This window comes from Callospermophilus lateralis, unplaced genomic scaffold (genome assembly GCF_048772815.1).
Source record: "Callospermophilus lateralis isolate mCalLat2 unplaced genomic scaffold, mCalLat2.hap1 Scaffold_784, whole genome shotgun sequence".
NCBI lineage: Eukaryota > Metazoa > Chordata > Mammalia > Rodentia > Sciuridae > Callospermophilus > Callospermophilus lateralis.
In genome coordinates, this window is record NW_027515870.1 from 538,768 (window position 1) to 682,946 (window position 144,179).

The 144,179-nt window shown below is 34.3% G+C and overlaps 1 protein-coding gene across 1 annotated transcript; it reads right to left on the reverse strand.

Annotated features, from left to right (window-relative positions):
• Positions 1-15,526: 15,526 nt before the first annotated feature.
• LOC143387271 (A-kinase anchor protein 9-like) lies at positions 15,527-86,181 on the reverse strand. Its single transcript, XM_077108445.1, is given in 25 exon segments — positions 15,527-15,703; positions 17,309-17,385; positions 18,334-18,471; positions 18,655-18,755; positions 18,866-18,933; positions 19,010-19,045; positions 19,160-19,220; positions 20,104-20,205; positions 24,881-25,019; positions 25,191-25,281; positions 25,370-25,425; positions 26,472-26,580; positions 26,679-26,801; positions 27,924-28,064; positions 29,298-29,501; positions 31,177-31,533; positions 32,290-32,382; positions 33,506-33,604; positions 53,341-55,701; positions 60,083-60,280; positions 61,053-61,208; positions 61,797-61,850; positions 65,419-65,463; positions 65,985-66,230; positions 86,132-86,181. Coding segments are annotated over 25 exon segments (5,280 nt in total). The 5' UTR covers positions 86,180-86,181.
• Between the last annotated feature and the right edge of the window lie 57,998 nt (positions 86,182-144,179).

The window sequence follows — 144,179 nt, forward strand, 5'->3', positions numbered from 1 at the left end:
TCCGTCTGTGGTCACCAGCTTGTTAAGCCATCTTTTGGAATTTTACCCAACTATCCATGTGTTCCAGGTTCCTAAATTTGTCTTCTGCCTATTTAATAATCACCCCACCTAGAATAGGTGCTAAAAAACAAAACAAAGTTGCTGGGCATTGTAGTTTAAATATAAGATAAACCCCAAAAGCTTACGTTTAAAGAAATGGAAGAAAGTTTAGAGGTGAAATGATTGGGTTCTGAGGGTTTAATCTAATCAGTGTATTAATTCACTCAGAGAGATTAACTGTGTGGTTAACCATAGGCAGGTAGGATGTGGCTTGAGGAAATGGGTTACTGGGGGCATGCCTTTGGAGTTTATGTTTTCTTCCTGGTGGGCAGAGCTCTCTCTCTGCTTCCTTTCTGCCATATCCTGAGCTGCTTTTATCCTCCTCACCTTTCTGCTATGATGTTCTGCCTCACCTGAGTCCCATAGCAATGAAGTTAGCCATCTGTGGACCAAGACTTCTGAAACTGTGAGCACCAAACAAACTTTTCCTCCTCTACATGGAAGCGAATGTGTTGAGCATATAACTCAGTAGTAGGGTACTTACCTAGCATGCACCAGGCCTGGGTTCAGTCCCTAACCGCGCACGCACACACACACACACACACACACACACACACACACACATACACATACACATACGCACACACAGTAGGAGAGGGCAGACTTAAGCCAGCTTCCTAGGAAAGTATACACCGACCTGGAGCCAGTACTCAATACTCTACACCCTTCATTCATATACCCATTTTTAATCCATTTTGCCTTCTCAGGATCTAACAGACATTTCTCTAGCTGACTACTACCTACAAAGTTAGCTGACGTAAAACTATCAAATGCAATCCTCAGATGCAGGGAACAGTTTTATTTGTTGATGAATCCAGGCATAGGTCAGTTAGGGCCATCAACTAGTTTGCTACTGACAGGTTGCAGGTTCTCATGGAAACCTGGAGTGATTAAAAAGCTGAACCCAGAACAAAGTCCTAATGAAGTGGCAGGAGTCAAAGCCATAGAAAATTAAGATATTAATTTTAAGAGCAGGTCTAAAATCTGAGGAGAAATCCAGCAGCTGCAAGGAAATGAAATGGAATTGGAGAGAAAAACAGAAGGATTCTGAGTGTCCATTATGAATGGAAAAGGGGGAGTATTTTTGCATTGCATATGTAAATGCAGTTATTCAAACTCATGGAAAGGGCCAAACAGAATGAACATATAAATTTGCCCACATTTTTGTATTACTTTACTTTTGTACTTTCATGTTGAGTTGGGGAAAGGAATTGTTTAATGTCACGCAATTTATGGCAAGCCCATTGGGTGATTTTTTGTCTTCCCCTTTCCTTTAGAGCATTTCTGAAAATTAACTTATAGAATATAGTTTCATTTAGATCAACATCAAAAGCAGTTTGTTGTTTAAAGGACCTCTCTGTCTATGTCTCTGTCTCAGTCTCCCTATGTGTCTGTCTATCTCTCTCTCTCTCTCTCTCTGTTTTGAATGCTGAGATTCCTTCTCTAAATTCCAGGGTTGCAGCCTCATTTCCTGTCTCATTGTTTCCTAAAAGTTCAGTGATAAAATAACTGACTCACATGCAATTCTCCTTGTAGCACTGGAATGTAATTAGTCTTTAAAAAAAAAAAAACAAAAAAAAACTTGAACTAAATTACAAGATGTCTCCTTATCATCTCTTTCCCAACTGGAGCTCAAATTCATTTCTGTCAATGTCTTTGATCTGTCTCTTTGGTTCAACAATTATTGTTTCTGTTGACAAGCAACTTAACTTTTTTCACTACATAAGTATTAGCCCTTTGTTGAAATGTTTTATTTTTAGTTTATGATTTGTATTTTTTTCTTTCTTTTTTTGTTTGTTTTAATTAGTTACACATGACAGTACAATGACTTGACATATCATACATTTGAATCACATGGGATACAATATCTCATTTTTCTGAGTATACAGGTTGCAGAATCACATTATTCATGCATTCATATATATACACACAGTAATAATAATGTTTGTTTCAGGAGAGATAGGAAGGATAATTTGTATATTTTTTAAAAAAAATCATCATAAATCTTGTTTTCCTAGAAATAGTGTTTCATTTTAAAAACTGAATACAAATGAATCTTATAAAATTTGGTGTGGAAATTTCATATGTTTTTATAAAAATATATAAAATTGTGTATATTTTGCTACTATGGTTGTCCACATGTATGATTAGGAAAATGAAGAAATTGAAAATTAATTTCTGGCATTTTAGAAATACAAAATGATAATGAACAAACTCAAATATGCTACATAGTTGTAAATATAAGAAAAAGGTTTTAAAAACTGAAATGTCTGGGTTAAAATTCAAGGTTGATTATATAAAAGTATTATTTATTTCCATGTATAGTTTAAAAAAAGTCGTTAGATTTTAATTTTTTTCATAATTCATCCTTAGCTGACCTAAAAAATTTTAAGGTGTTTAAGAAAATGCTATTTTATATATTAAACAACCTGACTCTGTGGTCTGGTAGAATATGTGAATATAATTATTGTCACATACACATTATGATTTTCTTTTATGAACCACACAAATAGGGCTTTCAATATTCATGGCATGTTAAAAAGTGTAAACATATTTTATTTTGTTACCTGTTAAAAGTATTATAGCATTAACAAAAATATCCTACAATATGTGAAAGAATTAATCTAATATTGAGATGAGGAATACCTTATCTTAAGTGTTTATTATTTTGAGATTTTATAAGTGACCAAACAGATTCAGATATATTACTTACTGCAAACATTACATATCTGTTGGGAGAAAAGTGATTTAAACCAAATTCCAAATTCTTTTCAATATAATAACCTGCTTCAAATGAAGATATATCCCTTTCTATCTTACTCCTGCCCCCAAAGTGTGAATGTCATACCCTAAGGGAGAAGTTTATAATTACTAAGATTTTAACCCTTCAGCGAATCTGATAACCAGCATGTACTTTTCTCTAGAAAAACTCACAAATGCACATTCAGGAGCCAGACTCAAGTAGTGGCCATTGTCCGAAAGTTGAGATAGAGAAAATTTAATTACAGGAATTCTTAGGGATAATTTTTTATGTAGTTTTATTTTCATCAAGCTCATCAAAAGTTACCATTTTGTAACTCACTCAGCACTTTGGTATATGTTTCTGCTTCTATGTGGATTCAGTTGGACAACATGATGGACAGCTTCCAAATCCAAGCGCAAACTATTTTTTACATTCCTATGTGTTCCCTTGGTTGGGTGCCATTGTTTCTGTATCATAGAAACCTTGCTCAAAGACAGATGCTAAAGAAGCAACATGGGCTATATAACCACTCTCTTAAGAGGTGTTAGATCCAGTTTAATAGTGAAGTTCAATTTTTTGTCTGAAACAATTATGCTATTTAGGGTTGCAATTCAGGACAGAAGATAAAAAATAACTATTGCTGCCAGTACTCCATTTCTTTACTTTGCCTAAAGCAAAAATGATCTGATCTAGCTCAAAATAGTGCTGGTTAGAGATACTAAGATGATACTGAGGAGCCAGCCAGAGTTGGGGCTCAGTGGTAGAGCACTTGCCTAGCATGTGTGAGGCACTGGGTTCAATCCTCAGCACCACATAAAAATAAATAAACAAAATAAAGTTATTATATTGAAAGACCCCAGCCCAGAAACCCCAGGCCCCATTGTGAAACCATCAGGGCGTGTTGCTAACCCACGTAAAGAGAGGTCTATTTGTTAATCAGTTAAGGGTAGTCTATTGTGAGGGGACAGGATGGTTGAGGAAGAACAGAAAAGCAGATCCCAAGGCATGCCTGAACAAACAGGAACTGATAATGATAAGCAGGAACAGAAAAACCAGAGTGTTAATATGTAACTGTCATGAGGTTTATCCAGGAACATAAAGTGAAAAACAACTTTGCCCTTTAGGTAATCTATATGTTGGGTTCAAAATAACCAATAAGAAACCTGTCACTTCCCGCGCGCACGAAACCTGCCCCATTATCCTATAAAAGACCTGTACCCCAAAGCCCGGTGTGCCAGTTCACCAAAGCTCCGGCTGAGGTTTTGCTGAGCACCCGCAGGCGTCTGTGTCTGAATAAACCTCTTGCGTTTGCAGCCAGTGCCTCGTGCGTCTTTCTTGGACAGGGAATCGGTGGGTCTTTCAATATCCATGTACAACTTAAAAAATATTTTTAAAAAAACTATACTGAAGGACATCAAATCTTCATGTGTTCTGCTTTCAAACTGGGATGCTTAGGTGTTTTTTTCTGACCCTGCATTTACAATAACTATTTTTAGGGAATTTATAATCACTACTGTTTATAAATATTGCTATATATGTCTTTTTATCTATTTATTCAATGAAACCATACCATGCCAGGAAATAAACCTGTTTACAGATATGCCCTCAATATCAAGTAGAATAATTATCATATTTGATAATATTTATCTAGGTTATAATCTAGAAATTATTTTAAAATTCACACAAAATTGTATTTGGGGAGGAAAAACGAAAATTCACTTTGGTTCTCTCTCTTTGAACTATTCTCAGTTTCTTCTCTGATGTCACCAGGCTTTGTCTTGATAGAGAAATCATCTTAAATTTTATATCTGTGTACTTAACAATATCTCCCTGACATATAGTCATAAAGCAAAATGCCTATAGACTTCAATTGAATTTACACATATATTTTAGAAACCAGATTGTTTTAATGGATTTCAGAATCACCTGCTGTTATACATCATGTTGATTTGGTAAGCATGGAAATATATTGATTTTATGTGTTCCATTTTCTACTGAGTGGTTAATCCTTTTATGAAACAAATGTATTTTAGTGGGAAGAAAGAAAATACTACAAATATATTTACCTGGATAAAAGTATCCTGGCATCAGAGAAATTGAGTGATTCATTATTAGCTTGCATCCATGGCATTGATGTATACTTAGCAATGAGAAAAAGCTGAAAATTTGTATCATCCACACAAAATGTGTGTTTTTGTCACTGAGAGCCTTAAAACCCACATATGAAGGCTGTTAATTGTATGAAAATCTTTACATATCAGCCTGTGAAAGTGGAAAACCCATAATATGATTATATATTTAATGATATCAGCCTGAGCCCATTTAGGTTTGTTAATGCAACAGTGGAATGCAGCCTCCAGGCCTTCCCATTCTTGCATTTGTCTGTATTGTCTTCATATTTGTTTAAATTAGAAAGTAATACATTTTTAACAGCATTGTTGAGGTATAATTTGTATATCATAACATTTCCCTTCTGTAAGAATAAAATTCATTGATTTTTGACACCTCTATAGAGTTTTGCATCTGTCATCAGTATACAAGTTCAGAACATTCCCATCACCTCCCAAAATTTCCTCAAGCCACATTTGCCATCAATCAAATGTGTATTTTCAAATATAGTGTGTTAATTGCTTCATGTATTTCAAATAACTCATCATTAAAAGTAGCATAACACATTGATGAATAGAAACTTGAAAAACATCAACCAAAATCTTTTGTTAAGTGTATTTTGAGGTTCTGTATACATACTTGATTAAAATCAGCTTATTTGCATCTGTTCTCTACTGGTAGTTTCAAAAAAGGGAACACACTGAACAGTTGATTTCTTCCTTCATATGTTCTTGGTGGGTGAATGTTGTCATGTTGTTCTGGGTGGGTTTTTAGTTTTAAAAATTTTAGTTGGTTTTGGGGAAAATGTTCAGTTATACAAATGGCACTTTTATATGGCAGTCTGTATAGTACTAATTTCTGAGAATAAATCATACAAAATAGAATGAAGAATAGAAGTTAGACTATATAGTTAAATTAAAACATAAATATCAAATTGTAAATTATTCTTTATTAGGAGTAACCTAAAGGAAAGAATGTATTGATCAACTCTGATATTAAATGTCTCAGACTTTAGAACAGAATAACAAGTATTTTAAAAGCTTTTCTTGTCTTTGTTCTACCACTTCATATTAAGATGCTGAGTATAATATAGAAGTACATATGGAATATAAATATTATGTGAGCATATTATACTATTATGTATAATTGGGCTTCCTCAAGAGATGTTTTTAACAAACTTTTATTATACATACTATACACTATTGTTATAGAAATTATTATTTCTGCGTAAAGGTGATTGTATGGTTGGGAAATGCAGATATATTATGTGTAAAATTAAATATTTTTCTAAAAAAGTATAAATCAGATGTTCATGAATTTTGGAAATAAAAATACATAATGCCTAGCTAGTTCTTAAGAGGTAGGCTATATCTTCTGTTTGTCAAAGTATTTACTCTGAATTATTGGTGGAGCTAACTTTTATTGAGGTTTCTCTGTTGCCAGGTACTTTATTACCAAGGTTGCCATCAGAACCGGGAATGACATTACTCACTAACAGGATTGAGAAAATTGATCTAAAAGACACTGGACAGTGCATCGATCCCTACATTACAGTTAGTGTAAAGGGTAAATAACTGGCAAATTGCATTATGTTTTTTCTTATATGGTGCTGGGAGCCATCAGCCAAGTAGGTATGACAAATTCCTTGCCAGCTTACTCCCATGCTGTCTAGTGGAAGGACTTCTGAAAGGTGACCTTGCTCAAGGACCAGGGCAGTTTAGCATAATAGGAGATTAGGGTGTTCCCCCTTTAGAATAGGGCTTATCCTGCTGTTGAGTTCCTCTTGAGTTCTTAGGGCCAGACAGTATATTTGGGAGACAGAAATCCATGCGGAGTGGATTTGGGCAGAGTGTTGGATTTGGGCAGAGAAGTGGATTTTGGGAGAAGTGGATTTGGGCAGAGAACGTGGATTTCCCCAGAACGTGTTTGTAGACAGCCAGTGTGAGTTCGGGAATAAAGAATTACTGTTTGAAACTACAAGCTGTGTGGAGACTCGTGATTTGTGCCCAGCCAGAGACTGCGGCAATATGGGACAAAGTTTTTGACAGGGGATGGTCTTGTATATGTGACAACTTACTTTAATGCATTCTATAATGAGGCAAAATCCTAGAAGAGATCATAACAGAACATAGTTCTGAAAGACTTACAAAATATATTTCCTACTTGCTTTAGAGTTTGTATAGATTTTTGCTCTTCAGATTCCAGCTAATGTGCGGACTAAACATACACATTGTCCTTAACAGCAGCTACAGCCTTCAGGATGTAGATTAACAACAGCACTCCTCACCTTCCATGGGTGTGTAGTTTTCTACACAAAGCCCCATGTCCTGTTTTCCCATCTCTCCTGCTTCAGCCCCTCTTCTTCCTGTGCTACTGAGGTATCTACATAGGTGAGTCCTACAGAGGCAGATGAAAATCAGGGGACAGGGAAGTAGGGTGCGTCCATAACATCCATGCCCTGAAAGCAATCCCTTGGGATGATGATGTGATTAAGGAATAAATTATACCATTTTACAGAAATAACTATAGTTAGTACAAATGGCTTATTTTAATCTGTAGTTTTGCACCAAAGGAACAGATCGGTGCTGAAATTAAATGGAGGAACTTTTATCAATTGCAGAAATAAAGTCAGATCCATGGGTTCATTAGTGCTAATTAAAAGAAAAATATGACCACAAAGAAAAAGATTTATTTAAAGAACATAATCCACAGCATTAATACTGGTACACTTTTAAATTCCGATGTTACCAGTTATCAAATATATAGTGTACTGGAAAATATTTACTTTGTTTGATAGACCATTTGTAAAACTGCATACTCATTCAGAAAGTATACTTAAAACACAAAAATATTTAATGATGTTGTAAATATTAAGTTACCTTTGCATATGTTAAACTGAAATATTTTTATGTAAATATTTTTTAATAATTAAATGTACTAAATTGTTTTTGAGCTTTTTGAGACTCATAAATGAATAACACATAAACACTGAGGAGTTATTAAATGAGTCCATGTTGAATTTGATTAAACTGAGATTTTAAAACCCAGAAAATTAAAACTACATATAACGTACCATCTGGTTGCTGTAAATTCAGGGTATGTTGTAAACAGTATAACCAGAATTTAGAAAATATATATAAAAAATTATTCATTAACAAAAGGGTTTTTGTTGGCTGTTCTCAACCATTTTGGGTTCTTAACAGGGAAATTATGATAAGGTTAGGTTTAAAGACTTTTCTAAATAAGCCATATACTTGATCAAAGTTAGAAATTGGTGGCAGAGCTCCATTGTGGCAAATTATATACTCCAGATTTTTTTTTTTTTGCATAGAAAAATATAGTGGGCTATTCCCTAAGGAAAACATGTTTGTTCTTTTTACCACTTCACTATGAAGATCAAATTTTGTCCACTTGGCCATGTAAAGGCTTCCTTGTCCCCTTCATGAGGTCTCCTATCCAGTCAATATTCATTTCTCTCCACATGCCCCATGAACTTAAACAACTCTCACATACTTGCTCACACCAAATAGGAATCTCTTAGCCTGAGAATCTCCTCTCAGCTCTTTCCATGCCTCTTTAGGAACTGTAACATTTGCAGTTTCTAGATTTTCCATCTGTATATGTGAATGCTCATAAGCAGAAACTTATTTTGTTTCTCCAGATCTGAATGGCATAGATTTAACTCTTGTGCCAGATACTCCTGTGGCTTCAAGAAAAGAAGATACATATGTTCATTTTAATGTGGACATTGAGCTCCAGAAGCATACTGAAAAATTAACCAAAGGTTTGTAATTATCAGTTACTGACTTCTTAAGGACTTCTTAAGGACAGTACTTATCTGGGTTTGTGTTGATAGTGTACTTAACACAAGATCTTATGTCACATAGTTATGAATATTGACTTAAAGAAAGTGAAATCAACAATTTTTTTTAAATATGAGAATTAGCAGTTGCATTATCTAGTTGTGTAATAATGTGGTTAAATATTATTTGACAGGGAAGCTTTTCTCATAATACAGAGTTAAGGAAGCAGGTTCTCTAATAATTACCTTAAGTCCTTTTAGGAACCTAATGATTACTTTCTAACAGTTAAAGAATTATTATTATTTCTTTCAATAAGATGCATTGGGTAAAAACATACTATAACTGGCAGTTAGTTTGTAAGAATATGGAAAGGACAATCTGGGCATGGTGGTTTCAGGAGGGAGAGAAATAAAATATCAAAGGAACTCTTAAATTTCTATTCTATCTAATAGAGGTGCTTATTGAAACCATTGCTATAGGTACTGCTGATACTTAAGTAACTTCTGTTTTTCTTGTGGTATTTAATATTTTATATTCTTTGGTAGTTTATGATTCTACCTGTGTACATAACTTACATTCTTGCTATACAATTTTGTTGTACTTTGTAGAATTAAAATGATATGGAGAAATGTCACTCAGACAAGGTAGAAGAGCTTTGAGTGACAGCCACAGTGAGTTATCAACAGTTGTGTCATCAGACTGTTTGACATGTTACTTTGTAAAATCATAGGCTTCTGGTGACACATAAGAAATGTGTGGTCTCTGGCTTATGTGGTTTGTTTTAATTCCTTAGGTGCAGCTATCTTCTTTGAATTCAAACACTACAAGCCTAAAAAAAGGGTTACCTACACCAAGTGTTTTGCTTTCATGGAGATGGATGAGATTAAACCTTGGCCAATTGTAATAGAACTGTAAGTGATATACATATAGGATTCATACTGTTCTAATGGTTACTGGTTCATGTTTCTTCTTAGTCCCTCTTATCTAGAATGTAACATTGGAGTAAATCAATCATCAAAGTATTTTAAACAATCATCTTTCTATTGTGGTTACAGATACAAGAAACCCACTGACTTTAAAAGAAAGAAATTGCAGTTATTGACCAAGAAACCACTTTATCTTCATCTACATCAAACTTTGCACAAGGAATGATTCTGACATGAGTAATGTGGAATTTCTGTGAATTTTACCACTCAGTAGAAACCACCATAGCTCTGGGTAGCATATTCATCCTTCAGGAGGCAGGAAGTGAGCCGTACCTATAGGCCAGTGAGTCATTTGCAAAGCTGTACCACAGAACTAAAGTCCAGCACCTCATTGTTATGACTCCTTTGGATACAAGGTTTATTGTAGATTTCGAAACATGTTTTTACTTTTCTATTAATTGTGCAATTAATAGTCTTTTTCCTAATTTACCACTGTTCCTACCCTGCTTCCTTGAACAATACTGTTGTGGTAGGTATGCTCATCTTCAAACTTTAAAATACAGCAATAAGAATGTGCTAGAGTTTACACGTTTGCTCACTTTTGCTCCAATATGGTCTTTTGATTTGAATTAACTTCAAACTTTTGAATTGAAGTGGGTAGGATAGTACCAGATTGCTTTGAAAGGAAATTGGATCAGTTATGGTCTGTCTTATAGGCTGTTCCTTAGAGCTGGCCTAAATTCACCCTCATCTGATAGTTCTACTTAGAAATAGTGTGCCTTGACCAGATCAATATCTTATATGGGAGTGCCCCCCAGATTGTAGCTATGATTTTTTTCCAGATGACCAGATTGTTTTTCTGAAAGTGAGCATATTTTTAGTCATGTTGATTAGTTGTTCTACATCACATTGCTATTGTTTCTAGGGTTAACATTAATGATTCTAGGGTTAACATTAAAACCATGTCTCTCAGAATAATTACAAATTTTTGGGTGGGTTTAAATCATGTCATCTAAAAATATATGAGTCAGATGCTAATGAGATACTGCAGGAACAACTGCTGTTTTTCTGACAACTGATTGTGAAACCTTAAAACCTGCATACCTTGTCTTTATAAAGTGATGAGTATGCAAAATCTGGAAAGATATTCTATTTTTTTAATATAGGTAGATACAACTGCCATTTATATCCTATTTAGATATATTGACATTCATATGAAAATATGCAGGTCATTAGCCTATTATAATTTCACCATTTACATTACTTTTAACTTAATGATGAGACATAAATAAAACTTTCATAGTACACAAGGTGGATATTTGATACACAGAACATAAAAATTTGTGAGGAGCTTTTTTGTGGGTTACATGTAGAACCCATGTATTTTAATATTCACTATTTTAAAAGAACAATGCATGAAGGGAATGCAATACTTGGCCTATTTTTAAACTAGTGTAAACCCTAATCATACTATCTGTTTGCTTTTTAAACCGAATAACAGTTATTTTAGCCCTTGCACTTCAAGAGATTTAGTCTTTAATTTTTCAGTTGTCTGTTAGGTCAATTTTGTTTACTAGATGAATGTTAATAAAACTATATGAGCCTGAAAGAATTCTCAACCAAATTTAGTCTTTTCTTTCATCTGGATTGGGTTAATTTCACAAGTGCAAAAATAGTTCAGTCTACAGTAGTTCTAGGAAATGAAGAATTTGCCTTAATAAAATGTTCACTCAACTGAAACTCTGAGTAGTCAAAATTTCCAGACTGTAAACTTCTCAAGAGAAGGGCCTCATCTTCTCCATGTCATGTAAACTTTACAAGGTGCTTGGCAGCACTCTGTACCCTGTGGAGTACTCAGTACCTTTTTGTTTGATGTTACTGATGTTTGAAGTTGCTCCCTTAAAATCTACTATTAAAATGTAGCAAAACTGATACATTGTTCTTTCTGTTTTTTCATAGACTATAAAACACGTATATCAAAGTGATAATTTAAAAAAAAAACTTTTTTTTTGGTTGTAGATGGACACAGTACCTTTATATTTATATGTGGTGCTGAGGATCAAACCCAGTGCCTCACATGCAACCCCAGCCCCTCAAGTGATAATTTATATAAAGAAACATTTAGCATCCTTCACATAAGAATGCTTTTTTTAAACCTCTATTTATCTATGTGATGCTGAGGATTAAACCCAGGGCCTTGCCTGCGCTAGGCAAGTACTCTACCTCTGAGCCACAACCCCAGCTGCCACCAAAGAACAGGGTTATGTGAAAAAAAAAGAGGATGCTTTGTATGAATGTCTTTCATCAGCATTAAACAAACTTAAATTGAACATTGTCATCAGCTTAGCTTTAATTCAGACCTGAATGACCAAACCTCCCCTGCCAAAAAAGGTGGTTTTATCTTGAAGCAATTAACACAAAACAATCTGTATCTCACAAATTAGTTGTTTAAATTTACTTTCTAGTGTGGGAGGGGATGAGTCACTGGACAATAATTACAACTATAGCAGTAATACTTTCAGGTTGAAACACTACTGCTTCACAAATGAAATGATTTTAGTAACTAAACTCAAACACAATTTGCTGGAGAGGACTTCTAAAACTTTTGAGATACAAAAGTATAATTGAATCAAGAGACAGTATTCTCTCACAACTGGTATATGGGCAGCTACCTTGGGCTTTGCTACAGAAGTGGTACAATCAGATGGATGTAAGGAGAGGCAACTATGGGTGGGTTCAGAACTGCTCAGATAAACTACATAGAACACATAATAGCTTACCAATAGAATAAATACAAAAAAGGCTTGAGAGGGAAAACTACTGTTGCTTTGAATAAAAAAATAAATCTGCCTTTCCTTGAAAATCTATCTTCCTAGCTGACATCACCTTTATTTGAATGCTATTTTAAAATTAGAAGTTTTAGTAACTTCAGCATTGCCTTGTGTCCTATAGAGGTTGAAAGATACATTCAAAATTGGTGTTTGTGACTTAAATTTTATTTTACAAGGTTAAAAATGGCATAAGCTATTATATGGTTTTCCTCTTACACACAGCTGCTGCTTCTGATATTAAATGGAGGCTATGTAGATTGAATTCTTCCTAACGGACTCAAATTCTTTTTGATTCTGAGTCATCTTCAGTAGTTTAGAGATGTTGTTTCACAGAGATTTTGTTTCACACTGAAGCTTTTGCCCCTATTTTGAGAATACTTAAGGGACATAAAAAGAACAATGATATGTTCTAGGTTTCAACAATCCTATTACTTTCTAGAACTTTAAAGAATGGAAGAATATGGTCTAGCAGTAAACAAAAGTACCAGGCTTTTATAATTTTATTTAAATCTTAAACCTCTTAAAATGTACTGTTAAAATTGCTGTAATTAAAATTACAGCTCTGGAGAGCTAGTTCTTAGAAACATTGTTTTAAAGACAGTAGTTACAGATTCAGGACTTGCTTTAATTGATTTTTAAATAAAATATATTTGAGTATCTGTAAAAAAAAAAAAAGAATTTAATTCAGCCCATAGTTGCTGATTAAAGACATTATAAGCCTTAGAGTTTCATTCATTCTTTCTCAGAGGATTATACTTTTCTAATTTTTTTAATCATATTTCTTGAAAATCAGTGGCAAGGTACATTTTTTAAAAGAAATTTCCTTATTTTTTATAGACACAACATACCACCCTATATTTTACTGTTATAATGCAATAATGGCAAAAGCAGTAGAACTTCAGGTCAAACAACTCTTGCTACTAATGTAAACTCATTCTCAGAAAACTATTCTCACATGGACAGTGGTTAGAAAAAAGTACATGAATGTGCTACAAAAATAGAGCCACAAGACTTCTCACAAGTAAAATAAATTCCTCTGTATAAGTCCACAGTTGACCAAGGTCCAGCCTCCTTAACAGTGAGCAACAGGAAATATGCTGCCAAGTCACCATCTTCAGTACTGAGAGTGAGTTTACATGCTTCCCCAATGGCACAAAGTCTCATGACAATCCAATGAATCAACAGACACTTGGGAAATATTAATAAACAATTTTTTATGAACTATTACAACAAAGAACTTCAGCAAGAAGGAAAATGAAGTTTATGATCTTTGAGTAAACATTTTTAGCGTAACAGTCTCTGCGACCAGATATTTAAAGAGAAAATCAAGCTTATAAAACACCATTTCTCTGTTATCAACTGGAATACACTAAAAAGAGGATAATGGAAATACATGTTCTTAAAGCATTTCCACAGGAAATGTCCATAATTATGACATTCTAAATCATTTAGCAATTGTATATGCTACATTAACTAAAACAAAGGTATTCTTTATTGCACATTTTAAAGTTGGAAGGATACTCTAGTTTAAGTGGGGGATATTTAGGGGGAAAATATTTTGGCTCCAAATGTATACTGTGCCAAGGCAGCTTCATTCTAAAAACATAAACCAATTAAAAAAACTTTTATATTTTGAAGCCAATAATCCTTCAACACAATGAATAGTTCATAGTCCACTTTCTGACTAAGTGTCAGAGGTTAATTTTATGGGCCCTGTTTTAAGGCCTGTGAACAGCCCTCACTACTCTGAGAATCGGGTGTAGTTGGAGGCTCATCTTTAAAGCCTGAAGACATTAAGTCTTTTGCAGCAGGTGGTGGCCCATAGTCTTGGGGACCATGAGTTGGAGGTGGTAATGGGGCACCAGGAATGAAGTACTCTCTTGGGTCAAATGAGCCTAAAGGTCTAAATGGTGCAGGTCCTGGAAAAAAATCACGAGCGTCAAAAGGCAAATCCCATTGTCCAGGTGGAACACCTGGTGCATATTCTCTGAAGCCTATTGGTGGATGCATATCAGGACCTGGAAAATAATAAGGAAGTTATGTAAATACCCAGAAATTTCTGAACTTGGGTGATTTCAAGTATGTTAATATAGTCTTTAATTTCTCCCAAGCCTAGAACATCAACTGGTGAACACCCTGACTTGCCAGATGAGGCAAACTGAAATGGAACAAGTTTAGGTTATAGCCTGGCCAACCAGCCATGAAGCAACATATTAAGGATTTAAACATGGCTCTACCTAGCTCCAGGCTTATCTTTTTTCTTTCCCTACTATATAATTGCAGAATTATTTCTATCTCACAAGAGCTCCATTTATATTTGGAAGTACTATATTACCATGACAAGATAATAGATTATGAAATAAGAACTTTGCTACATCAAAGAAATTTTGATAAAAGGAAATCCCACTATTTATTACTGTATCCATTAAAAATTCATGAAGTATTTCAGCATGGACTTTACACATGCCATCAAAATCAAGGTGCATGCCCTCCTGGAAAAGGCCTTCCACAGCCACCTAATTAAATCAGCAACATTTATTAGGTCACTGTTAAATCCTCCTCTTTAACACTTCCCTCTGACTTTTCTCAAGGTAAGGAGGATTTGACTTTTCCTTTTCTATATTCTATAACCTACTGCTTATGCTTCCATTATGGGTGATTACAAACTTTATGCTATAGGATTTTCATATCTGTGACAAAATTTTAAGTTATGGCATATGTCTCATCCACCTTTCCATCTATTGCAGTGCATATCAACATATTTTCAACAAACATCTGCAGAAGTAATATTTCTGGCTTTTCTCTATAATAGCCCCTTATCCTTGTCAATGAGATAGCTATTGCCTATCTCAGTATAAGATTATGTAGTGTCCCATATGTCCCAGAAAACTGGAGGAAAAGTTAAAATGTACTCAGCTGTATCCTTTCATTGTTAAGACCTGAGATAGCAACCAACTGTTTTAGCAAGCAATAGAAATGAAAGATGAATGTGATTTATAAGTCAATCACTACTGTTCAGATCATCATACCAAATGGTGGAGGAATTGGCCGAGGCCCAAAAGGCCCACAGAGCTGAAATGGCGGTCCATACCAAAAGGGAGGTGGTGGAGGCCGTCCCATCGGGGGTTCCATAGGGGGGCCCATGAAGGGTACCCCTGAGAAAGGAGGGGGCTCTTTCATAGCCATATTAACCTGCAATTTAAGATTTGAAAGCAGTTAAAAGTTTTAAAATTCCTATGTATTAAGACAAAGTACCAACACCGATAAAAGCTAAAACCCCAAACAGGCACCTGTCCAGAGAACACCATCAGTGCAACAAAACTCTACCCACCCCTCCTGTGTATTCCCACTGACAGCTTACAGAAGTTATAAGGATTCCACAAGAGGGAGCAGTTTGTTACTGATTATATCTGCACAGGAAAGGGAAAGGCAAGAGGACTGACAGAGGTTATTAACAGAGGTGATTTCTGACCAGTATGTCTTGCTGTATTCACTACAACCTATTTCAAAGGGAGTCCCCCCCTCCCCATCACTTCCCTTTCATCACAGTAGCTCATTACTTCCATATTAAGAATGAACAGAATACAATGAAAAATCCATTCTCTACCCATGTAATAATAGCTACAATTCAGAGTATCTTCAGTAAGTCTTTCATATATTATTCAACCTCTGAGATCTTTAAGTAGACTGTCTTGTTTTAAATAAGAGGGAACAAAAGCAAATGGATTATCATAATTTGTTGACGGCCACACTGCATATTAAAGGATCTCAATCCCAGGTTTGCCTCCAAGCCATGCTTTCCCACCTATACTCCTCTCTAACAACAGGTCTTTGCTCTCTTTTAAATCTTCTACTACAAAGGGGTTTGGGGGTCTTATCTAAGCTGCCCTTAGATTGCTCCAGAGATGTATGTTCCTGGAATATGTATACACTGGAACTTGAGAAGTATTTTCCAACACAATGCTATATACACAAATTAGGAAGACAAGGCTTTAATATTTACTTTCATTTACTGTACACCATTTGAGATATTGATTTATCATTTCCTATGAGTAGTGGGTTTGAAACTAAACAATTAAAAATTTATTTTATTATAGAGCTGCAGAAGACCTACCAGATATAATAGCAACACAGTTACAAGAGAATGCACTTATGTGAACAAATGAGACCATTGCTTGGGACTGGCTCAAGAGGTCATTTCAGATTATCATTGTTGCACTGAAACAGTATTTCACTTTCAGAAAATCTGATACCAATCTAATTCAAATCACTCAAAATAGGGTTTGCTCAAATGGAGGAATTCTTAAATAGCATTCTTCCAAACAAAAATAAAAATGATGAATTATATAATTTATAATGAATTTACTTTGCCTTAGAACATTCAACACAAAACACCATATAAAGTTAGAGTGATAACTTTTCACATTCTGTAGTTCATTATAGTTGTACACACTTAAGCCACATTTCCAAGTTAAGGAGAAAAGTAAGCTCAAAATTGCATGCAGTTTAAAGCAAACAAGATCTGTGTCATGCTCTGAATATCCTTCCCAGAAATGCACAGAATAAAACCCAATTCAGTTCTCAACCTCTAAGTACTTACTCCAACTGGATGCTCAGTCAAAGAAGTAATGGTAGAAACTGAGTGGGTCTCAGGTTCTTGGGGAACAGTTTGCTTTTTAAAAAACAAATGGGATAGTACAAATAGAACACAAAGAAGGATAAAGCAAAGAGCAAGTACTGTAAGAAAGCTACATGTTCCTGCACGACCACGTGATTCACAGTAACTACAGAACTTACCTTGCCCTCATCTGTCACCTTAGCTGGAGAAGAACTTCTGGAGCTGCTGTTCATGTGAGCTGGACCACATCCTGGGTCTGTTAGAGATCAAAGAATGGATTCAGACTTATGCTAACATGAAAAGAATAAAAATCCTGCATCCACAATTACAGATTCTTTGAAATTACTTGGTCTCTTTACCAGAGGCAACGGGTTTCCCAGATGCCTCAGAAGACCATTGAGTACGAGGTAAAGGTCCATCCATTGACCCTTGGGAAAGAAAGATCAGAGCCCTTGTATGTATTTTTCAGAAGAAATAAACCACTGGTGGACAGGTCAGGGTTCAACAATAACTAGAAAGCAACATTAAAAATGGGTTGCCCAGGGGTTAGGGTCGTAGCTCAGTTGTAGAGTGTTTGCCTAGCATGTGTGAGGCACTGGGTTTGATTCTCAGCACCACACCATCTACAATTAAAAATATTTTTTATAAAAAATGGGTTGCCCAATACGAAAATCACAATTTATGAAGAGACTTAAGTAAAATAAAGAACTGCCTTGGGTTGATAGAACAGCAAATTAATACGTACTGGTCCTAAACTTTAAGCTATAGACTTGAAGTATGTGTAGGTTGGCTTTTCTTTAGTCTATATAACCTGACTTCTAATCTTACCAAGACTACAGTCCTATTTAGAATTGGAAATAAGACTCAGTATTTCATATTGGAAATATGTATGCTACATAAAGTTTAAGGCTACTTTTTTAATATTTGGGAAAGGAACACCATAGAGATTTAATTTAAAGATAAAGGTTTACACTTCACAGTGTAAAATTTAAAAGAAAAAAACAATACAAGGACCTCCAGGAAAAAAAAAATGTTTTCTATTCTAGAACAGATTTTACAGAAAACATTCACTAAGATAAAGTAAGAAATTATCTTCTATATATTGTGCAGGCCCAAATTCTATGTTTTCATTAGAATATTCAAAAGGAAAAAAAAAACCAAAACCTTGAAGCAGTTTACTATAAAGCAACATGCGAATGCTCACCAAATCCATTTCTAGGCATATCTCTTTGATTAAGAGTAGCAGAAGGAGGTCTCCCAGCTGGCTCTGCTGTCAATGGAGGGGAACATTCTCCACCACTCACGGGGGATAGACCAAAAGAGCCATTATGGCTCAGTGGACCTAAAGACAACAATGCCGTGTTACTACTTTAAGGCAGCCTTCTCCCTGACACCAACCCCCACACCTCCCGCTTTAGCAAATCATTCAGATTATTTCATAACCATTACATACAGAAATAAAAAGTAATTTACATACATTCTGCACCAAGAAATAAAATAGCTCCTTTTACAAAGTGCCCCCTACCTCTCCGAGGAGGATTTTGTAAATTTGGTCTCCCCGGCATTGGTTTTACAATCACAGGTTCATCTTGCTGCATTGCCATCTTTTGGGTCATTTCCAGTAGTCTTGAATATTGAGAAAGAATGGGCTGAATTATGAAACAGCAATCCTAAATAATATCTAGCATAACCTTAAAACACTATAAAACATACAGTAAGACACAAAAATCACATACTTCTGTCTCAAATTAGCAACTTCCCTTTTCTCTTCAGCTATAGCTCTTTCTGCAGAACGAGCTTTGAGCTATTAAAGAGAAAATATTCAAATTCAGTTACGGTAGGCTATGCAAAAAATAAAGAAAAGGGGGAAAAAATCTTACCCAATTATCATGAGCTTTCTTCTCATGCATAGCAATCTGAAAAAGACAACACATTAAAAAAATGTTTTTAGGGACTCATTATAATAGCCTATAATTGTCTGTATTAGATATCAAAGAATTCTGCAACTACAGGACAGTATTAATTACTACCTGGTTTTTAAATGAGCGCTCGGTTTTCTGTAATTCTTCTTCTATCTCTTCAATTCTCCGCCTAAGAATTACAACAATTGAATAAAATTTGAAACATTCTGACCATTTTCTCTTTATTCCATCAGCTATACTTTTAAAGACTTTTATCATACATAAGAAAAACATTTCTATAGTTATATGAATCCAGTGTGATCAAAACTAATACTACAGACCAGGTGCAATGCCACATGCCAGTAATCCCATGCCAGATTGGGAAGCTGAGGCTGGAGGATCACAAGTTCGAGGTCAGTCTCAGCAATTAAGTGGGAACCTATGCAACTGAGACCCTGTCTCAAAGTAAAAAAAAAGGTCTAAGGATGTAGCTTAGTAGTAAAGCATCAAAAATAAATAAATAAATAAATAAATAAATAAATAAATAAATAAATAAATAAAATAAAAACCTAATACTAATAACTTCTTTATCATTTAATTGCTAGAGATTCTGAATTGATAAATTATAATTTCCTTAACTGCTCATCAGTGTGTTCTCAAGTAATTCTGCTAGAAATATCTTCCTCCTTAAAACTTTTTTTTCTCTTTTTCAAATTATATCCATAGAAGATTTCCAAGGTCTATCAAATGCCACACTTTTGTCGGTCTTGATATAACACACAGCAAACTGATTTCTTAAGAATTACTACAACATACAAAACCCCCAGAACTGTTTGCATTTACCAAGTTCCCTATGGTCTTGCCCATTGGGTACAAGTAAATTTTTGTTAACATTTTTTATTTGTTAAGTTGAAATTTATTTTTTCTCCTGTGTGAATTGAATGTGTTCATATCCTCTCGTTATTATACTTCCATGCTATTTTCTTCTATCTACATTATGTAAAAAAAGATTAAAAAGAAAGCTAACACTAATTCATTAGACATTGACACCCTCCTTTAGAAACTGAACTCACTTGTAATTTTTAACTTCCTGTACAGCGGAAACCACCTTTTCATCTGCAGCTGACAGCTGCTGCTCTTTTTCTAGTCTCTCACATTCTTCTTGACTCAGTTTCCTAAAATAAAGCCAGTTATCAAATCAAAAGTTTCTCTTTGTGAATATCACTTCCAACAATTCTATAAAATGCTTAGGCACATAAAATGGGAATTCAAACCTGCAATTTCATAAATCAAACTCTGGCAAATCACTTACATTTTCTAACTTCTCCTCTTAATTCTCTACTTACCAGTAAATAAAATAAATGTGAAAACAACATGTGCCCCAAGGGCAAGTCTCCTGTGTGTAAGATAATAAAAACTCACTTTACTTCAATGTGGAAGATCAGGACTGATCAACCTAACATAATTAAACATATTAGGATAAAGCAGGGGATAATTCTTTTCTCGTTTCTGCCATGGGTAGGACACTAAGTATATCTTTGTCATGGAGGAACTCTTTTCTCAATCCAAGACTGGTACCATAATAAACATATAGTCAGTCAAAGAAAAAATCTTCTAGAATATGTCTTTTAGCTATGCAATTAACCACAGAACATTTTTCACACTTCAGAATTGTAAATTAAGCAAAAAGACAAATCTGAGTTTTGATAATGTCTATCAACCAGAAAAAGAAGCCAAACTGACCCACTATCAGAGTATTATCTACTGACAAGTTTTAACTCTGATCATGAAACTCAAGATGTTCATCTACTGACAAAAAGGTAGCTACATTTAATGATTTAAAAAATACTATTTTCTGCTATCCTTGTACTACTTTAGCCATAGTTCCAATTCGAAAGATAATTAACTTGAAAGTTAATTTCCATAAATCAGAAGAACTACAGTAAAAAAGGATTACTGATACCAAATAGAAAAAGGGGATTATATATTCTTATATAGCTTCTCATTTAATTCTTCAGCAAGTATTTTATGAGTGGCTATAATATACTAGTTACCTTGTAAGATGCTAAAGAATAAAAGAGCTCACTGTTTCAGGTATAAATGATGCCTAAAGGAATATAATAATTTTCCCCACTGGCGTAAGAAGGAATATGGAGAAAACTGAATCTTGAAGAAAAGAGAGAATTTTGTTTCCAATTATCAAAGAGTTAGTCTGAGAGCACTAAGAACAATCAAAACATCTTTATAAGAATATAAAATTGTGTTTGAAGGGATCCAAGCTAAAAAGTCAGTGAAGATATATGTATGTGGCCAAGATCCATTAGAAAAAGGAATCTCAGAATTACAAGTAAGGCTGGCACTTTAAGGTACTTTTCTCCTATTAAAGATATCACAAAGATATGAGTCTGAACCAAGCCTTCATTAAATTCCTGGGCTTAGAGGAAAAAAGAGGCTACCAATAAAGGGACCCTTAATAAAAGCCCTAGTCTTTGAGTTTAGATTAGAAAGTACTGCACACTTAAGTGATGAATAGGCAAAAAATCCAAAAGGAACAATACTGAAACATTGAAAAGACAAGTCATTTTTGAATTATCTTAATTGTTGACTAAGTTTAAAGTGACAATCTTACTCAAGTAACCTCAACACTTTTCTATAAGAAGATAACTTCGTCTTAGTCCTCAAATTTCATCTATAATTATCACAACAATGTTGGCCAATCAAAACTGACCAGGCACTCCATAAGACAAAATTCTGTGAGAAAAAATCCCACAGAAAAGGAAACCAGCTAATGGGGTTATCTGCACATGTTTTAAAATCACTGTGCTTTATATAGTCAAAAAAGTAAAGTCAAGATTATGAATTTCAGGGCTGGGAATATAGTTTAGTTGGTAGAGTGCTGCCTTGCATGCACAAGGCTCTGGGTTCAAACCCCAGCACCACTAAAGAGGAAAAAAAAGATTATGAATTTTGTCAAAGGATTAGAAACTATAAAACCAAGAAATAGTTGGGTGTGGTGACCTTCCTACAGTGGAAGATACTCAGGAGGCAGAGGCAGAATTATGAGATTAAAGATAGCTTGGAAAGCAGTAGGACCCTAGTCCCTTATGAGAAAGAGCAAGGAGTCTGGAGAGGTAGCTCAATAGTAGAGCACATGGCTCAAGGTCCTGGGTTTGAGCTGTAGTACTGAAATAGGACTGGGGTTGTGGCTCAGTGGTGAAGCATGGGCCCCACACGTGTGGGGCACTGGGATCAGTCCTCAACACCACATAAAATAAATAAAATATTGTGTCGGGCTGGGGATGTGGCTCAAGCGGTAGCGTTGTCACCTGGCATGCGTGCGGCCCGGGTTCAATCCTCAGCACCCCATGCAAACAAAGATGTTGTGTCTGCCAAAAACTAAAAAATAAATATTAAAATTTTCTTTCTCTCTCTCTTAAAAAATCCTATAAAAAATAAAATATTGTGTCCATCTACAACTAAAATAATATTTTAAACCCTGAATTTTTTAAAATCCTAAACTCAATGAATGATTTTAGCAGCAGATTTGGGAAGTAAAATAAATCCTAGCACTTTTAAGACAGGTCAGAAGAAAATATCCAGAAGAAGTAAATCCAGAATGTAGGAGGCAGGGGAAATCAAATTCTAATATGCATTATTATAATCAGAAGAGAGAATGAGGTAAAATCAACATTTAGAAAAAGACTCGAAAATTCAAGAAGTGTTTAATGGTCCCAAGCAACATAACTGCAAGAGGAAAAGTGGGTGGGGTGGGGAAAACTACACCTAGGCACTTCCCAATACAACTGTTAAAAAAACAAGAGAAAGGACTACAGAAACTAGGGGAGGGATAAGACCAAACAACAATGATAATGGACTCCTTAAAGAAAAAATTTAAAACAGATGGTAATTAATTGGATATTTTTAAATTGCTAAAACTAAGTAACAGTCAAAATTCAGTAGCCAAAAGAAAGATCCTTTAAAAATGGAAACTGGTTTTAACTCTAATCATGAAGTTCATGTCAGCCTAATATGGATTATAAAGGTAGCAATATTTAGTGGATAAAATACTATTCTCTGTTTATCCTTGTACTACCTCTGATACACTAATCAAATCTATCATTAAAGGACAATGTTCAAATAGAATGAAAATAATTTCAAATAAGAAACCAACAGTGTAGAATGCAGAACTACAGAAACTTTAAATATGTGTATAAATTGAATGAATGTCTTGTGGAGTTCACAGTATATGAAGTACTAACATATAATGCCACAACACCTATCTGATTCAGGAGCTACTTAAAGCCCATAAAAAATAATAATAAACCTATTAATCTATGTCAGGTTTTTATTAAATCCAGAATATATACCATGGCCTTTAAATTATGAGAAGATGAATAAAATTATAATTATATAATTATAATTCCATTATAATTTATGATTACATCAAGCTTATACAGGGGATGAGGAAAATAATTAAAAATATATAAACTATTAAAAAGATACAAGGAAGAAAAAAAGAACAGGTCATCAAATAGAAAGCAAATTCTTCATAAACCACAGGCACATATTGACATGGACAGACTTATATTTTAGAAAGTCCACTCAAGCGGCTATAGAGAAAACTACTAAGAATTTGAAATAAGTTATATACAAATATAAAAAATGGAGAATGAAGACAGATGATCTAGGTTAGAAACAGAAAAGATGACAGAGGCATGAACTGACATAGTACCTGAGGATGAGTAAAAAGAGTACAAACCACAGATGATGACTGAATGAATTTTGGAGGAGTTGAGAAAAATAGTGCTACAATTTAATTGCATTACAAAGAAAATTAATTGCCTTTTAGGTCATTCAGATTACTAGTAGGGACAGAGAAAACAAGTGTTCTTTTAAAAAAAAAGTGATAAAATGAGAAATGTTTCTTTGAAACAGGCCAGGAATTTAGATCTGGCCTGAACAAAAATTTGAGATTCTAAAAAGGTCACTTGGAGATCACAGAATTTTAGAAAAGTTAATGGAAAGGTTTCAATATGTAATGCATTAATTAGGCAACAGAAGTCAAAATACCTAAAAATAGTTAGGTCTGTAAGAAGGTCTGTCTTTGCTTTACAAGATATATATATATGCCGAAGAGTAAAATCAGGTGCAAACAAATAAAATCTGACACAACCTATTTTTAGAGAATTCAAGTATTTTTGTGGATTAAAAACTTCAAATGAACTTTCAAAAAATAACTAGCTCCACACTAAGAAGATTAATATATAAATATATACTCCAAACAAGTACTTCTGTAATCATAACTCCTAAGGTCCTTGCCACAGTTCAATTTTGTGTGAACATCTGAGATATTCAAGTCCAAAACTTGTACCATCAATAAGTAAATATTATTCCTTTTTGAAGTTTTTATTCTACTAAAACATGCAATTCCAAATCACTCAGTATTTTTAAAGGTCCAGAGTTAGAGATACAAGTTCAAAACATTAGAATTACATAACTGATCACAATGAAAGGTAATTAAAATAAATAGGGGGATCATAGAAAGGGTCTTGAACTTTGAGAGGTATTTCCACAGTGACTGTTAATACCTTTTTACCACTTCCTGCCTTCATATGAATTTGACAATTGATTATGATGTCCTCACAGCCTTAGTTTATGGTTCCAACTACCTCAGGACTCTTAAGACTGACGATGGAAAGAAAAATGCAACTTATAGGAAACAAAACACAAAGGAAAAAAGACAAATCTCTACTTATTACAACTAGAAGAAATTGTAAATAATCTTAAGAAAAGATAAAATTATCTGTTAGTTCACACAGTGATAACAATAACAAACAATGAAAATCTTACTTTTGTAGTGCCATCTCATTTTTCTGGTAGAGTTCATTTAAAATCTCCATTTTCTGCGTTAGAGTTTTGCATTCCTCTTCTAGTCCAACTTTAGAAGACTGTAGTGAATTGCAGTCACCTTCTAATTTATTTATTTGGTCTGTAAAGGATAAAACAGCTTATCTCTATATGTGTACAAGGACTTAAGAACTTGTTTGAGGGAGTAGTGCCAAGAAAAGTAAGAAGCATGAAAGCAAGAAGCCATTCTTTATCTTTGCAATAAAATTTTAAGTCTTTCCAACATGGCAATTTCTTCTCAAGAAGAACCCACCTTCTAGATTACATTTTGTGGACATCGAGGCTCTTAGCTTAAGTTGTAAAAGTTTTAGATCCTCTTCAACTACTGATATTGTAGTTTGTGTCTAAAAATTGCAGAAAAGAGAGGTATTCTTAAAAGTGAGGAACAGGAAGAATTCACAGGCACTATGGGACTCTAACAAAGAACTATACCCGAGAGACATCCATCATCTGCTTAATTTGATCTTTGATCTTCTCATTCCGATCACCTAAAAAACAAAAGACTTTAGCTTTTTCTTTCCTTACTTTTAACTCTATATTCTCCTAACTTCCCCAAACTAAATAATGATTGTGTTCAAACACCAGAAGAAAAAAAATCAATTAAATAACTAAACTGATTAGACTAATGACTTTTAAGAGAATTGCAAGCTTAGATTTAAAAAAAAAAAAAGAGAGAGAGAGGTGAATTTCAGGCTGGGGTTGTGGCTCAGTGGTAGAGTGCTCACCTAGCATGTGTGAGGCACTGAGTTTGATCCTCAGCATAAAAATAAATAAAAGTACTGTGTCTGTCTTAAAAACAAAACAAAAAAAAAAAGGTGAATTTCTAGTTTGCACAACTAAAATGTTATCTATGCTATTCTTGTAAGATAAAATCTTTTCTTCTCTCTCAGATCTATCTTCACCTGGGCAAGTAAGTGTCTTATTTAGAAAGATTCAATCCTCTATTTTCTCCCTGAATCTACTACCAGGTGTGGTTTGAAATACTTGCTATGTAAGCAATATCCAACTTGGGAGAAAACATGTGGAAATATTTTCCTCATCAGTAAACACTGTTACACTCCCTCTCTCTAGATTTCTGATAGTCTCTAGCCTCTGTTCTCACAGCCTTAGTTTATGGTTCCAACTACCTCCGGACTCTTAAGACTGACTGTGGACCTTAAAACCACAGAGCCATAGAGATGATGAGTATCAAAATCAACTATCATCTGCATAAGTTAAGAAATAAATTTCTCTTACTGTACAATGTTCAATACTCTAAGTATTGTATAGGATGTGACTATTGTAGCTGCAGTGTACTTACTAGTTTTCAATGGAATAGAAAAAGTCAGTGTTCTTCACATGCCTATTGCTACATTATACCCCAGCAACCCACCTCTGCCAATGCAAAAGACATATCTATAGATCCAGTGATATGTGTCTACAACCCTGAAGCTTAAGAAGAAAATCAGCCAGCTGAAAAGTGGCATCTGTATAAATACTTAATTAAAGACAAGAAAGCAAAAAAAGGATTCAACCTCCCTGAGACTGATCTTACCTGCTACCTCTCCGTTGGTTAATTCATCTGACTCATCTTCTCTATTTTGATCCTCAGATTCAGATTCACATTGTAACCGATTCAACTGTGTGATATAATTAGTCAAAGCCTAGAAAAGAAGCAAAAGGTTGGAAGACTCTCGATTTTAATTCAGAAGATTTCAGGAGAATTCATGAGATGAAACATGTATTTGGAGTATAAACTTACATTAATAGTATCATCTTTGTGATTAAGAGCTACAAGTAAATCTTTCTGGAACTTCTCAAATGATTTGATTTGTTCACTGAGCTCAGTGTGTGATGCACTCCAGTCTTTGACTTCCTGCTGCAACTGAAAAGTCAAAACACATGAATTCCTATGGGTTAGGGAGGGGTTTCTCCACTGGATACATCAGGACTACAAGACTTAGACAAAGAAATAGAGAACCATACTCCTCGGTGGCCTGCCTCAATCGAGGGGGTTGAGACCTTGGTTAAGGAAGAGGGCGGAGTGGCCCCAACTTTGACAGCTGCAGTAAGAACATCAGAGCTCTCAGGAAGTTGACCCTGTTTATTGCATTCCCCAGAAAATTGCTGCCAATTCAAATAATTTACCTCCAGCAAGAATGGCTGGGCACATATGACTGTCTCCTAAATTTAGACTCCTTATCATGTAATCTTCCCTTGGCCGGTGAATCAGTAACTACTCAAAAGAGGATCATAAAATACTTAATTTTCTGGTTTAAAAAGTTTCTTTGAGACAATGCAAGTTTGTAACTGATTGACATTTTAAGAAAATACACATATACAAGATAAAAATCAGGATGAATAAAGTTTATTACATTTGAACAACCATTTTAATTGACTTTGCACTGAAAAAATACACATTTTGTATAGCTTTCACTGGACAGACTATCAGGAGGTACATCTTCAGGTTTTATGTCCATTTCCTTTTCTTTCAATGTCTGTTCCTCAATTTCCCTTTGGTTTTCATTTTCATTCTGTTTAAGTTTGTGCAACGGCAGAGAGGACAAGACAGAAAGAAAACCTGTCATCTTAAAAACAGCATATCATTCTTCTGTACTGGTATGATGTGAACCAGAAAGTGCTTGAAATAATATTTAACTACAATTTATCAAGAGATCAGCAGTATCAAGAAAAGGATAAAACATTCAAGTGTAGAGATGAAAAATGTTTTAATGGCTTCAAACTAATATACTCTATATAGTGTGGCAATAAGGGTTGTCAATAAAGGTTGCTCCTTGGTAGAACAGTTTCTCCTACAGCAATGCCAGATTCAAATTATCTTAAACAGAAAGCAAGGCATTTTGACTCCACCTACCTTACATCTAAGTGATCACCAATATGTTAAGCTCAGTAACTATAAAAATACATCACCTATCAACAATAAAGACAAACAAATCCTACTGCATTGTTGATCTACTGTTCCTAAATGCACCAAAGTCAATACTACCTGTGTTTGCGTACTGCTGCTGTGCAGCTCACAACACAGCTTCTCTCTTCCAGCAAAAGACAGCTGCTTTAGTGCTTCCAACTCTTCTAAAAGCACCCTTTCTCTTTCTGAAACCAGGTTTTTGTTATTTAATGAGGATCTCTAAATAAGAAAAGAGGTCATGGAAGAATATTGATTGCGATAGAGGTAAAAAGCAGATTTCTTTTAACCCCTTGGGACCAAGAGACCTTGGTTCTACCTTATGATTCATATTTCATTATTACGGATTAAAAGGCACATATGAAGTTCAATGCAAAATTCGCAACTTTAGAAAAAAAGTTATTTAAACTTAAATATTCGGGAATTTGTATAGTTCGAGTAATATTTTCTCTGTCAATTTTTGCATTGAAATTTTAGAAGAATAAATTCACAAAATGCAATGAAGAAAAGCAAAACTGATTTTTCTTAAAGGAGAGAGAGAGAGAGAGAGAGAGAGAGAGAGAGAGAAAGAGAGAGAATTTTTTTTAATATTTATTTTTTAGTTCTCGGCGGACCCAACATCTTTGTATGTGGTGCTGAGGATCGAACCCGGGCCCCACGCATGCCAGGCGAGCGCGCTACCGCCTGAGCCACATCCCCAGCCCCACAAAACTGATTTTTCAAATGATATATTTTATTCTCAAATATCAATTTCCCTATTATTTTATATTTTAAAAATACACGTTTTAGTTTTCAAAATTAAATTCAATAAATTTGTTTTCATAAGAACTTTCATGCAAATATTTCTTGCTTTTCTGAAATAATTTTGTGAGTATATTTTATATAGCAGTTGATAAGAATATAGCTCCCAAATACCATGAGATATTTAAATTTAGAAAAGAATGTTATATAAATTTGAATTTCTCTAATCAACAAGAGATGTGTCCTCTGAGAGAGTTCTAGAAACAGATTACTTCAGAAGATTTCCATTCATGATTAAAAAGATGGATTAAAGATAGCTAAAGATAAACCTTGGAGATGGTAATTGGTAGACTCACAGAACTACAAATGAACATTGAAAAAGTGAATGACAGCAACTGTATACTCAAGTACCTCAGTATAATATTTCCAAAACTCTCAAAGTGCTTTAGCTATGTATGGTCAATAGAATTTTAAAATTTATATTGTAGTCACATTTCCAGTGCCTGAAAGGCAGTTAAATAAAATGATAATGCACATTATATCAGTTGAGTTAGGTGTGCCTAACAAGGTCTAAAGTTGATCCCAGGAACTTCCTGATGTTAAGTATTTGTAATTTATTTGTATCTAGGAAAAATAATTTTGACTTAAAAAAAAAGCCACATAAAAAATACCATTATTTCAATTGAGGAGAAAAGAGACTCTAAAGTTCCATACCTGGGCTAACTGTCTATTAAGTCTCTTAATCTCTTCTTGTAGCTGCTCCATGTGCCACATGTGTGCCTGCCTCAACAGTTCTGTGGCCTGTTGATGTTCTTCATACTGTCGTACAAGTTCTTGCCTCATATCTTCCAACTGTTCTTCGTTTGACATCATTTGTTTAGAAGCATCCATGCTTGATGTCAACATCTTACCATGAATCTTTGATAGGAAAAAACACAAGCAAAAAACTCAATCATAACATATTTTGTGGTAATTAGTCAGCACTGATACTTTAACTGAATATGAAAACAATTCTATTAACAACATAAAGCATCTGAGTTTTAGTTTTATTATTAAACAAAAGCATAAATCACTTTTTTTAAAAAAATTATTTTTTAGTTGTAGATGAACATAATACCTTTTTTCATTTATTTTATGTGGTGCTGAGGATCAAACCTAGTGTCTCACCCATGCAAGGCAAGCACTCTACCACTGAGCCACAACCCCAGCCCATAAATCACTTGTTTTAAAAAAGTATTTTTCTTATTTATAATTCCAAAACAACATGAAGTTAATTTATTACCACCATACATGTTATTTTCCAAAAGGAAACAGCTACTTACAAGATAGTTTAGCTAAAATCTAATTCTAACAGAGAAAAACAAAATACTCAAGATTCTTTATCCACCCCCTCCAACCCCCACCCCATCCACTTTTTTTTCCGCCCATACTAGAGATTGATCCCAGGGCCTCACACATGCTGGGCAAGTGCTCTACCACCAAGCTACATCTCTAGCCCCTTCTCTTAATAAAGTTATAACTCCTTTATATCTCTTGATATTTTATAATGGGGAAATAATATAAACAACAACAACAAATATACACACACACACATGCAAAGTTTATAGGGCCAGGGTTGTGCCTCAGTAGTAGAGCGCTTGCCTAGCATGCATGAGGCACCGGGTTCAATCCTGGGAACCACATAAAAATAAACAAATAAAATAAAGGTATTATGTCCATATACAACTAGAAAAATATTTTTAAAAATTAAGTTCACAAAATATAAGGAATTTTGCCTATTTAATTTTTATTCATTGGTCATCACCGTATTATAGAAAACTGCTTATTCAAAGAAAAATTATAATAAATTTTATTTGGAAATAAATGCTTTACATTTATGAGTTTCTCACACTCATGACAAGTCAATAGGTTCTATGAATACTTCAATCCCTTAAGATACTAATTAAAATCATTCTGCCTTGAACAGCTATAGCTAAATTAGTTTTCATAAACATTTCACAAGTTTTGCATTACATAAAAAGCTGACAGTTTTATTTGAATACTCCTCTGAACAAGATATATCTATCGTGAACACATAAAATAAATTTGAAATTCAGATAATTTTAAAAGAAATAGAATTTATTGTTTTCTAATAAAGGCTGCAATTCGTTGGGGTAACAGATCCTCAACTAACAAGAAAAAAGAATTAGTATAGAGATAATAAGATACTTTGAATTGTCTTCTTGAATTCGTAGCAATTTCCTTTTATGTTCTTACATTTAATTGAGCAAATCATTTGGCCACAGGTATTACCTAGTTATAATATAATTAATCTTCAATTAGTTTAAATAAAACTAACACAGGTATAATTTACAATGAGAACTTAACATGTACTATGTCCATAAGACAACCAAGAATACTATGACCTGATTTATTTTATACTTCACACCAATATTGTTTCACTTAATCAAATACCTTATAATTAATAAAATACATTAAAGTCAAGACTGGACTTCATACTTTCATTCTCTATTAATCAGCATTATTGCTACTGTTTTAAACTGAAGATGTTATTATAAGTTTTTCTTTTTTATATTCAAAGAAGCATACTTACAGATTCGCTAACTATAAATGTTTTGTCTTTGGAGAACATTTCTTCTGAAATAGTTAGTTGGTGGACCTCTGATTCTGTTATATCATCAAGATGATCACTGTTTGGTAATAGAACTTCTCCATCTTCTCCTAATTCTTTACTAAGTGGCTTAAATTCTTCTTTAAATTTCATGTCCAATGCATCAGAGGTCTGAAGATTAATTTGATCCTGAGATAATTTCATTTCATTAAAATAATGTTTTTCATTTTGCTGACAGAAAGTAAATGCTTGTTTTGATGACATAGTATTTTCTTTTCCCTTTGATAGTCTAGATAGTTCAGTTTGTTGAGCAAATGCAATGCTCATTGACACAATGACCTAAAGAAATCAATCAAACAAACAAAAAAAGGTTAGATTTATAAATACCAGCTGGATTTAAAAAGTGGGTCATTACTCAAAATTATATGAATTAGAAAAAAGCCTGGCCCCATAGTTTTAAAAACAAACATAAATCCTCTGATAAAATGATACAGAGATAGGCTATTTTTCAATAAATTTAACATCAAAGTGTTTTACTGCCTGCCTTTTAAAATAAAACAAGCAAAACTTTTCTAACTATAACATCAATAAATGCTCAGTACAAAAATAAAAAAAAAATAAAAGTCTTTATATTTCTTCCTTCCAAGAAAATTCACTTGGCCATGAGTGATAATGTTATGTGACAATCCTCCATCAGTATCTGTAGTTATTATCTAACATTACAATAATTTATCAGGGTAATACAACTACTTTTTCTCTTCATAACTTTTCCCTCATTTTTAGAATGCCAAACTCCTTCACAAGGTAACTATTTACAATGTAACACATATATAAAAACTTGTGGCATTCTGAAAAATTGTAATTACTATTCTATATCAAGAAAAAACGTTCTTTTCAATGAAAAGCACCGCAAAACATTCTATGAAGCAGCAATTATAGTTGATGCTGTTACACAACTGTTTGATGGACTATATATGAAACTTACAAATAAAAACAAAGTACATACCATCAATAAAATCCATGCTTTTTTTGACAGTTCAAAGATCAAGAAAATCTATAAACCAAGAAAACCTTGCAGATAAACTATAAACTTACCTTAGCTATTTCTTCTTCTAATCTTTATTGGTATTGTTTTTCCAAAAATTTAACCATGTTTGTTTCTTGTTTCATTCCACATTCCTTAGAAAACTAAATTTAAGGGTGAAATATGACAATTTACACTGATTTTATACCATTAATTTTAAGGATGTAGTCAATATTCCAAAAATATCACTATTTTTGGACACTTTCAAATAAAAATAAATTTCAGTTATCTTTTAACTAAAAACATTTAATCTAATAATCCTACAAAATAATTACACTTAGTATAAACTTAAAGATGCAAAGAGAGAAATATATTTACATATCTGTAATTATTAGCATAAATTCTAGGGTGGGTTAAAGATACTTAAATATAATTAATAAGACATAGGTAAAATGTTAACAAGTGGCTATGTTTGATAATGAAATCATGAGCAAATTTTCTTCTTGGTATTTATTAAAAGAACACAATTTTCCACATACAAATTATTTTTATCAATTAAAAAAATAAATCTTCTTTTAGAAATGTAGATATACAGTCAACATGAAAGTATTTGTTTATTTACCAATTATTTGAATTTCATCCAACAGACATTTAATAAGGGATGAATGTGGCTCATATCTCTTCTTAATATCCAGAATGAGAATGGGCAATAGTCAGTGATTTTAATTTTTACTAGAATTTAGAATTATTTAGTGAAGATGATGATGCAGTTGGGGGTTGAAAAAAGTTTTGAATAATACAATGTCGAGGACAGGCAGAGAGTGGTTCAGTGGCAAGCACGGTAAAAAAAGCGTTTTTCTATCATTATTTCTGTTGGAAGGTGGCCTGATCCATTATTCCAGCCCTAGCACCTTGGATTTTAGGGAATCCTATACACCATTCTGAAGATACCCTCCGCTTCCATAATGGGAAGGAAAGACTATGTTGGCCATGGTACTGAAGCTGATTTGTTACACAGTTCATAAAGAAATGTTACAAAGAAAAAATTTAAACTGTAACAGGGGAGGAAAATTCTCAAATTTAACTTTCTCTGTGTTTTTCCTATGCTATGAAAAATATTTCTATAGACATTCTGGATCTTTTACATAAGGTATTATCCTCATGATTTATGCTTAATCTTAGCCAAATATTTACTACATAATTACAAAACTGAAGACATAAAATTGATAGTAAGAAAAAGTATCAGTGTACATAACTGTTTAAAAATGAAGATCAAAAATAACATACCTCTATTGCATGATCAATATTCTTTTTTAGACAACTTCCAGGATGTACTACTGATTTCTGTACATCAGATTCTTTAATTACCACTGAATCAACAGAGAACTAAATATAAATAAAAAAGTATAAAAAAAAATTAGTGTTGTGTGTTTTATCCAAAGTTTCTACCATGTATAACGTGTACTGAGGCAGTGGGGATACAAAAATGATAGTTCCCTCAGGGTTACAAGTATTGTAACTTAAAACATTTTTGACTAAGTTTTCCAATTAAAAGTAACAATGAATATTATGTCATTTAATGAATTTCAGTATAAATGTATGATAAAAAATTTATTATGTAAAAAAAATTTTTAATAATTCTTTTAAAAATAACATCTTAGATATGCTTATATAGCAACAGTGTACATAACATACTATATACACTGATACTACACACTACTTATATACCTAAGATATATGATACATATTATTCATATTACATGGATATCTAAATTACACAGACACAAAACATATAATAATATAGAATAGATTATATTGGATTAAATATATTAAAAGAGCCAGGTACAGTGGTGTGTGCTTGCAACTCCAGAAATTTGGAAGGTTGAGGCAGGAGGATCAAAAATTCAGGATGAGCCTTAGCAATTTAGTGAGACTCTCTTTCAAAAAAAAAAAAAAAAACGGTTGGAAATGCAGGAAGATGGCTGAATAAAGTATTTGCTTCCCTGACAGATCTGTGGAGTGAACCAAGAAAAGCAAAAAGGTCACTTTTTTCAACAAGATGGGTGAATGGTCCAGAACTAGGAAGGACTTAACTGGAATTTAATACTGGATACTCAAAACAGATCATGGACTCAAGAGATCTTGTATAATAAAATAAGGGGGAAAGATCCCCAGCTCCAGGGCTGTAAAATAGCTGGAAGTACAAACCAGAATAATCCCTAGGTGAATGTAGTAAAGCAATAAAGGAACCCCCATTCCTAGGAAAACAGAGGTGTTCTGCGGTATGGAGAGCTTAAGAGCTCAGAGATACTGCTCAAAAAACAACAACAACAAAAAAAAATCAGTAAGCTGTGCTGCACAGCATGTGTGTACAGGAGGGAAGCCACCAGCTTTCTTGGCGGCATGCATGGAGGACAGCAGAAAGAACCCTTGTGAAGCAGTGGCTGGGGGGCCTGCAGTTAGGTGAGTCAATTATTGGCAGATCGAAGTCTGGCCCCAAAAATGTGCAAGGCAAACCCATGCTGTGTGATAGAGAGTGTTCCAAAGTGACCGGAGAAAATCAAGCATGGAGGGACATTTACACAGGAGAATACTGATCAAGGAAACCCACCTGGCTTTCCCCTCCCCATCCAATCAGCTGCTTGCAGTACTGGCTGGAAGAAAAGTGCCTGACTGTGAATTTGAAAGGACAGGCAAAGAAAGAGATCAAGTTTGGAGACCAAATGATGACCAGGGTTCATGGGGTCTGCAGGCAAAGTTGTGGGCTAAGAACAGATTCCTACATCACATGTGTAGAACCTAAAGGAGATTCCCGAGGTACAGTCTTCCAATGTGGACAGACAATTGCTGAGCCTTGGAGGTGTGATGACTTAAAATCTTCAGACCAATAGGCACGCAGTGAAGAGATTGGAACGTACCTAAGCCTACACCTTGGCTCTAGTAGTTCCGCTTCCAGGACTAACACTCTCACCCTAGCAACCCTAACTACCCTGAGGGTAGAGCTAGCATCAAATTCCAGACAACATACCTAACTGCTCAGAAGAGAAGCTGAGAAACTTGAACTGCAATGGAAAAAAGTGTTCAATTTTTCATCCAGATTCCTTTTTTTTCTTCTCTCACATGTCTACCATTTTTGAAACCAAGTATTTTTCATGGATCATTTTATTGAGGACTGGGATATCTGAATAGTACATTACAGTTTTGTTATTATTTTCTTTTAAAAAATTATATATATATATATATATATATATATATATATATATATATATATATATATATATTCCCCTCTCATTTATCTGTTTCCTTGTATTCTCTTTCTCACTTTTCTCTTGCTAACACCCAACCTCTATTAAGTCCTCCCTTCATTCTTCCTATAATTTTTTAACTTCTATCTTTTCTGATCCTTCCTCATAAACATCACACCCTACATGACTTTTGTTCTCTCTTTGTCCACCAATGGAAACTGTAAACTTTTTTGCAAACTTAATGTTTATATTGTAGACAATAATTGAACACATCATTTCAGTTTAATGGAATAAAACTGTGGATGCCTTAATAGGAGCTATTTGGTTTAAGGCTGTATATTATTTGTATTGGGTGCAGTTATTATTTGTCTCTTCCTTAAAGGCGAGGTACTAGAAATCTTCAGGGACACTATTAATCTACAGGGTAGACACTGTAGTGCTTGAAAACCACACTGCTAGAAGGACAGACATAAGAACAACATGAGAAAACAATGGAACAAAGTGGCCCAAACAAACCAAGATGATCCAATAATTAAACCCATAGACAACACAGTAAAAGAAATGTAGAAAAGGAATTTAGAAAGTACATATTAGACTGACCTGGTACATAAAGAATGATATAGGGAATAAAATCAGAGATAAATTTGAGGAGGTAAAAGATCATTGCAGAGGCAGAGATTCTCAGAAAATTACAACAACAACAACAACAACCCCAGAAATCCTCAAAATGAAACAATCAATAAACCAATTAAAAATTCAATGGAAATTACTATCAATAGACTAGACCATTTGGAAGATAGAACCTCAGGCAATGAAGACAAAATATATAATTTTGAAAATAAAGTTGACTACACAGGGAAGATGGTAAGAAACCATGAACAGAACTTCCAAGAATGATGAAATAACAAGAAAAGACCAAAATAAGATTTATCGGGATAGGTGAAGGCATAGAGATACAAACCAAAGGAATGCCCAGTTTTTCAATGAAATAATATGAAAAAATTTCCAAAATCTGAAGAATGAAATGGAAAATCAAATACAAGAGGACCTCAAATGTACAAGATCACAACAGACCCACATCAAGACACATCATTAAAAAAAGGTCAAATATAGAAAATAAGGATTGAATTTTAAAGGCTATGAGAGAAAAAATATCAGATTATATATAGAGGGAAACTAATTAGGATCTCAGGTGATTTTTCAACCCAGACCCTCAAAGCCAGGAGGTCCTGGAATAATATATACCTAGTTCTGAAGAAGATGGATGCCAACCAAGAATTTTATATCTAACAAAAATAAAACTTCAGATTTAAAGATGAAATAAAAACCTTCCGTAATAAAAAAAGGTTAAAGAATTCATAACTAGAAAATCTGTGCTATAAAACATTATCAACAAAATATTCCATGAAGATGGAAAAAAAAGTCAAAAAAAATCAACAAAGGGAGGAGCCATACAAAAGGAATAATCAATCAAAGGAGAAATTAATTCAAAGTAAAAAGTAGAAATAACCTAAAATGACTGGGAACACAAATCATATCTCAAAAATAATGTTAATGGTCTAAACTAATAAACCCAAAAGACATAGATTGGCAGATTGGATTAAAAAAACAAAACCCAAAAATCTGTTGTCTCCAAGAGACTCACCTCATAAGCAAAGACATCCACACAGTGAAAATGAAAGGACGGGAAAAAACATACCACTCACATGGACTGAGTAAACAAACAGGGGTTTCTATCCCCATGTCAGATAAAGTGTACTTCAAGCCAAAAGTTAATCAGAAGGGACAAAGAAGACATTTCATACTGCTTAAGGGAATTATACATCAACAAGACATAATACGTTAAATATTTATGCCCCAAACATTGGAGCATCTACATATATCAAACAAACCCTGCCTCAATTTCAAGAATTACATAGACCATAATACAATAATACTGAGTGACTTTAACAAACCTTTCTCACTACTGGATAGATCGTCAAACAAAAACTAAACAAAAAAACTATAGAACTTAATAATATAGTCAATAATTTATACTTAACAGACATATAAAGAGTATTATACCCATCAACGAATACATGCTCTTCTCAGCAGCATACAGACTCTTCTCTAAAATATGCCACAAAGCAACAACTATGAAATAAAAAAGAGATTATACCCTGCATTCTATCAGATCATAATGGAATGAAATTAGAAATAATTGATACAATAAAAAATAAAAAACTCCAACACCTAGAGACTAACCAATGGACATAAGAAGAAATCAGGGATGAAATTTTTAAAATACTTACCAGAGATAAATGAGAACTAATAAAACTTGTCAAAATCTCTGGGACACTATTAAGCTAAATTCATGAAAGAATGGAAAGTCAATGAGTAAATGACCTAACATAAGACCTCAAAGCCCTAGAAAAAGAAAAACAAATCAACACCAAAAGCAGTAGAAGACAGGAAATAATTAAAATCAGAGCTGAAATAAATGAAATTGAAATAATCGGAACAATTAAAAAATTAACAAAACAAAAATTTGTGTCTTTGAAAAAATAAATAAAATTGATAAACTCAATCATGCTAATGAAGACAGAAAACTCAAATCACTAAAATTCATAATCACAAAAAATATTACAACAGATACTGTTGAAATACAGTAGAGAATCAGAAGTTATTTTGAAAATTTATACTCCAATAAAAATGAAAAATTTAAAGACATCAACAAATTTCTAGAGACAAATGAGCTACCCAAAAGGAATTAGGAGGACATACACAATTTAAACAGATCAATTTCAAGCAATAAAATAGAAGAAGGCATCAAAAGCCAACCATTTAAGTAACACCCAGGATGAAAAAGATTCTTACCCAGTACTACAAGACCTTTGATGAATTAATACCAATAAGCCTCAAACTATTTCATGAAACAGAAAAGGAGGGAACTCTTCCAAACTCATTCTATGAAGCTAGTATCACCTGATATCAAAATCAAAGACACATCAAGGAAAGATAACTTCAGACCAATATCCCTAATGAACATAGATGCAAAACTTCTGTATACAATTCTGGCAACTCACATATAAAAACATTAAATATATAGTTGTTATGGTTTGGTTGTGAAGTATCCCCCAAAAGTTCACATAAGACAATGCAAGAAGATTCAGAAGAGAAATGACTAACCTAATCAGTGAATTAATCCCCGATATGAATTAAAAGAAGTGGCAGGGTATGGCTGGAGGAGATGGGAATTGGGGGGATGGCTATGGAGTATACATTTTTTATATGGAGAGTGGAGTCTCTATATGGGGTATATATTTTGTATCTGGAGAGTGAAGTCTCTGATTCTGTTTCCTGATCACTATGTGAACTCCTTCCCTCTGTCACACTCTTCTTCCAGATGTTCTGCCTTACCTCAAAGCCCAAGGGATGGAGCTGGCCTTCTATGGACTAAGACATCTAAACACGATGAGCCCTCAAATAACACCATGAGTCCTTTTCCTCTCTTAAAATTGTTCTGGTCAGATCTTTTAGTAACAGAAATAAAAAAGCTGACTAAAACAATAGTGCATCATATTCAAGTGGGATTCAAGGTTGGTTCAAATACAGAAATAAATAAATGTAATTCATCACATCAATAGACTTCAAGGAGAATCATATGATCATTTCAATTGGAGCACAAAAAGCATTTGACAAAATAAAGCACCCTTTAATGTTTAAAACACTAGAAAAACTAGGGATAGTAGAAACAAATCTCAACACTGTAAAAGCTATACATGCTAAACCCAAGACCAAAATCATTCTAAATGGAGAAAAACTGAAGGCATTCCATCTACGAACTGTAGTAAGACAAGAATACCCTTTTTTTTACCACTTTTATTTGATATAATCCTGGAAACTAGCCAGGGCAAGTAGACAGAAGAAAGAAATTAAAGGGATACGAATAGAAAAAGAACTCAAATTATTACTATTTGCCGACAATATGATTCTATATTTAGAAGACCTAAAAAATCCACCAGAAAACTTCTAGAATTAATGAATGAAATTCAGCAAAGTAGTAGGATATAAAATTAACAACTATACATCGAATTCATTCCTATATATCAGTGATAAAGTCACTGAAAAAGAAATTAGGAAAACTACCCCATTCACAATAGTGTAAAAAAATAAAATAGAATATTTGGAATCAATATAACAAAAGAGGTGAAAGACCTCTACAGTGAAAACTACAGAAAACTAAAGAAAAAAATTGAAGACCTTAGAAGATGGAAATATCTCCCATATTCTTGGATAGGTAGAATTAACATTGTCAAAATGGCCATACTACCAAAAGCATTATATAGATTTAATGCAATTCCTATTAAAATTCCAATGACATTCTTTGTAAAACTAGAAAAAGGAATCATGAAATTCGTTTGGAAAAAAGAGACCCAGAATAGCCAAAGCAATCCTTAGGAAGAAAAGTGAAGCAAGAGGCATCATAATACCAGAACTTAAATTATACTACAGAGCCATAACAGCAACAACAAAAAACAATGGGATGACACTGGCACCAAAACAGACATATAGACCAATGATACAGAATAGAAGACATAGAGACAAACCCATATAAATACAGTTATCTCATACTAGACAAAGGTGACAAAAATACTCACTGGAGAAAAGATAGCCTATTCAACAAATGGTGCTGGGAAAACTGAAAATCCACATGAAGCAAAATGAAATTAAACCTCTATCTCTAATCTTGCACAAAACTCAACTCAAAGTGGATCAAGGATTTAGGCACTAGAACAGTGACCATGCATTTAACAGAAGAAAAAGTAGGTCCAAACTCTACCACCTCAGCTTAGGAACTGACCTCCTTAACAAGATTTCTAGAGCACAAGAACTATAAGCAAGAATCAATAAAAAGATTCAAACTAAAATGGTTCTTCACATCAAACAATCAATAACATGAAGAGTGCCTACCGAATGGGAGAAAACCTTTACCACACATACACATCAGAGCATTAATCCCCAGGATATATAAAAAACTCAAGAAACTTAACAACAGGGGCTGGGGTTGTGGCTCAGTGGTAGAGTGCTTGCCTGGCATGTGTGAGGGACCTAGGGTTTGATTCTCAGCACCACATATAAATAAATTTAAAAAATAAAGTTTCATCAACAACTAAAAAAAAATTAAAAAACAATAAAAACACCAGAAAAACAAACCAATCAATAAATGGGCTAAGGAACTGAACAGACACTTCACAGAAGACATACAATTGATCAACAAATATGTGAAAATACATTCAACATCTCTAGCAATTAGAGAAATGCAAATCAAAACTCCAATGAGATTCTATCTCACTCCAGTTAGAATGGCAACTATCAAGAATACGAGCAACAGGCCTAGGGACATAGCTCACTTGGTAGACTGCTTGCGTCACATGACCAAGGCCCTAGTTCATTACTAAGCACCACAAAAAAAGAAAAAGAAAAAATATGCAACAATAAATGTTGGCAAGCATGTGGGGGTAAAGGTACACTCATACATTGCTGGTGGGACTGCAAATTGATGCAACTACTATAGAAAGCAGCATGGAGATTCATAAGAAAATCTGGAATGGAACCACCATTTGACCCAGTTATCCCACTCCTAGGTTTATACTCAAAGGGCTTTAAATCAGCATAATACAGTGATGCAGCCACATCATGTTTATAGCAGCTAAATTCACAATAGCTAAACTACGGAACCAACCCAGGTGTCCTTCAACAGATGAATGGATAAAGAAAGTGTGATATATATCTTCCCAATGAAGTATTACTCAGCCTTAAAGAAGAATGAAATTATGGCATTTGGTGGCAAATGGATGGACCTGGAGAATATCATGCTAAGCTAAATAAGCCAATCCCAAAGAACCAAAGACTGAATATTTTGTCTGATATGCAGATACTAATTCACAATGGGTTGGCGGGGGTAGGGAAGAATAAACATATTTTGGATTAGACAAAGGGCAATGAGGGGAGGGGAGGGTTATGAGGGAAGAAAGGATAGTAGAATGAATCAGAAATTATTACCCCAGGTACATATATGATTACATCACATATTCTACATCATGCACAACCAAAGAATGAGAAGTTATACTTCATTTATGTATGATATGTCAAAATGCATCCTACTGTCTTAGATAACTAGTTAGAAGAAAAAAAAATTGTTAGAACTAAAAAATAATAATTAGTTATTGAAACTACATATATAGAAATAATAGTTCATTAAAATTGATTTGTCTAACATTACCCAACTGGTATGTGGTAGATCTGAACATGAGTTATTTAAAATAAAAACAGTAGTTCTGAAAAAAAAAGAAGAGGGAAGAGGGATGAGGATGTGGCTTGATGGTAAAGAGCCCCTGAATTCAATCCCTGATACAAAAAAAAATTATATATATATATATATATATATATATATATAAATAAATAAATAAATATATGTGTGTGTGCATGTATGTATGTATATATATAAAGATATACCTAAGATATATTACTGAGTTAAAAAAGCTTGTAAATTCTCACTTGCATTAAAAGCCTGTTTTAACATATATGTCTATATAAATAGGAAAATGTCTGAAAGAATACATATCAAAAGTAACAATGATTGCTTATATTGGAAATGAAGAGTGGCAACAGGAAAGAGAAGGTTCTTAACTTACAGTTAGTTTAATTTTAACTTACAATCAGTTTAATTTTATCTACCCACATATCTTTTGGTATGTATGTCCGAATTCTGTATTGTTATATAAGCATTCACTACTTTGTAACAATGTTTTCTTAAAATGTCTAATCTTATAACAATAAGGCAAGATTAGTATTTAGAAATCATGTGGATTTAGAATACATCAGTGACTTAAATAGACAACGATAAGCTTAAATTCCTAGGCTGGGGTTGTGGCTCAGTGGTAAAGTACTTGCCTAGTGTGTATGAGGCACTGGGTTCAATTCTTAGCACTGCATGTAAATAAATAAATAAATAAAATAACAACTAATAAAATTTTTTTTAAAAAGGCTTAAATTCCTTAATTGAAAACAAACAAAATGAAACAGTATTTCCTCTAAATTTATATATATTTGGATACATAAATTACACACATAAATTATTTATATACACATATACATGCACACAATGATTATAATGTATTTGTACATATAAAACAAATAATTTTAAGAAAAAATGAAGTAGAAAAGTAAGACACAGACTCTTTGGGGACGATTTTAATTTATGTAAGAACATGACATCTAAGTAAAGAACCAAAGGAGATGAGGGTATGGGCATAAAAATACCTGCAGAATAATCATTCTAGGTAGAAGAAAAAGCCAATCAATCCCTAAAGCAGAAGCGTACTGATATGTGATATAATTGAGGATCACAGTGGGGATGTATGAGGTTTTTTTTTTTAATCTTTTAAAAGTGTTTTTAGTTGTCAATGGACCTTTACTTTATTTATTTATATGTGGTGCTGAGAATTAAACCCAGGACCTCACACAAGCCAGGCAAGCGCTTTACCGCTGAGCTCCAACCCCAACCCCATGGGATTATATGGTTTGAGAACAGTAAGTGATAAGAAAGTCAGTAGGAAAAAGTCAAAGATGTCATGGTCCTCAGGACTAGTGAGACTGTAAAGAGCAGAAGAGGATTAGAGTAACATGATGTAACTGAAATTATAAAAGAAAAGGTTCTGGCACTTGTGTTGACTATATAGAGAATAGACTGTAAACAGAAGTTGAGTAATCCAGGTGAAACACAAAACAATGGCAGGGACCAGTGGAGCAGTAAGGAGTGGCACAGTTGTGATGTACTTTGAAGGTTAAAAAAAAAACAAGATTTTTTCATAGAATGGCAGAGAGTTATGACAGAAAGGAGTCACGATGGATGAAGATGGCTACAGAAGGAGCAAATTTTAGAAGATCCTGATCCAAGAAAACATACATAGTGGTAATTGAAGATCATTTCTTCTCTCCTCATAGATCAGGGTTCTATTTGGGACATGATGAATTTGAGCATTAGACAATCAAATGGAGTATATTCAAGTCATTGTGGAATGATCATACTTAGACTATTTAAGTACTCACCACATCAACATATCAAAGCCTAGGCATAGAATAAACAAGTAAATGTCTACTACCTGACATATTTTAATTCAGAAAATAGATTAATAATAACATCTTTATAAAAGTATAAGTAAAATTCCTATAATAAAATGTCTTTGGTTTATACCAACATTTATTTCACACATTTCAAATACAGAATTATCTCCTGCTCTTATTTCTTAAAAAATGTTACATCCTATCTCTTTGTTAAAGTTATATTTTATTCTTAAAATAACCATTCCAGATGATACTATCATTGTTACTAAGCTACAAATACTGCTGAATGAAGTTTTAAGTAAATAGATACCTTGGGTCCACCGTGGTCTCACTAATGGCTTGAAGCTTCTCCTGCAGAGAATAAATTTCTGCCCTATGATTTTCTTCAGTTTCTTTCAATTGTTTGCGCAAAAAGCATATGAAGTTTTCTAATTCTTGAATTTGTTCTTCAAGTTGTTTAATTTTTTTGGTATCTTTCAGAGAAGATAACAGGAAGAGAAGACAATACACATTTCAATACAAACTTCTCAGTGAAATAACAATCATTTTATTTCAATGTATAAAAATATTTATTCTTTGAAAAATGTTTTGAGTGAAACTCAGGTTTTAATTTGACTAATTCTGACTGATGAAAACAAGAAAACAGTGTGATTCAAGATCATTTCTCCTATCCTTATGGTATAGTATCTCTAAATTCAACAATTTTATATCTTTAAAACAATTCAGAAACATGAAACAAAAGAAGTGTTGAAAAGGGACCACAGGAGAGTAGTTAACACCTTTCACTTTCCTCTTTTATTTTTATTTCTTAAAAATGCTGATAATTAATCACTAAACTAACTTTTTTGCCAATTAAATGAGCCATTAGTTAACATGCAATTTGGGAAATAGTGGACAGACTACCTCAAGAAGATATCAATTTAAAAAAATATAAACTTAAAATATTACTATATTCAAAGAACCCCTGAAGTGAAAAAGCATGGTATTATCTGATATGCTTGAAATTCTATTCTGTTCACCAAAGCAATTACAATAATAAAACTCATTCCTAAAAGCAAAAGTGAAGGCCTAGAGATACCTTGAACACAAGAAGTCTAGTTAACTGGCCAAATAATCATGAAAGAAAAACATTAACTGTGACTAATTGTTTATGGTTCATTGTATGGTCCCTTAACATTGTTACTTCCCATTATGCCATCTTGGTCTTTTAACTCACTCTCTAGTTTCCCCTGATAACTCATTCTTGTCCTTGACCTCTTGTCCTTGACATTCATGCTGATTATAAATCTTTACCTCATAATTAAATTTTTCTCCCAGGTTTCAGACTTCTATTTTCAACTAACTCCTATATATTTTTTCAAAGTCAATAAGTATTCTATTCTTAACTCAATATATTTAAAACTGAATTATTATTTTTTTCACAAATTGGTTCCTTTCTATGACTAGAACCATACTCTAGTTTCTTAAGGTAGAAACTTGGGTATCATTCTTAATTTCTGCTAACATTAACGACAAACTAGAACCAAACTCTAAGTGTTGAACTTAACTTTCTATCATACTCAATTCAATCTGGCTGGTCTTCCCATCAATAATTTCATCCCTTCCAACTGATCCTAATGGTATCAATTTAAAATAAAAATCTTATTGTTACTCCCACTATTTAAAATCCTGCTGTAGGTCTTATCACCAATAGCATAAAACATAAACATGTTTCATCAGAGTACATAAAATATTTCCTGATCAAGCTCCTTCCAATCTCTCCAGTTTTATCTAGCTAACACAACCTGAACTCCCAGTTCTCCCAAAAGGATGCAATCTTAGATAGAGCTCAATGCTTAAGACTCCATAGCCTTCCCCAAATTTCCAACCCAGTTACTCCTACCCATACCCTCATCCTACTCATCTCCACAGGAAAGACAAAACTCTTTTTTCTCCCTCCATTCTTTACATTTCAGAAATTTTCAGTGTATTTTACATATGCTTTCCCAATGGATTATAATTTCCTATGGGAAAATGACTCAGTAATTTTAGTTTTCTCTAGCACTTGAATGAATATCCAATGTTTATATGAACAAATAAGACTAGGGCTTAGATACACAAGTCACCTTCCCCTGTGAGTTCTAAGAACAGAATTATAAAATGGTGGACTCTAAGTGATGCTTCATGGTAATTATAAGTCAGAAACTATTTACCTGTTTGTGTTTTTACATTCTGTAGTTCTAACTGGTATATTTTCTGAAGCTCCTTGATCTTTTCCTCTTGAGTAGAAATAAGCTCCTCTTTAAGATTGCAAAGAGCTTTATCTTTTTCATTTTCCATATATTCACGAACCTGATCCACGTCAGCTGAATAAACCACTGAAAGGCATATGCACTGAGCTATCATCTGTAGCCTTAAATCATTCTGAAAGTGAATATATATTAGAAAAATTTAAAATAATTTATTATAAAATAATTTGCTTTTTGCATATACTAAAACAAGAGGAGAAATAATTTATAGTTTAAAACTTCATAAGAGAACCAATGACATTTTTTCTTCATTCTTCATTCAATTATACTTAGCTACTTCTTTTTTCAAGGAGAGTAGTATCATTACCTCAATTTTAGAGCAAATTCTGATATTTGGTATAGCTTATGATTTGTCCATATTGGAGAGTCTTTATTCTGACTGTCTGGGAATGCTCCCTACAGGAACAAGTTGTCTCTGCAGGAAACAGCCTAGAGCCTCAACATTTTAGGATATTTAAAGGCGAAAACCACATCCAGATTGACTTGGCAACCAGCAAGCAAGCAAGCAAGAAGTAGTACAGAAGCTGAATAAAGCCATTAGCGAAACAATGCAATGTCTTCATCAAATTTTCATTTCATTCATTTCTCCTGGGATTTTTTCATAATCATAATCAAAAGAGAAATGGATCAAAGTGACCCTAGTTGAATACACATTAAAGAATGGCTACTAACATCTAATCAATTATTCCCCACAAAGGTACACTGCCCAAGGAAAGTGGGAACCAAAGAGAACAATTTTACATTGTGCAAGAATTGCTATTCTGTATTGCAAGTAGGCTATGCTAGGCAATTAGTAATGTGGTACAGTGATGGGACTTTCCTATGGGAGAAGCTCTTCTTACGTAATATGGAGTCTCAGGGTAAAATGAAGTCTGTTTGGTCATTGCTTATATAGCCTGGCCTATAACATTCCCCACTGGTTTTATGGAACTAATCAAATCATTAATTAATCATCATTGGTTTACAGCTACTGTAGTGAGTATGGAGGACCATCAGTTTTACAGAATGTATTTTTTGTTTTATATATCTTATTAAATAAACAGTTAAAGATGCAGGGTCCAATTAAAAACCCTAAGAGGACTAACAGCAATGGATAGGCTACAGCTGTGTAAGAGTAGTTAGCCAAGGAGACCAGGAGAACAAATTTTCATACCAATTTCTCTCATGTTGTCTTGGCTCTTCCTTATCTTTCTTTTTATTTTCAAATAATATTTTATTTTCATGGCACTGGGAATTGAACCCAGGGTTGCTCTCTACCTGTGAGCTACATTTCCAGCCCCTTTTTTTCAATATTTTCATTTTTATGTGGTACTGAGGATTGAACCCAGTGCTTCACATATGTGAGACAAACACTCTGCCACTGACCCACAATCCCAACCCCAGCCCTTTTTAAGGCAAGGTCTCAACAAGTTGCCAAGGTTGGTCTTGAACTTAGAACCCTCCTCTGCCTTAGCCTCCCAAATAGCTGGAATTACAGGCATGCACCACCATGCCTGGATTTAAAATATTATTTTAAATATGGAAAAATGCAAGCAATAAACTCGAAACCCAAATTAACAAGTACTATAACATTTTCTCTGTATTTTTCATTCCCTGTACTCCCCATAAACTTCTATGTTCTCATCACTCCTTTCTCACAGGCAACCATAATCATAGTTTGGTACAAATCCAGTCCAATTCTTACATTATCACTTCTCATTACAATACATTTTGCATTCTCAATGCACTGTATATTTTGTATTTTTATGGACTTACACAAATGATATTAATTTTACAAATTTATTTTCTCATTCAATATGTCTGTGGTATTATTCCATGTAGGTAATGGGGGGTTTAAAATCCAGTACCACAAACAAACAAAAAAATAAACAGCATGAAGGCAACAGGTTAATTCATTTTAACTGTGGTATTATGACTATACCAAAATTTGTCCATTTCCTTTCAGGAGATAAATTGGTTTATTCCTAATTTTTGGATAAATGTGCTAATTTCTTTCTAATTAGTGGTTCTCAAATGTAACATGCATCAGAATCACTTGGAATGCTTATTAAAACAGGTTACTTTAGGAACCTAACCCAATCCCCACAGTTTCTGATTCAGGAGAGGTCAAAGAGCTTTGAATTCTAACCCGTTACCAAGTAATGCTGGGCTTCTGGTCAGGAACCCCACTTTGAGAACTACTTAGAAATATAACTGCTAGGTCACAGATAGTGCATTTTTAACTGTGCTAGATTTGATCAAATTATTTTTATATAACAGTACTAATTTACAATGCTACCAGAAGGTTGAGTACTTATATACTCACATCCTCACCATTCTTTATATCAGACTAACTTCACCAACCTAAATGGGTATAAAATGTTATTTTATTTTTACACTGAATAGTAAGGTTGAAAGAATATTTTCATGTTTATTAGATACTTTGATTTGCTATTCAGGCACATGTCTTTCACATCTTTTGCCCATTATTATTTTGTTTTTGGACCTCTTGTTACATTAATTGTTCTTTCTATATTCTTGATAGCTTTTGTTTGCAACTTACATTCATGGCAAATATCTAGTCCCAGTCCTCAAATCTGTTTTACATCATTGTTTTTAAAAGATACAATAAAAATTTTAAATGTTTTCCCATGCTTTGTCTTTATTAAAAGTTTTCCCTATCTTAAGATTCTATTTTCTTCTTATGTGTACATTTTTAACCAACCTGATTTTTTTCCCTAAAGTGACAATGATCTAATTCCCTAACTTCTAACCTCTAGTATCAAAAGTCAATTGTGCTCAAAACAATTTTGTTTTTTTCCTCCCAAACAATTTTGAATACTCTAAGCTTCTGCTAATTTGGTTTATTTTTTGATTTCCTCTGTCTCTGCTCAAATATCATCTCACCAAAGTAGTCTTCCTTGACCTACCCTATGCAAAAAAAGCCCTACACTTAGGGAGATCTTCTTATCATACTGTAATTTTATTCATAGCACTTAAGACCACCAGAAATATTTGTCTGTATTTTCTAATGTTCATTTAAACCCTAAAAAGTAAACTTTATTCTTCCTTGACCATTTTCATTCACTGTTAAATTATGAATGACTTGAACAGTGCCTGGAATGTAGTAGAGATTCACTAAGTGATTCATTGACTTGTAGGGCTTTCTTGCTAAATTTTTACAAGATACAGATCTGTTCTGGGCTTTTCATTATATTCTACTGATCTTCTTAACCATCCTGGCATTAAACCATATTGTTTATAATGATTTTGTAATAAGTTTTGATAACAAATACATACTTTTTAAGATTGTCTTGAGTATTCTTGGCTATTTACTCTTCTATATCAATTTTAGAATCAGTATTCCACATTCATTAAGAAACCTTATTGTAATTTTGACTAGAACTATTAATTAGGAGAGAACTGATATTTTTCTTTGTATCTTTCCATTATGGATATGATATGTATTAGCACACAGTCAGGTCTTTGTGTCTTCAATATTTTATAACTTTCTTAACAAAAACTCAAAACATCTTATTATCTTGGATTTAAAGTTTTGCCTGATCTGCTCATATTTTTTCTCATTTCCTATTCTTGTCATATTGCAAGAACTGGAGAAGCATTCACTAAGAACTACAAAACCATGTTGCGATAGTAATGTTGACAATTGGTATGTATCCTAGTCCTATACTTGATTCTAATGGAAATGCTTCTAAACTTCACCATCAGAAATATAATCTGTCAACATTTTGATGAAAATCAGCATCATGACTATAAAATTTCCGTGCTATTCCTGATTTCCTAAAGCTTTTTTTTTAACTTATAAATGGGTTGTCAATTTTTTTATGTATTTTTTTCTGAGATGCACTAAAATAATCATGGATTTTGTCTTGCTACATAAAAATGTAGAGATTACAGTCACAGATTTTTTTTTCAAATGTTTAACTATTTGTCCACTCTTGGTATAACTTGCTAATATTTTATTTGGAATTTCTGCAACTACACTTACAAGTTAGATTACTCTACAATTTTATTTTCTTTACAATTCCTATCAGGACTTCATATTAATATTGGCCTTCTAAGGTGAACTGGGTGGTTTTTCTTTCTTCAGTTTTCTTCTTTCCTTTGTTTTTCCATTCTCTCTTTAATCCTACTTTAGTGGACAATTACACTTTTGTTCTTGGAGACTTAATAACAATTACTTGTAAAATGGTCTTAAGTCTAGCATTTTGGTTTGAGATGAGGCAAAAGGGAAAACTTCTGACCACTACTTCAACTCTTTAATGATTACTGACTTATTCATTTCTATTTAATGGTTATTTGAACTTATTCATTTCTATTTGCATTAGTTCTGGTAGTTTATATTCTTCCAGAACACCATCTAGAGTTTGCTTATATTTTCAAATCTATTGGCAGAGATTATTTGTAGCATTTTTTATGACTTTTAAAATTTCTTGTGGTACCTGTACTTATGTCCTTATTTCATTCTTGATTTTGCTTATGTGTTTTTCCCCCCTTGGTCATATTTTCGGAGATCTAATACCTGTAAATAATCTTTTCAAATAATAAACCTCCAAAGTTCTTGAAAAATTTTCCCACTTGTTTATTACAAGTTCTCTTATTTTTGCTCTTTATTTCCTTCCTTCTACTTCCTTTGAATGTAGATATTCTTGACACTTTTCTATGCTGTTTAATACTTAACTCATTTCAATATCTCATTTATTAAATTGATTGTATTCTAATTTTATTTATATTGGTCTTACACATTTTTGGCTAATTTTGACATTTATTTTACATTAGGTTTTTTGGTTTCTTTGCTTAGATTATTTTTCTCAATTTCTTAATTACACCTGTGAATTATCTACTTCTATTTATGCCATGTATCTTTTTATCTTTGGAATGGTTAGGGCTTATAGAACGATGCTAAATAGCAAGCGACAAAAGCTATTCTGATTTTCATTCTAACATGAAGGCCTATCCTGATTCACAGCTGATTCTTGATAAAGCGGCTTTGTTTATTTCCCCTATTCACCCCTCATTCATCCATTTGTAAAACATTATTAACTGCTGATCATGTGCAAAACATTATTCTAGGTACTAGGGATATAGTAGCTGTCTATATAGCCTATATAGTAGTGTCTCTTCACTCACAGAACTGATATTATGGTTTCTCTTGAGGTTTCTAAGTTCCAGTAGATGTTTCTAAGCTCAGTATCTCTTCCAATACCAATAATTACCTCCAATTTTAAACACACACACTTGAATTTATGGCTTCTCTCAGCATCAATAACTAGCCAATATCTATAATGTTCCTGCCACTCCTTATTTCTTGCACCCCAATGTTGAAAAGACTCTTTGATAATATGGAATTATACTCCAAAACTATTCATTTCTTTCTTTTCAGTTAAAAAATTATTTTTTTCTTTTTCTTTTTTGGTACTGGGGATTGAACTCAGGGCACTCAACCACTGAACCACATCTCATCCTTATTTTGTATTTTATTTAGAGAGAGGGTCTCACTGAGTTGCTTACTGCCGCACTGTTGCTGAGGATGGCTTTGAACTCACTAGCTTCCTGCCTCAGCCTCCCTCAGCTGGGATTATAGGCGTTTGCCACTGCAGCTGGCCAGTTAAAAATTTTTAACAGCCACATTTATTTTGGTTTCAGTGAGATATATCTGCTCTAATTACTAAGTTTAATACTGAGAGTAGGAGTATTTTGTTGCCTCTGCAGTATTTCAGACAAGTAAACAGTATCACTATGTAAGTCACCGCTCAATTTCTTCTGTGAGCTTCCCTCCACCTGCATAAATACCTTACTCCCCCCTCTGTATCAATGATGGGGTTTATTTTAATAATGATAAATGGGAGCAATTTACAGACTTGCTTTTCTTCACTTTGTTTAGTTAATTTCAAGGAGAGAGTATCTAAATACCATTGCAAGTATCTTCAATACAGAAACAAAATTCCTATTAAGAAAATTTCACCAATTTGACAAATGTGCTTCAAATTCAGGTCTTCTTCGAATAATGCTTTTTAATAAAATTTAAATTATGTCTGACATTTTTTAGGAGTAATTACCACCATTTATAGTTTTAAAAACAATTTGCAATATTTAACATAGCAATAGTAGTTAAGCAATTTGAATTTCTTGGGTCTATTCAAGTTATTAAAAACGTAAAGTATGACCACATTTTATAAGATCATCAACATGAACATGTCATTAGAAATAAAAACAGAAAACTTTCCGATGACTTCCTATTGTACTTAGGGATAAAAATCTAAACTTACAAAGTCTGTAAGGCTCCCTATGATTGAGTTTCTTCCTTCTTCAAACTCTTTCCAAACTCAACTACATAGGCCTTCAATTCAGTTCCTCAAATTTACTCATGGTACAACTGCTCTAATTTCCATAATGCAGCCTCTTCCCTCTCATTTGAATCTCAGTTCAAGTGTTAATTCCTCCAATCTCCAGACCACCACCCACCCCCACCCATCATTCTCAATTTTTTTTGTGAGCTTCCCTGTTTTATTTTATCACGATACTGTGTTTTATTTCTTCATAGACTGTTAACAATATTTCTGTCTTATTTTCTCATTTATTACCTGTCTTCCTCACTGAAATATATACTCCTTAACTTCTTCTCTCTTTCAACACTAAACTCTTATATCTGCAAAAGATATTTATTACCTGAGTTTTAGAAACACATAAGTTTATTTAGCAGGCTACAGTTGTGGCTCAGTGGTAGAGAGCTTGACTAGCATGTGTGAAGCACTGGGTTAAATCCTCAGCACCATATTATAAAAAAATAAAATAAAGGTAAAATGTCCATCTACAGCTAAAAGATGTTTTTAATTATAAAAAGTTTATTTAGCATTATCATACTGAAGATACACATCAGACTTTTCTGTTATTTCTAATATGAATAGCTGACATAAAAGGAAATAACCTATTATTTTATGTGTTTTATTTCTTTAGCTGTACAGAGAATTAATACTATTTTTTTCCTCCTCAGGTATAAGACTCAAAAAACTCTAGGGCTTAAGTGTTTTTCTTGCACAAAGGAAAAAGAATTTATAACTATTGAACAACTGCATAAGGTTCTAAAACACTCAAAAGAGTTTGTTTACAATTGTGGAACCTTGAAAAAGACCAGTATGAAATAAAAACTCTAAAAGTCTTTGAAATTGCTACAAAATACTAAGTTATAAAATCAATAACTTTTGTAAAGTTGAGATTCTAAACAATATTATTTAAACTATTGTCTTTACAAAGAAAATATTGCTTTAATTTCTGAGCAGAATACATAATAGATTAGCTAAAAGAAAAACAGTTTAAGAAAAAAATAGAAAAATTAAATGATAAATGATAGATCCAAATGAGAATTACATAATTCACTTTCATTTTCTTTTATAAATTTGTTTTAAGAAGGTGAAAACTCTTTTTAGCATGAAATGTACATTTTCACTGTGCTATACCATATGTAAATAAGTAAACATACCTGTTCTGATTTAAGTACATAAAGTTCCTGATGGAGTTTATCATTTTCACTTGATTGATCTGTCCCAGGTGAGGACTCATTTGTTACTGATGGTGAAAATAACTGTTCTTGCTTGCTTTCTCTTCTAATAGACACATTTTCAAAAGAAATTTTCTCTTCCACTACTGTTTTTGATTCTTCTCCAAAATCTTCACCTACATTAGATAATGATCCTTGAGAATCCTTGTTTATAATAGTTACCATTCCATCTTGTAAAGGACTTAAATGAACATCACACATGTTTATATTTTCTGCTCTATGATGGTTAATTAGGAGTTCTAGCTCTTGACATCTCAATAGAATTTTCTCTTTTTCTTGCTTTAAAGATTTGACTTCTTCACTGAGAAAATTAACTTCACCATGTGTCTGTTTTAATTGTTCAAAGAGATCAGACAGTTTCTCTGACAATTCTAGCTTTTCTCGCTTGGTTACCTCAAGTTTTTCCATAAGTTCTGTTGTATCTTTCTCAACAACTTCACAGATTTCTAATGCCTCTGCGACAAAAGCTTTGTCAGTATCAAGCATGGCACTTTTCACTTTGATTGTAGCTGGATTTATTCTTTGTAAATGAAGCTCTTCATTAAGTGCTTTAAGTTTACTTTTATACTCTAATTCTTGTTTGTTTTTACTGTCTTCTAAATCATCTTTTACCTTGAGAAGGCAAGTATACTCCTCCTGTAACTCTTGATAGTTAGCTTCAAAATTTTTTTCAGCAAATGAAAATGTACTTCTTTGATTTTCAATTTCTTCATTTAGCTGAATACACTGTTGCTTGAGGGCCTCATTCTCTTTTGTAAGCATTTCCATTTCTTTTTGCCAGCTGCAATCTTTGGATATGGACTTGCTGGAGTCAATGAAAATCAATTTTTCTTCTTGTTCAGCAGGAACATAAATTTTCAACATGTCCTCAAAAGCTTTTTTCTCATTTTGAAGAATGTTATTTTCTGCTTCAAGTTGTGAAAACTTTTCTTTAAGGTCATCCTCTTTTTCCTTTATTTGTTTCTCCAATAATTCAATTTTAAGTTGTAATTCCTGAACTTCTTGTTCAAGCGTACCTTTTTCTTTTTTTTCTTGTCTTAATATTTCGATTTCCTCTTGGAGTTCATGCATCTGAAGGGTCATTTCTTCTGATTTTGAATCCATGATGGACTTCTGTAAATCTTTTAGTTTTGAAATTTCCAAAACCAACTGATTCTGCTTAGTTATCAAATTATCTTTTTCAAATTGCATTGTTTCCATCTTTTGACTCATTAAATTTTGTAAGCCATCTATCTGCTGTTTATAGTGAATGCCTAAGCTATCTTCAAGTTTTTCAATATTTATTCGATGTTCAAATTCTAAATCATCTTTTAGTTTCGAAAGTTCTTCTTCATGACTAAATAGGAGCTGTGTTCTCAGCCTCTCTAATTCAGCTTCTTGTGATTCAGCCATTCTGTCTAATACAGCATTTTTTTCTTTTTCCAACATTTCAAGTTTTATCTTGTAATTTGTAACTTTTGCTTCATGTTTTAACTCTAGTTCTTTCCTAGATTCAGATGCCAGAACAATCTCAGCTTTTAAAGTTTCCACTGTACTTAGGGACTTACGTGCTTCATTCAGTTGACTTTCTTGTTCAGCTATTATCATTCTAGCTCTCTGAATTTGGTCCCTTAAAAAGTTCAATTCTTCAAAAAGGTCATCAAGTTGTCTCTGCAGAGTAGATTTTTCTCCTGAAACTATTCCTAGTTCTTCTTGGAGTTTTTCCTTTTGCGCATTAGTATCTTGTAATTTCATATTCAGTTCATTTATTGCCACGTTCATTAACTTTATTTGATCTTCATTAATTGTAATATTTAAATGTGATTTTAAAACACTCTCAATTTCTTCCTTATGTTGTGCTTTAAGTTCCTCTATCTGTGACATGTGTTGCTTTATTAACTCTTGTTTCATCTGTACTATCTGTTGCCCATACATTTCATCCATCTCTGCTCGGAGTTGTTCTAATCTTTTCTGCATTTCTTGTTCCACCATTTTCTGTACCACATCAGATTCAAACTGGCTATCTGTGTAATGATGTGTTTTCTGAAGGTCTTCAACTGTACCCATTAATTGTTTTATTTCTTCAGAACATTGTCTTTCTTTTTGCTTAGAATTAGCCAGCTCTAATTTCATACTTGCAATTTGTTCTTGTAATTCTCTCATTAATTTTTCAGTGGCTGTAACTTGATCCTTTAGCTCAAGATTCTTTTTTTCTTCTTCTGTTATTCTTATATTTAATGCCTGGATGATCGCCTCCTTTTCTTGTAATTCTTTTTTATTTGACTTTTCTACTTCATCTTGTTCCTTTAGAAAGAAAAGAAAATGAAAATATAAGAATGACATTTTTAGCTTCTGGCAACTTCTTATGGGTGTCTCCTTTTTATAAAATTCTATAAAAAGCAACTGTTGGGCCTGCCCCCCCCCCATTTTTCCCAGTACAAGGAGACCTAGGACTCAGTACATATGAGCAAACAATATAACAGTTTTACCCTTCTTGGGAAGAAATTTCTCTTACACTGTGCTGTGATTAAATATTTAAATTTAAAAATGCAATCTAATTTGCCTAGCATGTGTGAGGCCTTGGGTTTGATTTCTAGCACCACCAAAAAAGCAAAACAAAACAAAAACCAGTCTGACTAAAATATCTATATAAACTATCACATTTTCATTTTTCTTATTAACTGGTCAATATTCTAAATATAAGTATTTCTGATGGCTAGTTATAGTACTACATACTATCTAGACACTCTCAGAAGACACAAAAATATAAAAACCAGTCCTTCCCTGGATTCCCATAAGAAACAAAATAAATAAATAAATACCGGTCCTCCCCTGGATTCTAGTGATTTGAAGGTATTTCATGGACAAGTGCTATAAAATGAGAACAACAACAAGAACTAAAGTGGATTCCTTAAAGTCTTCCTTAACTTTATTCCTGGGGTTTTAAGTGAGTCAGAAATTTAGGGATATGCAATGCTTAAGTGACTGAACAATAAGTGACACCTAAGACCACTACTGTATATTTACAGCATACCAACTTGGGCTTAGACCCACAGTTCACACAGAAAGATAAAAGACCATCAGATAATTTTCCCCAGTTCCTATCTTTGGAACTGGAGATTAGGCTAAGACAAGACATATTAACGCATATTCATTAAACAGTTAAGAGCTATAGTCCCAAAGCCAAGGAAATAAGTGAAATCCATATAACTGATGAAAATATAGGTAAGGAAGTAAAGTTATCTTAAGGAGACACGAGTCCTTGCCAAACAGGACTTTTAGGCGCCTTGAATAAATGTACTAAGAAAATGTAGGCATTGATCAATTGAGTATAGTTCTTGGAAGAAGACCAACGCACCATCAACCTTTTAGAAGTCTGATCCCTCTCGAAAAACCATACTGAATGCAGAAAACAATGTTGGGAGTTACAGCAAGGAGCATTTAAGAAGTTTAGTCTACAGACATGAACATTACTACTCTGAGATGGATGTAACAGGTTATCTCAACCTCATGCCACTGAACATCTGATTCCTCCAACACCCTTTCATCTAATACTTAATAAACAACTTTTTAAATTATTACCTGGCTTTTAAAATTCATCTGTCCATAGAAAGAATATAAAATCCAATGAGCTTAAAATCTGAAGTTTGTGATAATTATTTCTCATTGTAAATTCACAGTCTTATATTTAGACTTAAACATTAACCTCTTGAACTAATTCACCTCTGATGTAGCTCAAGAAAAAAAAATATGACTTCTGAGCCTAACAAATAAAGGCCAAATTTTGCACTACATAAACCAAGGTTATCTTGTGCAGCCTCTTGAGTGAGACTATGAGCTGTTGTCTGAGTGTCACATATTCCTTTTCCAATTACATCATATGTTATTACCAAGTGCTGAGCCTTCTTAATTTCTACACTAGAATGCAACATTAGTAAATTAGTGTAATCTATTAATCCTGGTATTTCTATCTGTACAATAAAGATAAATTTCCTCTACCTCCCAGAACGTGTTTGAGGTTAAAATAAAATAATTAAGGTATTTTATTTTTACTGAGCTTTATACAAATATATTCATATACTAGAAAGAAATTTATAAATCATTTGGAACCTATATAAAATGTAAAATCAGGACTGGGGCTGGGTCTCAGAGGTAGAGTGTTTGCCTCACACACATGAGGCACTGGGTTCAATTCTCAGCACCACATAAAAATAAATGAATACATAAAGATATCTTGTTCATCTACAACTAAAAAAATTTTTAAAAAAGTAAAATCAGTTCATGATGGTCAATTTTAGCTAAACTGTTAATAACTAGTTTTGAAAAATGTTAACATTGATATAAAAATCTGTTATAATTTTATTTCCTGATTTTCTATAAGATGAAAGGAACACTCCTCATAAAAGAAAATAACTTAATTCAACACTGTCCAACACCTAATATGATAACCATAATTCTTCATTCAACTATTAAACACCACAAATTCACAGTTTTCTTTGTTTAGCTTTTTTCAAATTACATGGTTTTAAATCACTTGTTCTATGTTACAAAACTGAGAGCCCTTCAGTCAAGGAAACCTCTATTTTTAGAACTACACCTGAAAGAGTGGGGAATAATATACTTCCTGTTTGTGACTACTATAACACAGGAGGTTTGGAGGATTAGGATAATGAGCCTTTGACTATCAATATAGTTACTTCAGGTGCTCTGACAGAACTACTTCTCAAAGGGATTAAATTTTTTGAAAACTGAGAAATTAAAATATAATAATAAGAACAATAAAAGTATTATTGCTAACATTCAAGTAAACAGTTTATTTTCATTACTAAAATGAATTACATAAATTTTAGATTATCTGAAATTATACTGCCTAGTGACAATAAGAAATAATAAAATCCTAGATCCAGGCACTTTCAACTTAGGCCTCGATTGTCTTTCTACTCTTACCCTCCAGAAAGACAATTCCAAAGCCTATTGCTTTCTAAGTAAATTACTTTTTGCTCCCTATACATTTTCAACATTTCAGCCTGGGTCTTTATGCCCACTCCATACCCCACAAAGAATATCCTGCCTATCTCTATTTGTCATGAATTCATAAACAATTCTCTTGATTACCAAATAGGTATTGAATAGCTGTTCCATATATTATACCAATTTATGGGTAAACAAAATATAAATAACACATTATTCCAATTTATAGATCTATCTCAAATATTACTTCCCTGCTGATGTCTACCCTGAATCTTTTCCTCATAATTCAGACCTCGTCAAAACATTCATAACACTTGTTACCTGCACTTACTTTTTATTTTGTGGTAACTTGTGTACATGCCGCACCTCTCCATGGGTTCAGTGAAGAAAGGGGACATCTTAAGGTCCGTCATATATCTTTTGCAAGGGTTACTACAGAATAGGTATTCTGTAAACACTTGCATAATCTTTAAATTACCTTAATTGAAAAGCATGCCCTTCTCATAATTTTAATTTGTACATTTCCTATTTTTCAAAGAGGAGTCTCTGGAGTCAGATAACTGAGCTTTGAAATATGGCTCTATCAATACATCACTTCTGCACCTGGATTATTTCCTTCATCTTGCATTGTCTTGGTACCATCATTTGTAAATGATAAAGGTACCCTTATCTCATGGGGTTATAGTGATGATTCAATGCATTAATATGTGTAAGAGGCTTTGAATACTGCCTGTTACAGAGTAAGTACTTAATAAGTGCTAGTTAAGGCTTTTGTTATCCAAACAATATTCTTGTCTTGGTAATTTCTCAACTTCCTGTAGAATCTTCTGGTTTATAAAATATGCTGTATTATATGTATTCTCCATCTTCATTGTTCCCAGATTCTGTATTTGCCTACTTGCTCAAATTTATTTGAAACCCACAAATCCATACCAATGGTGCTTTCATAGACATTTGAAGACACACACAGAGTGATGGAAAGAAATTTGAGTTACTGTAAAATGATGTTCAGCTACATTCAAACACGGTGATCACACTGCCTTGTTTCAGCTCTCACAGAGCAAAAAAGAGGACAGAGATGGCAAGGATCAGAGTGCAGTGTAGTGCAAGGAGCTCAGAATTTCAACTCTGGCACCTGTTAATGGGGAAGCTTCAGGCAAATCACATCTGAACTTCAACTTCTCAAAAAAACAAACAAAAAAATGGAATCTACTAGCATGAATTGCTTTTAAGATTAAAGATTACAATCCATGTGATACATTTCCTACCAGGAGCACTTATTGACTAAATAATTCCCCCAAACTGGAATATAACTCAAGTGAATAAAAAGAATCAACCACAATTTTTTCTAGTTTAAATTTACAAATTTTCTTTTTCAGAATTTTATAATCATGGCTAAAATAAGAAGAAATACATTTAGTTGGAGGAAAAAGGATAAAAATCCTAGTCATAAAAATAGATTCTCCTGAGACTTTAGTTTAACATAGGCAGATCACTTTTAAGGAGCAGAGTAATGAGTAGTATCATCTTTAAAACTATTACTACGAAATTCTCAATGTTTTTGAAATATATTATTTTATATACTCAAAGAGTTTGTCTCAATTATGAAATTTTGGGTGCATATGCATAAAAAAAGATAAACACCTCCATTAAAAACTTTAACGTTAATTACAAAGCTGCTACAAGTAGGTTGACTTCCTTAAGACACACATACCATTTCATATACTTTAATTTTCTCCTGTAAGAAATTAATTTGCATTTTGAAGTCTTCTTTCTTTTTTTGATAATCTTCTAATAGATGGTCTTGTTCTTCAAGCTGTTGTTGATGAGTGAGAATCTGTTGTTTGGCTTGCAGTAAATCTGCAGCTGTGTTACTGCGAGTGCTGTTTCGTAGAGTTTCACTAGCCTGTAACTTGAAAATAGAAAGAAATCTCAAAATATTAAATTTTGAAGTGACACTTTATTGTACCCTCAGCCCACAGGGGTTCTCTGGAAACTATGCTCACTTCATCGGCTTACTATCTCAGTCAACAAGTTTCCATGCTGTCAACATGCTGATAGGTCATGTGCACTTTGGGTAATGAGCCAAAGAATTTACCTTTCACATTATAAAGCTGAGAAGATAGGAGAAATAAGACAGGCAGACAGGCAGAGAAAAATGCGGACTGAAAGTTCTTCCTGGATTCTTGATGACTTTTCAAACTCTAGTTCCAATTTCTCTCAGAGTTCTGATTGTATTTCTGCCCTTAAGTTCTATAAACAAGCCTGTATTCTTACCTTAAATTCCTCCCTTTTGTTTAACGCAATTAGATTATAGTTCCAACTAAAGATAAATGGAATATATCCAGTTGTCAGTCTAGTTATAATTGAGAACCTAATTAACATAAAACCATACCAGGGTTGGAAAAAGTAGGGTGTAACTGCAGGTTAAATTTCTGCAAAAATACACCTGATAAGACTTTGTAGAATTTTTAAATAGAGACAGGGAAGAAGTACAAAGAAAACAACAGCAAGAAACTACCCAAGAAGTATAAATTAAATTCTTGATTAACATAACACTTATTCACTAGTTTTTCCAGTACGAATAAACAAATGGCTTTATAACAGATTTGTCCTAGAAAGTGAAAAAATTTAAAAATTCATTATAAAAATTGAGTAAGTCTTGTTCTACTTGTAATACTTACTTGTTGGAATTGAATCTGCAATTTTTGACTTTGCTCCGTCAACTCTAAAAATTTTGTCACCGTTTCGTCCCTTTCCCTTCTTGCCTGTTGTAAATTGGCGGTGAGCTGTGTGATAATACTATCTCTTTGTTTAACTGCTGCTTCAAATTCTTGTAACTAAAGGAAATCAGTGAAAATAATTACATTCTAGGCTTATATTTTACATAAAACTGGTTATCATTGTTACAAGCAACTTTTTAAAAAATATGAGATTCAAAACACATCAGTGGAATTCTTACAGGTTTTCCAACTAAATCGTTTTCTATCAACTCTAGGTGAGTCTCACTATAGTGTGCGCCTTGTTCAGAATAAGAATCAATGACACCAAATTCTTCTTCCTAAATTAATCCAATATTTTTAATAATTCAGTACTAGCAACATTCCTGAGAGAGGAATTCAAATATTGAATTCCATAGCAAAATCCACTTTAAAACATCACTCTTCACTTTGAAGTTCACTCCTATGGTAATCTGGTTTGCTATTAATGTGACATTACCCCTAAACAGCATATCTGCAAATTTTGTTCCAATTCCATGTTATAATAAAAATGAGGTAACTTTGTTTTGTTAAGCAGTAAAGAAGATCTAGTAACTTTTAGAAATCACATACAGAAAGAATTACATACAGGAGAAAGCTTGGTTAGTAAGTCAAATGGTTTTAAATAATAAAAAATATTAGTATCATGAGTAGTTTTATATACTGTACCATTAATAAATTGGTAGGCTTTCCTGTTTTCACCACATTACAGCAATCATTTACCTGTATAAAAACAATTTCCTGATATATTATGATAGACCAAATTTTATTTACCTAACAATAATATTTCTACTAACTGTGTATCTTTTACATCTAGGGAAAATGCCTTAATAGCAAAACAAATATGGTAATTATATTTAACTGAAGTATCTAAGAGGCATATCAAATGCCAATCATTCCTCAAACATCTAAGTTCTTACAATGCAAAAGACACTTTCATTTAAGTTAACTGAAGTTCTAAGTGCAGTTCCTATTTAGTCTTCAGAAAGAAAACTAAAAGCTTCAAGTTACTAGATCTTCTTTTACAAAATGCTTCCTTAAAATTAGCTAAATATATTTTTAAAATTAAGCCTTATTTATTTTCAAATAAAACCATTTACTGGTATAAATTTTATTAAAGGCTAGTAAGCAAGCCAAGGGAAATAAAGAGGTAAAGAACACTCCCCTAAAAACTTTCCTCTGGGGATAGTACTATTGCTAGTCATGCATATCCAGACAGATGTGGGGGCTTTCTTTAACATATCACCACTTGTCTGTAGAACAGATATTTTGTAGTAAGAGAAAGGAGGATGATAGAATATGTATATAGGGTTTAAGGAGTGGGAAATTAATTTCTTATCAATTAATCATTTAATTGCCTTTTTACCACTAAGAATACAAAAACCAACTTCATTCCTGCCCACATTCCTGCCCATATCTTAAGCCTTCACAATTCTATGTTAATAGAACCCAGGAGAATGAAATTGTTAACATTGAAATATGTAGGACAGACTAGTCAGAATGTCTAGAGTTAGGATTAAGTCTGTATGAGCCATGACACATTAAAAAGTAAAAATCCTAGGACTGAAGATGTAGCCCAGTTGTAGAGCATCTGTCTAGCATGTGCAAGGCCCAATACCCACAACTGCCAAATAAAAGGGGGAGAGGGTCCTAACTAAGAGACTTTTAAAAAATCAGTTTGATTCCTCTACTTTTATTCTAAGAATAATCTCTGAGAAATAAAGCTAAAGGGAAGGCAAAAAAACAAGTTTTGTTAACACATTATTGTAATTGGTGAAAAACCACAAGAATGTAGAATACTACTTCTAGATATAAAGTCACTTGTGATAATTTTCAAATTATAATACTTCTAAATTTCAATTAGTTTTTCATGACTCAGAAATGACACATTCTAATTTCAGTACACACTAAAATTTCTATTTTGAAGTAACAGTGTAATAAAATGAATATTTGTAAATATCATCAAAGATCATGTCAAATACCATGTTATCAGTATTACATAAATTATTTATCCAGTATAATAGTTATATCTAATACCTCTATAGCAAATATTCAGTTAGTTCTCCTCTAATTCAGTTTAAACATATTTATAATGCCCCACAATGAGTTGGTTAGGATCTATCTCCAAGTACTTTCTGGCCATCATGTTGCCCATTGTTAGTTCTCCTCTAATTCAGTTTAAACATATTTATATTGCCCCACAATGAGTTGGTTAGGATCTATCTCCAAGTACTTTCTGGCCATCATGTTGCCCATTGTAGAGTTGTCTTGAAGTGCCTGGACTGTTATGATCTGCTCTGAGTTCGCTGTTTAGCCCTGAGTGCTAGTCACAATGCAGCAGGTTGAAGACAGCCTACTGGAGGACTGTCACAACCTTCATAACTAAGATTCTCAACTTCTTATCTAAGATTTTTTTCATAAGTTTGCAGAAGAGTTCTCAAACTTCACCTCACTCTCCTCCATTTCATTCTTCTCATCCTCATCTTTAGTTAGTTGCAGGCCTTCCCACCAAATTCCCCAAGCTACAGCATATAATACTCATCAATATACAAACTGAAAGCCCTGTTTCTCCACTCCACAAAAGCAGAGTTGCTATCTGATCTTTGCTCTCATCAGTGATGAGACCTGAGTCTCCTTCAGGCAACAGACATTTTTGACAGAAAAGTGATCTCACCTCCAGACTGGGAGGTATGATAGTCAAGCAGCTCAGAAAGGCATCAGTAGTTATTGGGAGTCCTCAGAGCTTCTAGGTTTTAGAGAGTTTAAGAGAATGCCTCTGAAATTTTTTTCCCTGTAGTTTTCTTTATTTTGTGCCAGCTCAGAAAAAAGCTCAAGGCAAATTTTAACAATGTCTTTGTGAATGACTTTCAAGATTTTTCTCTGCTGAAGCATTTTCTTGGGAGATGTTCAGAGGCAGGTCCTCAGAGAACCACACCATGGAAAAAGTTGAGATAATTCTGGTTTGCAAGTACAAGGCTAGCCTGAGCAACTTAGCAAGTAAGTTTCAAATAAAAACAGCTGGGAATGTAGCTCAGTGGTAGAGCGACCCTGGGTTCAATCCCCAGTAACAAACACACACCCACACTCAAACAACAAAAATAAAAACTAATATGTTAATTTAAGAACATAGTTTTTTGAGCTGGGATTGTGGCTCAGCGGTAGAGTGCTTGCCTAGCATGGGCAGGACCTGGGTTTGATTCTCAGCACCACATTAAAAAATAATAATAAAATAAAGGCATCGTGTTGTGTCCATCTACAAAAAAGATTCATATTCATTCTCATTCTCTCTCTCTCTCTCTCTCTCTCTCTCTCTCTCTCTCTCTCTCAAAAAAAGGACATAGTTTTTCTATTAGAAGCCTACAATAAATTCAGACTTATGAAATATACTAAGTTGCTTAAACATTCAGAGTAAAGAATAATTTTCCATGTACTCTAAACTTGGGAGCAAAGAAATGACAATCATATCTAAAAAGAATAAGATAACAAAGTGATACTTATTGCAAGCATATAAAGAAGGCAGGTATTTCTTAAGAGACCAATGCCTATTGTATAGTTTATCACCTAAAATAAAAATCATCATTGTCAGGCATGGTGATGCACACCGTTAATCCTATCTTCTCAGGAAGCTGAGACAGGAGGATCACAAGTTCAAAGATAGCCTGGGCAACTTAGTGAGAATCTATCTTAAAATAAAACTGAAAAAGGGCTGGGAATGTAGCTTGGTGACAAAGTGCTTTCCTAGCAAGTACAAGGCCCTGAGTTCAATGCCCATGCACACGCACAACACTACAGCAACATTAATTCCAATAAACATTTATATATATAAATGTGTATATATGTGTGTATATATATATATATATATACACACATACATATATATACACACATACATATATATACACACACTAGTATTCAAACATTTGTAAAAAGCATTACTATAAAAATCATACTAATTATAAAATTTTTACTGTGTTAAATGGCTATCTTAAAATGGTCATGGATCCTAGAAATGCAGACTCACTTTCCTAAAAACCAAGATAGGGCTGCTATATAATTAAGAATTAAGCAATTCAAACAGTTAAGACTTTAGCTAACCACTGGAAAAAGATACAGCAGTAAAATATTATTTTCAGTTTTTCAATCCATTTATATTATATTATGTTACCTTAAATTATATTAAATATATACAGAAGCATATAAATTTATAAGAAATAAAGTACAAAAAATCAATAATTTCAAAAAAATATCAATTTTATCTATGACATTTTTAATTGGGATATGTTAGTCTTACCTCCGAAGTATAATCTTCTGCTGTGGTTGAAATCTCACTTTCCGGCTACAACAAAAGTAAAACATGATTACAATTATGACATTTTTCCCCTGCTAAATATCATACTTTACAAAAAAAAAAAAAATCCTGCTTTACTAAGACGTTGCTGTTAGTAACGATAGAAAATTCAAAAAAATACTATTAAAAAACTAGTAAAAATTATCCAAATCTTTAAAAATTTCATTTCATTATGAATTATAATGACTTATAATAATGCATGTAAAGTTTATAACAAGGCATTGTTATAAATACAAAAGTACCAAGAACTTTTACATATATAGTAGATGTCATCTGTAAGCCAAAAGCATCAAAGACACCATTCCTCTAATTCATGTAACTCTTTTAAATAAAAGTAAATCCTTAACATGCCATCAGAAAAGTTCAAGTTCTTTATAAGAATCATCAGTTCTTGATGCTAAAAAGTCAATGACTTTGTCAAGCTTCCCTCAGGTGGATGTTAATGACTTTTCACTGCCACTACTTTCTAGTTAGAGGTAGAATGTTTTAAAATCTGGATGAATACTTACATCAATAGAAAAGACCTCCTCATGCTTAAGCATTTCTTCATTGTTTAGAGTTCTCATTATTGTGGATTCAGGCATCACGGCTGATCCAACACCCTGAGAACTATTTGTGAACATCTCCTCACTCTTTGATTGATCAATATTCAAGCCATGAACATCATTTTTACTGCTTGAGGTTTTCTTCTTTTTTGGCTTCTTATGAGGGTTTTGTCCATCCAATCGAGCTCTTCTTTGTCGAAACTGGGCAAGCTACAGGAAAAAAGTATCATTAATATCAATGATAATTTTTCTTTGGGATCACTTTATTTAAAAGATCAAACTATCACCAAATTAAAACGATGATAATAATATAGATGACTTCACAGTTTCAGAATAACTATTGGATTGAATATTCGGGTTGTAAAGGTTGTAAAACTAGGTACTTGTGAATGAACTTATTAAATATTGAGGGGTACGAAATGAACATGTCAAGTCTAAAGAAGAGGAAATTAGCTGAGTTAGGGGAAAAACTATTCTATAACTAGAATAGGGGAATAGAGGGACTCTCATTCACAGTATAATCTCTGGATTTAAGATTATATGAAAATACACACAAAAACAAGGAGCTCCAAACACACTTGTTCTGGTCTACTACTTTATACAAAAGATATTGTTTATAATTATCTTTTATACAAAAAAGATAATTAGCCTATTAGCTATACAAATGCTCAATGCAACCATATTTATAGTGGGAAAAACCTTACAAGTAACTTAAAATTTTAAACAGCAGTGTTTTCTACCCTTTATCATTTGTCTGTCATCATCAGAATTTGTACCAAATCCTAGTCGCCGACATGTTATCATTTTCTTAACATATTTTAAACAGTGTATTTTCTTTAAATTTATTTTAAAAGGAGATGTAATCTCTGGCATAAATTGAAAGTTAATATCACTTGTTATTTCTTTTAAGAGATAAATTGAAAATAAAAGAAATGATAAATCTATTATTGAAATTTTAGTAAGAGGTTGCTGAAGGCTATGAAAAAAATGGACAAAATAAAAGACTGTTAAAGAGAGACAAGCATCAAACAGATTTTCATTATCATAAGCAGAAAGAAAACTGAAAAAGGTAAAAACTTTCTTACTATACTATCCAAAGTTTTTTAAGACCTAAAATATTTTCTTACCACCTAAAATCAGAAGTACACATTATATACCAGGTAACACTAGAACTAATTATGGTGAACTTATATTAAAAATGCCAATGCAAGCAATTGCTATTAAAGACTTTGTGATATAATAGCAGGTATAAAGTAGTATTGTAGCATATCTATTTCTTTTGATGAAAGGAAAATTACACTTCATTTTTTAAAAGATAAGGCAAGTCTCAGGCTCATAGCTTTCAATGATTATATCCAGTATGAATTTAAACATCATTATATTCATAGGCATAGGTAAATTCTGGAAAACTACAACCTTAACAACTTTTGTTTACATTTGGAGTTCAGATTACAGGTATTTTTCCTATTGCTCACTTACATTTTATTTATTTATTCTTACGAATTTTTTTTGATGGACACAATACCTTTATTTTATTTATTTTTATGTAGTACTGAGGATCAAACCCACAGCTTTGTATGTGCTAGGCAAAGGATATATTGCTAAGCTATTACTGTATTTTTTTAAATACAGTAAGTATTCTGATTTTTATATAAAGCAACTACTGACAAAGACTTAAATTTAATTTGAGCTCCTGAACACTCTTAAGAGGAGAAAAAAGACCTCATGTAAGTTCCTTTCTGCTTTAGAAAGAGGAAATATATGCCTAGAATTACCATAACTCTTAACCAGACCAATTACAAAGACAGCAAATAAATTTCTTATTATCTAAAGTATTAAAGCAATCTTGCTAATGTTACTATCAAAATATGTGGCAAATACATTATTTATAAATAACATTTTATACTTAAATTATCTGCTGTAGATGAAGAAAAGCATATAAACAAGTTCTATTCCCTTAATAAAGATATTTAATTCATAAGTCAGAAATAGCTCATGATTATACTTACAAAGAATAAAAATATATGACATTTAACATTTTTCCCAGTTATTTAGTAACTACCCAGTGTGTTGAGGAACAGGTGCAAGACCAGTTGCCTCTATTTTCACATTATTAAGCTGCTGAAATGTACTTGAACTACTTGGAGCATAGCAGATCATTCTTAAAAATAAACTAACTAGAATATTGGCAAATACTTTATCTATAAATAGAATCAGAAATCCAGGAGCATTATTTAAAAACATCCCTTTGAGAGAATGCAATGCCAAAAAATAAATACTAATAATAACATTTATAATATTTATACTCAATTTCAGAAACTTCTTGAAATATCATGTTTCTGCATCAGAATATATTTAGTCAGCAAAATTTATCAAGGCAAAGATGAAGATTTTGCTTAAAATTCCAAGTGTTAGATTATATCAATAATTTATATCTAATATTTATTCAAATATCAAATATATAACAAAGGAAAAAATTATTAACTTTGCATTATAGAAAGAATGACTTAGATCTGGGGATGTGGCTCAGTGGTAGAGTGCTTGCCTAGCAAGCACAGAGGGCCCAGGTTCAACCATCAGTACAAAATGAAAGATAGATAAATAAAGAATGGAAAGTTTGATTTAAACAACAACAACAACAACAAAATAACAAAAAAAAACCCTCCAAAATACTAATATCTGTTACTAAATGCAAAAAAGAAGCACACAGATATGGAATAAAAAGTGGAAATAGTTCCATTATAGTATTTAGAATGAATCACTTCTACAACATAATTAAAGATACTGTTCTAGGCCTATACTACTCATTATATGAGTCATATTATTTTTTCAGAAAAACTAACCAGAAGGTAAACCCCATGAGGGCAAGGATTTTTTTTCCTCCCTACTTCTATATATTAAAAGCCTAGAGCAATATTAAATAAATATATGTTGAACTTTTTATCTATTTTTTTAAAAAGATGTTAGAGTCTGTAAACGAGTCTGGATGGGTGCCTGGCATTTTGCCAGAGGGAGTGGTTTGTGAAATAACGCCAGTGAGCCATTAAATGTGGAGATTCCTGATTGGTTGACTGCTGTATCTAGTTTATGTTAATTAGATAAGCTGTGTGGAATGTATAAATACTGCTCCTGTCCTACAATAAATGGCTCCCATTCCTGCTGTATCAACGTACACAAGTTGTTCGTCATCCCCCGGCTAGTTTGCTGCAGCCGGACTGCGGCAAAAAGAGAGAGAGAGAGAGAGAGAGATAGATAGATATGGAGAGAGAGAATTTTAATATTTATTTTTTAGTTATCAGCAGACACAACATCTTTGTTTGTATGTGGTGTTGAGGATTGAACCCGGGCCGCATACATGCCAGGCGAGCGCGCTACCACTTGAGCCACATCCCCAGCCCCTATGTTGAATTTTTTAAAAGGATAATTTATCTTTTATTGAAAAGTCACCACACTAAGCAAGATCATATAAAAGGCATACCTAATTCTACTTTATTAAAATGTTCGATGGTTTCAAAATTAAAATGAACAATTTTCAAATTACTTGAATCACTCTTAAGAGGTGAAAGATAAAAGAATGAGACTAAGTGAATTTCTTTGTTCCTTAAAAAGAGGAAATATATGATTGGAATTACTGTAACTATTAAATAGACCAACTACAAAAATGGCTAATAAATGAATAAGAACATAAAAAAAAATCCTTCTCACTATAACCTCCCTCCTCCACCAAGAAAACCAAAACAGAACAAAAAGTTTCTCATAAAAAATAATATCCATAATAGCTTTCTGGTAAGACTACTGTTTTATAAAAATGTGAGAGGAATAAGATTGTATCATGTATTCAATTATTTATAACTATTTAGTTTTATTTTAAATTTGAAAAATGGCAAGCTAGCAGATAAGCAAAAAAATCTGAATCAATTAGATAACCATCTGATACTGAAATGATGCACTTTAAATTACTGAGAAAACATTTATTCTAAAACATGCTGAAAATTCAGACTACAGCCATCTGTGTTTGTCATTTGGAAGCCAATTATAAAAGTGTTAACATATGTAGTCACAGAAATAGTTGCAAGATTTACTGGAAAGATATTATGTTCACATATTTGTCTTTCAAAAGTAGACCAGATCACAAGTAAATGTCTTATCTTGACCAGAATATGAATAAACAACTGAATATAAATATATTGAGTTCCTTAAACTCAATATTTATAATTTTATAAATGATCATTCTCAATAAAACAATACATTTTCAAAATGTTATATATAAAAACATGCCAAGTTTTTATAATGTTCCTTCAAAAATAAATGACTAATTGAAGTCTGTTTAGGTTTTTGTGTGTACATTGACTATTTACTACATGCCAGGCACTGTGCTAGACATAAATGAAACACATGGCCCCAAAGGTAGAACTTCAGAGTATAATACCAAACTCTATTATTAAATGGAGTGAGAAATAAGGGTTAGAGCACAATTTCTTAAGCCTGGAAATCGTTCATATATACATATATGGACAGCGAGAAGAGAGAGAAGAGGTGTATTGTGTTATAGGAAACTGTACTGTCCTGATTTTCTTTAAAAAGGACTTCCGAAAGAGATGTGTTGTAGTTTTATGCCTGGAAAGCATAAAAAATTGGATTTATGTCAGGTTGTAAGTATATAGTTCAGTTATTTAACAAATACTTATTGACTGCCTATCATGAGCTATGACAGGGCATGTAGTGATAAATAACACATATGAACTCTCATGAATTGTAATCCAGTAAGAAAGATAATATTAAACAAATAAAGAAATACGTACATCCAAGTTATAAAAAGTGCTTTGAAGAGAAAGTATATGCATTAAAGACAGCATACAATGGAAATTATATTTGTGGGACTGTAGGGAGAGGTCAGAAAATATCTTACTGAGACAAAAATGTAGAAGCTGATATATAAAAATCAATTTGTTAGGGGCTGGGGTTGTGGTTCAGCGGTAGAGGGCTCACCTAGCACATGCGAGGCCCTCAGCACCACATAAAAGTAAATAAACAAAATAAATGTATTATGTAGAAATAAAAAATATTTTAAAAAATCAATGTTACCTGATCAATATTATAATCAGTGGCAAAACAAAACAGAACTAGAGTATCTGACTCCAAATCCAACCTTTCATTATACTAATTTGCTTTCTATGTATTCTTAGGTCCTTTTTCATTGTATTTCACAATCCTAGAACATTAATTTTAAAGCATGAACAAATGAAATTGCCAAACTGACAAGTGTTTTTTGATGACAGGAAAAACAAATGTGAGAATGCACATACCACAAAGAGAATGTTACAAAAATATGTAATCTGGTAATCTCTATAGTATTTAAAAATAACTATAAAAAGTGATTTTTATGTTTTTCCTGTAGAAAATAGAAGAAATCCCAAATAATTCTAATTATGGTGACTATTTGTTCCTTGCAGGGATGTCATTAAGCCTTTTTAATATTTCTTTATGGATGATAAACAAGAAGCTATATAAACTATCACAGAAAAACTTTGGTGGCCTAACCATGGAAACAAAAAGATTATAACGACTAACCTAAAAACCAGCTGAAGAAGGGGAAATGAGAGCAAAGATAAAAGAAACATTTTAGGATGCTCTGAATCATATTTTCCAAAATAACAAAAAGGTACAAACCAGGCCTAGTAGAATGCCTGTAGTCCCAGCTATTTGAGAGGATGAGGCAGAAGGACCTCCTGAATGTAGGAGTTTGGGGTCAGCCTCAGAATCAGCAAGACACACCCCCCGTTCAAAAAAAAAAAAAAACCTGTAAGAAAAAAATAGTGCTAAATAAAACTAAGGAAATCAAGAATGGAAAAGACCATAAGACTTTAAATCATTGAGCAACCAAACCTATTTATAGCCTATAATCTCATTCAATTTGATCACCTTCATGTTTAAAAAGAAAACAGATTCTGTACCTTAAGGAATCATCTTAATTTTGTGTACTTCATGGCCTGGGTATACAGACAACCCAAATATTTCTTGAATTTCAAAACAATATGGACCACATATAATATAGTGCTGAGCTGTCATATAGTACTAGCTATGTGACAGTGGACAAGCCACTTAACATCAGGAGAATTCAGTTTCTTCAACTGTATAATGAAGAGATACATTAGAAGGATCATTTAAAATTTCCTCCAGGTCTTGGGGTTTTTTGAGAAAATTTTTCAATTATTTCCTTTCCTTTCTCCTTTCTTTACCTGCAATTCTAAGGAAACCAGCATTTTACTTATGAAAATTTGTAAACTGTTGCTTGAAAATACAAGCCAACAAAAAGTATATAGCTATTACTAAATAATCCCAACTGAAAAATGGTATAGGATACAGAAAAAGTGGACTGATTCAGTGTTCAGAACGAATCACATCTAAGTACATAAAATTACCAAAACATTATTTTATTCTCATGTTATTAAGTATCATTCAGAACAAATTACTAGAAAGTTCCATAAAGGAGGGGATTTTTAATAAAAATCAATCATTATACACTCCAAGTCTAGAACAATGACTGCATATTAGCTCTGAATAATTGCTGAATTTTTAAAAAACTGATTTTTTGTGAAAGAGGCACCTCTAGGCATTAATAATAGGCATTATTTCTCAGAACTTCAGAACTCCTACATAGTTTCTTTAACCAAAAACAAACAAACAAACAACAACAACAACAACAAACCCTAAAATGATACATTCAGGTCCATGGCTACACATGGCTATAATTACTTAATGCAATGTAATGTTATGCAGCTGTCAAAAAATATTTTCAAAAAATTCTAATGTGGGAAAATGTTCTCAGTATAAAGCTGGGTAAAATAAGAGCACAAAACTGCATAAAATGAATCAAGTGGAGTTTTTAAATATATTTGTGCATATAAACAAACTATTAAAAATTAAAACAAATTATTAAAAATAATTACTTGTAGATTATGAGACTACAGGTAATTTTCTTCTTCTTTACTGCCTTCTACCCCTACATATCTTTAAAGAATATTCACTGATAATATTATCATGGCTCCATGTGTTACTATAACTATTTTTTATGGTGCCTATGTTTTCCATTTACATCTTCTTATTTTATACATATAGATGCATGTAAGTATATGTGCATACACAGAGAGATCTCTGTATCTAATATGCACATATAAACATATACAACAAAAAATTTAGGTCATTAAACAATCTTTTTAGTTTCTTCCATGAATCAATACAATGATATTAGCACTAGAATACCAAGACAGAGTGAGGAACAAAGTGATAAATGCTAAAGCAGTGGCTACAGTTTCATATTGGAATCTCATTTCATTTTACTATCACATTGGTTCCTATGTTTATGATGAAAACCAAGAGTGTTTTCTTTTTAGCCTGAAGTCAACTGAATCCAGTACTCCTGGCTCTAGGGCAATCCAAATCAATGTGAGAGTTTCATTTCAGATGCTTGATAGAAAATGTCTAGCAAGAATATCATTTACAATTGCTGCTTGGGATAGTATGCTCAGTCTTTGTATGCTTATGTCTCAGGCTGTCTTCTCCCGCCACTGTCATTCCACCACCATTCCACCACCATTCCACCTTCAATAATAACTATTTTCTTAAAGAATAATAAAACTATATACCTACTAGAAATCACATCCAAAAGAGTATTATTCAGATACCACCTACCTCTGCTTCATTTCACTGTCATGCAGGCTATTTTATTATTTATTAATTTTTAAGTCTAGGTTATAAATGACTCCTTCTGGTAAGCATATAGTTTTGGCAGGCAATATCAACTCAAAAATACAAGAACTGGGCTGGGGTTGGCTCACTGGTAGAGCACTTGCCTTGCACATGTGAGGCACTGGGTTTAATCCTCAGCACCACAGGAAATAAATAAAGATATTATGTTCATCTACAACTAAAAAAAATAGAAAAAAAAATAAAAGAACTGCTACCTCTGTTCAGGTCAGTGATCCATATTAATGGTCAATGGGTATCAAGTGTTCATCAATAGTTCCCAGGGGTGTCTGTTTGATGATTTATATAATGAAACCATGTAGATAATATTAACAAATACAAGTTTTGCTTTTTTCATTTTTTTTATATTTTAGTGGTAGATAAACTCAATTCCCATTTTATTATTTTTATATGGTGCTGAGGACTAAACCCAGTGCCTCATATCTGCTAGCCAAGTGCTGTACTACTGAGCTACAACCCCAGCCTCACCAGGTTGCTTTTGATTTCACTCCCTCTTTCTACCTCATTTTCAAAGACACTCTCTAGTACTCAAGGACTAAGGGAACACAGGATTCATGATTTCTATCCAACTCTAAACCCTTGGCACTTGCAGACAAAACCTAACACAATAGAAATATTTGTAACAGTAACAAAACTGGAAATGACCTAAATGCTCACTGATGAGAATGGACTCTGAGATAAATTTCTATAATGGAATACTATTGCAGGAGTGAAAATGCTCTAATGATATTGAACAAAAGGAAAATCACTGAAGACGTCACATAATGACACCGCTTAGTTCAAAAACAGAAAACTAAGTATAGTTTATGTACACATATGTGGTATAAAAAGCAAGGTGATGATAAATTCAGAACTATAGTTAGCTCAGGTGCTAGGGGTGGAATTAGATAAAGATTTTATTGCATTGGTAGATGAATGTTTTTAATCTAAGTGACAGATGTAGAGGTCTTTTTTTCACTTGTTTTAATATTATATATTTACCATGCATTCTTCTGTAGGTGAAACACTGAAGTACTTTTAAAGTATGTAGAACTTCATTCTGAGGGAACTGGCCAGTACTTACAACTTCTACCATCCATGACATCTGTTTTCACCCTCTTTTGATAAGAGGAGTGAATCAATTAGATTCTTCTCTTGAAAGTAGGGAACAAGGAAGTAGCAGAGCTGTCCAGAAAGGTTATAGAGAAGAGATATCTTGTATGAAGGATTCTAAAATTAGTGCATAATTTGATCCTCATGTAATTACAGCCACACCACTAAAATGACCTCTAAATAACAGTACACATGATCATCCTACAAGATAAATTGCAGCCCAAGACACTTTTCTCTATATCCAATACAGCCAGTTTTCCTTCTGGCATTAAATAATCCTTACAGAAGCATACCAAGTAAAGTACCTGGCTTATAAGAAGTCATAATATATAATCACTCAAGTATTGCAAAATCTTGCAAAGTGGCTCTATCAATGGTTTTAAACTTTTCTGCTCTTTGAAAATCTTTTTAAAATAGTGAGACTTTCTGATTTTGGCATGGTGTGTGTTCTAAACAGTAAAAAGAATTTTTAAAAAGCTTACCAGAAGCTTCGAGTGTACAGCAAAATTTGGGAACCACCGGATAGTGGTTTATTTTATGAGATTTGCTTCCATTGTTTATATATATATTTTTTTTGCCTTTTAAAAAAAATTTAAAATGTATTTAATGGGAATCCATTCCACTATATAGCATAGGTTTGGAAATTCATCCTATAATTTTTGTTCATACACAAACTGATGTGTAAATAAAGGAAGTTAATATACAAAAATATGGAAATGAGATAAGAAATGGTGGCAAGAATGGCATCAATTTCCCATGGCTTTTCAGATTCTCTGAGGCCCTACTACACTTCTCCATCCTTCCTCTGAAATCTCTGCATTTTTACAACAACCCTCTCTTACCTCATCTTAACTAATCTTAGTTTTTGTTTTGAAACAAGGAAGTCCTACCAGAATTAGACTGTTTATATTCAGCGATCTTAATCAAATCAATACTTCATTAAAAAAAATGATAGTTTTATTGCTTCATTTGTACAACAGTAACACATACCTAGCACCTGGTGGCAGCATACCTACCTAAAAATAATAAATTATTTGGAAAGAACCCTTTCAGAGGTTAAGATACAACACACTTTAAAAAAAAAGTTTTCTGCTATATTTAGGTTAAAATTCATACTACTTTTAAGTGATACATACAGTCCCTCATTATCTGATCCAAGCATATTTCTCTACTCTAGTTTTCTGCTATATAGCATTAATCTTCTAAATCCCAACATGACAATGATTTTAAGAATGGCTAATAATTCTTTAAGACTTTTTACAGCCTGACAAAATTCTAAAGTATTTTATACTAAAAGGCTAAATCTTCACATCAACCCCAGTATCAACATTTACAGATGAGTTACAGAGAGGTTAAGTATAACTTCATAAAGACATATAGCCATAACTGACAAATTCACACTTGATCCCAGACAATCTGGGTTAGCCACTATAGGTTATACTTTTCTCAACAAAATTTTTGAAAAATTCCACTCAGATGTCTCATAAGAAACTTCTAATACAAAATATTCCAAACTGATTTCCCAATCTTGCCTGAAGTCAACAACTGAAACTGTTCTTCTTTTTCTCTTAGTGATAACACCAACCTCTATCCATGTTCTCTCCTTTACCAACCAATCACATTCTGATTTTATCCTCTCTATATTTCTTGATTATCCCTACACTTTCACTCCTATTTCACTGTCTCAATTGTAGTTCAACAGCCTCTAAATAGTTTTACCCTCAAGTCTATCCTCCATACAGCTGCAAAATGGATCAATCTGAAACTCAATCTTTTTAAGTATCAGTTAAAAATAATTTTTTAATTGCAAGAATTTAAATGAATGAATGTATATGTAACCATATTAGTCCTTGTCTTAAAACATATCAACATATCCCACAACCTTCAGGATAAAAATCTCCTTAACATGAAATTCAAGACCCTCAGGATAGAGCCCAGACCTACCTTCTTTAGCTTCATCTCTTGCCCTATCTTGCTTATACCTTTATACTCCAATAATACCAATGCTCTTGTACACCTTCCCCCAAAGAAGTCAAACTGTTCCACACCTCGGTGCTTTACTCTTCCTGTCTCATTTTCCTGAAGTTTCTACCCATACCTCTCTCTTTTTCACCAAGTTTTTCTCAAAACTTCAAGGCTTCATTCAGAGTTTATCCATGCAAGAAACCTTCTCTATCTGCCAAATGGAATCAGATATTCCTCCCTTGTGTTTTTCATAGAGCCAGAATTATATTACATTCCTAAATTTATAAATATCTGTTTATATTTCTGCCTACTACTAACTAAATGAATCTTGTATTTAGCAGATTTCATGTCTTTCACATTCTACAGTCTAGCACAGGAAATAACAAGCAATAAGTGCACAAATGTATTTATCAAATGAGTAAATAAATGATTATCTGCACTTCACTTACTGTACTGTGGTTGATTTTCTACTCTATTAGAATGTGAAAATATTAGGGGCAGGCCTGTGGGTATTTTTAATCTCTGAATCTACACCAACTTGCATGGAGGTCAAATAAATATTAAATAGATTATTAAGACTGAAAATACCTGAGTAACAAAATGAAAGGGACATTTTAAGATCAAGACAGTGACAATGTACAGAATCAACTTGAGAAAATTAACAGAGTCAAAAAAAAAGCACATAAAAGGTGAGTTAGGCCTGATTTTTTTAGGGTGTGAGATAGGAATAGAATGAGGCAGATTTTGAATTAAAAAAAATCAGGTTTGGGATTTGGCTATGAGTATAAAAAAATAATCCCATAATGTTCAAAGGATTTTTCAACCAAGATGCGTCTTGAAATAAATACTACTGTGCATAGAAAATATGATTGTGTGTGAGACAGAGAAAACTTAGAACATTAAAACAATTTAAGTTCATATCCTAGGAAAAAAATAAGTATAGATTCTTCTTTCAAAAAATTAAAATCTTGAGGCCTATATAAAATATTATTTCATCTTTTTAATTTACAAAAAATAAATATCATATACAAAAATAAATCTCAAATTAAACTTTTTCTGTCAAACTTTATTTTAAAAATTGGTATTGGTTGTTTGAAGCAGAAAAATGAAAGTCATTAGAAATACTCAGACATGTAGTTCACTAAAAAGGAATTTATGCAAGTCAAAAGTAAACATTAGTTTGACAAATATAAAAGATTTCACACCAAAAATATTTATCTATTAGTAGAATATAGAATTTCTGTGACTTTTAGCTAAAACCCATTATTTCATTTAAAAAATGTCCTCCTAGTGCACATTTGTTAATGCAGTTTTTATACCTTTTCTAATACCTTGATCTTTAGAGCATCTACTAATTTATTCAACTTTCAAGGAATCAACATATACACATGCACTCAATAAAATATTAATGATGCGGGAAGTTAACTGAGATCATTTACCACACCTATGGCAACAACAACCCCCCACATCTCCCTCACACACTTTTCACACATTAAATTTGATTCTTGAACTAGTATTTCATTTATAATTGGTTCCTTTTTCTATCTTCCCTGGGGAAAACAACTAGTAAAGAAACTTGAATAAAAGTGAGACTTCTGAGGAATAAATAAAACCTAATTACTGAACCCCCACAATGAACAATCCTTAGAAAACAACAAGGAATTTTATAGTATATGCAATATCAAGAAATAGAAGGCCTAGCATGCATGAGCCTCTGGGCTCAATCCCAGGGTTGCTGAGGGGCTAGGGAGTGGCTAGAGAAAGAAACTGTAGATCTTGTTAGTTTTTCAGAAATCTGTAAGTCAGAAAATCTAATCAATCAATACAATTTATAAAGTCAAATTTTTAAATAGGACTTTGTATAATATATAGAGTAGTTCTGAATCATCAAAATAACTTGAGGCTCTAAAAAATGATCTCTAAAAGGGGAAACACATCAACACACACACACAAATCTTAGAATTACACAAAAAAATTTAGATTACATAAAAATCAGAGCAAACAGTAACCCAAAAGAGGACAGCAACTGCAAACAAGAATTACATTGTTCGTGTAAGATAAAGGAATTTTACATAGAACAAAAGAATATAGATTTAAATAAATAACCTAGGCAAAACTACTTCTGGAACAATGCTAAATTTATGAACAGTCTTAACATTTAGCACTTTTGAACAGTGTAAAATCCATGAACAAATTAACCAAGCTTTAGGAGGTGTACCAAAATGGGCATTAAATATCCTAAGTTCTATTTTGGTGAAAACTACCACAAAAAGTAAAAGGAGAGTCGATATGACAATAAAAATCCTTTGTACTAGGTAGAATACATACACATGTCTATCATGTTCACACAGAAAAATGACAGGGCTTTTTGTTATGGAAGACTAAGTCATCTTTCCCCCCAAACTGATATGTATTGGTAATGATCAAGCCAAAAGGCCAACAGGTGCCCATTTGACCAGCTGGTCAAGGAATGGAATGACTCACTGCACCACAAAAAAACTCAAACTTCACCATCACGCTGTAATCAACTCACCAACAGCTTATTCAAAGGAAGTACCAGTTTAAATTTTGGTGAGCCAAACAAGCTTTAAAAAAAAAAAGAGAGATGGAAGATAATCCCACTGGAAATGTATATTTCTGTCTGTTCCTCTCTTGTACATGATCATACATGCTCTCTCCCTTGATATGTAAATAATATGTAAAACAAATTCCTAACAACCAAATTACAAGATAGGTAAAGGACTTGAATGGTCTGAAGATCTACAAATGGCCAAAAAGCATACAAAAATGACACTCAGTGTCATTAGTCATCAAGAAAACAAGAATTAAAACCACAGTGAGAAATCCCTTTATGCCCACTAGAATGGCTATGATTTAAAAAAAAGAAACCAAATTTGTTGAGATACAGAGAAACTAGAATTATCATGCATTATCAGTGGGTATGTAAAATGAAATGGTACAGTAAAATGGTAAAGCCACTATGGTAAGCAATTTGGAGATTCTTCAAAATGTTAAATGGAATTACTATAAGACCCAGAATTCTTAATCCTAAATATACGCCCAAGAAAAATGAAAACAGGTATTCAAATGCTTGTATACAAATGTTCAAAGCAGCACTATTCACAATAGACAATACAGAGAAACAATCTAAATGCCGATCAATGGATTAAAGTGTGAACACATTGCTGTATATACACACACTGGAATATTATTCAGTCATAAAAGGGAATGAGGCATGGACACATGCTACACCATGGCTGAACCTCAAAACATTATACTAAGTGAAAACAGCCAAACATGTAAACACCATTGCACGTGGCCCTTCTTATTTATTATTTTGAGACAGGGTCTCACTACGTGGCCTAGGGTCTCACTAAATCGATGAGACTGGCCTAGAACTTGTGATCTTCCTTCCTCAGTCTCCTGAATCACTGGATTACAGGCATGCATCACCATGCCTGGCTCCCAATTAAACGGATGCTAACCAATTAAATAGAATGCCTAATTTTAATTTTATAAAAATCTTACTAAGAAATAAAAATAATGTCCCTTATCACTAATGTTTCACAATTTACCAGAACTTTTTTCTATTTGTCATATTAGAAGAAATTAATTCACATTTCAATCATCAGCAGCCTAAATTAAATGTTTAATAGTCATAGTTTTGCTCTTTCTACAAACCTTTTTATTTAACAAAAATAAGAAATGTTTTTGTTTGAAAAATTTTTGTCCCACTCTTGTCATAGTCCAATCCTTTGGATGAATTCTATCTTTTTTGTTTCCTCGTTGCTGTGGGATATCATTCAGTAAGGATGTCTGTGGTGTTCTGTCAATAAAACTGAAAAGTGAAAAGAGAAAGTAAAATAAAAGACACATCCAAGGGACTAGATGAGAACAGGAGTGGGATAAAAATTGTTCTCAAACAAAATTATCTCTTCATTGGATTTTACTGACGCTCGGTTTTCCTGCCTTAGAGAAATTTCTTTAACATACATTTCAAGAAGCCTGTCATGTCTATTCTTTCCTCTCAACACCATGATTTCTTTTATTTCAGCAAAGCCCAAAAGTCATGAATTAGTTTTAAATCACAGGAACGCACCAGTCTCTGATGGAGGCATCAAATTGCTATATCCAGAAAAAGCTTAAAAAATTGTACGTTGTAAAACTGTTATCAAATGTAACTTTGAAAATTAAGTAAGACCTGTCACAAGTATAAAAAACTAGAAAGTTTAAAAGAAATCAGAGAGGGAGAATAGCTTTCTTCACTGTGGAGCAGAATATCTGAAAATGCAAGGAACAATTTTATACCATAACTAGCTTGCCTATCAGAGCAGCACAGTAATTGAAAAATCCTATCAATAACCTAATAAAAGAGCTTACACAGAACATTGTACACAACACTGGCATTACTCTACAAACTAAAAATGCTTGTTAAACAACAACAACAACAAAAAAAAAACTCATATAATTCCAAGTTACTGAATGTAGTAAAAATTTTAATTATTCAATAAATAATGACAATTATATAAAATGCTATAGAAGTATAATACTTTGGTTTTGCTGAATTCTAATACATTTGAAGAACTTTTTAAAAATATAGCAAAAGTGATTTATAGGACTAATTTCATTCTAAATACACAACTGTCCTTTAATTTTGTCCACTAATAATTAACTACTTTATTTATATAATCATAAATAATTTTACTTGGAAAAAATGAAGTAATTTAAAATGGAGTTGAAATAGTTTGGTTGATTCACTATAAGGATAGCCTATGTGGGACCATCTCTGTCAGGAACTTGTAAATGAGGTCAAGCCCAGCTCTGAAAATATGTAATAATGTAGTTAACATCTCCAAGTATTGGGCTTCTTGCAACATCAATACTGAGGAGATAGTTGAGGACCCAACAGCAAACCAAAGAACTACCTAGCATCAGAAAAACTGAATTGCTGCAAAATCCTTTCTACTAAGTTCCATTAGCCCTTCATTCTTACAAATCATTCCATTAACCTCAGTTTCTGGGTTCTTTTGTTACAACAAATCTAAAGCAGCAAGTTAGGGAAAAAGGCAAATGAGAAAATACAAAGCTGGACAAGCAAGTTCATAGGAAAAACCAAAAAAACTGACAGCAAGGAAAATGGATAAGAATGACAAAAACAAAAAGGCGATCCATAAATGTCCAATAATATAGAATTCTGACTACATAATACAAGTGGTACTGGAGTAAGAATTAGAGTTCCAGGACTACACTAATGTAGGAGACCAAGTTATTTTGCATTTCATATTCTTGTTCTAGATGAGAGTCATACAACATTAACCTGTTTATCATACAGCATGTAATATCTTTTTCTTAAAAATGATACCTGGGGCTGGGATGTAGCTCAGTGGCAAAGCGTCTGCCTTGCATTTGCAAAGCCCTGAGTTCGACCCCCAGTTCCAAAAAAGACAAAAAAAAAAAAAGAACCCCACCAAATAAAAAAAAAAAAAAGAAAAAAAAATGATACCTGAACATTGTGCCTAATCATAAAAGAATAATGTTGTAGAGAATTTGTAAAATAAAGTATAAAAAAATTAAAATACCTATAACCCACTACCCAGAGATAACCACAACTGACATCTTGGTGCATGTTTTTTCAGATGTCTTCATATATAAATACTTACACGTACCTTTTTTTTTTTAACCTGACATTTTCTGTGGGCATTTTCCCAACTTGAAAAGTGTTTGTAGAACTATTTTAATGGCTACATAAAATAATTCATTCTCCTATTACTGCAGATTTGGGTTAATATAAAATACTTTACAAAGTACACTTCTATACTGTAGGGGTTGGGGTTGTGGCTCAATGGTGGAGCACTTGTCTAGCAACATGTGCGGCTCTGGTTTCAATCCTCAGCACCACATAAAAGTAAATAAATAAAATAAAGGTACTGTGTCCATTTACAACTAAAAAAAATTTTAAAATTATACTATACTGTATACATGAGAATTTTAAAATGATCATTTATTAAAAGGTCTTGAAAAAGGAAATTTAGAGAAATCGAGAGAGAAAGAAACAGAAGACCAATTACCAAGAAAAAGATTAAAAAGTTGTATGTTGTAAAACTGTTATCAAATGTTAACACTTAAGTCTTATGAATAAATGAGATACTTGGAGAACCAAGTCTCTGAATAAATTTTGGGAAATGATCATTTTAGGTGGTTTCTGATACCAGCAATAAGAGACTTCTAATTAAGAAAATTCTGGATTACTCTTATTAAATTCCAACCTAGCTGGTAACACTATACTCATTAAGAACTTATTCTGTCATTCTGCTCATTCATTCAAGAAGCAAATGTCAGGGACAGCCCTGTGCATGAGCTAAGCCCCTCCAAAAGCCTTGAGTAAAGGGGATATTGGACTGGCAACATACGCCACACCATGTGTTATACCAAGCAAGTGGCCTTTACCCCCACTCATCAAGGAAGAGCCTCAGCTCTGGGCTTGAGCAGTACCCAACAGGATTGGGCAACCCCTGCTGAAACACTATCCCCTGCCTTATTGGGGTGGAACATTCTATCAAATGTCTTTTCCCTAATAAACAGATGGGTTCCAAGTGCACTCGCTGTCTTGCCCTCTTGCCTTCCAGCATGGAAGAGGACACTTGAGGTGGCAGAGCAGGCCCACCCTCCACCTGAGAAACTGGTGTCCATGGGTTGCATGATTCTTAGCTGTTTCCTTACTTTAACGTTGCAGCCAGCTCTTTTGACCAGCTCATCTTGCCAGCATGCACAGCTGGAGAGAAGCAAACACTTATTGAATACCTGCTATTTGAAAAGCACTATGCTAGGTTGCATTTAATTGATATTGAGAGTTTTCCTTATAAAATATTCTAGAAAATGAGTCAGTAGCATTTTAAATATTTTAACAAAATGTTGTGGTGGGGGGTAAGATCCAAAATCCAACCTCTCACTGTACTTATTACCCAGGAGCATCTGTCTCTCCTAATTTGGAAAGCAGTGACTGTTGCCATTTCTCTATTTCCACCTCTTGATCTAAGTTTGCTGATTATGTGTCTGTTCAAAGTTAACTATGTTTAGTAGAACTGCTTTATAAATTTTGTTTGGTGTTGGGGACTAAACCTAGGAACTTGTGCTCTACCATGGAGCTATATCCTAGCCCAAGAATAACTATATTTATAATAGTTTTTCAATCCCATTCTAAAAGCACATGTTTATACAAATGAAATAATGTACATACTTTGTTTAGTTTTGTTCTTGCAGTAGTTGAGATAAAGGGCAGTAGTGCTCTACCTTTGAGCTATAATGTAAGCTCCCCCTTTTTTTTTTCCCCTCAGACAGGATCTTGCCTCAGCCTCCTGAGTAGCTGGGATTACAGGTGTATACCACTGCAACATCTAAACTATTTCTGATAATGTTGTTTTCACTCTATTTACCATGTCCCTCTCAGCCTTAATTCTTTTAATGATTGTATAATATTCCATTGCACTTACATGGCTGAGGAATCATGACCTCAGTAAAGTATTTTATACCAGATAGCTAATGTTACAGCAAACATATGTTGCCTTAAAGGCCTCAAGGATCTCTTACTGGAAACTGGGTTCATTTATAGGGGAAAATAAACTACAATAAAAATTAACTTAAAAAGATTTTTACCCCATAGGTAGACTTTTGAAAGATAAAGAAATATATACATAAAGAAATCAAAATTCTACTTTGCCAAATCTACTTTGAGCAAGAAATTTAATTATTATGAAATGTGACTGTTCAAAATTAACTATGTTTAGTAGAACTGCTTTACATACATTTAAGAAAGATACATTTGGCAGAAGGCAGTAAACATTCTTAGGTAAAAAATAAGATATCGAACCAGAACTTCCATGCTTTTGAAAAGGTACACAAAATTACTTTCAATTCCTTAGATGCAGAGTGTTTGCTTAGTCCCTTGCTTAGTCCCTTGGGTTGCACAACTGCAAGCAATTTTGGGCTTCTGAAAATGCCAATGTTCCTTCATTTATATATCCTAGAGTAAAAAACAAAATCTACCTGTTTACATGCAAGCATTTAAGTCTTAACATTAAAAGGGGGAGATTATAAAAAAGTCAATTATATTTTAGAAATGCAAAGCTGGTTAACCTACACATTCCTTTAACACACTTCTCTTGAACATCTACTACTGCATCTCTGCAGTAAGGCCTTTCTTTCATTGATTACTGAAATTATTGACCTGGTTTCCTTTGTTTATGTGGAAGAATGAAGAAAGAAAGGAAGAGAGGAAAAATAGTTAATTGTGTTTCAAGTATGATTGTTATCCATTAGCTCTAAAAAGAGTATCACCTATAAAAAGTAACTCATTGTAGGGAGGAAGGGGGCCTTTCAGGCAAGCCTAAAGAGCTGCTCAAATATGTAATTTAAAAAAAATGCTATTCAATTTATAGTTTGTCTAGGTTAAATTTTTCATGATGCCCCAAGAAGGATATCTATGCATAATACAATTTTCAAATGTTTGCGTTACAATTTCCATACATATACACACGCACACACACATAAAATCAGAACTTCACTACACACACACACACACACACACACAGAACAAATTATTTAAAGCAGGAATTCTAAAGCTTTGTTCTGTGGAATCTTTCCGTTTTCAGAACGTCCAATCCACAGGATACAAAACCAACTGCCATGACAAAGACCTCCAAACAGGAACGTACAAAGACACGCTTTTAAAAACGTCCCTAAAGCCAAGTTCACAGCTGGCACTTGTGGCACACTCAGGCCACTGCTGAGGCAGCTGTCACAGGCCAATCTCACACACGTCCTCGAGTGCCAGCGTGCCACCTAAAGAAGACAAGCTGATGATCAGCGCACAAATTCCCCACTGAATAAAAGGAAAGGTCTAAATCCCTGCCCTGGAAAACACAATGCCTGCACCACCCATAAAACTCCCTTTAAAAGTGAAGGGCTGAAAGTTTAAAGGCTATTAATTACCACCTAATTATCAATACGGTTTAAAGAAAAGAGAGAGAGAGAGGTGTTTTATTGGGGCAGTCGTGAGAAAAGAGCCACACCATTCAGTCACCATCGAAGTCTCCTCAGCTAGGTAGCAGCACCGGGCTTTACATGTCCTAGGAAAAGGGACAGGAGGGAAGGGAGGAAACCCAGACCCTGCAGTACCTCCCTCCGAGGGCAGCGCACATGGCTGCCACAAACTCGTTCCCCAGGCCTCCTCCCACCCTTTCCCGGCCACCGCCTCCCACCTCTGGCCCGGCGGTCCCCGGCTCTCCTACCTTCGCTTTACCAGCTTCTATCTTTCTCCTTCTTTCTTCATCCTCCATGGCTTCTGCGGGGTAGGCAGGGAAAGAACACGGAGGCGGTCGGGGGTAGAAAGGAAAAATCGGTTCAGACCGAGGTGGGACGGCTAGCTCCACGACCCAGGCCACAGGGCCCAGCCGGGAGCTGCCTCCCCACCCGAACAAAACCAGTCAGACGCTCCAATCACTGGCGAATTGTCCTCGTCCACACGAGTACAGCGGTCGCCACCGCCATCTTCGTCTCCATGTAAACACAGAGTGAGGCGGGAGTCAAGACACGTCACAGAGCGCAGGCGCCTCGAACTCCGCGTTGCCTGGCAGGTGCGCACCGCTGTGGGGGTGGGGATGGCCCTAGCCTGGCGCCAAGTGCAGCCCGCCCGGCGCCGCCCCTCGGAGCCGGGGGCCCCACCGCGCCGCCCCCAGCCGCCTGCGGAGGAGGGGGCCGAGACCCCCGCGCACGCACTCCCGGGTGCGCCCTCGGAGCTCGGGAAGCCCGCCACGCGCCAGCCGGCCACGGGAGGGCGCGGGAGGGCCCGGCGCGAGCCGCCCGGGGAGTGGGCGGGGCGCGAGCTCCAGGCTCGCGGGAGGAGCAGGGCGGGGCGCAGCGCGGAGCTGCGGAGTCGGCCGCATGCCCGCTCCCAAGCTGGTCGCGCCGCCGGGCAGCCGGGGGCCCTCCTTCCCGTGCTCGGAGCTCAGGCCGACAGCCCCGCCGGGCGGGGCTGAGGCAGCTGCATGGGCCAGGATTCGAGCTGGAGGGGCCTCCGAGGGACGCCCACCCCGCGCGCCCGGGGTCCCCACTCACCTGGTCCTGCACTCCATGGTTACATGTCGCTGCGGGGCTGTCCATCCCGACCCGCGGCGGGCCTGGAAGCCAGCTGCCCTCCACTCGAGGGTGGCGCCGCTCCCGCCTCCGCCGGCCGCCCCACCGCCATGGAGGCTACTCACAGCTGCGGTCGCGGCGGGCCCATGTCGCGGCGCCACCGGAGCTACCCCGCCTCCCACCCCACCCCTAGAGCCTTTCTGTGACAGCAGCAGCGGCGTGGCCGCTGCCCCGGTCTCCGCAGGCCGCGGCTCCCACCGCCACTAAAGCAGGGGCCTCTTAGTTCCTGCAACCGAGGCCGCCCACAGCAACTCCTGCACCTTCTACAAACCAGGAAGTCGCAGGGAGTGGGGGAAGGGGCGCACTGGGACGCGCCCGGCGCAGGGCCCAGGGCGGGAACCTGCAGAGGACGCCTGAGCCGGGATCCGGGCGCCCCAGCCTCCCAGCAAACATAGGACACGTGGCTACACTGATTGTCATCCAAATGTGTGTTACTTCAGTCTATTTTCACGCAGGAGGTAATCCAATGTGGTATGAATATAGTGTATCATGAGATATAAAAGTCAAACAAGGTCTTGGAAATTAGGGAACTTAGAATCAAAAAAGCTAAGGTTAAATTCAAAGATCTGAAACTTTCTTGCCAAGGTTATTATTACTTGGTCAACAAAACAAGACATTACACAGCTATGGCCTCTTAATCAAAAATGAAGCTAAAACATAACTGAATTTTTTTTTGAAGTTTCATTTTGGCATAATGTGTTGTCATAACTTGACTTGGGGTAAGACATTTAACTTCAGTTTCTCAGTTCCTACATTTATAAAGTGGGAATTATAGTAATACCACATGAACAGAGTAATGTTCAAGTTTTAAAGTTCTATAAATTTGTGTGATCTTTTAAAATATTATTCTGTGAATTTCAGTTGTATAATTAAGCCAACTACACCACATAAATTTGTTTTTCCCAAATTAAGTTTTTTCTACCTAAGACATTAGCATACTCCAAGACTTGAGATAAATTCTGTAAACTTAAAACCACTTCTGCTCCATGTGTTATGAATTTTTTGAACTTCTCCTTTCACTATAATTAATTCTTCTCCAAAGCAAAAAAAGAAAAAAAAAAACCCTACCTGGGATGCCTACATCATGAGAAAGTACAATTGTTTTCTCCAACCATTTTTGGTATTTTAAGTGACAGTTATGGCCCTGCATAATATGCAGTGTTGTTTTTTCTATTTACCTTGTATGTATATGTTTTGAATATTTTTAAACCACCAAAGTGAATGTTTTTAAACCACCTTTTAGGTATCTGTAATGAAGAGTTCTATTTATTCTGAGATTACCAAGGTAAAAGAGAATCAGATGGACATGATTTACATACATAATTTACTAAAAACTACTGGAGAAGAATTTAATACTTATCTTGGTAATATGATTATTGAAACTGGTGGTATAATCTTAGTGACACTTCATGTAGAACTTCCCCTATGACTGATAGAGAAGTGTACAAAGGGCAGACTTTCAAATTGGTATTAGACCTTCCAAAAATCATATTTCAGCAGAATTTCCTTATTGACATTTGATGTTAACATTTTCAAAGACCACAATCTGCACAATATTAATTTTTTTTTTTTTAAGGGGTTACCGTCTTCCTGAGGATTCACTTGGAGGGCTTCTGCTGTCACCACCACCTCCCTAATAAGAGTTTGCATCATAACTTTGTTTCAACCACTCTGGTACTGTGATTAGGGTTCAATTTTTGGAAATTCATTGGTACCTGACCTTTAACTGGGTGAGGCTAAAATTAAGATCACAGTTTACAACTACTCCAAAAGGGTTCATTGCAGAATATACTTCAAAACTGATTTCAACAATCTATTGGAAAGGAATGGTGTGCTTTTGAGAATTTGTGTTACCTTAGATGATCACAAAGTACTGGGCATAGCACTGTTGCTCCAGAATCTAAGATTGGTAAGCACTTCTCTATATTAGTACTAAGTATAGAACAAAAAAAGGTTTTAGTGGCATGTTTTTAGCAAAAAGAGAAACCCAAAAACTGTTCTAAAGCTAAAAGAAAACTTCAATATTTGAATGCTACATCTATGTCTTAGAATGAAAATATGACAAACCTGGCAGAGACATTTAAAAAAATGTTAAATGCAGAAAAAAATAATTTAAAGATGCAGAAAAAAAACCAAAATGCTTGACTGCTGGTACTTGGAAATGTCTAATTTCCTGTTTCCTGGCTGGTAAAAGCACCTGACCTCTTTGTAGCTCAACCAACTTTTTCTTACAGCCTAAACAAATTTTGTGACAGTGTTGAAAATAAAATTCTAGGTAAAATGTAGTCTGCAATTATTTTTTCCTACCAGCTGAATCCTAACCACCCTTGTTTTGCCTGTCCCTGTGCTAGCCCTTTGTTGTAAAATGTGTGTGTAATTTACTATGTAGAACTTCCCCTACATCTATGCCTTTTCCCATTATTTGAATCTGACAGTGGTGTCTTTGGCAGAGTATTATTTGCATAATGGTACTAAAATATTTGTTGAATTTTCTGGTGTATTTACAGACTTAGAAAGTTTATGTCTATTTAATCACATCTATTAACTTTCTGCTAAGTAAACCTTGTATATCTATGAAATGAGCCCTGTGAAAATAAGGGATGATATTCACTTAACTAAAAAAAGGGAGTTCATAACCCACTTGAATCTACTGTATGAAATATGATATGTCAAGAGCTTTGTAATGTTTTGAACAACCAATAAAAAAAAACAGAGAGAGAAACACAGACAGGTGGTATGATTAAGTGATTTATAGTAGTAATCAATTGAAGTTCTTCCAAAAGATGTATTTATAAGAAGAGCTTTCAAAATGTCACCTATATTGCTAAACTATAAATTCTTTTTTTTTCTAACAAAATGGGAAAGACAAAAAAAAAAACTAAATATAAATGAAAATTTTATAGTACCAATTATTTCTGTAGAATTAGTTGCACCAACACATTTGATAAAGATTTTACTCACTAAGTTTAATGTTGGGCTAAGATGGTTGAAGTTGAGAAGGCAGTACTGACCTATTGCAAATATTTTGCTTTGAGATTAAGATTTTATCTAGCTATTGTTCTGTATATATTTTTTTAAGTTGAAGTGGAAAAGTGAGTATGTAACTAGGAAATATTAATGTTTTTAAATGTTTTTAGAGTTATTTTAAATGTTTTGTGTAGGTTTATAAAGTATATTCTGGGATTGGAATTGTAGCTCAATGGTAGAATGCTTGCTTAGCATATGAAAGGTCCTAAGTGCCATCCTTGGCCCCTCAAGAAAAATTAAAAAATATAAAGAATATATATTCTGCAGCCCTTGGGTACAGTATTCTAACAATATGTATCAAGGATAGTGAGTGTGTTTTGACATTTTCTATTACTGAATTTCCATGTGCTTGACTGGTTCAATTAATGGGAAGGGTGAGTTAAGATATCCTAATACATTGGTGGATTCATCTATTTCACCTTATAGACCTGGCAAACATTTCTATTTTTTTTTTGTTTCATATAGTTTGCAGTTATACATGCCAGTTTATAATTATTATATCTACCAGGTAAATGAAACCTTTCATCATTATGTGGTAAATTTCTTGAGCCTTAAATGCTAAGCAGTTTTCTTCTGAGTAGTATTTGTCTGGTATAAGTATATCTCTTTTCTTTCTTTTACATTTGAACTTTTTAATCATTGTGTTTTAAATTTGCCTAATAAATTTTACTTTCTAACTAGTCTAATTAGATCCAGCTTTTAAATCATTTGCACCTATTATAATTTCTGATAAATATGAGCTTATTTCTGCCTTTTAATGTTGTGCTTCCTGTCAGTGTCTCCTGATTTGTTTTCCTCCTTCATCTTCTTTAGGATTGATTGTGGTTTTTTATGCTTCAACACTCACACATCAACCTTCAAGTTTGAAAGCTTTGTACTTTCTATGCATTTAGCTGACAGTTTATAACATCTAACAGGCAGATTCTAACTGATTAAATTCAGAGTTCACTGATAGACCCAATTTCTCCAAAACAACACAAGAATCTTTAAAAGCCCATCCAAAACTACAGTATGTAATTAAGTATTTATAACATCTTTAATTTTGAGACAGGACCTTGAACTTGCAATCTTCCTGCCTCAGCCTCCCAAATAACTGGGATCACAGACATGTGCCACTAGGCCCAGTGAATGTTGTTTTATACAGTCAATGTTTGTTCAGATTAATCCAGAATTTTACCACTCATTTTGTTCTTTTTTCCTATTTTCCCTTAGATCTCCCATCTAGAATCACTTTACATTTACCTAAATTATATGATGTAAGTGCTGGTATATCTCCTCATTTTTTGTTTGGGAACGTATTTTATCCTTATTCTTTTAAAAAAAAAAAATCACACTATCTTCTAGCTTCTTTAGTTACAATTTGAATTTTGAAAAATAATCTTGAAATGTAATCCATCTTTTCTCTCTAGCTACATTTAGAATTTTCTCCTTGTCGTTAGTTTACAATAGTTTTACTCAATAAGAGTAAATCTAGGTACAGATTTTTTTGAATCCATCTTTCTTGCTATCCTTGGATTTTTTGACTCTAGAGTTGGTGACTTCATCAGTTCTCAAACATTCTGAACCCCACTTTTTCTCTTCTTTCTTTCTAGGCTGCTGATAGCACATATATTCTCATTCTACACTCCATATCTCTTTCATAGTATCTTTCTCTTTATCTCTCTGGGCTGCATTCTGGATAATTTCACAAATGTCTTCCTATTCATCGATTCTTCAGTTTTGTCTCATCTTCTGCTAACATCATCTTTTTAGTTTCTAATGTATATTACTTTTATTTCTAAAGTTATGTTAGTTTATTTTTTAAATTTTCTTTCTCTGAACACATATCTTAAAGCCTCTTCTAAATTTCTTAAATTACATTTCATATATACACTTAAATTCTGTTTCCGAATACTCTAATATCTGAATCATGGATCTGATTCTTCGGTTTTTGTTCATGCTGGTTCTTACTTATGGTCCATTATTTTCTTATGTATGTGGTGATTTTTTAAGTTATCTGATCCTTAGAGCTTTATGCATGGAAATTTAGTGAGTTTTGAAATGATAAGTTCTCGGAGAAAACTGCTGATAGATGCCTATATGAGATCTGGCTCATATGAGATCTGGCTTGTAGCTATGCATCCTCCCATATGAGATCTGGCTTGTAGCTATGCATCCTCCAGGAAGCTTTTTTCTCCTTTACTCTGTTTTGGTGTTTGAAATAATTGATTTTCCTTAAATCCCTCTGGGGTGTCTGCTTTATGAGGAGTATCCTATTGGATTCCCATATTAGGAAAAGCCTCAAGCCTCATGTGGCCATGACAACAGATGCTAAAATTCATCCAGTTCTGACTTTCACTCCCCCACCCCCAACTCTTTCCTTACCTGACTGCCTGCTCTTGAATACATCTAAAATATTTTTTAGGGCTGGTAGTCTAGCTCACTGGAAGAGCATGTGCTTAACATGTATAAAGCCCTGTGTTCAATTCCAGAAAGAAAGCAAGGAAGCAAGAAAGAAAGAAAGAAAGCAAGAAAGAAAGAAAGAAAGAAAGAAAGAAAGAAAGAAAGAAAGAAAGCAAGAAAGAAAGAAAGCAAGAAAGAAAGCAAGAAAGAAAGAAAGCAAGAAAGCAAGAAAGAAAGCAAGAAAGAAAGAAAGCAAGAAAGAAAGCAAGAAAGAAAGCAAGAAAGCAAGAAAGAAAGCAAGAAAGAAAGAAAGAAAGCAAGAAAGAAAGCAAGAAAGAAAGCAAGAAAGCAAGAAAGAAAGCAAGAAAGCAAGAAAGCAAGAAAGCAAGCAAGAAAGCAAGCAAGAGAGCAAGCAAGCGAGCAAGCAAGCGAGCAAGCAAGCGAGCAAGCAAGCGAGAAAGCGAGAAAGCGAGAAAGCGAGAAAGCGAGAAAGCGAGAAAGAGAGAAAGAGAGAAAGAGAGAAAGAAAGAAAGGTAAATAAAAAACTTTTAAATAATTTTTTTAAAAAAATTAGATTCTTGATTTTTAGTTGATATTAATGGAAGTCTTGACTAAATTATTGTAATTGCATAGTTTTGTCTATAGTGTCATATAAAATAAATTAATACCAACTTTTTAGTGACCTAATATTTCCACCTTCCTTAAGCCATACCCAAATGGTCCTTTACTTTTACATCCTTATATATTAATGGTGTGGAAAAATCCAGTTCAGGGACTTCAGTGAGCCAACTGCCCTGTTTCCTGATGTGCTGTGATAACCACATGGGTAAGCCCTGGCCCCCCAACCTCCTGTTACTTATCCATATATAAATGTGCCTTAAATTAAAATGATGAGTTACTGATACCCAGAAGTACCAGGAGAGGACATTCTTTCCCATTGGAGTGTGAAAAGAAAAACACAGTTGTAAACTCTAGAATTACCATTTTAAAAATAATTTCATTAATAATGCTTTAGATTCAATATAACTTAACTGGACTCAAGTGGGCTGTGAACCTCACCAATTTATATTAAACTTTTGAGTTTCAAATAATTAATTTAAAAATAAGATTTTAGATATATTCCTCCCATTAACTGTAGTCAGTATGTACGCAAGTCAGGCATTTGTAGAATCTAACTCTGCACAGCTTCTTATTATTGTTCTTTGGTTTAACTTATTAATACTATCATCATCTTTATTAATTAATAAAGAAAAATCTTTATTATATAGGGTTTTAACAAGCCAAATTTCTTGAAGAAAATTATCTTTAAAACATTTTATCAACACCTGACTTTTTTAATATCAACTGAGACAATGTTGTTAAGGAAAACACTCTTCTATTGTTTTGTTTCTTACCCTCAGCAGCAATACTGTGAATTTAAATCTGAAGTTAAAATCTCCTTCAGCAGCACATAAGAGAGAAGGTAAAAGAAAGGATTTAGGGCTGGGGATGTGGCTCAAGTGGTAGCGCGCTCGCCCGGCATGCATGCGGCCCGGGTTCAACCCTCAACACCACATACAAACAAAGATGTTGTGTCCACCGAAAACTAAAAAAATAAATATTGAAAATTCTCTCTCTCTCTCTCTCTCTTTCTCTGATCCTTAGAGCTTTATGCATGGAAATTTAGTGAGTTTTGAAATGATAAGTTCTCTGGAGAAAACTGCTGATAGATGCCTGGAGGCACCAGCAGTTCAGGACCATTTCATACTAAATTCTCAGCTTGAAAATTTTTAGACCACCCATATGAGATCTGGCTTGTAGCTATGCATCCTCCAGGAAGCTTTTTAAATTCAGATTTAAATTCCTCTCTCCCTCTCTTTAAAAAAAAAAAAAAAAAGAAAGGACTTAGGCCTGAAAGTACACCTTTCTGACTTGCTTTCATACCTCACAGCTTATAAAGTTAGCATCCTGTGTTGATTTAAAAGTCATCTTCATTAAAATATTGTATTACATTTTGGAGCCAAAGGGCTTATATAAATTTTGATATCTTTATTACCAAATCTGAATATACCCAAATAATTTTAAAATTCAAGTGGAAATTTTGATATGTATTTATTTATAAACGTAAGTAGAAAGATAGTAAAATTCTCAAAAATAATACAGCAAAACATATTCCCCTTCCCCCTTGTTCAGGTAATTTTCCCAGAGTTGTAGAGTAAATTCTCCTACCTCTGACCAGCTTCTGCTAGTTCACCCTTATCTTCTTTCCTTAGTCTGTCAGACATTGGAAAACTTAAAAGTTCTTGGAGTTAACAGCAAAGAATATATGAAGCAGAGTATGTCCAATAGATTGTAATAAGAGGAGTCAAATTTTCTTCAGGGACTCCAAGAAATCTTACTTGGGCTTCAAGAAACAGAGCAGTGTTTGTGTGACCTGGTGGCACTGTGTAGGAGTTTCCTACTCCAGCCACCAGATATTTTACATAAATAAAAACATCATCATTGTGTGACGGCTTTGCTCACACCCTTTTAATACTCTCAAAAGAATGAGTAATCACATCCAAAGAGCAGTGTCATTAGAATTTACTGGAAGGAAACATAGAAGAGCATCTAATGTTATATAGATAGTCCAACAAAATCAGCAACCCGTATAAGCAACCCTAAACTTAATGTGAATAGAGACATAATCAAAACAAATCCCTTTGTGCCAAACTCTACTTTTCTAACATATAAATAAAACTAGGAAAACATTAGGTATGCTTAAATGTGATTAATTCTGGGGTAGAGGAATATAACATGCTGGCAAATATAGAACTTACTAAAATGCCAGAGGAAAGGTATAATTCCACAGCAGAACTTCCTTTGAATAATAAATAGAGATCACATCTCTAAAATATTTACAGTTATAAGACAAGATCAAAGTAAAAAAATACATATATATAGTATTCCTGGGATTCGTAAGTATGGACATCAACTTATCTCTCTGCTGATATTATAAATCCAAGACATAGGACTTACCTGGTAAGACAATTTCTACTATCATCTTCTCTGGGAAGAAAGGAGAAACTGATTGTTTTCTTAGTTTGGTGGGAACTTACTTGCTTCCACTGTGGGGGGGACTGTCTCACCCACCTTTCTTCATTCTCTGTGCACAATTACAACAATGTCTTGTCATCTTCTTGAGACACCAGGGAAGCTGGGCTTGGCTGGAATGAGAAGCTTTTAGACCCATGAATCCGCCCAATAGTATGCATGTGACTGAGCAGAATTCCTGCATCAATGTGGACGGACTGCCTTTTCTGCCTGCTACACAGCTGCATCTTACGTCTTCCCTTCCTTTTCCTCTTGGATGGAGTTGTAAATCAGGAACATACAGCATAATATGTATACTGTGCCCGGTAATTATCCTGTTCTCACTGTGGTAACTCAAGAAAACTACCAAATAGGTGCTGCTAATTCCTATTTTGTGATGTAAATAAAGCCTTCAATTGCTACATGACCCATTTATTTACCCCTATGATTTTTAATACAAATGTGTTGCACTTCTTTAAATAAGCAGGTATAAATTCTTAAGCAATATATTCATGAGTTTATGGAGAGGCCTAATATCAGCATTAGAAGGAAGGTTTTAAACCTAGTACCCTATTATTGAGTTAGAAACAATTCAGTCTAGCAAACCAGCTGGTAAAACTACTCCCAGTTTGTGAAAGAGAAAAAAGAAAAAAAAAATATTTTCCTTGACATTTGAGTCACTGTATCATTTCATGCACAAAGGCTTTATGTACATACCAGAAAGACAAGCCTTACCACATTTGCATTTATCCTTTTTTATAGTTGTGATTTTGCCAAGTGCTTTATGATCATTTTTTATTAGCCGAGTCTCTCAATAGTCCTATGAGGTACAGATTAGTGGGTTAAAATGATAAAGCAGGAAGCTCACTCTCTAGAGACATTTTATTTCCAAGAATGTCTGTATGGAAGAACTACTTTCCCATGTTTGCCAGAGGCACCAGGAAATAGAAGTCAGCCCACATAATACTGCTGAGCCATTTTTAAAAGCCGTTTTCTTTATAAAGCACATGTATATCTGCCTTCTCTCTGTCTCTCGCTTTCTCTTTCACAACAAAAGTAAGCAAAGTTCAAGTGAGTATATTCCAAATCAGTAGCATTTATTATCATATGACATCTCCCTCACTGATATTTTAAGTACAGATAACAAGCAGCACTGAATACTCGTGTAGTCATGCCTCCTTTAAGTGTTCTCTGCAAATTGTAGTAAAACAAGCTCTTATAAAAGAAACAAAAAGAAATATTAGTTGGTTAGTACTTGTTATTACTTCATCATATTACAGGTAATGAAAGCTAAAGCTGAAGGAAACTGTCTTACCGTAATTAGTCAATAAAAAAAAACTGCCTTTTAGGGAAAAGTTTTGTCTATAAACTGGATTTACTGGTTCTTAAAGATGAAAAGGCAAAACTAAGGTATAATTCTCTATGAACATTCTTGAAAACTGAAAATAAGCCTTATGATTCTTTGTTAGTTATATTCATTTTATTATATAGTTGTGGTATGATTCCATGTATAGTTTTTAGCACACTAACATTACATATGCATTAGAGGGCTTTCTTTGGTTATAGAGAGTGGGACCTAGAGTTGGGGCAAAGGCCAATGAAAATAAGCTGTCTCCACAGTCGAGGTCTTTTTACTCATAATGGAGGTTGGGAATAACTGCCTGGGCACAGACCTGTGATCCCAGTGATTCAGAAAGCTAAGGCCGGAGGACTGTAAATTTGAGGCCAGACTCAGCAACTCAAAACAAAGAATAAAAATGGCTAAAAAAGCCCATAAAAGTTAGAGCACAGCCTTTGCTGACTCACTATGCCTTAGGCCCTAGACTGTCCAGTCAGACTCAGGCATGTGCTAATTAACGCAGTGGGACAGAAGCTTCCTGGGCTGAGAGCTTCTGTTCAGTTTGATGATTACAGAATCAAGTTCAAGTTGTTAAGTTTATAAACACAATATTAATGTTACCAAATACTAAAGCACACATAGATGAATCTGAACTTCCAAACAAGGGCAATATTTCAATGGCAACTTCACTGTATCTCTGTTTCTTCCTTTTAGTGAAGAAACTCAAAACACACACACAAAAAAATCAAGTACTTAAAAGTATGTCAAAAAATCTCTGATGACAAGTTAAACTCTTCCCAGCCATTACCCCACCTCACTATGCTAGAGTACCCCTTGAAACCCCTCTCAGCCAAGGCTTCTCATGAGTTAACTTCAGTTATAGCCCTCAGACTTAATAACTCTGGAATCTAAATACAGATGCTTCTTGATTTACAATAGGGTTACGTTCTGATCAACTCATTGTAAACAGAAAATATTATAAATTGGAAATGCATTTAATATATCTTACTTAGTTATTTACTTACATCCTAGCTTGGATACATGGTACACTCTAGGGTATTCGTTGCTTAGCCTGATGACCCTATGGTTGAATGGGAGCTGTGACTCACTGCCACTACCCAGCACTGGGAGAGAATCACATATTGTTAACCCAGGAAAATATCAAAATTCAAAACCTGGCAAATAGTTTCTACTGAATGTATATTGTCTTCACACAATCATAAAGTCAAAAAAATCATAAGTTAAACTATCATAAGGCAGGGACCATCCATATACAGAAACTTGGTCCCCGTTACTGATCTCTCTAAATCTCCCAGAGCAGCTGGACTGCATCAGTCAGAAAATTTGTGAAGAATGTAATAGCACAGTGTCAGCAAAATGGCAGAATAGGAATTTCCACTCTGAAGGGATGAAGTCTCATCCCTTCAGAGTAATATTAACTTGAACAACAATCCATGAGTGCATATTCAAGGGTGCGTGCATGCACACACATGCACACACAATACCTTCACAGGACTAAAGTGGGAGATGATGGCATGTGGGTGAAACACAGAAATAAGAAAAGACCCATTCAAGAGAGAAGAAAGGACAATTTCAACATTACTCATGTTACCTCCTCCCCTGAATCTGCAGAGAACATTGTGGAGAGAAATACCTTTAGTGTGGGGATAGGAGAGTGAACTGAGCACCCACCTTTTCTGCATACTCCAGGACCAGAACTGTCCCAGTGAACCTGGTGCCAGACCAGCACAGAGGACCCAGTCACTAGTCTGGCACCTGTGAACCCAGGCTCCATACCTACCCCAGCACCAAGCAAGCCCCTCCTATCTTAGATTCCAGGATAGCCGCAAAAACAGGCCAGCCCCCATGCCCTAAGATCCAGCTCCAGGCTAACACCTGTGCCAAGCCAGCTCCCATGCACTGAATCTCCATCTGGCCAGCTCTCATTGCCATAGGTTCTGTACCATCCCCATACTATGTCCAGCCTATGTGGATACAAGCTCCAGGTCTCTGCCCCAGATTCCAGACCAGCCCAGAGGTAGGACATATAGCCCTGGGCATCAGTTCTACTCTAGTGCAGGTCAGCAGCCCTGGCCTCAAGTACCAGGCCAACAACCACAAACACAGGCTTTAGGCCTACCTGGTCTGCTCCCATGGCCCCAGGCTTTCGACCAGAGCTGTGGCTATATGATATAAGGCTAGTATACATGACTCCAAACTCCAGACCAGCCCCTACAGACTCATGTACCATGACTGCTCCAGCATCAGGTTGACTCCATATTCCAGATTGCTAGAGATGTTTAACATTTTTTTCACATATTTGTTGATCATTTGTGTTTCTTCTTTTGAGAAATGTCTATTTAGTTCTTTTGCATACTTAATTGGATTATGTATTTTTGTGGTGTTAAGTTCGTATTGACTCCATATCATAGAATATGTTAATAATGCTGCCCTGAACATGGGAATATAGATACCTCTTCAAAATATTGATTTAATTTCCTTTGAATATACCTTGTGGTTGGATTATTGGATGACATAAGTTTTTTTTTTTTTTTTTTAAGTTTTGAGGAAGTTATGCTGTTTTCCAAAATGCCCGCCACTGTAAATTCCTATCAACAGTGCACAAGGATTCCCATTTCTCCCTTTTCTCTGTATCCTCACCAACTTTTTTGCCTTCTTTTTGACAACAGGTGTGAGGGGATATTCCATTGTGGTTTAAACTGTATTTCCACAGTGATTACTGATGTTGAGTCTTTTTTCAGGTATTTATTGGCTATTTTTAGAAGTGTAGTTTTTGTGTGTGCAATAGAAGTTGTTACTATCAGCTTCAAACATATTTTCATGACTATAAGAATTTTTATGGGGCTGGGGATGTGGCTTAAGGGGCAATGCACTCGCCTTGCACACACGGGGCGCTGGGTTGGATCCTCAGCACCACATAAAATAAAATAAAGATGTTGTGTCCACCAAAAACTGAAAAATAAATATTAAAAAATTCTCTCTCTCTCTAAAAAAAAGAATTTTTATGTAAGCTTCATGGTAACCACAAAGAAAATACTGCAATTGACATTCAAAAGAGAAAAAGAAAAGCATACCACTTAGAAAAATACCAAATTACAAAGGAAAGCAGCAAAAGGAATCAGGAAACAATGAGCAGCTCAAAACATTTACTTTAATTATACATGGATTAAATTCTCCAATCAAAAGACATAGAATGACTGAATGAATAAAAAATAACTGGATCTAACCATGTTCTACTTATAGAAGACTTACATTACCTTTAAGGATGTAGACTGAAAGTTATGGGATAAAAGAGATATTCCATAATAACATCAATCAAAAGAGTACATCAGTGACTATACTAACAAAGTAATATTGACTTCAAGTAAAAACAAACTATAATGGGGAAAATAAGATTGTTATATAATAATATATTTATAATTATTCTATCAAGAAGATAGAATAATTATAAATATATATGCACAACTTCAAAGCACCTATGTATACAAAGTAAATATTAGCATAAGTGAAAGGAGAAATAGAGTTCAATACAATGGTACTTGGGGACTTCAAAGCCCCACTTTCAACTGTAGATCTTTTAGACAGAAATTCAGCAGACTTGAAGCAAGGATGTGGAGGAAAAGGCACTGCACATTGGTGCAAACAATCTGGAAAGCAGTGTGGAGATTTCTTAGAAAACTTGGGATGGAATCACCATTTGACCTAGCTATCCCACTCCTCGGTCTTTACCCAAAAGACCTAAAATCAGCGTACTATAGTAATGCAGCTACATCAATGTTTATAGCAGCTCAATTTACAATATGTAAACTATGGAACCAACCTAGATGTCCTTCAATAGATGAATGGAAAAAGAAACTGTGGTATATAAACTTCAAGGTATATAAACACCATTAAAAGATAAAATTATGGCATTTGCAGGTAAATGGATGGAGGTGGAGATCATGTTAAGCAAAGTAGGCCAATCCCAAAAAACCAAAGGGCAAATGTTTTCTCTGATAAGTGGATGCTAATCCATGTTTGCGGGAGTGGTGGGGATGGGGAAAACTGTGATTGGGAAAAGGGAGAAAGGGAGGGGAAGGATCATGGGGGCAAGAAATATGGTGGAATGAGATGGATGTCATTACCCTAGGTACATGTATGACTGCACATATGGTAGCAATGCTACATCATGTACAACCAGAGAAAAGAAAAGTTGGACTGCAATTGTGTACAATGAATCAAAATGCATTCTGTTGTCATATATACCTAATTAGAATAAATAAATAAATATTTTTTTAAAAGACATTCAGCAGACTTGAAAAACACTATAGACTAAGTGGACCTACTAGATAAATGGAGAACATTGTCTCCAACAGCAGCGGAAGATGTTCTTCCCCACATATTCTCTAGGATAGATTATATGTTATATTATAAATTAAGTCTTAGCAAATTTAAGATTTGGTTAAAATCATATCAAGTATCTTTTCCAGCCATAATGGTATAAAACTAGAAATCAGTAACTGTAGGAAAATTGGAAAATTTACAAATGTGTAAAAGTTAAACAGCACACTCCTGAAACATCAGATATCAAAAAGAAATAAAAAGGTATCTTGCAATACAAAATAGAAAGAAATTTTAATAGAGCTTAAGAAATTCAGCAAAAACAATTGTTTGGGGAAATTTTATAGTTATATGGGCCTACATTATAAAAAAAGAAAGATCTAAAATAAACAACCTAACATTATACTTCAGGGAACAAGAAACAGAAAAAAACTAAGCCCAAAGTTAGCAGAAGGAAGAAAATAATAAAAACCAGAGCATAAATAAATAGAGAACAGAAAACATTTATGAAACAAGAGTTGGATTTCTGAAACAAAAAAAAAATTAACAAACTTTAACTAGACTATCTTTAAAAAGAGGGAAAAGATATGTAAGTGAAAGAAGAGATATTACAAGTGACATCACAGAATTTCAAAGGACCATCCCTACCAAGAATGAATCATAAAGTCCATCGGTGAATAAATGCTAATACAGAAAATATCAGAGAGAGAGAGGAAAAAAAAATTTCTGTCTTAAAAAGAAGTATATCTCACCATTTGGGACAAAATTTTAGGACATTATGCTAAGTGAAAAAAGTCAGGCACAAAAAGACAAATACTACATAATTTCATGCATTTGTGGAAGCAGAGATTAAGTGGTTGTCAGGGTTTCTAGGAGAACAGGGTCATGCTGATCAAAAGGTATCTATGTATGAGGTGCTAGATATGTTATTTAGCTTGATTGTGGTAATCATCTTATGTTTATCAGTATATCACATTGCGCAACCTAAATACATACAATTCTTATCAATATTTAAAAGGAGAAAAAAATGAAAGAAGCTTATTGAGAAAGATATATAGGAGTGGCAGTTTGCATTTACTATTGTATTCATTGCTATTTTAAGTGGTAGCTATACATCATGTTGCAATGAGATTTTTTATGTCAAAATATGTGTGATGAAATTCACAGAATACCTTTTGTGATGGCAACTTTTTATTCAATGGTATATAGATTTATGAAAAAAAATCCTTTTTGGTTTCTTTTTCTTTCTCTTTTCATAAGAAACATAGTAAGGGTCAGTCTCAATTTTCTTCTGTGCCCCACTGTAATTTTTAGTACTAGTCCCTTTTACTCCAAAAAGTGTCACAAGTTGGTTTAATATATTATGTAGTCTTTGGGAGTATCATTGTCCATTACTCGAACAGAGAAAGGGAAAGCAGGAAAGAGGAAAAGTATTTAAGACAACCACGTGCCAAAAAATTAACTAGATGTTCTGCTTATGTTTTTATTTCATGGATTAATGATGCAGCTCCTTAGTGGTAGAGTACTTGTCTAGCATGGTAAGACCCTTTTTGATCCTCAGCAAAGCAAAAGTAAATAAATAAACTAAATAGCTTCATTTCATTCTCACAATCATTGAAGGAGACCATGCTTTCCTTTCCTTCTTACATATTGGGCTTAGATGATTTTTCAAACTTACACAAATGAGGAGCAAACCCAAATCTTTCTGAATTACTATTTTACTATGAGTAGCATGGACTAAATATGCAAGTTAATTTGTAGCAAAAATTAACATGGTAAAGAAAAAGAAAACAAATTCCGCAAACTGCGGAAACGTAATCAGCATTCAGCTTTTCTTAGCATTTTCTAAACAGAGCATCAGCAGCTCGGTTGTTCTCCATCAGTTTATTTAATCACTCAATTAAAGTATCTTCAGGACACCTGTTGCAGGTATAAAACACCAAGACTCAAATTAATTCCCAAACAATAATGCCACCTGTTAATGTCCCAAGGCAACATTTCTCCTCAGGTAATAATAACCCGTTCTTACAGTCTATTACTTGCTCTGAAAGTCATGCCTTTCTTTGGCTTCTAAATGGGATGTAAAAAAGTGTAAGCATCATTTTTCTTCCAGTTTCCATGCCTGTGTTCCTGCTGATCCTCCCCATTTGAGTGGCTTGTCTTCTTCCTCCTACTTGTCTTTCAAGTTCCAGCCACGCCTTGCTGATTCTACAAAACACTCCTGGCAACTGGATTTGGTACATAGTAATCTATCTCTCCTTTGTGTTCCCATAATTTTTTAGTCAATTTCTAGCTGTTTGTTATTTTACTGTTCTTTGCTTTATGTGAAACATATGATATTTTAAGTACTTCTAATATAAACACTTAAAGGGCAAGAACTATGATTTCTACTGTGTGTGTGTGTGTGTGTGTGTGTGTATATATATATATATATGTGTGTGTGTGTGTGTGTGTGTGTGTGTGTGTCCTTTTTGTAATACCTAATGTAAATTGGCAACCATTTGGCATTCAGTATATACTGCTTGATTAATATAATAATTAATATAATAATACGATGACTACCAGGCAAAGAAAGAAGATCAACTGTTATTGTTATTCTGCAACTCTTAAGATTCTGGATTTTAGTATTTTCAGGATGGGTTCATCTGTAAAACTTAGTTAATGTAAGACTTTGAAAAGACATCCAACTCAATACATAAGCTATGCTTAAAGGGATGGAAAAACTGAGATGAAATGGAAAATATAAGTAACATGATAATAACTGATAAGAATTTTTCTGTAAAAAAAGGTTGAAATCCATAAAATCAAAAAGGCTTGGAATTTGAGGCTTAATATATTTTAATAATTTGAAAAAGGGAATAAGAGCTCCTCTCAATAAGTAATATGGACTAATCAATAAAGTGTAGAAATTTTCCCTGAAATAATCAGATTAAAAACTTATCTAGAGGAATTCATATCTTCCAGGCTCTTCTTACCAAAATCTTACCAAATTTATTTACCATTTCATTCATTCATTTATTCAACCAATATTTTTAAATCTTGTTTTTCCCTAGTCTCCAGGTATTAAGGATCATGCTGACTATATTGCACAAGTGTGTTATTTGCTGATATATTTTGGAAAATAAGTTTTCTATATTTCCGTAGAGCTATATGCCTCTTACAATTATAGCTCATCTTGGTGCCACCCCTCAGTCACACCTATGGTTTTGCAGCCTGATTAATTATTTTGCAGCAGATGTGGCAAATGCAGAGGTGGAGCTGCTCTGAGCATTTTCTGTGTTAAGTGGTGGGGATTCCCCCTGCTGTTCCCTTTGGCTGACTAGCTCCTCTCAGGGTGTTGTTAATCCTGTCACATGGTCTTCTGAACTTTGCAGCAGCTCCTCCCTCATGGTTCTCATGCATGATTGTGAGTTGATGGATAGACCAGCTAGGCTCTGATGTTTAAGATTTTAGTGAACAGACACATTCGACTGCAGAACTTGGACCAACATGACCAGCATCAATTGGTTTTTGTCTTGACATAGTTCGTGCTTTGTTCCTTAGGCACGAAAAGCCTACCATTCTCTTACTAATAATGTATTTCTTAGTTACTTTTTCTGCAGTATTTCACGGTGCTGGATCTTTCCTTCCCGTTTCAGTTGTATTTAAGCCTACATTCCCCCTGCAGCACAAAACAAAGGGTCCAGTAATCACGATCTTTCACCATGCATTTGCACTAGCAGGCCCATCAATTCATACATTTCAAGCACACCTGTTACCTGCAGTACTTGGTATCTACATTTGAAACCCTTGTTGAATGTATTCTTCTACTGAACAGCCTTAATTTAACTAGTCCTTGGAGTTTCATATACACAAATTGACAGTCTCCTACTTCATCAGTGTGAAAGCTAACTGTGCAAAAAAAACAAATGTATGAGATATTTGGTATATTCCTAGAAGTGTTTCTTTAAAATACTATCCATAAAAAACAATTCAGTGTCTAAACTCACCATTTTCAGATTGAAAGTCAGCAATTTTAATGCTAACTTTTTTCTCCTAAATGATTTATTATTAGTGTTTAATAATTACCAAATGTTTTCATGGAATTTTTTGTCAATTTAATTCTTTGGAAATTTAGCTATGGTACTGAATAATTTAGAAAAGAAATATGAAATTATTGTAGATGTCCAAGCTAAATTTGGAAATGGATTTAAGTAATTTGTGAGTTCATAAAAATTGAGGCATTTGAACCATTGATTTCACTTAAGCTGCCTTGGATCTTAGCATTCTGTTAATCTGTATTATAGTCTTACATCCCTACCAAGCCTTTGCCTAGAGACTAATTCACAGATACATTTATTTCATTTTCATCATGATAGAGTCTCATAGTACACAATGTAATGTATATGAAGCAATGAAGATTCGACTCCTCTTCTAAACCCCTACAAGGTGATGTATATAGAAATAATTTGATGAACTTCTTCATCATAATCCTACACATTCTCAAGAAAAAAGTGTTCTCATTCTTCTTTGTGTACTGTCACATTAATCAGTATAAGACAGTGCAAAATAATTAGTACTTGCCAAAACCAGCAAATTAGAAGCATATCTATTCAGTTTAGTTGATAGATATGGGGTATGACATAAGAATTATTAAAACATACTCATTAAAGTCGTATGTTGGCAACTTGGATCCCTCAGTCAAGTGCCCAGAGGCAACAGAAAGCTCAAGAAACATAACCAGTCAGTCCCCTCACCAACCTGTAGCACATCTATCCCAAAGACTGTTGGGTTGTTTACAGACTCCTCAGAGTTTCAGCACATGTCCTGCTTGAAAATTCAAATATGGTCATGGCTACTTTTCTCATCAAAATTACAGAGCAAGAGGGGATCCTAGTAGCAGATCTGAAGGGATTAAGGGAGCAGGCAGAAGAGAGCCAGTGGACAGTCACCTTTGGTGAGGGAGGAAACTGGAAGAGAAATGCAAGGAGGGAATCAAAGAAAAAACCTTGCATTCATTCCCTTTCCTCAGACCTGTTGTTGCAGACGTCCTTGGGCTAGATCCTGGAAAACAGCAACAGATGGTACAAAAGCCTGTCTAGGTCTGATTCCAGACAGCAGAATGAAACAGGGTGGAGAAGTGATCTGTAGGGTTGAAAGGAAGATATTCAACCCGTTGTCCACTTAGTATAATTTAATATATCTAACTACCTCATATTGTTTGAAGTAAGCAGGTTTATAAGTCATAAATTCAAAACAAAAATGTACTAAAAAATAGAAGCAAGATGACATTTGCTTATTTAACTTCATTCTGTTTCAGCCAGCATAAAGGTAGGCTTTGAGGAAAAACAATGAAAAGAGAGAAAGTCTTCTGTTGCCATGCTTTTCCATGTCCTGTTTCTTCATGCCCACAGATCAGGTGACGTCCAAGACATGCCCTTCTTATTTTTGTATCTTTATTCCCCATATATTTAATTTGATATTCTTTGGGAGAATATCAAATATCATACACTTCTCCAATCTGTCCTATATTTACTCACCTTTGGGTCTTCACTAGAACTGAATCATACGACATCACCAGGTTGGTCACTAACTCTCAATGTTTGTAGTTTTTAAATGAAATGTAGTCTTTATTAAGTCCTTGTTGCATGTAGCTGAAAGAATGAGATACCAACTCATATTTTTCTTCAAATTGTCATTTACAATGGAAGAAATGAAGACTGTCATTTAAATATTACCAAAAAAACTCATATCTCCACTCCCTCCCCAACCCCTGCTAAAATGATTGCAAAAGGAAAAATGGATACACAACAGGATTAAGAAAATTTATGCCAGCATCCAAAAGAAGACATCTTGGAAACAGAAAAAGGAAATGACTGAGTAGTCCAAAGAAAGTTGAATTTAAGGCATTTATATCTCCATCCAAAATGCAAACCAATTTCTGCCACTTATTTGTGGAAATTGTAAAGAATTACAGGCACTGTATATTCTGAAGAGAGTGTTATGGGTGAAACTAAAAAGAAAAGAAAAATCTTTTAAAGTAATTGAGATTTTAACTCTTACCTTCCCCACTCCATGAAAGAAGACAAACACGACTTGTTGCTGAAGATAAATTGACTTTCTGGAGCAGTCAAACCATCGGGGCTCAGGTACATCAGACATAACTGATAGGGTAGGAAGGAGAGTGGATAAGGAGAGACACCCTATACTGAAAAGGAGAATAAAAGTTGACAATCTGAATGCTGCAACCTCTGGATCACTTTCCCTAAAACATTAGCAGCCAGGGTATCTAATCTCTAAGTAGAAATAAATAAATAAATAAAGATTCTTCTCCAGGAAAACATGGCAAGCCCAAGGAAAAGAACTACTCTTACGAGTCCCTCAGAATGGCCTGATGATAAAGTGCTCAAACTCAGGAAGACAAACTCCATCTGAGCATACTGATCAGATTGTTAATGTTAATGACTCATTATATATATATATATATATATATATATATATATATATATATATATATATATATATATATATATACACACACACACACACACACACACACACACACACACACACGCCTTTTTTTAGATTTAGTTTTATGTAGTGCAGGGGATGAACCCAGGGCCTCACACATGCTAGGTAAGTTCTCCACCACTGAGCTACAACCCCAGCCCTAATATCTCACTCTTAACAACAACAAACAAACAAAGGATCACCCAAATATCTGAAAACTTCTCTAACAGAAGTCAAAAACAGAGGAAAAGAAGAAATAAGAATACAAAGGGAAAAATCTCCAATTACTTATGATATATTATCAAGTTATCAAATCTCTGAAATAAAAATACAAAAAGATACTTTTAAAAATTCAGAAAATAAGAAAGAGCTCTTGGAAACAAATAATAGGAAAAAAAGTAAAAGTAATCAGCACAATAAAAAGGGTATGAGAAAAATATCCCTAACTGGCATCAATAAGTCAAAAGACAAAGAGAAAGAGAACAGACAAAAAAATGAAACTATCAAGCCAAAAGGTGCAATATCTGAAACAAAATGAAAACATGGAGAAAAGATATTGTCACAGCAATAATCAGGAAGTTTCCTAGAATGAATGGGCATGAGGTTCCAGGTGGAAAAGACCCATGGCCTGATCAATGAATAGAGATTCAAGTCACATTATCAAGACAAACAAACAAAACAAAACAAAACAAAAAACCACCAGGGGTAATTTGAAGCTTAAAAGGATTAGCAAACAGAGCTGGGGTTGTGGCTCAGTGGTAGAGTGCTTGCCTAGCACATGTGAGGCCCTGGGTTCAATTCTTAGCATTGCATATAAATAAATAAAATAAAGGTCTGTTAACAACTTTAAAAAATATTTAAAGAAAAAAAGATAAGCAAACAAACAATACCACATAAAAGAGACAAAAACTTCCTAACATCTTACCTGAAAATGGAAAGCAAATAGAAAGATGCCTTCAAAATTTGAAGGAAATGATTATTTTTAATTTAAAATTCTATACTCAACCAAGCAGCAGCCAAGAATCAGCCAAGTATTAAAAAAAAAAAAGAAATTTTCAGAAATGCAAGGTCTTAAAAGTTTACCTCCCATGCTCCCCTTTTCAGAAAGCTACTAGAACATGTGCCCAATGAAACCAGAAAAGGAGATATGGAATCCAGGAAAAAATGGGTACAATACAGAGAAAAAGTAAAAAGTATTCAGAATGATGGAGAACAGAAATACCAAGAACAGAAATACCAGACACTGGAAACAATTAAATTAGAGCAGGACAGAGCCTTCTAAGAACAATGGCGCTAAGAATAATATACAACTGATGAAAGAATAATATTTGTGACCATGTTCAGAGACAAATTAATGTCATGGTTAGAATGAAGAGAAAATTGGTACATGCACCAAGAAGTGAAAAAATGAGGCAACTTTAATATCAGGAAAAAGGAAAAGAACTGATCAGGACAAAACAGTGTATAAGGTAGGAGCATAGTCCAATCTTTTATGCCGGTCTCCAAGCTTAATTTCGTTAAGGTCTCTTTGATGGTTCTATTTATCTTTTCTACCTGTCCTGAACTCTGGGGTCTATAGGCACAATGTAACTTCCAATTAATCCCCTGGGTCCTGGCCAGTCCCTGACTTACCTGGGCCACAAACGCGGGTCCGTTATCGGACTTCATTACCTTAGGCAGTCCAAATCTTGGAAAGATGTCCTCCAGAATCTTTTTGACCACTATCTGGGTTATTTCTTTCTTTGTGGAGAAGGCTTCCCAGAGTTCTGTATCTGTGTCCCCAGATGATAAGCTGCCTGAATGTTCCTGTGCAGCCAAGTCTCCGTCTTGGAGGAAGCTGCTCTCATCCGTAAACCATACGACCTCAGGGTAGGGCAGTGGCTGATCCTTTAAGTCTCGGTGTACACTAATCTTTTTTACCAGTATGTGTTGACAATCATGAGCGACAGGTCCTGATGATTCTTTCAGCGACAGGTCCTGATGATTCTTCCGGCAACAGTGTAGCCGGGTTAAGTGGAGCAAAAGGCTCTGGTAATGGGTCATTTTGGAGTTTGATAGCCACCTGTCTGGAGGCTGACGGATGATGCTCTCTAGGGCATGGGGGGCTATGATAGTTAGCTTCTGTCCCCAGCATCCTTTATCAGAAGGGTTGCCTTTGCTATTGCCCTTAGGCAATGGGGCCACCCGCTGACCACTGGATTCAGTTTCTTTGATAAGTATGCTACTGGCCTTTTCCAAGGTCCCAAAGTCTGAGTGAGCACTCTCCATGCTATTCCTTTCTCTTTCCTCGACGTAGAGTGAAGGGTTTTTTTACATCTGGGAGTGCTAAGGCTGGGGCGGATAGCAGCGCCTTTTTGATATTATCAAAAGCCTGTTGGTGTTCAGGGGTCCATTGGAATTGGACATCCCCCTTTATTAGCCGGTATAAAGGGGCAGCCAGAGACGCAAACCCAGGAATCCATAACCTGCAAAAGCCGGCAGTCTCAAGAAACTCTCTGAGCTGTCTCTTATCAGATGGGGGCGGTATCTGCACAATAGTTCTTTTTCTGGGCTCTGTAAGCCATTGTTTGCCACCCCCAAGAGATTAACCTAGGTAGATTACTTTTTGTTGACAAACTTGGGCCTTTTTGGCAGAAGCCCTGTATCTGAGCTGAGCAAGCTCGGACAATAGTGCTTGGGTCCCAGACTCACAGTTTTCCTTGGTGTTGGCTGCCAGCAGCAGATCATCCACATATTGGAGTAGGGTGACTTCGGGGTGTGCAGTTCTGAAGTCGTTGAGGTCCTTGTGGAGAGCTTCATCAAAAAGAGTGGGGGAGTTTTTGAACCCCTGTGGGAGTCTAGTCCAGGTTAGTTGGCCAGATGTTCCGATTTCTGGGTCTATCCATTCGAAAGCAAACAATAACTGACTGTCCTTATGTAGGGGCAAGCAGAAGAAAGCATCTTTTAAGTCCAGCACAGTGTACCATATTCGCTCTAGATTCAGAGTGCTAAGCAAATTATATGGATTAGGCACCGTGGGGTGAATGTCCTGTACTCTGTTGTTGATCTCTCTCAGGTCTTGAATAGGACGATAGTCCCCAGTTCCTGGCTTTCTTACTGGTAACAGGGCGGGTATTTCAGGCTGATTGACAGGGCCTTAGGACCCCAAGAGCCAGGTATTTCTGAATATGGGGTCTTATCTTATCCCTAGCTTTTTTGCTCAGAGGATATTGTTTAACACTCATTGGAGAGGCAGAGGCTTTTAATTTTATTACTACTGGAGGTTGTTTTATGGCCAGACCTAACCCAGCAGTTTCTGCCCAGGCATCAAGATAATCTTTTAGTTTGCTTGTTTGATCAGTCCCTGGGGGCGTAAAGAGTTGATATTTATCTTTTACTGACATAGTCAGAGCTGTGACTATGGGAGTTTTTATTGAAGGATTTAGAAATTTCAAATGTTACCCTGAGCCCCGACTTTCTTAGTCATCTTTTGGAGTCAGCATGACGGGCTGGCGTAGCTGCTTCTTTTTGGGGCACTCTTTGGCCCAGTGTCCTTTTTCTTTACAGTAGGCACATTGGTCTGAGGCCAGGGACAGCTTTTGGCATGGGCCTAGATATCCCTTCCTGTCTCCCTGCTTTCTAACTTCTGGCCTATCTATGGCTGTGACCAGGACCTTAGCCAATGCTTTAGTCTGCCTTTTGTTCCTTTTATCTTTCTTTTGTTCCCTCTCTTCCTCAGTTTCTCTAGCCAAATCTCTTAAGGTCATACCCTGGATAATCTCTCTTACCTTGGCCAAATTAGTTGGCCGCCTAGTGGCCGTTTGGAGACCCGCACCAAGAGCCCGGCGATAAGTGGACAGATGCTCCCTACCTTCAAAGGTGTTAGGGTCCCAGTTGGGTCGGTTCAAGAGGGAGCCAGCTTCAATGATATTGGGAAGTTGAGTTGGCCTCCCATCTGGTCCAAGAATATTCTTTCTGGCTTCCAAGAGGATTTTCTCCCGTTCCTCTGTTGTGAAGACAGTCCCCAGAAGCTGTTGACAGTCATCCCAAGTGGGCTGGTGTGAGAACATCAGCGGCTCGATTAAACCTGTAAGTCGGGTGGGGGGAAGGGGTTGGAGCTGGAACAAGGAAGGGCTTCACCCATGTGGGAGGAAATTCGCAGAGATCCTGCCAGGATAAGATATATGGCTGTTGATCTGGATGGCCATGCAGCCCCGGCTGAAAGACAATATCTCTGACTTGGCAGATTCATTCTGAAGCGCAGAGTGTCTGCCAGGTCCAGCATTTCACTGTAAAGGAAAGATTCTGGGCCCTTGTGCGGACATCCGTCCAATGATCAAGGGTCAGGGACAGAGGCGTGGAATGGCTTTGTCCCATACTGGGAGTTACTTGAACTGAGACAGAGACAAGACAATACAAACAAGACACACTGAGACGCAATCACAGACACACAGTAAAACGTTTAACATAAGTTCAGAAGCAAAAATTAAAGACAGGCAGTGAATTCAACCTGAGAACAACAAAAAGAATTGCCGGCAAAACCAGACGGATTGGCAGCAGAATACACCTGACGAGGGCTCCTCCCTCTACCTGATGGGGAGCACTTCCGTCCCCCCCGAGTCGTCCAAGGCGTCCCTTGGAGGGTGGCCTGTGGCTCCAAAGACACGCTGTACACCTGACGAGGGCTCCTCCCTCTACCTGATGGGGAGCACTTCCGTCCCCCCGAGTCGTCACCACAGCCAGGGAAAACTCACGCTTTCCACTGGCAGCCACACGCTGCCAAACCCAAACCCAAACCAAGGCTCTGAGAACTCACGCCCTCTGGGAGCTTACGCCCGCCATTGAGCCACCAGAAACCAAACCCCGAGCGATCGCAAAAGCAAGGAGAAGAAGAAGGAAAAGAGGCGCCTTACTTACTTACCCCCTAAAGCAGTCCGTTGGGGTCTCCCTGTCCGGCGATGCGCAGTTCCCGGCCAATGCACCAAATGTAAGGGTCCAGCGAAACGTCGGAGGGAGAGACCACAAGAGACCGGCTCCATGCAATTGGCAGAAGGGGTTTTTATTGATTCAGCATGCTGAGGCTCCAGGCTCACTCAGGAAGATACAGCAGCCCAGAGCCCAGAGCAGAGGTCAGGCAGAGCTTAAGTACACTTTTTGGGGAAGGGGGGGGGATATTTAAATTGATTCTGGGCCCATGGTGCCTAGTGCCAGGCGACTCAAAGTCCCAAGTTATCAGACCACCAGAGGAGTCAGTGAGAATGATTACTGGGGCAGCTCTGGTATTGTCCTAACAGCTACAGAGATCAAAGGCTCCGGGGTAGCCGAGGTATTTAACATATCAATGGTCTCTTACTTTACAACCCAAGCCTTGCAGTTACAGACTTCACAATGTCTGGTCTTTTACACTTTAACTCTGGCTCTGAGGCTTAGAATCAGCTTAGAAATTTTACCTTTACATCTCTACACTAGATATTCAATAGCTACTTGCTTCTTGCAGGAGCACAAACCCAGAGCCAAATCCTGAAAAACTGAAAAGTCATAAAACAAAATCACTAAAACAGAAAATCATCACTTCCCTTTACACTCTGCTAAAGTGCATTAGTTACTCTCCAGGGCCTTCCTCACCCTACCTCATCTGTACCTGAAGTTGCTCTCATAGAACTAGCTAGAACCATAAAGCTTAGGGTGGAGGTTAATAAAGGTTACTACTCAGAACCCAGGTTTCTAGTCACTTCAAGGGTTACTTCAAAAAACTTCTAAAAAAGAGTTCAACATCAACAACAAGAGTTCTCTCCTGAAGAATAGGATCCTGATTAGAATAAGTTATGCTCCATGTATTTATAATATGTCACAATACAGTCTATTATCATGTACATCTAAAACAACAATTTTTTAATAATAAGAGTAAAAACAAAAAGAAGCCAGGGATTCCCACTCTGGCTCAAGCTGAGACATTGAAATCTCATCCACTTATAGGGATACTCTGCCTAGAATCCCATTTGGCATAAAAAACAGTGTGGGTTACTTTTTCCCAGCCCCACCCCATGCATTGCCACCAACAGCTCTTCCTTGTGCCCTGAACTTCTTTATACAAACAAGAAATGATCTCTAGTCGCCCATGTGCTCTTTTGACATCAATAGTATCTCTCATAATATAATTTACCCTCATGTGTTCCAGGCTTAGGGGAAAAAAACATGGATAAAGATAATAGTACAGGAAAAAAATCTGAATATAAAGTTCTCAACATAAAATTTCATTTTAACAAATTACTAGGAAGTGGATTTTAAATAGTAACACAGATTCACTTAAATTTTAGCATCATGGATGGGCTAGATTACTTGAATTACTTAAGTCACATCAAAAAAAAATTAACTTTTATAAGAAAAGTTTTAGGATGGGAATAGAAGTACATGTATAATCCCAATGATTAGGAAGGCTGAAGGGGGAAGATCACAAGTTCAAGACCAGCCTCAGCAACTTAGTAAGGCCCTAAACAACTTAGTGAGATCCTGTCTCAAAATAAAAAAAATAAATAGGGCTACACACCCCAAGGTTCAATCCCTGATACCTAAAAGAAAAAAAAACAAAGCTTTTTTATTTGTAAAATTGTAAGTTTTTATACCCTTTAGAGAACCCTGAATATTTCTCATTTCTAAAAGAACTATAATTTGAGAAATACCTAGGTCAACTTAGAATTAAAATGAACCATCTTGATACTCATGAAAAATGTGATAACTATCTAATGATGAGCTCCAGTAATACAATATTTTCATACTTGTCTTGAGTTCTACTTGTCTTGAGTTCTAATCAATCTTTCTGCCTATATAATCAAAGGGAGTCCCAGGATTCCAGACACATTTTTAGCTTAGATTGCCTACTGATAAATTGTTTGAGGACAGAACTCATCTTTTAGTGGAAAAACATTTTTTTCATTAAGTAAATAGAAGCTTGAAAATGAAGCATTTTATGACAATAGGACTAACAAAAAAAATAACATTCCCACTGGCACTCACTAGCAAACCCCTTAACCCGTCATTCTTCATCTCTGGGAGGAGAAATATAATTGAGTTCCCTTTCCTACCCTGCACATTTGTGGTTCTGGTTTTCTCCTGGGTATTTAAACACTAATGTAGAAGCCATTTTTATGTATGTGCGGAAGTGGGAAAATTCTGATCTCAAATTGAAAAAATACTAATGCAGAAGCCATTTTTATCCATATGCAGAAGTGGAAATATTCTGATCTCAAATTGAAAACTGCAAAGCACTTGCCATTTTAGTGATGAAAATAGAACAATGTAAAATTTTAATATTTTAGTAGTGCTCAAAGGAACTCCGCCTCCTCTACTTCAGGGTACAACACCACTTCCAAGGACAAAACTGGATATATGACTGTCAGGAATGGAAAAAAATAATTCAAGAATGAAAAAACAACATGTCTATTCAAGAAAAATAATGACAATTTACTTGACTTGTAGAACATCTAATTGATGCTCTGATACTGCAAGGGTGGCAATAAGGAGACAGGAGGGCTGCTGTTCCTCTCACATAAAGGAGGAAAATGTCTACTTCCTCATTTTCCATAAGTGCCAAAAAACATCTATGGAGTGTATGGGTTTTGGCCTCCAAACTGGTTGAAGAAAGGGATCTATTTCAACACAAAGTATCATTTGAACTTCATTTACCTTTCAGTGAAATAAAGATTCCCAGTTGTAGTAGCAAAGAGGTTCCCTTCTGAGTCTTCATTGGCAAAATCCTAGACACTTTCAATGAAAATAGGAATTTAAGAGATCCATAGAAGCCTATTCCTTACTTATATCCAACACCTTTATTATTCAGTTTTATTAAAAGATCTAGTTTTTTTTCCTACATAAAAGAATGAGAACTAAATTTTTTTTAAAGGAAAGAACTTTGGGGTAAAAAAAATAATGGGAAACATCCATTTGAAGGGATAGTTTCCTTTAAAGATGATTCATATCCGTGAGCTATGTGTCTGATGCCAAGAACCGATGGCCTATGCTCTGCAGTACTGAGAGCTATCCAAACACATAGTAGATACATTCTGTTTGCCCAAAGAGACAGGCTGGAGAGGCTCTTTAATATATTAAGTGCTAAAACCTATACAAAGATGTAATATGTAATTCTATTTTATTGCACAGGCAAAGAAGAAAGAAGAAAACGTTAGTTTAACCACCTGACCTCTTGCAGAATTTATCTGCCGTGATAAGATAAATTTTAAGCACTCTCCCTGTTTCTCTTTAGTTTCATTTCCTCTGCTTTCAATATTGTTTCAGCTTAACCTTTATTATTCAAGAAACTTTCAGAACAATTTGACAGCCAATGGTGGATGGAGAAATATGAGGAAAGAGGTTAGAGCTCCATTCTGAACTCAGCACTTTATAATAATAAGAGAAGCAAACAGACCCCTCCCATGGTGACACAGATACTTTTGCTTATGAAGGATTAAAATCAAGTAACTGCTAGAGATTTCATTACTACCCAAGACTAAGGATTTGGATGACCTTGTGCCCTTCTGGTGCTAACTCTGCTAGTTTAGAAAATACTTTGCAACAGATTTTCAAAGAATGATCGAAAAAGAGGAAGAAGAGGGAAAAAAAGCAGAGGAAGTAAAATTAAAGATTTTCAAAACTTGGAATATACTAGAACACCATTGTGTTCACTGGGCTCTCAGGTTAGCCTTTCTCCACCCTCCTCCATCACCACTACATACATATACCTTTTCATTTTCAGGTAACAATTATTAGCATTCTGCATACATAGGAACTGGAAACACACAAGCTGCTTGAACAAGCCTTAATAAAAAATTCTTACATGATAATCTCTCAGACATGTGTTGAACATTTTTTCTATCCCAAGAATCTTTCTAAGTTCCTTACATGGCTGATCTTATCTATCCCTTCACAACAATTCTATTTAGTAAGGCTTTTTACAAATGAGACATTTTTCAGCTGTCTTTTTGCCAGACAGTTGTTAGGGGACAGAGTTAATGTTTGCTCAGACCAAGAAACATCTATAGAGAAATCTGCACCATTTGGGATTTTTCTGTAGTCAGCCAGTATAAGGCTTTTTTGTTGACATGTGAGGACACTGAATACACAGACTGTTTTGATCATGTCTTGGGATTTCACAATCCACATGTAAACAGAGGCCTGTGGTTCTCAGATTTCATATTTCTGCTTTGAGGATGGACTGGTTTAGCAAATCAAGTTGGATTTTCTAAGAGATCAAATTTCTACTACACAAGACTGGAATGAACTGGTACCCTTGCCTCAATTCCAACTTAGACATGTGTATCAAAAAGTAAACTTCCTGACTTCAGAGCCATCTTCATCCCTTACTGATTAAATTCAAAATACAGAATTGAGTGGTTTTAAAGGAATACAAGGTAAGATTTAATAATACTGACAAATTTGTTGCATCTTTTGACTCTGGATAGATAAAACTGAAATTGACTTCCTTTGAATTGTATAGCTATATAGCTTAGGGTTAAGTTTCAAAATAATTTACCATATATATAATAATTTTCATTCTGTATAAATACAATCATGTTATTGAGGATCTACTAATGATGTTTTATATATGTTGAGCATCTTCAATGAAAACGTCTCTTCCTTAACTGAAATATCAGCAGTATCATTTCCCAGTATCAGTTTTTGTAAAGCTATAGAAGCTTATTCACCAGGAAATTGTTTAATGACTAGTACAATATTCACTGGACCATTCTTTTCAAATGGTCCTGAATTATTGAGCCTCAATTATTATAAACTATTTGAGTATGACTCAATAAAAAGCAATTAAGATATTTTTCAGAGCCGTAGAGGCAAGTCACAAAATTTTCTCAAATTCTGGCTGGGTGAAAGGATGTGATAGGGATGATGCAATTAACTTCTAATAGCCCTCTCTTCTAACAATAACCAGTACGATTATAGAAATGACTTCACCACCCAGTTACAGCTTCACAATCTCTTCTAATACTGTTCACATCCCTAGAAACAAATCTCAGAGATACCCTGAGTTCTTATATAGAACTATTGGATCTTTTAGTGTGTCTTCTGGAGATGCTGTCTCTCCACAGTGAGGGATGGTAATGACCAAATCAACTTATCCTCTAGTTACTCAGTCTCCCTACACTAAAGGGGTTCAAAACTTATAAACGCACTGATGGATCACTCAAGATATTTTCCCTGAAGACAGTAGATATTTCAGTATATATTGTGTGCTATTATATGCTAGTTTCTAAATTAGTGCATATGTGTGTATGTGTGTAGGTACACATGTATGTATATTTTCCCCTCGCCTAATTCTTACAATGAATGGAAATAATGCAGTACCCTTCAGTACAGAGCAGAGAGAGAACCTAGAATGACTTTTATCAAGAGCTAGGAGAGAGGCAATTTAGATCATCTGGAAAATTCACTAAACTCAAATGGAAAGACTTCAAAATTTTTCCAAACATGAGTTTGAACCCTATCTCTACCACTTCCCAGTTGGGGGGCCCAAGCCAGAAAAAAAAGTGATTTTAGGGAAGGATGCCCAGAGTAGCTGTGACATTTGAGAAGAGCAGGCCACAGAACATCTGTTCAAAATAAATATGCATAACATTTTAGCAAATGTCATTTATAACCTGTTTTCTTCAATTTCTCAACTCCTTGCCAATAGGGATCTTGGCAGTGTCAGAATAAGCACAGCTTTCAGCTGAATTAAAGTTGAAGATTTTTTCAATTATACAAAATTTGGAAAGTAATATTTTTACATGACTTTTGACCACAACAGGAGTTCCTTCACTGGTAGCTAGAAGTTTTCAAGGAAAAACTCCCTTGAAATATTTCTCTTTCTGTGTCCTAATCTATGTCATTATCATTTTCTAAAAAGTATAAGAGACAGCATGTACTTGATGCTTTTTACCCTTCTACTTGGGGGAAGTTTAACTTATAAATTCTAACTGTTCAGTTTATTAAAGAATAGAACACATCTGTTACTCCAAATACATTTGTTCATCTTTGTTTCTTGGACTGATTTTGGAATATTCCTATTGTGACATTGCTACCACTACTGACAAAAGACAGAAGTACAATGTTTCCTAAAGGGAAAATACAGAATGTAATAAAGGAACAAATAACCAAATCTGCTATACTTTACTGTATACCCCATGGTTGGGCCAACTCATGACCACATATATACTGGTGTGGTGAAAAACACAGGACACAGAATTCAAAGACTTGAGCCAGAATCTCAGGTCTAGCTGCCCATTGGTGTACTTTGTGTCCATGGACAAATAACTCTTGAAAGCTTATTGAATAGTATTAAATGTGGATGACAAAACCTACTATAGAACTTCCTTGAGGAATGAATAAAGCAATGTGTATTTGTGCGTGCATGTATGTGTGTATGTGTGTGTATATTTGGTATACGGTAAATGTGAAACAAAGGTTAGAATAATGGCAAATGTATGTTTATGCTATTTTATAGTTTCTTAATGCTAATATGAGCTTTTTATATAGAAATTTTCAATGTAAAATTTATATTTTGACTCCTTAAGTAATTAATGGGAAAATTAGTAAGGAAATATATAATATTAGGAGGGGTCAAACACACACACAGTCATCATGTCATCCCTCTGTATCCACTGATGCATGTTTTCAGAAGGTTCCTTTCCCACAGTAAAATCTACAGACTACCAAACTTTTATATAAAAAGGTGTCATATTTGCATATACTCTATTCATATCCTCCCATATATATCATCTTATTTTATATATAATAAAATGAAAATGCTATATATGTATTTGTTAAAAGGGAACAATGCAAAGAAAAGTCTACACATGTTCAGTACAGATGCAAAATCTTTTCAAATATCTTCCATCTCCAGTAGGTCAAATCTGTAAATGCCAAATCTGATAAAAGAGAACCAACTGTGTACTTGTGTGCATGTATGAGAGAAAAAGAAGTCAATTAGATTGTTATAAATAAATGGACTTAATGATCTTTAATGGAATCAAAACTATGCAAAGGATTTGCAATATCAGTTTTACAGGATAACTTAACTTTTTCACAATGGAGGGAATGTTTCACAACAAATTACAACTGATGGCTCCTGCCACTACCAACCACTTCACTGAATTAGGAATGAGACAGAAGTTCCTTCCGAGAGAGCAGTAATGTTTCAATTTCTCCCTGGGGTACTTGTCACTTCCAGTTTTATTTTATATATTCCACTTCTGTAACTATATGTTCTCTGCAGATTTGACTTTAATTTTTCTTTTTATCTTCCATGCTTCTTGGCATTTTGAATACCTCTACAAATATTCAAACAATAATAGAAATCATTGTGTTATTGACCTGTTTTATTTACTGTGGAGCTTCTCAATAAGAAAGAGAGATAAGCTCTCTTTTAAAATTATACATAAGTGTTAAGAATCAAAGAAACCTTCTGAAGTAAAATAGGAAACCCAGACACTGAAAGGAAAGGAGGTGGCCCATTTGATTGCATGAAAATGGAAAATTTATATAGCAAAAGACACCATTAACAAAAGACATTAGTAGACTGATCATAGGTAAAAATATTTAAATCTATGTAACAGATGGATTCTTATCTATAAAATACAAAGAAGTCTTTAAATGGTAGGAATAAAAGGCAGTAAAATTTAGGCAACAATGCTGAAAGGTAACGCATAGATTAGGAAAGGCCAAAGCCATAGTAATTTTTAATAAAATGCAAATTAACTATAACATATAATTTTACCAGAGATTGATAAGTGCTAATACTCCTGATAGAATATAGTAAAAAATGTGTTTCATCTTTCTAATGAAAATAAGAGTAGTCACATATGTTGAGGAAAAAAAAGTCCCATGATACATGCTAAAATTTAAAAATACATATAGAACTTTCCACTTAGGAGTCCTATTCTTAGAAATCTGACATAAAATTGAAATGCTACTCCATATAACAAGGAAGTTTATCACAAAGAGACTTTCAGTAGGAGCTAAACAAATAAAGAACAACAACAAAAAATACCTATAAATATATCAAGTTGACAAAGCAGGATGCTGAGAATTGTATATAACATGGATGAATTTATGTAAAGCAATGCAAATTAAAAACTATGTATTTATACATGATTATCTGAGCATGGAGAAGGAGTGGAAGGGCACATACCACTCTATTTAACCTGGTTGCCTATAGGAGAAGGAGAAAGGAAAAGGTCAAAATAATCACATGAACCATCTATTGTTATGGACTTTGTGTCTCCTCCATGCTGCCTAAGTTTGGAAATTTAAGGTGTTGATTATTTCAGAAAAAAATATTTTAAATAAAAATATCTAAAATGTGAATGAAAATATGCATTTCTAAAGAGAGTACCCAATATTCAGTATTTCCTTAGGAGCACTCTAATCACCGGAGCTGTATGTGCAAGGTACCTGACTAAATGTTTAGACTGAGCCAGATAAGAATTATGTAGACAGCATCATTGAAGAAATGTCACATATCTGTACACATGCATCATAGTATTTGTACACTTCTATAAATACTGGAGCAATATGAGCCAGTTGCATGAGTAAGAGTTATCAGTTACGTCCCACCATCTCCAATTCATGTTTTCTTTAAATATATGTATATGTATATGTATATTTAGTTGTAGTTGGACACAATACTTTTATTTCACTTATTTATTTTTATGTGGTGCTCAAGATCAAACCCAGGGTCTCCCACATGTGAGGCAAGCGGTCTACCGCTGAGCCACAAACCCAGGCCCAGTCCATGTTTCCATACTCATCTCTTTTGTCTGGATTCCAGGCCTTGTAATGCAACCTGAGAAGAGAGAACAGGAATTCAATTCTGGCAGCTTTCTACTATAATGGGTTAGACAGAGAGACTAAATGATCTCTTATTCTCACCTGTCTGCTGTTACAAATAAGCCCCAAATATAAGACATCATCTTTAGAAGGGTTCAAAATGTATGTCATACTATCTTCCTGAAAGACTCAAGGGGAGGGGAGATAAATTATGGGCAATGCAGTCATTTGCCAGGTGATTTCTTTCCTATTAAACTCAAGGTTTAGGATGTGGCTGAGGGAAGGGAGTGCTGTGGAGTCATATTGGTCAAATTCTATTGTTATATTGTGTGCATGTGCAAATACATAACATATCCCATCAACATGTACAGCTATAATGTATCAATAAAACTGGAAAAATTAATACTAGAAAACCTCGCAGTTATTTACAACACACAAATTTATTTAGTGTTTAGAGGCATATTTTTCCTCAGAGAATTCATTACTAAGTTAAACTGCTTAAGTTTAAAAAAAGCAGGAAGATTGACATGTTGCCAAGGGAACTTAGACAATTAAAAAAAATTTACCGAGACAGCGTCTTGCCTAAAACATTCACAAATGTCACAGTAAAATGTGTTGATATTTTGGACAGAGTGGCATTTATTCCATTGTTAAATAGTATGCCTTATCAAGTATTTTCAAGTGAGATGACTCCCTCTTTTCTCTAGGTAATTTTAAAATATAGCTAAAAAGATCAACATCACTTTATTGGCCAAAGTCAAAGTACCTCTATCCTGCCTCTCATTTAAATGTCAAACTGGCAGATCTTTTACAAAGTTATTGAAATAACACAAGTACACAGAAAATGGGCAAAAAATCTTGATATTCATGCTATAATATATTAAATTAGAATAAATCAATTGCTTAGGCAACAGACAAGTATTTGAATATCGAATATGCAAGGAATGGAGAGTATAAATAAAGTCAACTCACATAACCTACAATAATTGAGAAAAAAATATGTATAGGTAACCAAAACAATAAATAACTGCACATTCAGATTTTTTTCAATAGAGTGTCAATATTGAAATAAGAAATTACATATGCATTTACTAATGTTCATACATACATGTATGTTCTGTGCCAAGAAACTGGTGTGCCAGTGGAAATCAATTCTGAAAATAAATTCACTCTAAATAATAGATACAAAAAGGAGTAAAAGAATTTTGTTCCTCTTTACCCAAGATAAGTTCCTATAAAACCAGGAATTCAATTAAAAGAACCCTTAAGTAATACCTTATTGAAAGATTGATTGATTGATTGATTGATTTTGGTACCAAAGATTGAACACAATGGTGCTTAACCACTGAGCCACATCCTCAGCCCTTTTTTATATGTTATTTAGAGACAGGGTCTCACTGAGTTGCTTTAAGACCTAGCTAACTTGCTGAGGCTGGCTTTGAACTCCCAATCCTCCTGCTTCAGCCTGTGCTGTGATTACAGGCATGCACCACCGCACCCAGCTTAAAGTAATACTTTTAAAAGTATTACTTTTAAAAGCTTTAGTATAGACTTAAAAGAAGTAAAATGAATATACTCTAAGTTGTCTACATTTCAAACTCATGAAGAAAATGCTTCTAATTGTGGTCACTTTATTTCTTGTCATCAAGACATATCTTTCAAGAAAGAAGAAAAAAAAATCTAAACAGCTACATTAAAAAAATAAAGTGATTATCACAAAACCTGAGACACATGGAATATAACAACACTAATTTCTACAGACAATACACACAATGATTACATTATTGATTAAGCAGTAGAATGAATTTTTAAAGATCACATATACTCCACCGTCTGAGGTTGGGATCTGTGGCTCTGGTAGAGTGTGTGGCTGACTTGTGACAATTTCCAGAGCACAGGTCTAGGTACTCACACCTAACTCACAATCATAATTTCCACTTCAAACTCTACCATCATTCTCAATGACATTTATGTCCAAGTTAATGATCAAGCCAATATGAAACTTTTTTTGTTTCTTAATCTCATGTCTAATTATTTGTATTTGATATAACCTCAACTAAATTTCTTTTATCTGCATCTTTTTCAGAAATATTGTTGATGGTTTTCTCTTTTTCCTTGGCTCCACAACTTTCCTGATTTTTTAAGATTTTTATTATCACTCTTTACAATCTTTTTCACATTGAATTTTTTTACCCACATCTTAAATGTCTGTTACCCATGCTCTACGCAAGGTCTTGTTTTCCTCCAAAATATATCATTACTAAAAATTACCACCAATATGCTGTCTGACTCCGAGCCAAACTTCTCCATTGAGCTTTGAACTCATAAACTATGCTTCTTTAAATAAAAAATTCTATCCTGTTTAAGATACTAATTAAATAATCTATTTATCATTAGTTCACTAGTCTATCACTTTACAAAAACTGTCAAGTAACTATATCAATTATTTCCAACTTAATGTTATACTTTTAAAATATATTTTAGGCAACAGACAAGTATTTGAATATTGAATATCCAAGGAATGGAGAGTATAAATAAAGTCAACTAACATAACCTACAATAGACTTTTTATACAAATGTTTTATTATATATCAATGTTGAGCACATATCAAAACTCCCAAATGCAATTAATTGGCTAAGGGTTCTTAATTCTTTATACCAAATACTTCAAGCATTTTATAACTCAGTTACCTATGCCTGAGTTTTCCTTCATACTGTTATCTTCTGTGCTGTTACAGCACTGGCAATACAGAATTTTTACCAGTACTCCATTGTTATTTCAGAAATATGTTCCCTCAATGCTGATATCAATTCTGCAAAGTTTCATGCTGGCACATTCTTGAACTTAAAAGATATTACGAAACAGTTCCTAAAGCAATGGTCAGAAATCCTATTTCTTTTACAAATGCCCCAACATGTTTGTTATGTGAAGCATTAATGTATCGCAGATGTATAATCATGGCAATGGAAATAACAGCTATGTTCAATAAGCCAGAAGAGACAACCACACCAAAATACTGCTTGAGTTACTGTGAATCTAAGATGTCTTTGAGATGCATTAAACTGACAAAAATGCAAAAAATTACAAAAATGAATCTTAAAGTCAGTGAAATATGTTATTTATTTGATGTTTGTTTCCTTTTAGCATCATATTTAAAATCACCATGCTTCTATACATTAAATCTGCACCTTGAACAGTGCTAATCATTCTCTCAGTCCAAACGAGAGACCAAGTTTCATCCCTGGCTTCTTTATTAGGTACTACATTTTATAGTGAGCCTTTTACTAAGGTGTGAAGTGCGTAGCCTTCTCCCCATTTCTTCTCCATGACCCAATTCCAAGATACTTTCATCTCTCTGACTCTTGTTGCATCTTGGACATGACCCTTATCTTGCAGTATGATTTTTCCTGTAATTTGAAGTTTATGCTCATAATCATCTAATCAATATTCACATTGTATTAAGGTATTTGATATAATTTGGTACTCATAGCCATTTTAAAATGCAACAGGACTATCAAAAAAAGTCAATAACCAGAGGATTTTGCTGAGACTATAACTAGATCCTTCAAATATATTCAAGATCTTAGGAAAAATTAAATGCAACACAAGTAGTCATATATTGTTTTACACATGCCTTTCCATGCATAAAAGAAAGAAGTCAGACTAACAATTTGGCAAAAGAACATCCCTTCTACATAATAGTTTGATATTGGGAGGTGGAGTCAAAGAATTTTTGTTTGTGAAATAATATTATTTAACTTATTTCCTAACATGGGAAAGTATTATAGAAACCTTAAGGGGAAAAATTACAATTTATCAGTGTTCTAATTCAGAATGAAACTGTAAACTTCAATTTTTACTTGTGATTTTTCAATAATACTAATAACAATATTAATTATTAATTCCTTAATCTTAATATTTTTCTAGGAATACAGGTCTGGGTATTTGGAGAAATTCAGCCAGTAGAGCATAGCATTACTCAGATAAATCTTAGTAGACTAATATAAAAATCAAACTTCTTTAACTTGTATATACCTATACCAAACATTGCTGTTAAAGTAAAATGTTATCATGATTCACACTAAAACTAATAGGAAAATATGATACCCATTATTATTACTATTACTATTTGACAAGTACAATAATTTTAGAAAAACATATGGAAGATAGAATTGAAAAGAAATAAATTCAGCAATCATTATTTGCAAATAATGAATTGCATGCACTGAAAATCCAAGAGAATCATCAATCAAACTTTTAGAATTCAAAGGACTGTTTCAAGGTTACTGAACATAACATCAATTAACACAAGTTAATTAAATTCTGTAATCTAATCTTCATATATACAATAACCAAAAAATAAGGTACATAATAAGCCTACCAAAAATATATAAACTACTTAAGTACAAATTTATAAAACTTTATTGAGAAATGGAAGAAAAATCTGAATAATTTGAAAGATAACATTATTATAGTGATCAAAAAATCACTAAAGACTTTTAAAGTCAGAAAACAAATCTACCAATAGAACTATAATGTTTCTAAAAATAAAATTAAATGGGGTAATTTTTCCCCATATATTAATACAATATGCTAAAGTTGTAGTGATTAAGACAATATAGTATGCTACTAATTCAGAAAAGAACAAATAGATTAGCATAAGAGCATTGAAAACTCACACCTCAGTGATACACAGATATGAGTCTACTCTACAGAAAACTAGCAGTGCAGATGAGTGACACTACTTCACAAATAGTAGTGAGACCATTTTTTATGTGAGAAAAAAAATTAGATCATATATCTCATTCTACCAAAAAAAAAATCAATTCCATGATTAAAGAGTTGAATATGAAAATCATTATTTGGCACTTTAACATTCCAAATAAATGAAAAATTTGTGATCTTTAAGTAGTAAAGATTTAGAAAGACCTTATGTGCAATAGCCATGAGGGGATAAAATGATAATTCTCTCTCTTGAAACATAAAAATTTATTTTTCTTCTTTAAAACATTTCCAAATACACACACACACACACAAAAAAAAAAAAAAAAAAAAACTCAAGACACTAAGAGAATGTATTTCCAAACCATAACATCAACTAAGGCTCATTATAAACCATACAAAGAACTTCTATAAATTAATAAAATACAAAAAACTCATTAAAATGCACAAAAGTCACAAGTAGGAGTCTTATGGAGGAAATATGAATGCTTCATAAACACATAAACCATACATTCAATGTGTCTTTAATTATCAGAGATCATCTTATATTCACCAGGTTAGTACAAATTAAAACATCTGAAGCTATCAAGTGTTGGTGAGCATATCAAACATACTTTTCAATGCTACGGGGCTCTGTGCTAGGAGGCAAATACATGTGAATGACACTGGAATACTCCCACTCCCTCTAATTTTCCAAAGGCAAAAACTGAAGAGAATTTCAAGTATAAGATTTAGTGGCAGAAGAAGGGTAGTTTAGAGGAGTTTATTCTCTAGAGGTGTCTCTGCCTGTCATTACAGGTTTTCTGTATTCATATGGTTATGCAGAAAGCCATGACCCGTATTAGATAAGCCTCAGCCTACACTAACTCTCTTCCAGTTCTTGGGACCTCTCATTTCTTCTTCAGAGAGAGGTTGGTAATAGTTTTCTGCTGCTCCTACCCTTAGTTTACCTTCCCTTGTTGGTTTCTCTATTTCCCTATCCAATGAAAATAATGCAACTCTGCTCAAATTACCCAGTTTGAGTGTTCCATTTATTCTTGATAGGTCCCTGACAAATATAGGTAGCAATCGTAACTATAATATACAATAATGTGAGTGAAAATTGATAAAAATCCTCAGTGATACAAAATGAAAACTGTGAATACTTTGAAACTCTTTCTATACTCAGGCATAAGAGTTTATTGTTCTTGAGATTCCTTAAGGAAATGTTTATAGAATAACTTATATTTATTAAAATCATAGCCAGCAGAATTATATCTATTTTATTTTACTACTGGTTTACATGTTACCATCTTGACCATACTCATCTTTAGAAGATTGTGTCCATGTTTTTTCAAATGTAAATCAGATAAATCATAATGTTATTATTAATGAAAAATGGGGTGAAGACTTTTCTCTAAAAGCATCCAAGAATATCTCAACATATAGACCCCATTTTATGTTTTTCAGTCCTTGAAAAATCATAGTCCAATAACATTAAAAAGAATATGATTGAAAAAACTCTGGTGAGGTTACACAAAAATATTTCCATTCCACAGTACCCAAAATATCCATGCTAATGACAAAGTGGTCTACAACACTGGTCACCATTACAGAAATACAAGGAATTCCCAGTTCTCACCTGCTGTGTGCTAAATTTCAATACTTAATGGTCTGTGTAAGCCAGAAGGACTGCTTTCTTGTTTTCCCCCCCAAAAAAATGTCCTTTAGAGGGCAGTTCTGATCTTTAATAATTTCAGGACAATCCCCTCAAATTTACTGAACATCTATCCTAATATTTAACATTCTAAAAGTATTCACCTCTGCTGAGAAATACTTAAAATAATTATATCTAATATTTATAAAGCCATTACTATATATCAGACACCAAACTTACACACATAATTTCACTTAATATTTAAAGAGACTCAATTATTCTGCCAATTTAACAGGTAAAAATACTACATCACAATCCTAGAACAAGAATTCAAACAATACACATGACTACATCACCTATACCTCTACCAACCAAATGGAAGAGATAGAGGAGAGCAAATGGTATCCACCTTACCAGGAAACTTATTAGGAAACTATTACCAAAGGGCCAGGGTATTGTCATATACTTAAAGATCTCAATGATTATTTACTGGCATTTAGAAAGGCCAGAATGGAAGCTTACCCTTTACACTGACATGTATGTATACATTTACACATTTTTCTTATTTTACTCTAAAACAAGAGTTAGTTTCAGACATACAAAAATCATGTTTTCAACAGCAATGAATATGTTTATTATGAGGGCCATATTTTTTAAAGAAATAATTTTCATCACAATCCTATAACCCTTAGAATATACTGGATTTAGAAAATATTTCATATGGAACATTATATTGTTCAATGGAACATCTGGTCATATTCTTAGTTTCCAAGCTGGAATTCAGCAAATCATAGAATGGAGACAGAGAATTGAACAATAGCTACTTCACAGGAGTTTCTGGGAAGAGCATCAATCATGTGTCATCACTATCATTCACTCAATCTCAACCACATTGCAATTCAAAAGAGGAATGTGAACCTGTGAATCAGGACATTTTGATTACATTTCCTAACCCCTAATTGCTTTTGTATTTAGAGGGGAGGAGACTGAAATGTAGTAGAGGGAAAAGGATAGGACATGAGAGGGAGTATTTACTAATCCAATTTTTCGTCTGTTATTAAAACTGTAAATAAAGAGAGAAACTCCCATGTGCCACAGAGAAAGGAAACGTTGATGCACACAATTAAAGTAGAAAAATCTGAGTTAGCTATCTCAACATGATAATCTATATCATCTTTGAGCTGAAAAATTTCAACTCTGCATCTTAATAGATCTACTACCATTCTTTCACTCCATACTATATATCCATCCACTATTTTATCAGGTGCATGAAACTACTTTCCTGAACCTGAAGGGAATACAATTGTGATGCTAAAGCAAACAATAACAAACTAAAATGTTATTGTTTTGATTAAGCACGAACATTTTCAAGTTCAAAGCTTGATACATAATAATTTCAAGGCACTAGAAGAGAGTACAATTGTCCCCGGTCTATTCTTCAATTCAGAGTTTTACTGAGGCAAAAAAATGCACATAAAAATATATGCTTAGTGTGATCTACTTCTCCCTTATTTATAAAATTGTTCCTTGGGATACCAGGTACCTGTTGACATCCTTTCCCCCTTATTTGCTTTCTTTTTTTGCTTCCTGCCTGGAAAATTTTCCTAATCCTTTTTTGGAAGACTAATCTTCATATCAATCAGTGACTTTCTAACAGACATATGTTGTTTTCATTATATAGTTACCTTGAGATAGAGACTGAGATAAGAAATGTGCAGTAAGAAAATGAGATTCACTCTACCTCTTGATTCCACCTTAGGCAAACAATACATAATACAGTAGTACTGCTGCCTTAATTTACTCCTTCTCTTTCCAGGTAAAGATTATTGAATTTCATTTTTAAATGTCAATTATGAAATTACTCATCAGTTAAAGGTTTGTATATAATTAGGAGTCACTATTTCAAATATTTATGTGCAAATATTCAAAACAGAGTAAAATATGACAAAATCATGAAGGTTAGGACCTGGTATGGCTGAGATTTGGAAAATACTGTTCCATACTTCTGAATTGCTCCCTGTTTCCCGTGCACATCTTGACATTTCTTATTATTGCATCTGCACATTGTGTTCACTACTGCTGTAATAGTCTCTCTCCTCTGTGCCAAATTTCCTCTCAAAATCCTATTACTGGCCACCAAACAGCACTTCTTGAGAAATCTATTATTATGTACTGAAAGTGTACCTCCCTCTTTTCAGCTCATATTTTGGGCCTGTGTAATTCTTCAGATGTTTGCTTCCTGCATTTCCTATTACTAAATATGATGTGGTTATCAGATTTCCCCTACTTGATGAGGTTATAAAGTTATCTATGACAACTTGAATCCTATTCTTCTTTGAATCTCTACAGTAGGATGTATGGCTGTACCTTTCACTTAAAATATGCTTAATGGATCCATATTGAATTTCATTCTGTTAAAATTTCAGCCACTATTACTGAGAACTTTGAATATGAGAAAGAACTTCTATAATTACATTTATGGCAAAAGATTTCAGACTGTGGTACTTAGATAATCCATTGATTCTGCAGGCTCAAGAAGGAGAGAAATTATCTGTGGCTAATTTTTCACAATGCATGCATGAAAATGAGTTCATTACTGAAAAAATTGAAGCAGTACATTATATTTGAGATATTTGGCTTTAGGCTTCCTAGATTAAGCAAAGATTAAGAGAATTCTTTGCTTACAAAGGAAAAATACATTTCACTTTTTTTTTTATAAGACTAGGGCTAAGATTTAATTCTAATTGAAAATTTGCTCTCAGATTACCTTCTCCTAAAGTGATACTTTTACATCTATTTTTCATGTAGTATGTAATACAATTCTATAAAAGGTAATGATAAGAATGCATTAAATCAAGTGCATAGATCTCTGAAAAAAACTCTAAGTTGCATGACAGTAAAGATTCTATCAATTTGGTTCATGCCACACTTCTGAGAACATAACCAAGTACCCACATCAGGGTATCCACCTGTATTTGTTGAGGAAAAGAATAAATGAGACAGCTAATTCAAGAGTGTTCTTTAAATTACAGATACTTGAACCCCTGCCTGGTCTCACATAAAGCACTCTCAACTGTGGGCTCTACAGTTCTACTCTAATTGAGGTATTCACATAAAATTAGCCATTAGCTATTTTAAAGTGCATAATCTAGTGGCATTTTAGCACATTTATGATATTGTGCAACCATCACCATACCATCTAATGTCAAGATATTTTCTTTCCCCTGAAAAGGAAACTGTGAACCCATTTAACAGTCTCCCTCATTCTTTCCCACATTCAGTCTCTTTTAACCACTTATTTTCTTTGTATCTCTACTTTTATCTATCTTGGAAGTTCTATATAAATAGAATTATACTATTTCTGGATTGTCTGATACTAAGATTTAGAATTAGGCAAGTCTGACTGTGTACATATATTAACATACCATAAGAAATTAATTTAAAAAATAACTATGTGTAACTGGCAGCTCAATAGAGGGAAGCAAATTAGGGGAGTAGATTAAGGAGGGGATGGACAGGTACTGGGGTCTGAATTAGAACAAGATATAAACCCCCAAAGTTGAAGAATTGTTAAAATGGACTGCTGTCTTCATTTTCCCATTGAGCTTCTACTTAGATAATGTCAACAATTCACCTGGCCAGGCTCATGATTTCCCAGCTAGCCATGCCTGGCCATTCTTTTCTTATATTCTTATATACATAAAAGCAGCAAAAAAAAATGTTTTGAATAATAAACAAAGTTGAGACTCAGCTTTATCAATCATCTACTATCATTGCCTAGAAAACCCCTCCTATGGTATCCCCAGGTTAAATGTGCCTTACCATTATTTACCACGAAACCTGTCACAGATGTGGTCCCCAATCAATGGTTTTTGTATTTGCTTTTGTTTTCAGAGAATTCTATTTGTATTTGAGTGCTATCTTTAGAATTTATTCATATGGATAGATTTTCTTCATAATTAAGAATCCAGAAAAAATTTTTAGAATTTAAAGGTATATTTCTTTGAAAGAAAATTTATATGAATGAAACCTAGTATTAAAAGCAAATAGACTATATTCAACATAGATTACTAAAATCAAATATTAAAGACATGCATTGGTCACAAACAATTTTAATTCTAAATGCTGTGCTTTAAAGTATACATAATGATAGAGTGATTTTAGTATAATTGTAATGTCAGTAATTTTTCCCACATTTTTATTGGTGTATTGTAAGTATGCATGTTAATGGGATTTATTTGTTATATATTGATAAAGGCACACAATAACAATATAAATTGATCAATATCACTCTCTAGCATTTATATTGACCAATATCACTCTACCTCCCTCCGTCCCTACCTCCCATCTCTTGGTCCATTTTCTCTGATCTCCCTTTGATTTTTAGAAGATCAATCCCCAACTTTGTTTTCCCTTTTTCTCTCTAGCTTCCACATATGAGAGAAAACATATGAACTGTAACATTCTGACTTATTTCACTTAACATGATGGTTTCTAATTCCATCCATTTTTCTGCAATGCCATAATTTTATTTTTCTTTATGGTTGAATAAAACTCCATTGTGTATATACGTATTATATTTTATTTATTCATTCATCCATCAATGCACACCCCGGCTGATTCTGTATTTGACTATTGAAAATTATGCTGTTTTAAACATGGGTATGCATGTATCACTATAGTAAGGTAGATTCTTTTAATACTTCAAATAAATACTGAGAAATGGTATAGTTAGGTCATATGGTAGTCCCATTCCTACCATTTTAAGAAGTCTCTATAGTTATTTCCATAGAAGTTGTAGTAATTTACTGTCACATCAATAGTGTAAAAGTGTTCCTTTTTTCCCACATCTCTGAATCATTTATTATTATTTATATTCTTGATGATTGCCATTCTGACTGGATTGAGATGAAATCTCAGTGTAATTTTGGTTTACTTTTCCCCAATTGGTAATGATCTTGAACATTTATTTCATGTATTTGTTTGCTAATTGTATTTTTTCTTTATAGAAGTGTCTTCAATTTATTTGCTCAGTTATGAAAGGTTAATTTTTGGTATAAAGTTTTTGAGCTCTTTATATGTTCTAGATATTAATCCTTTCAGGGTAGCTAGCAAAGATTCTTTCATTCTGTGGGTTAATTTTTTCATATTTCTGATTATTTCCTTTGCTGAACAGAAACTTTTTAATTTGATATCATTTGATTTATTAACCCTTGACTTTATTTCCTAAGCTTTGGAGGTCTTATTGAGAAAATCATTGCCGTGCCTAAACCTGGAGTGTTGACACTACATTTTCTTCTCAGAGTTGCATAGCTTCTAGTGTAATTCTGAGGTCTTTGATCCGTTTGAGTTGATGTTTTTGCAGGTTGAGAGTTTCATTCTTCTACCAATGGATAACCATTCTACCAATGGATAAAGATGCCGTCTTTTCACCAATGTGCATTTTTGGCACCATTGTCAAGGATTAGATGACTGTGGATGTGTGGGATTGTCTGTGTCTTCTGTCTGTACCATCAATCTGTGTGTCTATTTTTATGCTACCATGCACTTTTTGTTACTCTAGATCTGTAACATAATTTGAATGCAGGTATTGTGATGACTCTACCATTTTTTTTTGTTGTTTTTTTTTTTGTTTTTGCCAGGGGCTGGGTAGAGACTTAGAACTGTTTTGGCTATTCTGGGTCTTTTATTCTTCCAAATGAATTTTAGTACTGCTTTTCCTAGTTATATGAAGAATGCCATTGCTTCTTTTTGATGGAAATTTCATTGAATCTGTAAGTTGCTTTTGGTAGTATGGCCATTTAACAATATTCATTCTGCCTACCCATGAATATGGGTGATCTTTCCATTGTCTTCAATTTCATTTTTCATTATTCTATACCTTTCATTGTAGAGCTCTTTCACCTCCTTGTGAAATCTAACCTCCTTGGTTAGATTTATTCCTAAAATAATTCCATTCACAATCCTAATTGCTGTAAATAGAATTATTCACAATTATTCCTATTGCAAATGAAATTATTGTCCTATTTCTTTCTCAGCATATTCATTGTTGGTACATAGGAAAGCTACTGATTTCTTACGTCAAATTTGTGACTTCCTACCTTGAAAAATGGGTCTGTCAATTCCAGCAGTCTTTTGGTGGAGTTTTTTGGCTCTTCTGTGTATAGGATCATATCAATGATGATTTCTTCCTTTCCTTTATTTACGCCTTTTATTTTCTTTTCCATAAATGCTCTGCTAGAATTTCTAGCATAGAAGTGGTGAGAGTAGATACCCTTTCTTGTCTTGTCCCAGATTTTAAAGTAAAGGCTTTCAAGTTTTTCCCCATTTACTATAAGGCTGTCTTTGGTTTTTCATATATAGCCTTTATGAAGTTGAGGTAGGTTCTTCCCATCCCTAGTCTCTTCTGTGTTTTTATTATGAATGGGTGCTTAATTTTGTCAAAGGCTTTTCTGCATCTATTGAAGTTACTAAGTAACTTTTGTCCTTGATTCTGTTAATGTGATGAGTTACATTTATTCATTTGCATATATTAAAACATTCTTGCATCTAGGATAAAACCAACTTGGTCGTGGTATGTAATCTTATTTTGTTGTACATGAATTGCTAATGTTTTATTAAGTATTTTTGCATCTGAGTTCATCAAGGATAGTGAGCTTGTCTGCTTTAGATATGAGTGTGATACTGGCCTTATAGAATGAAGCTGTAAGTGTTCCATCTCCTTCTAATTCATGCATTCTTATTTAAAGTTTGGATAGAATTCAGCTGAGAATCCATCTGGTTCTGGTCTTTTCCTTGTTGGAAGTCTTTATTATTGCTTGTCTCTCAGTATAAGTTATGTATCTGTTTAAGTTTCCTATGTCTTCTTGATTCAGTTTTGGCAGATTGTATTTGTCTAGAAATGTATTGTTTCTAGGTTTTTCAATTAATTGGAGCATAAGTTTTCGAAACAGTCCCCAATTATCTGCTAGATTTCTGATATGTCTATGATGATTTCTACTTTTTCATCTGCAAATTTAGTTTTTCTCCCATTTTCTTTTGGTTACTTTGGTTCCCCTTCACTTTTCTGACTTGAATCACCATGAGTAAAATCTTCTATGCCTGTTTCATTCCCATTCTTCTAGGAACATCCTAGGCTACATGGAAGGCACTTGCCAGAAGAGTGTAACCATGTTTTGGCTGCTGCAGTGTGGCCACCTCAAGATGGCGCCACCTCATCTCTTTGCAAACAGCTAGGAAACATGGGATACTTTTCAAGCACCAATGCAGAGTGCAGCCCATAGGTCAGCTAAGGGCAGGCGGCTTTCCGATCTCAATATTTTCTATACTAAAACTGTCTATTGGGTTTCTTTCCATGTTCCCCTTCCCTTTGTGTGAAAATAGCACTGCTTGTACATTAAATAACTTGGCTCTAATATAGTCTTTATTTGTTCAATGTACCCAAATTTATGACTTCTAAGACATTCTCACTGTCTAATACTGAATATAAGTAAATCCCACTTTCATCCACTTTGTAGAGAAGCAATACTCCTACCACTTGAATCCTGAGCCATGGAGCAATGAAGAATGCAGCTTACCTCTCAGCTTTCCTCTAGCCCACAATCTTTAATTCCCCTGAGCAATGTTTTTAAAGAAAGATGAAGGAATAAAGGAAGTTAAGTCTAGACCAAGCCCTAGTTCTTAATTCCCTTGGAACTTGAATTAGCTTTACTTCTCAATGTTTGAGGTGCATTTTAGGATACACAGGATGGTATTTTGGGTATGAGAATATCTTTCAGTTCTTTGACTGCAGGGAGCTTAATTGGCCGTGGTTCTAGCAATTGCACTCTGAAGTCCATCATTTTCACTCTGATACCACATTTCCTACTGACCCCTGTTAACCAATAACTAAGCATCACTGAGATACTAAGGCAGACCCATGGGTGGCAGATGCAGGACTCTTGTGATTCTGATTTGACTCAAGGACCACCCTCATACTCCCACTGAAGACCGTGCGATATGCTCCTTAGAAGTAGGATACACAGAACTATCCTACCTTCTCTTCTATAGATTGTCTCAGACTTACCTCACACTTTTCCTTTTCTTACTCCTCTCCAAATCAAAACTACACTTCCGTCTAATTGCTTTCCAAGTTTCTGCTTGATCCCATTTCATTTTGTTCTCATATGAATGTTTACTAATTAGTTTGTTGCATTTTCATAACTCCATCTTGGTATCTGCTTCATGGAGGATTTGGAATAATGCCTAATTTGTCCAGTTAGGTCATTTTACCTATGGTGTGTCCCACCTCATTCAGATTTCCAACCCTTACTCCTGAGGCCCGGTGGAGAGAAACTGGGATGCTTTTCAACATTCTCCACAGCTTTGGAAACCAAGACTTACTAACATTTTCTACCTCATTTTTTTAAACTAACTGTGACCTTATTGTTTTTAAAGCAAATTTAATTTTAGACATGGCAAGAGAAGGAGAAATAGACCCAGAGCTCATTATCTTTTTTTCCCTCTTATAGCCCACAAAATGATTTCTCTGAATCACATCTTCAAACCAATAAATACTAAAGTTTTATTGCTAAACTGCCTTCCAAACTTATTCCTCAGGTAGCTTCTCCTCTGTATTCTTCTTACATTTTATCAGGGGGGAAGAACAAATCTTGGGGTTTTATTTTTATCATTTTTACCACAGTTACTCCCTTTACACAAGCTATTCCCTTGGTTAAATAAGGCAATGATGCACAGCAAACCCTATTACAACAGTTATACCAAAAACACAAAAGAAAGCACAGGGGGAGACCTGAGCTTTATATTTCTATTCCTTCAAATTAAGTCATTTGCATGTTATATGTTCTTCTTATTTTGATGGACTTTATATTACCTTCTTTAGGTGCATTATGAGGCAGACAGGAGCTTCATAGAAAAGAGGAAAATGGATAAAATCCCTAAGTTTGGATCTTTGCGTTGCTCCTTTTAATCAAACATCCATGAAATTTCAAAAACCTAAAAATAATTGACAAGTTCAGTGATACCTCTGTCTATATATATATATTTCAGGTAATAAAAAACTCAAAGTCAACTACATTCAAATTAGACCCACAGCCCTCACCTCAACACCTTTTCTCTCCCCTCTTGTGCACATAGGCATGAGTGTTTGCACACAAGCACAAACACACAGGCTCACTCAAAATACAGGGAAAATCCTGATACTAAGTTTTCTGGAAACAACTTCAATGAAGTCTTATCAATACATCTCTCACCCCTAGGAATGGTAGGCATTTCTTTTCTGATTCTCATTTTTTTTTCATTTTATTTGCAAAGTTCATTGAAGCAGGGAGACTTGGCATGGCAGCCTATCATTTCTGAACAGACTTGATCTAAAAGTTTTCTGGGTCACATATGCTCCCTCAGGCTCCTCCTGCAGTCTGATATTAACCATCTGGGATATAAGGAAAAGACATCAGCAAACACTTTTTTTTTCAACAAAAACTATCCCAAAGTAGGTCACTCATTAAAACCTCGTCAACTGAGAAATAATCCAAATCGGACACTGAAACAAAGTTATTGAAGAGATTTGTACCAATACACATGTGAGAAATACACATTTCAACATCCCAGTGAGCTCTCCACATTTTCAGTTCTATTGACTGAACATAGCCATCATCTTCCCCATTTCTTCTCTTTCCATCTTTATGCAGAATTTAAAACCTGAACCTCAGTCTCTCAGTTACACATGAAAATTGGCAATGTATTAAGAGTTTAATAGTGATGTTGAACTTAACTAAGATGAAAAATCCTGTAGTGGAAAATAACCTTTTTAAATTTAGTGGTAATAGCAGAGTTTGAATTCCACTATTACTATCATTCAACTTGATGTTCAGAGGAAATAACTGTAGGCTGATTTTCTGTAAATGTATATTTTGTTGAATATGACTATTATAGCAGATTATTTTTCCATTTTTCTTTTTTAATCATTTTTCACCAACTAAGAGATGACTATTATAGATAATTTGATCCATCTGTAAAAGCTAGACATGTAAGAGTCAATGAATCTCCAACATACCTGTGTTCAGTTGATATAAAACTAAGTACCAGCTAATGATCAGAGTTATCAGCTCCTACTTAGCACTGGATGCAGCCCCAGCATTATTGTCTCTGTGAAATCTTCCTCAAAAACTGTGGACCATAGGAATTACTCCTTCCTCTAGTCATCCACATATTGAAAAGTACAGAGCCTCTTAGATGATACATTATTCATATGCATTTTTTGCAGCACTCAGTCTCCCTCGAGCTAATAAGAGTGCACAACCACCCCTATATGTTTAAGACTGAGAAGTTTCCTGGGATATGTGGCTTTCACTGCTAAAACCAGGACAATGATCCTACTCTCAAACTTTTATTCTGGAGTGAAGTTAGAAGCATTGTTTTCATTTTGCAAAAGGGAAAGTTATTGTTTGAGGGGAAGCAATTATCAAAAATTCTAGTAAGTAGTAGAACGTGTCTCTTCAATACCAAATAGTCTCCTTTTTCCCACTATGTTCACTTGCTTCCTTTCAACAAGATTTATTTTACACGAATATTAATGAGACCTACCCTCTTAACAGATTTTTAAGTGTACAGTACAGCCTTATCATTAATAGGTACATTGTTAAACAGATCTCCAGAAATTACTCATTGTATAACTGATGTTTCATATCCATCAATTAGCCATTCCCCACTCTCTCTACTCCTAACTCCCAGAAACCCCTATTTCATTCTTTTCTATGACTTGACTGTTTTAGATGCCTCATGTAAGAGGCATTATGCAGTACTTTTTCTCTACTACTTGCTTATTTTTCAGAGGATAATATCCTCTGGATTCATCAATATTGTTACATATTAAAGGATTTATTTTTTCATAAGGACTAAATAATATTATGTAGTGTGTGTGGTGTGTGTACACGCCACCTTTTTATCCACTCATCATGTATATTTAGGTTATATTTACATCTTGGCTATTGTGAATAATGCTGCAAGGTATATGGGGTTGATAAATCCCTTCAAGACCTTGATTTCAATTATTTTGGGCAAATACCTAGAAACGGGATTGCTGAATCATATAGATGGAGTTTTATTCTTAATTTTTTTGGGAAACATTGTTTTCCCTAGCATCTATACCATTTTGCATTCCCACCAAGTTTCTGCATATCTTTGCCAACACCTGCTATCTTTAGGGTTCCAGTTTCTGCATGTCTTTGCCAACACCTGCTATCTTTAGGTTTCTTTTTTTTTTAATAATTGCCATTGCACAGCTGTTAGGTGTTTGTTATCCCTTATAATTTTGATATGTATTTACCTGGTGATTGTTACTGTTGAGCACCCTTTAATATACCTGTTTCCCATTTTTATATCTTCTTTGAAAAAAAGTCTCTCCAAATATTTACACTATGTTTTAAAATTAGGTTATTAGTTGTTTCATTATTGAATTGAAAGATTTCCTTATGTATTTTAGAAATTAACCCCTTTTCTTCATGATTTGAAATTATTTTTCTTCTATTCTGTACATTAGGAACATATTCCGCTTCCTTTTACAACACATTTCTCGAACCTGCCACAAAATTCTCTGAAGAGAATATATCTTGTTATGAACAAAAGTAAGTTCTACTTTTTGTGATAGCTAAATAAGAACAAACATGGTTATTGATAAAAAGCTGCAGCTTCACTAGGGTCTTACTGAATAATATGAAGCAAATATTCTCCATGTGGTGAGTTTATTTGATACAATACATATATAAAGCATAAATTTACCCTAGATCTAATAACAGTCTGTGCTTTCTGGTGCTCAATGAAATTATAGTAATCTCAAGTCTGAGGATTTTGAAAAGAAAATTACACTTCTAATTAGGTATAATATACCTTTGCATTTAAATAAACGGTTACTACATGTTGTGTAGTAAACCAATAGAAAATGAAAACTAATGGGTTTAGCCCCACTTCGAGGAAGCATGATCTAATACTTATATACAACAAGTTTATTCAAAACACCCAAATGCATCAATTGTTTATTTTATAAGCAAATTAATGTATGAACAGCAGGATATCTGGCATATTTAAATGCTCTCATTTGTAACATTAATAATACATAATTACTCTAAAGCATTTTCATTGAAGAAACAAACTCATAGGCTTGAAACTCACCTTATCAAGTGGAATAAAACTCGTCTTAAAATTAAGTTTCATTTTAATGTTTCAAATCTATTCTGAACTAGAAATTTCTTTATAATAAGATAAAAAATAAGAATAAATTATTTTGCTTATTTTTTTTACCTTCTAATCTTTAACTATTTATACTTCAATATAACAGTTTACCATGAGGTTTAGCTTGAATTCTGAAGTAAGTAAAGGGAATACACTTTAGGTTTTGAATGAACATAGGAAGAGACCAAGCATAAGAGAAGCCACATCTAACACTCAGGAGGAAAGGAGAAGTTTCTCCAACTACTTAAGTTAATGAATTACTGTATTCATCTCTAGCCTTGTTGAGGAAAGTACTTTCATTCATTGTTAAGTGTTGAGGAATACAACCTATGAATGCCTTATCCCATCACAAAACTAAAGACTATCAGGTAGTAAATAGAGAAGATTTGGAGTTGAATTTAATGTAAGATAATAACATGCCTCCCATCTTCCAATATAGGACTAGCTCCATTAATCTTGTTATCAAATTTGTATCAGCATATAAACATTACTTTTAATAAGTTTCACGGTATGCAGATTTTTAAAAACCACTTCTGGAATCCAAGTTCATGTTAACAGTCTATGATATCTATCTCCATAGGAACATTTTTGGTGTTAGTATAAATTGTCCATTGTCCATGCCTGAATCTTGTAGTATATGTCTTAGCTTCTTTTGCAGCTGCAACTAAAAGACCTGACCAGAACTACTGAGAAGACAGCAAAGGTTTATCTGGGGCTCATGGTTTCAAAGGTCTCAGTCCATAGGCAGACGGCTCCATTTCTCATGGTTTGAGGTGAAGCAGAAGATCTTGGTGGAAGAGTATGGCAGTGGAAAGCAGCTCATATGATCAGAAAGCAGAGAAAGACTCCATTCACCAGATTCAAAATGCACACCCAAAATGACCCACCTCCTCCATGCACACCCTAAGTGCCTTCACTAAGTACTAGCATCAAAATTTGCAGAATAGTTGTCAGGTATTTAGGAAAACATTCCCTGACACAATAGTGAATAATTTAAAAATAAATATTGTCCCCAATTCCCTTTAGAATGCAAAGAGCAATATGTATAGAAATGATACACATAACTGACACTGATTAAGAAGGAATATGACTATGAAGAAGTTTTAGGAATATTTAACCAAATTAGTTTGCTTACCTTCCTTTTTTTAGTAGGATGACAGTTTACTAAGAATGCTATATAATTTTTAAAACAATTTAAACTCAAGCATTTTTGCTAAAAGGAAAAATACTGCTAAATAATAGAAAAATATAAGGCTACATAACTGGCAGTACATTTTAATCTCATCAGTGCTCACTAAATAATGTGATAGTAATGTCTGTGTTGAATAATGTCTTCATCATATGCATAGCATTAGCAAAAACTTTTCTTCAATACTATATTAGATGACCAAAAGGGCAGTGTACTTGTATGAAAGTCAATAATTTTTTTAATCATTTTTAAAAATTTTTACATGACAGCAAAAGGCATTACAATTCTTATTACACATATAGAGCACAATTTTTCATATCTCTGGTTGTATACAAAGTATGTTTACACCAATTTTGGTCTTCATACATGTACTTTGGATAATATCATCCATTCCATTCCACCATTTCTGACCCCATGCCCCCTCCCTTTCCCTCCCACCCCTCTGCCCTATCTAGAGTTTGTCTAATTCCTCCAATGCTCCCCAATCCTACCCCACTATGAATCAGTCTCCTTATATCAGAGAAAATATTCATCATTTGTTTTTCTGGGATTGGATAACTTCACTTGCCATTATCTTCTCTAACTCCATCCATTTACCTGTGTCAAGATTTTATTTTTATTGCTGAGTAATATTCCATTGTGTATATATGCCACATTTTTTTTATCCATTCATCTACTGAAGGGCAGCTAGGTTGGTTTCATGGTTTAGCTATTGTGAATTGTGCTGCTATAAACATTGATGTGGTTGTGTCCCTGTAGTATGCTGTTTTTAAGTCTTTTAGGTATAGACCAAGGAGAGGGATAGCTGGGTCAAATGGTGGTTCCATTCCCAATTTTCCAAGAAATCGCCATACTGCTTTACATATTGGCTGCACCAATTTGCAGTCCCACAAGCAGTGTATGAGTGTACCTTTCCCCCCACATCCTCACCAATATTTATTGTTATTTGTATTTATAATATCTGCCATTCTGATTGGAGTGAGATGAAATCTTAGAGGAATGCAAATCAAAACTACTCTAATTGCTAGTGATGATGAACCTTTTTTCATGTATTTGTTAAGTGATTGTACATCATCTTCTGAGAAGTGTCTGTTCAAGTCCTTGGCCCAATTTTTGATTAGGTTATTTGTGGGTTTTTTTTTTTTTGGTGTTTAGCTTTTTGAGTTCTTTATATATCCTAGAGATTAATGCTCTTTGTGATGCATGAGGGTAAAAATTTTCTCCCATAATGTGGGCTCTTTATTCAGCTCAGATTGTTTCTTTTGCTGAGAAGAAACTTTTTAGTTTGAAAAAAGATCCATCCCATTTATTGATTCTAGATTTTAATTCTTGCACCAAAGTAGTCTTATTAAGGAAGTTGGGGCCTAAACCCACATGACAGATTAGGGCCTACTTTTTCTTCTATTAGAAGGAGGGTCTCTGGTCTAATTCCTAGGTGCTTGATTACTTTGAATTTTGTGCATGGCGAGAGATAGGGTTTTAATTTCATTTTGTTGCATATGGATTTACAGTTTTCTGAGCACCATTTACTGAAGAGGCTATCTTTTCTCCAGTGCATGTTCTTGGCACCTTTGTCTAATTTAAGACAATTGTAATTTTGTGAGTTAGTTCTGTGTCCTCTATTATGTACCATTGGTCTACCAGTCTGTTTTGGTGCCAATACCATGCTGTTTTGTTACTATTAATCTGTAGTATAGGTTAAGGTCTGGTATATGCCAGATGCCACCTGCTTCACTCTTCTTGCTAAGGATTGCTTTATCTATTCTGGGTCTCTTATTTTTCTAGATTAATTTTTTTTAAGAGAGAGTGAGGGGGGGAGAGAGAGAATTTTTAATATTCACTTTTTAGTTTTTCGGCGGACACAACATCCTTGTTTGTATGTGGTGCTGAGGACCGAACCCAGGCCGCACGCATGCCAGGCGAGCGATCTACCACTTGAGCCACATCCCCAGCCCTTTCTAGATTAATTTCATGGTGACTTTTTTCTATTTCTATGAGGAATGACACTGAGATTTTGATCAAATTGCATTAAGTCTGTATAGTGCTTCTGATATAAATATTTAGTTCTAAATTTTTCTCTAATCTTTATTTAAAAGGATACTCCAAAACATACATTGCTATTCCCAGATGTAAGAGACTCTGGAAGTTTTTCATTTTCTGATTTGTCATTAATTTCTGTTTCCTGTTACTAGAAAAAAAAATTATAAAATTAATTACACATTTTACAATGTAGTTTTTTGGGGGTTTAATTTATGATGAATTTTTCCATAGGTACTTGAAAAGTACTTAAACACACATGTGTATACATTTACATAAAGTTTATATATAATATGGTTCATACTTATGAGATGTATTAGTCTGTCTAGGTATATCTATTATATATAGCCATATCCTCATCCTCAATCTTGCTCCTAAATTACTCAGGGCTTCTATATTCTTTGGTTTTGTGTACTAGACCTTCAAGGACTAGAAAACAACAAGAGAAATCATCCACTCATGTGGATTTAAAAAAAAAAATAAATCTTTCTTTTCTCCTCTTGCTTCTCTTTTGCCCTTCCCTTCCCTACCCCCACTTCCCTTCCTTCTCTCCTTCCTTTCAAGAATTAAACCCAGGGGTGCTTTTCCATTGAGTCATATTTCCAACTCTTCTTATGTTTAATATTGAGACAGGGTCTGCTTAAAGTTCTTAGGGGCTTGCTAAATTTCTGAGACTGACTTTGAACTTTAGATCCTCCTGCCTCAGCCTCCTGAGTTGCTGGGATTACAGGCATGTACCACTGCAGCCAGTGATATCTTGCTTTTATTTTTTCTCACCAAAAATGGCAGCACCCAGTTATACGAAAATGTAATCCAACATTTCCCTATGATTAAATGTAATACAAATAAAATTCCTTTTATAAAATAAGAAAAACTCTAAGCAAATTCAAAGGATATAAAAATGACAAGAA